The 144,179-nt window shown below is 33.9% G+C and overlaps 1 protein-coding gene and 1 non-coding gene across 2 annotated transcripts; one reads left to right on the plus strand and one right to left on the minus strand.

The window, feature by feature from the left end:
• Window positions 1-39,704: 39,704 nt before the first annotated feature.
• On the minus strand, window positions 39,705-115,812 carry sfrp1a (secreted frizzled-related protein 1a). Its single transcript, XM_030144140.1, has 3 exons — window positions 114,965-115,812; window positions 87,887-87,967; window positions 39,705-42,962 (listed from the first exon to the last, which is right to left on the minus strand). Exons 1-3 carry the CDS (start codon window positions 115,482-115,484, stop codon window positions 42,637-42,639), a joined length of 927 nt encoding a protein of 308 aa, XP_030000000.1. The 5' UTR covers window positions 115,485-115,812; the 3' UTR covers window positions 39,705-42,636.
• Window positions 115,813-128,288: 12,476 nt separating this feature from the next.
• Window positions 128,289-128,361, plus strand: trnak-cuu (transfer RNA lysine (anticodon CUU)). Its single transcript has one exon. It is a non-coding gene; the product is annotated as a tRNA-Lys (tRNA).
• The last annotated feature ends 15,818 nt before the right edge of the window (window positions 128,362-144,179 follow it).

A 144,179-nucleotide genomic window follows, 5' to 3' on the forward strand; every position in this document is an offset into this window, starting at 1 on the left:
GTCACACCAAATCCAGAATCAGATCTGGATGGAAATAATGTCAATACCTTGTGTTGACATTATCATAAAGAAGCTGTATACCAAGTTTGAAGTCAACTGGAATTGTAGTTTCGGAGAAGAAGACAATTGAAATTTTTGTAACAGACGACACACGACAACGACGGACGCCGCATGATGACAACAGCTTACCGCCTGTTGGCCAGTAAGCTAAAAAATAGGATCAATGGCCCTGTAGCTTACCGGCCAAATTAAAAACTTTGGGAAATGTATCCAGATGCCATTTATTATCACCCAGTTCTGTGTATTTATTATATTACCAAAATAGCCCATGTTTTGGTCATTTTCCAATCAGATCTGTAAAAAATTCCAGTTCCAACTTGATATCATTGATACTGATTTATTGGATCAATCCACTTCCTATCTGTTATAATGGGAAAATTTGTCAAAGTCACACCAAATCCAGAATCAGATCTGGATGGAAATAATTTTAATACCTTGTGTTGACATCATCATACAGAAGCTGTATACCAAGTTTGAAGTCAATCAGAACTGGAGTTTGGGAGAAAAAGATGATTGAAATTTTTTCCCCATAAGAGCCCATGTTAAATTTTCCATAAGTTCCCGGGTCCAGAAGAAGATCCTGATCAGCATGTGGACATTATGTTTTGGTCATCTCCCCATCAGGGCTGGACTGTAGAAATTTACACTGGATATCATTTATATTTACTGAGTTGTTGCATCGATCCACTTCCTATCTCTTATAATGAGGAAATTTTTCAAAGTCGCACCAAATCCAGAATCAGATCCGGATCCAAATAATTTCACTAATTTTTGTTGACATCACCATAAAGAAGCTGTATACCAAGTTTGAAGTGAATCGGAATTGTAGTTTTGGAGAAGAAGACGATTGAAATGTTTGTAACGGACAACGATGACGCCGCCGCTGACGACATTAGCTTACAGCCTGTTGGCCGGTAAGCTAAAAATGTACTAAAAAGCAATTGATGAGATATGTCAACCAGATTTGTTCTATCACTTAACTCTTATTATACAGATAAAAACCAATATGTGGAAACAAAACAGAGAACTGATGTCAAGGATTTACTTAAGAATATTTTCAACTGTGTAAAAGATCAGATCAGGTTCATCAGGTCAAATTAAAGACACATACTTCCAAAAGTAGAACAAAACTGAAACAGAATCAAGAATTCATCCCAGAAGGGTAAAATGTGCAAATGTGCATTTTGTCCTTTTGTAGCTGAGTTGAACTTTTGCATGCTTCAGGGCTGTCTATTGTGTTTTTACATCAGGCTGATAAATATCTGGAACTTGTTCTTTTCATTTGACTGCATGGGTCGTAACAAATTGTGGACTTAACCCATAAAGACCCAGTACTACTTTTGTGGCAGTTCCAAAATATGTTTTTCTCTATATTTAGCTTTTCTTAAATGATTTATCACCATTTATTATTATATTATCCCTTATAGTTAGCATTTTTTCAGTAAAAATTAGGTATTTTCCTACATATTGACGTTGATGTTCATGAAAGCTCAGAATAAAGCTGAAGGTTATCATATCAAAAACAGAGAAAACTGAAGAAAAAGTGACTTACTCTGCAAAGATATCGTTAACATAAACCCAGTGTGTCCATCCACTGTCAATGATCCAACTCCATGGGTTTTACTGATGAATCCATGTTGTAGAAGATGACGGTGTTTCCATGTTCACAACAGAGTAGTGTTGTAGTATTCAAGTCTGGCCTCAGACTCGAGACCATTTTCTGCTCTCTTGATCTTGTCTCGGACTTGACCCTTCAAGAACTCGGTCTTGGACCACAGTGGGAGGAGGACTCGTAATTTCAGAGCGAGTTCTCAAGACCAACAGATTTTTTTTTTTTTTTTTTATGTTCATGTTAACAAAAAATCCAATTATCCATCATTACCTCCACCAAGGAACAGCGGAGGTTATGTTTTCATTGGAGTTTGATTGTTTGTCTGTTTGTTAGCAAGATAACTCAAAAAGTTATGGACAGATTTGGATGAAATTTTCTGGAAATGTTGATACTGGCACAAGGAACAAATGATTTAATTTTGGTGGTGATCAATGGCGGGGAGGGGGGGGGTCATCTGCCTTGGCGGAGGTCTGTGCTCTCCAAGTCCTTTTCTGGTTACAAATACATTTGAATAATAATAAAAAAAAATACATATGGAATGTTCACGGACAAAGTCCATCCCATGGTGCAATGCAAAGATTCTACGTTCAGTGATGAGTGTCAGTGACTTCACTTCAGTTACTGGTGCGATCACAGAGCAAAGACAAGATGAGCGACCAATCTGCAGTCATAAAATTTGCCTTTCTTAATCACAAAACGGTAATTGCAAAAGACCTGGGTGGGCTTAACATGTTGATGACAGAGCAGTGATGTTGAAGCAGTTTTGAAAAGTACGCAGAAGTTGACGCATATGGTAGGGATTTTTTTTAACCCTTTCATGCATACTGGTCACTCCAGTGGACAGCTATTCTACAGCTGTTCTCTTATATATTCATGGATTTTGTTGTTCTTTTCATTGTTTTTTTTTGTTTGTTTTTTTACATTTATCTTTATTAAAGTTTTAAGTCACTACATATCTTTTATGACATGAATTGGTCACATTATGTAGATCTCTCCTGCGCATAAACCCCCAGAATCACAGGCCCTCCCCATAGTTTTCACACAATTTATCAGTAAATACATGTATCTGTGCGTCAAAAATTAAACGTGTGGTATCCAGCTGAGCAGACATTTTTGCAACTTCATGAAAAATAGGTTCATAAGATTTTTTATTATTATTATTATTATTATTATTATTATTATTATTATTATTATTATTATTATTGTAATGTATTTTTTTTACATTTTTTAAATTATTCAATTTTTTTTTTTTTTTTCCAGAAGAAAATTTTCAGTCGCATTGTTTTTTTCATGCCTAAAGAGGAATAAAAACACTCAGGAAAAAAATTTGATTAAGGTTCTCATAATTCGTGCATGAAAGGGTTAATGATAGTAAAAAGTCCATATGAAGAGGTTAAGTAGATGAGAGTGTGCCAGACTGCTCCTATAAACAATTCTCAGTCTAGATTAGTCTGTAGGCCTAACTGTTGATTATTAACTGGGGTGATATTAAACCATGGTTATGAAAACGGACTTGTTTGTATGGTCTTGGTCTCAACTCGATCTTGACTCGGTCTCGACATAGGCGGTCTCGTCCCCTTCACTACTGGGTTAAAACACATTATTCAAAATCTCCATGATGGGACATTTTTGAGACAATTTGACAGATTAGTGCTGCTAAATGACCCACATTTTTGCCCACAGCTGGCCCGTCTACAGTTTGTCCAGAACTCTGCTGCCAGGCTCCTGACCCGCACAAACAGGAGAACCCACATCACTCCCATTCTTAAATCTCTCCACTGGCTCCCTGTTCTATATCGTCTTCATTTCAAAATTCTGGTGCTAACTTTCCGGGCCCTACATGGCCAGGCCCCTGCATACATTGCTTCCCTGATCCAGCCCTACAGCTCGACTCGTAGCCTGAGGTCTTCAGGACAGCACCTGCTGATGGTTCCACGCACCTGTTTTAGCACACGCGGTGACAGGTCTTTTAAAGCTGTGGCACCACGTCTATGGAATGACCTGCCTCTACACCTACGGTCCATGGACTCTGTAGAGAGCTTTAAAAAACACCTCAAAACCCTCCTGTTCAAAACGGCTTTTTAGTCTCCCACCTGACCCAGGACCACCACAAACTGATTACACTCTATGTATTCATCATAAAGTACTCCATGTGTCCCCCCCCCATCCCCCAGTCTCTCTATGGGGCCGTTTACACGGTGTCGGATTCAGTCGACTCCGGGAAGATTTCATCGCGGATTAGCCTTCTGTTAACATGGAAACGGTGCCTAGAGTGCCTGAATCCGGAAACTTTTGATACCAGGGTCCAGGGTGGAACGTTATCGATATGCTCCGCATTTCAGCTCCGTGTTAACGCAAGTCGGAGCGTTCCGGGGTAAAATATGACGTCACCGCATGCGCGCGCAGCCAAGAACCGCCAGTTAACCCACTCCAGGCCAGTTGGTGGCGGTAATGCGCCTCCAAGCTGGTTTGCCAGCCTCTATGACACAATAAAGCTGCAGAAAAAGAAGGAACAACCACAACAACAATGGCCGGTTTCAGAACAACATACGTGCTGCTAACTGTGGTCAGCTCGTCTGTCCAGACAAAGAAGTCCTGCGTCTTTGTACGACCACTCGCCATTGTTGTTTGTAAATAGTGTTGTCCGCCTCTTCTTCTTCTTCTTCTTCTCCTCATTTAAAGGCTGTCTAAACCGGAAATTGTTTGTGCGCAGGCGCATGTTTTACCGCCACTGTTTCACTACAGCTCTACATTGCCAGCTACTGGTCTGGCATGGCCACTACAGCGTATTCAGCCGTCCTCGCGGACTCATGTTAACGCAGATCGTTATCATAGCGGCTTCGTCTTAACGCGGAATGATTTTATAAAGCAAGGAGAAATCTTTGCGGAGTGTTGCCATGTAAACGTACCCTATATCTCTATTGCTCTCTCTTTTCTCCTCCTTTACTCTCTCTCTTTAACCCCAACTGGTCAAGGCAGACGCCCATCCTTCAGGAGTCTGGGTCTGCTCGAGGTTTCTGCCTAAAGGGAAGTTTTTCCTCGCCACTGTCACCAATCACAAGTGTTTGCTCCTGAAGGATTCTGTTGGGTCTCTGTAAACTTGATTTGATTCTGATTTGAATTGGTAAAGCACTTTGTGACTCTGTCTGTGAAAAGTGCTCTATAAATAAAATTTACTTACTTACTTACATTTTTACCTCCGCCAAGTGAAACGGTGAAGGTCATGTTTTTATCCGGGTTTGTTTGTCTGTCTGTCTGTCAGCAAGATAACTCAAAAAGTTATGGATAGATTTTCATGAAGTTTTCAGGAAATGTTGATACCGGCACAAATGAAACAAATGATTAAATTTTGGTGGTGATCAGGGGGGCGGGGGGGGATTTTTTGTTTGTTCGTCTGACTGTTAGCAAGATAACTAAAAAAACTAGAAGCACTCAGAGAGCGCAGACCTCCGCCAAGGCAGATCAGTGTCCGGGATTTGGATGAAAATTTTAGGAAATGTTGATACTGGCACAAGGAACAAATGATTAAATTTTCTCTTTTTTTTTTTTTTTTTTTTCTTTTGCATTTGGCAGATGCTTTTTTCCAAAGCGACTTACAGGGGAAAACCAATTACAGTCTACTCTCGTTATACCGCCAACTTCCGTTCACGGCTAAATTGGCGGTATAGCGAAAATGGCGTTACAACGGGTTGCGTCCACAATGTGCATGTCTTTACTATATGATGTCTATGCTGCCTCCGTTAACCCGTTCTAATTGCGTTTCTAAATAAATCTTGATTCTGTTATGTTGTAAGGGATCATTTAAAGTGGGGAAACATTTTAAGCATTATTATACCGAGTCGGGAAAGGACACCCCATCATCTTGAGGCTTTGGCTTAATCCCACGTCCTCTTCCCGACATCCTGACCTACTGAGTGTTCTGCAATAAATGAACGGTGGCCGTTCCGTAAACCTACTTGTAGCTTGTCGCGATCAGCGTCTGGCGCGTTTGTTTCAGTGCATTGTTAAAATTTATGTGTACTCGATGGCAATCACGCTGGCGGTATAACGGTCGGGAAATCAATGGTATAAGTGTTGTTTGTGCATGGAACTGGGCTGGCGGATGGCGATAGGCGGAAATGGCGGTATAACGGCGGGCGGTTTAACGAGAGTAGACTGTAAATCACTCAATCAATCAAATTTTATTCATATAATGCCAGATCACAAAAAAAGTTATCTCATGACACTCTATATATACTGTAGAGTTGGTCAAAAACCAGACTCTAAGCCAATTTACAGAAACCCAACAGAATCTAATAAATTTTGGTGGTGATCAGGGGTGTGGGGGGGGCACTGATCTGCCTTGGCGGAGGTCTTCACTGTCTTTTCTAGAAAAGCACTCGATGGGTCAAAACACAGTAATGTCCCGTCAGAGAGCAAACTTTAATTGATTGCCATTCCAACATCTATTTCAATATAAAGTAGATCCATGTTTTGGGTAGTCCTTATGGTCCAACTAAAGCAAAAACGAATTTAAAAGTAACTAGAAAAGCACTCGGAGAGCACAGACCTCCACCAAGACAGATCAGTGCCCCCCTACCCCAATCACCACCAAAATTTAATCATTTGTTCCTTGTGCCAGTATCAACATTTCCTGAAATTTTCATCCAAATCCGTCCTTAACTTTTTGAGTTATCTTGCATACAGACAGACACACAGACAAACCAACAAAAACATAAACAAAAACAAAAACATAATCTCCTTGGCGGAGGTAATTATGGATGGATCTGGACCCCCCCCCCCGCCAATATAACTATGTGATTAATTGTGATTAATCACAGAAAGCCACGCGATTAATCGTGCACTAATAGAAATACATCATTTCTACATACAAATCTGGTTTTGTTCACATACTCTTCCTGTAAAAACTACAGCTATATTTGATTCAATCATTAACATAAACATCTTTTCAAATAAGCAACTTTGCATTGTATTGCCACTTTCAGTTTTTTACGTTGCAATTTTACAACTTCTTGGTGTTAATTCTACAGTCATTTTTTACAGTGTGTGTGTCTGTGTGTGTGATCACCCACACATGAAACAGACGCCCACAGGGAACCTTTTTTTTTTTTTTTTTTTTTTTTTTTCTCTTTAACAGTACTATATAAACAGATTGAGGTGGAAAAATCCTCCCACTGTAGTATCATTCTGACATTAAATTTATGACTGTTTTCTCAGCAGCTTGCGATTTCAAGTTTATTTAATCAGCGCAAACACAAAAGGCCCAAATCATCTGACATGTCGTGAACAAACCACTGTCAAAAGCCGTGCCCAGACTTGATAGTTTCATCACAAGGTGCCAACAAGCCCCGGGTTCTTTTTCATGAGCTTTGACTTGGCAGCAACTCGACCCCGTTTAACTGTAGTGAACCAACAGTGACAGCGTGAAAAGGATACATGCAGCTGCTGTGTTACAAGCCTTAAAGATAAGAATCTACCCTTTGCGAAATATTAGTTTTAGAAGATTGATGGCGAATATGAAATTTTAATTTGGCAGGAAATTTATAGCACAAGGTCTAATGGATGCAAATCTTGTAGAAACGGGGCTTGGAAAATATCCAGTCAGTCGACCTTGTGCAAAAATGTTCCTTTCAGACTTGTATTTCCAAGGTAAATAATGCACTTCAAAGCTGCCTGTCACTTTAGATTAATGATTGTTAAAAGTGTTTACATGATAACTGTCTGTGTCCAAAACAGTTACATCACAGGACATATGACACATTAAAGATAATGCACAATTTATCCTTGGACTGGCTTCACTGGAAACTTTAGTTTATAGACTCAGATATAGTCACTTCTTAGGCCTTTCCAGACGTTAGCATAAAACTGACATGTGCAACTGATGTAATATGATGAATATGATGATACATTCTGCTCACATACCCAGCATGCATTGCTCTCTGCTCTCTGTTTCATCGTGTGTCGAACCCTTTGGCCGTGATGAAAATGTGTTCGGCAGCAGGAAAATCATGCATGAAACGTCTGGACAGTGTAAGTCAATTTTATAAAAAAGACGTTCAGTTGAAGTTTATTTATAACGGACAATATTACAAATCCCAGATTCACCTCAAAGAGTTTTACAGTCTGGACTAAATGCAACATGCTCTGTTCTCTGACCTTCAGTTTGACAGAGAAACCGCCACCACCAAAAAAAAAGTAAAAAAAAAAAAAAAAAAAAAAAAAAATTAAAAAAGTAGAAATCCTAAACAGTCAGTAATCGCTTTTCCATTGACCCTCAAATTGTGCTAATATAACTTGCGCATTAAAATCTACCTGATGGAAAATGACAGTTTTGCCAGTTTTTGCGCTGGCAAGAGGTGGTTTTTTGAGTGTAGCACAATTGGTATATCATGCAAAACTGCAATTTCTCTGCAACTAGAGTCACATGAATTAACCCTCCAGTATCTGGATGCGCTTTTTAGGCACACTTTGCACTTTGTGGTAAAAAAAACTTCATATTATTTTTCACAATTTAAATAAGGTTAGAATTCAAAAGTTGTTCATTTTTACATGATCTTTAAAATTCTGGCCACCAACTAAAATTTTCACATTGTAAACAAAAGAAAGTTACAAGACTAGCATCTGTCTCCCAAGTGTGCCTAAAACGCACTATTTCTTCCATTATAACCACTGTTTTTGATCTGAAAGCCATTAAAGCATAAATCCTGCTTTTACTGATATCTGGGCTTCATTTGAGAGGTGAGGGTCTAAATTAATTTATTAATGTTGTTAATGTGGCTCTTAATCATTGACATATGCCAGGCTACAAAAATCCAATAATATGTAATCCAATTTTTTGTAGTATTTTGAGAAAAAAACAACATATTTTGTGTTTTTTGCATCAAAAAATGTAGAGACATCATGAAAAGAGATCGTTTAAAGGGTTAAAAAAAATCTAAAATGAATGATTATTTGATATGTATGATTAGGGCTGAACTTGATTTACAAAAATAAAATCAAATTAGAGCAGAAAAATAAATCAATATATAATATTTAATAGTGTGATTTATAGGTGTGCATTTTATGCACACTTGGTGACAGATGCTAGTATTTTTGAACATTTGACCTAACGCCAAAAATAATAATGCAAATTAACCAATGTTGCTGTTAATCATTGACATATGCCAGGCTGCAAAAATCAAATAATATGTGATCCACTTTTTATGAAGTATTTTGAAAAAAAAATATTTTTTGTGTTTTTTGCATCCAAAAAAATGGTTTGTTTACATTACAAACACGGTATTTAAAGGCTTAAAAATGTGACAATTATTGAGTTTTTGGTATTTTTATTTACAGCTCAAGTTGATGAAATAGAAAAAAGTGTAAAAGAATTAAAAACAAACTGTATGAAAATTTTTGACATTATTCCACAAGTGTGCCAAAAAGCCACACTTGGTGCTTAGTAAGGGCCTTGCTGAACGGCATACCGGAGGGTTAAAAAAAAAAAAAAATGATGGTGACTGATGTTACAACCAGTGAAGAAGCGTTTTAAAAGAAACATGGCGCAGTATGTGTGGACACAGCAGGAAACTGAATCATCTTTGAATTCAGTACAGGGTAGACGGGTAATATATAATAATAATGAATATATCTGTAAATTAACGTGATATTTATGTTCATCACCATGTTTATGGAATGACTTCTTGTGTCATCTTGTGATAATAAATAAACAAATCATCACATTTATGATTTAATGGAAAAACCGACATTACGCACTTCTTTGTTTTTGACATTTAGTAAATATCGGTAAAGTTTTGCGTAGATATCCAATGGAAAAGTGATTATGGAGGATCGATCCCTCTTCTAGGACTATGGTATAGGTATTTTCTATACATTTGAATAAACAATGCATAAACATTGTTTATATCCTGTGCATTTACATATTACTAATTATAATGCATGCAACCAGGATTTTCAACAAATTTAGAAAAACATTTTATAAACCAGGGCCTTGGGCAGTTCATTTAACCCATAAAGACCCAAACAGCCACTGGTGACTAAAACCATATACTGATCCAAAATATTTAATACCTGTTGATCCATTAATCCTATCAATACATGTAAATAATTGGTGTAAAATACAGTTTATCATCTTTTCATGGTCATCAGATATGACCCATTTGGACGTTCAGAGGCTCTGTAGTTACCGTGGAAACACCGTCATCTTCTACAGCATTCATTCACCAGTAAAACCCATGGAGTTGGATCAATGGCAGTGGATGGACACACTGGGTTTATGTTACATTAAGGACAGATTTTGCAGAAAAAATAATCTTTTTCTTCAGTTTTCTCTGTTTCTGATATAATAACCTTCAACTTTAATCTGAGCTCTAATGAACGTCTACATGTTTGGTAAATTGAATAAAGGAAAATACCTGATTTTCACTTAAAAATGCAAAATACACAGTATAATATGGGAAAACAATGATAAATCACTTAAGAAAGGTTAAAAATACAGAAAAATTCATTTGGAAACTGACACAAAAGCAGCCCTAGGTCGTTCTGGGTTAAGCTAACTGTTCCTCTAAGACAGGGGTGTCAAACTCATTTTGGTTCAGGGGCCATATTTAGCCCAATTTGATCTCAAGCGAGCCAGACCAGTAAAATAATGACTTAATAACCTATAAATAATGACAAATCCAAGTTTTTCTTTTTGTTTTAGTACAAAAAAAAAATTACATTATGAAAATATTTACATTTTACAAAAAAGATGTGAATAACCTGAAAAAAATTTCATTTGAAAAAACAGTGCAATTTTAACAATATTATGCCTTGACTTATTATTTATACATGTACATTACACACAATGCTACATAAACATTTGGTAACAGGCAGAATATTATTAAAATTTTGGAGTTTGGAACTAAAATTTGAACAATTTCTACAATATTACATCTCTTATTATTACCACAACTACAGATCACAGCGGATCCATAAATGCACAAAACATTTAGTAACAGGCAGAATATTGTTCAAATTGCACATTTCGGGTTGTTCATCTTTGTTTTTATTACCTCCGCCAAGGAGGTTATGTTTTTGCCAGGGTTTGTTTGTTTGTTTGTCTGTCTGTTTGTTTGTTTGTCTGTCCGTTAGTGTGCAACATAACTCAAAAAGTTATGGACAGATTTGGATGAAATTTTCAGGGTTTGTTGGAAATGGGATGAGGAAGAAATGATTAAATTTTGGTGGTGATCGGGGGTGGGGGGGCCCACGGGGGGGGGGGCACTGATTGTTAGTGTGCAACATAACTCAAAAAGTTATGGACAGATTTGGATGAAATTTTCAGGGTTTGTTGGAAATGGGATGAGGAAGAAATGATTACATTTTGGTGGTGATCAGGGGTGGGGGGGCCCACAGGGGGGGCCACTGATCAGCCTTGGCGGAGGTCTGCACTCTCCGAGTGCTTCTAGTTTATGTATTTATTTACATTTTATTGTGAAAGAATAGTTTTGTAAATGTAAATATTTTCACAGTGTAATGTTATTTTTTTCCACTTAAATTTTTTCCACATCATTTTTCACAAAGAAAATTTGTCATCATTATTTAGGGGTTATTGTGTTGTTCTTTTTACTGTAGATCACATTGGTTTGTATGTGGAACCTGAAACAAAATGATTACGTTTAAGGTTAATTTTAGCACTTTCATCCCGCGGGCCGGAATGGAACCTTTGGCGGGCCAGATTTGGTCCCCGGGCCGCATGTTTGACACCTGTGCTCTAAGACTTACCGTCCTAAAGAAGATTTTATTATTTTGGGTTGCCAGATGAATTTGCATTTCCAGTATTTCCAAAAAATGTTCAACCACAAGCCTGTTTTTTGATACTCAAAGTTCATATTGTTCTCATGACACTGAATCTAGTCTGAAAGGAAATAGCTCACATTGTTTATTTTATTGATGAGTGGAAAAAAAGAGGGGTTGTTGCACTTATTTGGGTTATTTTATAAAGCACATTTTCAATAATGTAGTGGAAATGAATTTGATTTATCAGACAACATTTATCCCTGTGAAATGGATAAAATAATATTATAGTGCAATGTGGAGTAATTATCTAGGCGAAGTAAATATAATTATAATTTAAGGGGAACTGAAATCTACAAGAAAATTAAGTGTAGAACAAACATAAAAAGCCAGTGTATCTCTGTTAGAGGGGTACATCTGTGGAGTAATTTGGAGCAAAACTTAAAAATGTCTTCTTCAATCTGTGCATTTAAAAGGATGTATAAATCCACTTTAATAACAAAATATAGAACATTAGAAGTACGCATAAAATGAGATATTATAGTTAATTGGTTTTCATGATAGGAGGATACTATCATATTTATTGATCATTATATTTGGAGTAAATATTTGGGGTGGATATGTATATTATAGTTTATATTAAAAACAGTTGATTATTGCAAATCTGATTGTGTATGAGGTGACAAAAAAAAAGTGTATATGAATGGTTTTTCGGACGTTTTGTGTTATTGCAAAAAATATATACAGAAGAAAATGTGTGTTAACAAAGCAAAGGAGGCGGATCTAGTTTGATTATTAGTTTGTAAAAAGGGGGTGGGAGTCAATAACTTATACTTCTTCCCACTCCTTTTCGAGCGCAAATTTATTTGTTTTGACCATGTTGTATGATTCTTTGTTATCTGATGATTCTATGTGCTCGAAATAATCTACTACTACTACTACTACTACTACTACTACCACTACTACTACTACTACTACTACTACTACTACTACTACTACCACTACTACTACTACTACTACTACTACTACTACTACCACTACTACTACTACTACTACTACTACTACTACTACCACTACTACTACTACTACTACTACTACTACCACTACTACTACTACTACTACTACTACTACTACTACCACTACTACTACTACTACTACTACTACTACTACTACTACTACTACTACTACTACTACTGGAGGTAGGAGTGAAAATGGTCAAATTTGATCTCATGATTTATAGCCAAAAGTAGCACTGGATCTTTATGGGTTAAAATTTTCTGTCAAAATGTGTTTGTTTGTTTTTTAATTTTAGTAACACTGACTATTTTTCTTCCAAAAATGTCTGGATGTTGTATAAAATATGAATTAAAAAAATCATTCCACGGGTTCAGGAACACTTCTAGATATCATTGTGTGTTTTGTTTTCTCCTGTGTTTTGTATTACGTTTGTGTCTGAACTAAACTAAACTAAACTAAACTAAACTATATAACTGTATAAAATATGAATAAAAAATCATTCCATGGGCTCAGGAACACTTCTAGCTATCATTGTCTGTTTTGTTACCTCCGCCAAGGAGGTTATGTTTTTGCCAGGGTTTGTTTGTTTGTTTGTTTGTTTGTTTGTTTGTTTGTCTGTCCGTGAGTGTGCAACATAACTCAAAAAGTTATGGACAGATTTTGATGAAATTTTCAGGGTTTGTTGGAAATGGGATAAGGAAGAAATGATTAAATTTTGGTGGTGATCGGGGGTGGGGGGGCCCACGGGGGGGCCCATTTCCAATAAACCCTGAAAATTTCATCAAAATCTGTCCAAAACTTTTTGAGTTATGTTGCACACTAACGGACAGACAAACAGACAGACAAACAAACAAACAAACAAACCCTGGCAAAAACATAACCTCCTTGGCGTGGGGGGGGCCCATGGGGGGGCCACTGATCAGCCTTGGTGGAGGTCTGCGCTCTCCAAGTGCTTCTAGTTTATATTACGTTTGTGTCTGAACTAAACTAAACTAAACTAAACTAAACTGAACTAAACTAAACTAAACTAAACTAATTGTCTGTGAACAAAATTTGCTGTGCCCTCCACAAATTTGAAATGAGAAAGCTTAGGGTGGGGTGCTGAGGCCGAAATGGGGGGCGTTAGTCTGTATAAGTATCAATATCAAACAGCGTGTTATGTTAACGGCGAATTTCCGTTCAAGATTTTTGTTTTGCTTAATTCAAGATTTTTCAGACCAGTAAAATACTATAATAATAACCTATAAATAATGAAAACTGTAAACTTTTCTCATTGTTTTAGTGTAAAAAAAAAAAAAAAAGGAAAATTGAACAAAAATGTTGACATTTACAAACTAGCCTTTTATTTAAAAAAATAAAAATAAAAAAGTGAATAACCTGAAATCTCTTAAGCCCTATCAGCCCACCCGCGGACCGAAAAAATTATATTAATATTCATCTACTATAAAAATATAATAAATCAGGACAATGGATGTTTTTTTCAACTTTTGCCCAAAGTTTAGACCCTAATGTTGATAAAAGTACATCAAAAGTGTATTTTAGTGCAAACTTTAATGTTCAGACATGATTTTTAATCTTTGTGGGGTGAAATATACGCTATTAAAAATCTTCGACACGAGCAATTAATTTATGCATATCATCGTCACTCCAGCCAGAAAAAAAAACAGGCGAGGATAAAAAATTCCAATTTCTCTTTTAGTTTGTTACAGTTTACTCAGGCATAGTAATAGATACAATATTTTAGACAATGGGAATAGATTCTGTGAGGTCTCTAAATGTCCATAGACACCAAGAACATCCATATGAACCTTATTATTGTGAAGTAATTCTTCATTTACTTTGGGTATGTCTTTTTAGGCGTTTTTCCCCTGAAAATATGGTCAGGGTTAAACAGGTTAAGTGAGGTATGTGGAATTTTAATAATATTCTCCTTGTTATTTGATGTTTTGTGTATATGTAGATCCACTGAATTAAGCAAAAAAAAAAAAAAAAATCTTCAATTAAGTAAAAAAAAAAATTTCAATGAAGCCAAAAAAAAATCTTCAATTAAGTAAAAAAAAAATCTTCAGTTAAGCCAAAAAACCCTCACATTTAGAAAAAAAAAAAAAAAAACTTGAATTAAGCCAAAAAAAAATCTTCAATTAAGTAAAAAAAAATCAATCTTGAATTAAGCCAAAAAAAAAAAAAAAAAATTAAAAAAAAAAAAAAAATCATCAATTAAGTTAAAAAAAATCTTGAATTAAGCCAAAAAAAAAAATCTTCAATTAAGCCAAAAAACAAACTTCAATTAAGTTAACAAGACTTGAATTAAGCAAAAAAAAATTCTTCAATTAAGTAAAAAAAATCTTGAATTAAACCCAAGAAAAATCTTCAATTAAGTTTAAAAAAAATCTTCAATTAAGCCAAAAAACAAACTTCAATTAAGTTAACAAAACTTGAATTAAGCAAAAAAAAAAATCTTCAATGAAGTAAAAAAAATCTTGAATTAAACCCAAGAAAAATTTTCAATTAAGTTAAAAAAAATCTTCAATTAAGTAAAAAAAAATCTTGAATTAAGCCACAAAAAAAAACTTTGATTAAGTAAAAAAAAATCTTGAATTAAGCAAAAAAAAAAAAAATCTTCAATTAATTAAAAAAAATCTTGAATTAAGCCAAAAAAAAAAAAAAAACTTCAATTAAGTTAAAAAAAAAAAAAAAAAAAAAAATCTTGAATTAAGCCAAGCCTGTAACAATAAAATGTGAATAACCTGAATAAATATGAACACCCTGAAATGTCTAAAGAAAATTAAGCACAATTTTAGCAATTTTTCTGCCTGTTCCTCAGTGTTTAGTGTCTTTGTAAAAAAAAAAAAAAAAAAAGTAAAATTACACAAAAATGTTTACATTTACAGACTAGTCTTTTACAAAAAATATGAATATCCGAAATGTCTTAATTCTTAATTCAAGAATTTTTTTGCTTAATTACCTCCGCCAAGGAGGTTATGTTTTTGCCAGGGTTTGTTTGTTTGTTTGTTTGTTTGTTTGTTTGTCTGTTTGTTTGTTTGTCTGTCCGTTAGTGTGCAACATAACTCAAAAAGTTATGGACAGATTTGGATGAAATTTTCAGGGTTTGTTGGAAATGGGATAAGGAAGAAATGATTAAATTTTGGTGGTGATCAGGGGTGGGGGGGCCCACGGGGGGGGGCACTGATCAGCCTTGGTGGAGGTCTGCGCTCTCCGAGTGCTTCTAGTTCAAGATGATTTCTTGCTTTATTCAAGTTTTTTTTTTTTTTGTTTTGCTTATTTCAAGATTTTTCAGACCAGTAAATTACTATAATAATAACCTATAAATAATGAAAACTTTAAATTTTTCTCATTGTTTTAGTGTAAAAAAAAAGGAAAATTGCACAAAAATGTTGACATTTACAGACTAGCCTTTTATTAAAAAAACAAAAAAAACAAAACGTGAATAACCTGAAATCTCTTAAGACAGGTATGTGGAATTTTAACAATATTCTCCTTGTTATTTGATGTTTTGTGTATTTGTAGATCCACTGTGATCTGTAAGTTGTGATTCACACGTATAAATGATAAATTAAGGCGTAATATTGTTAACATTGTACTTATTTTACTAAAGAATTTTCAGCTTGTTCGTATTTCTTCATGTTATGTTCAAGTACAATTTGTGGATAGAAACATTTTCATTACAGAATTTACTTTTTACACTCAAAAGTTCTTATCCTATTATTTATATTATTTTACTGGTCCGGCCCACTTTAGATCATTTTCGTCCGTATGTGGCCCCTGAACTAAAATGAGTTTGAAGATGGTCTCCTCAGTTTCCAGATGTTTACAAACTGTACTTAAAGGAACAGGGGATACTAAAACAGTGGTGAACGTGGCCCCATCCCAATTTTCTCCATGTTTTCTATTTCCTCAGTTTACCCATTTGATATACTTTTTATGTTCTATTGTCATGAGATTTGCACATCATCGCATTCTTCTTTCATTTGCAACTGAAACAGGGTTTTATTTCTGTTTTTATGGTCTTTACCAACATCAAAATTAGACGTCATCAGCTTGATAATGACAGTCTACAATAACAGACCAGCCACTCCTTTTTTATTCTAATTATCCACAAACATTCGCAACAAACCAAACGTAGAGCTTTGTGTTTTCATTTCAGCCTTCTGTTGTTACTTTTCCAAACCATAATATAACCCATTGTGTCGTGCTGCTGTCTTTCCTGTTTTTCTTGCAATATTGTGAATCTGTAACAAAAACAAACTCATAAAAATGACACAAACTTATAATTTACGAGCGTCTCTACTCCGAGCCCCGTCAGATATGAATAACAGAGCCACCGTACATCTGGCAAAAGTAATCATAACTGACAGTAATCACAGAATTTTTCATGCTTAATTACTAACATACTTTAAACATTACCTTGGTCATTTTCACTAAACTGCATTTTTATGTAAACAGTATAAAAAGTCTAACTTCTGATCATAAATCCTGCTGTTATTTTACCACTTTATACATTACGAAAGCCATATTTTATCCTTTATTTCTTATTGTAAAAGCGCATTGTATCGCGGTTGAATTGCTCATGCAGCTAAAGCAACTAATGACATCATACCTGCTCCGTGACCATTTTCATTTCCTGTCACACACAGTAAACACCCCATTAGGCGACATTCTGTTTATGGTTGTAATCCTTCAACCCCCTTGTTCCTGCTGGTTTTGAAGGAGAAACTTGGGTTGTGGAGTGTATGCGTGGTGAAAAAGCGGCACATTCATATTACCTTTTCAGTCGTACGAAACTCCAGAATGACTCACGGGATTGATCAAACCCATGTGCAGAGTCAGAATTTTCAGGTTCGCTTTAATTTACCTTAATAATCGAAATTATAGGGCTGGAAAATCTAAATTGTTGGCCATTAAACAAACCAAGCTGTACAGCAGGGGTGTCAAACATGCGGCCCGGGGGCCAAATGCGGCCCGTCAAAGGGTCCAGTTTCGCCCCTGGGATGTTTTTGCCAAGTGCAAAAATTTCACAGTCTTGAATTGAATTAAGCAAAAAAAAAATTTAACTTGAATTAAGGGAAAAAATCTTGAATTAAGCCAAAAAAAAATCTTCAATTAAGTAAAAAAAATGTTCAATTGAGCCAAAAAAATCTTCAATTAAGTTAAAAAAAAAATCTTCAGCTAAGCCAAAACAAAACTCAAATTTACCAAAAAAAAGACAAACAAATCTTGAATTAAGCCAAAAAAAAATATTCAATTAAGTAAAAAAGAAAAACAATCTTGAATTAAGCAAAAAAAAATATTCAATTAAATTAAAAAAAAATCTTGAATTAAGCCAAAAAAAAAATCTTCAATTAAGTAAAAAAAAAAAAAAAAATCTCAAATCAAGCAAAAAAAAAAAAAAAAAAAAATTCTTAACTTAAGTAAAAAAAAAAAAAAAAAAAAAAAAATCTTGAATTAAGCCAAAAAAAAAAAAAAATCTTCAATTAAGTTAAAAAAAAAAATCTTGAATTAAGCCAAAAAAAAACTTCAATTAAGTTAAGAAAAATCTTGAATTAAGCAAAAAAAAAAAAAAATCTTCAATTAAGTAAAAAAACAATCTTGAATTAAGCCAAAAAAAAAAAAAAAAAAATCTTCAATTAAGTTAAAAAATATATATATATTGAATTAAGCCAAAAAAAAGAAAAATCTTCAATTAAGTTAAAAAAAATTGAATTAAGCAAAAAAATCTTCAATTAAGTTTTTAAAAAATCTTCAATTAAGCCAAAAAAAATCTTTAATTAAGTTTAAAAAAATCGTCAATTAAGTTAAAAAAAAAATCTTCAATTAAGCAAAAAAAAAAAAAACTTCAATTAAGTAAAAAAAAAATTGCATTAAGCATAAAAAAAAAAACTTCAATTAAATAAAAAAAAATCTTGAATTAAGCCAAGCCTGTAACAATAAATGTGAATAACCTGAACAAATATGAACAACCTGAAATGTCTACAGAAAATTAAGCACAATTTTAACAATTTTTCTGCCTGTTCCTCAGTGTTTCGTGTCTTTGTAGATCTGATCCATAATGCACATGTAGAAATGATAAGATGAGACAGAATATTGTTAAAATTGCACTAAATTTTCTTACGTTTTTTTCATTTAAATTTCAGTTTTTTCAGGGTTTTTTTTTTTTTTTTTTTGGATAGTTTATAAAAATAAGTATTTTCACAATTTCATGGGGTTTTTTGCACTAAAACACAGACAAAAATTTGGAGTTGTCATTTTTTTGTAGGTTATTATGTTATTATTTTACTGGTTCGGCCCACTGCAGATCAAATTTAGCTGAATATGGCCCCTGAGCTAAAATGAGTTTTACACCCCTGCTGTTCAGTCTTTGCCACCTGCAGCCATTTATTAAACATAGTTTACAAGAGAGGCTGTAATCTAACATGTTGATGTCCTGAATTATCCAGGTCCCAGTGACTCTGATCATGCATATGTTGTTCCATCGTTTCCAACTGACCTGCAGAGTCTAATATTTTAATTCACAGGTGTCAAACATGTGGCCTGGGGGCCAAATCCGGCCCGCCAAAGGGTCCAGTCTGGCCCCTGGGATGAATTTGTGAAATACAAAAATTACTGAAGATATTAATAATCAAGGATGTTAAAATCATTTTATGTCATTTCAGTCTAAAGTGGACCAGACCAGTAAAATACTATCATAATAACCCATAAATAATGAAAACTGTAAATTTGTCTCTGTTTTAGTGTAAAAAAAAAAGTAAAATTACACAAAAATGTTTACATTTACAGACTAGTCTTTTACAAATAATATGAATATCTGAAATGTCTTAATTCAAGATTTTTTTGCTTACTTCAAGAATTTTTTTTTTTTGCTTAATTCAACATTTTTTTGATCAATTCAAGATTTATTTATTTTTTTGCTTACTTCAAGATTAGTTTTGCTTAATTCAAGATGATTTTTTGCTTTATTCAAGAATCTTTTTTGCTTATTTCAAGATTTTTTTTTTTGCTTAATTCAAGATTTTTCAGACCAGTAAAATACTATCATAATAACCTATAAATAATGAAAACTGTAAATTTGTCTCTTTGTTTTCGTGTAAAAAAAGTAAAATTAAACAAAAATGTTTACATTTACAGACTAGTCTTTTACAAAAAATATGAATATCTGAAATGTCTTAATTCTTAATTCAAGATTTTTTTTCGGCTTAATTCAACTTTTTTTTTTGCTCAATTCAACATTTTTTTCTTTCTTTCTTTCTTTCTTTCTTTCTTTCTTTCTTTCTTTCTTTCTTTCTTTCTTTTTTTTTTTGCTTAATTCAAGATTTGTTTTGCTTAATTCAAGATGAGTTTTTGCTTTATTCAAGATTTTTTTTTTTTTTTTTGCTTATTTCAAGATTTTTTTTTGCTTAATTCAAGATTTTTCAGACCAGTAAAATACTATCATAATAACCTATAAATAATAAAAACTGTAAATTTGTCTCTTTGTTTTAGTGTAAAAAAAAGTAAAACTACACAAAAATATTCACATTCACAGACTAGTCTTCTACAAAAAAATATGAATATCTGAAACGTCTTCATTCTTAATTCAATATTTTTTGCTTAATTCAAGAGTTTTTTTTGCTTATTTCAACTTTTTTTTTTTGCTCAATTCAGTTATTATTATTATTATTATTATTATTATTATTTTTTTTTTTTTTTTTTTTTTTGCTTATTTCAAGATTTTTTTTTTGCTTAATTCAAGATTTTTCAGACCAGTCAAATACTATCATAATAACCTATAAATAATGAAAACTGTAAATTTGTTTCTGTTTTAGTGTAAAAAAAAAGTAAAACTACACAAAAATATTCACATTTACAGACTAGTCTTCTACAAAAAAATATGAATATCTGAAACGTCTTCATTCTTAATTCAAGATTTTTTGCTTAATTCAACATTTTTTTGCTCAATTCAAGATTTTTTTTTTTTTTTTTGCTTATTTCAAGATTTATTTTTTTTTGCTTAATTCAAGATGAGTTTTTGCTTTATTCAAGTTTTTTTTTTTTTTTTTTGCTTATTTCAAGATTTTTTTTTGCTTAATTCAAGATTTTTCAGACCAGTAAAATACTATCATAATAACCTATAAATAATAAAAACTGTAAATTTGTCTCTTTGTTTTAGTGTAAAAAAAGTAAAACTACACAAAAATATTCACATTCACAGACTAGTCTTCTACAAAAAAATATGAATATCTGAAATGTCTTCATTCTTAATTCAATATTTTTTGCTTAATTCAAGAGTTTTTTTTTGCTTATTTCAACATTTTTATTTTGCTCAATTCAGTTATTATTATTATTATTATTATTATTATTATTATTATTATTATTTTGCTTAATTCAAGATTTGTTTTGCTTAATTCAAGAGGATTTTTGCTTTATTCAATTTTTTTTTTTTTTGCTTATTTCAAGATTTTTTTTTTTTGCTTAATTCAAGATTTTTCAGACCAGTCAAATACTATCATAGTAACCTATAAATAATGGAAACTGTAAATTTGTCTCTGTTTTAGTGTAAAAAAAAAGTAAAACTACACAAAAATATTCACATTTACAGACTAGTCTTCTACAAAAAAAAAAAAATGAATATCTGAAACGTCTTCATTCTTAATTCAAGATTTTTTGCTTAATTCAACATTTTTTTTTGCTCAATTCAAGATTTTTTTTTTTTGCTTAATTCAAGATTTTTCAGACCAGTAAATACTATCATAATAACCTATAAATAATGAAAACTGTAAATTTCTTTTCATTGTTTTAGTGTAAAAAAAAAAAGGAAAATTGCACAAAAATGTTGACATTTAAAGACTTGCCTTTTATTTAAAAAAAAAAAAAAAAAAGCAAAAGTGAACAACCTGAAATCTCTTAAGAGAGGTATGTGGAATTTTAACAATATTCTCCCTGTTATTTGATGTTTTGTGTATTTGTAGCTCCACTGTGATCTGTAAGTTGTGATTCACATTAAGGCGTAATATTGTTAACATTGCACTTTTTTTTACTAAAGAATTTTCAGCTTGTTCGTATTTGTTCATGTTATGTTCAAGTACAATTTGTGGATATAAACATTTTCATTACAGAATGTACTTTTTACACTCAAAAGTTCTTATCCTATTATTTATATTATTTTTCACTTTAGATCATATTAGGCTGACTGTGGCCCCTGAACTAAAATGACTTTGACGCCCCTGTTTTAATTGCATTCTTTTTGTACCTACTGCACCTTCATCATTTTCCATAAGAAACCGTGCCAGGAAAACCAAATATGCAATGTTCGCGTCTTTCAAGCGGAAACCCCCGTAAAGCTGTCTTTTTTGCATAAATATATCATAACATAATAAGTATGCAGCCGCAGTTCAAAGCCGTCCCCTGCAGTGAGTTCAGGTCGACCTGAAGAGTAATCACTACTGTGTAGAGGTTCCAAAGAACATGATGGAACCAACCTGGGAGAAAGATGCTGCTCGCTGCCGGTGAAACCTGTCATTAAATGAGTAACTAACCTTTGATAAGTGTCGGCTTGATGAACCCACGTCATTTTCCATTAATACGAGTCCTTGTTTTTTTTTTTTTTTTGGTTTTTTTTTTCAGCACCTCACTTTTAGTAAACACTTCCAGTCTGGAACGTTCATATGTTTTTTCACTGGACTTTCATTAATGATGTGTGTTTGTCTGGTTTGCAGTTACACTTTATAATAAATACACACTATGAAGCATTAGTTAAGTATTAACAAATATTGAATTCATTATTTCTAAAGCATATTTCTGACATGAATACTCATTAATATATTGGGTATCATGTATGTGTTTTATGTTGTTTGGACTTTGTATGGCTGCTACCTTGGCCAGGTCTCCCTTACAAAAGAGATTCCTGATCTCAATGGGACTTCCTGGTTCAAGAAAGGTAAAATAAAAAATAAAAAAAAATTTTTTAAAAAAGGCTCATTTTCAATATTCCAAAATAAATAATAAAAATTTCTCAAAACTGGGGACTATTTTTCTTAGGAAGAACAAGGAAGATACCAAGGTTATATATAATAGTTTTGGATTTTTCATTATAGTTTAGTTTTATTTAGTTTGGACTTTTTTTTCTCTAATTCAGTTCGTTTAAGAGCAGGTTTGCTAGTTTTTTTATTAGTTTTCATTTTTTTCTAAATGCTTAGTTTTAGTTTTTTTCATATCTTTTCTCTTTTTTCATATCTTTTCTATGTTTTTTATGTTGTTTGGACTTTGTATGGCTGCTACCTTGGCCAGGTCTCCCTTACAAAAGAGATTCCTGATCTCAATGGGACTTCCTGGTTCAAGAAAGGTAAAATAAAAAATAAAATTTTTTTTTTAAAAAAAGGCTCATTTTCAATATTCCAAAATAAATAATAAAAATTTCTCAAAACTGGGGACTATTTTTCTTAGGAAGAACAAGGAAGATACCAAGGTTATATATAATAGTTTTGGATTTTTCATTATAGTTTAGTTTTATTTAGTTTGGACTTTTTTTTTCTCTAATTCAGTTCGTTTTAAGAGCAGGTTTGCTAGTTTTTTTTTTATTAGTTTTCATTTTTTTCTAAATGCTTAGTTTTAGTTTTTTTCATATCTTTTCTCTTTTTTCATATCTTTTCTATGTTTTTTATGTTGTTTGGACTTTGTATGGCTGCTACCTTGGCCAGGTCTCCCTTACAAAAGAGATTCCTGATCTCAATGGGACTTCCTGGTTCAAGAAAGGTAAAATAAAAACAATAAAAAATAAATAAAAGGCACATTTTTAAGATTCCAAATTAAATAATAAAAATTTCTCAAAACTGGGGACTATTTTGGTAGGAAGAACAAGGAAGATACCAAGGTTATATATAATAGTTTTGGATTTTTCATTATAGTTTAGTTTTATTTAGTTTGGACTTGTTTTCCTCTAATTCAGTTCGTTTTAATTCATTTTTAGAGCAGGTTTGCTATTTTTTTATTAGTTTTAATTTTTTTCTAAATGCTTAGTTTTAGTTTTAGTTTTTTCATATCTTTTCTCTTTTTTCTGGCTGCTACCTTGGCCAAGTGTCCCTTACAAAAGAGATTCCTGATCTCAATGGGACTTCCTGGTTCAAGAAAGGTAAAATAAAATTTAAAAAAAAAAAAAAAAAAAAAGGCTAATTTTCAATATTCCAAAATAAATAATAAAAATTTCTCAAAACTGGGGACTATTTTTCTTAGGAAGAACAAGGAAGATACCAAGGTTATATATAATAGTTTTGGATTTTTCATTATAGTTTAGTTTTATTTAGTTTGGACTTTTTTTTCTCTAATTCAGTTTGTTTTAAGAGCAGGTTTGCTAGTTTTTTATTAGTTTTCATTTTTTTCCTAAATGCTTAGTTTTAGTTTTTTTCATATCTTTTCTCTTTTTTCATATCTTTTCTATGTTTTTATGTTGTTTGGACTTTGTATGGCTGCTACCTTGGCCAGGTCTCCCTTACAAAAGAGATTTGTAATCTCAATGGGACTTCCTGGTTCAAAAAAGGTTAAATAAATAAATAAATAAATAAATAAATAAGGCACATTTTCATTATTCCAAAATAAATACTAAAAATTTTTCAAAACTGTGGGTAACACTTTATAATAAGTACACACTATGAAGCATTAGTTAAGCATTAACAAATACTGAAATCATTATTTATAAAGCATATTTCTGACATGAATACTCATTAATATATGGTTTATAAGCACAGTTATAATGGTTTTACTAATCCTTCATAATCATTCATCATTCAATCATGCAGTTTGTTTGATAATCCCATGTGCTGTGTCTTTCATTTATTAGAATAACTGAAACTTTTGTGAGTCTTTAGGCGTTGCCAACCTTTAAATCTCATTTGTAAATGCTTTAGATGTCATAGATAGTGCACATTTCAGATGAGCTCACACCATAGACTTAATTAATGAGTAGTAAGTGTTTTATAACTACCTGAAATAATGAATTCCTGTATTAATAACTGTTTATAGGACATCTATTGGAAAATCAATTTGTGAGTTAGTATAAAATACCTCATAAAATATTCCCTAACCATTAGTACATGTCTGAATAGTGTATGTGCAAGCATAAATGCACATCATAACTGGTTTGTAAGTGATGTAATATTAAATTTTTAAATGCTGAATCCATAGTTTATAAAGTATGAAAATATAATCATTGAGCACATTGTGGATGAGCTTATTAATGATGAGTAAAACCATTGTAACTGTGCTTATAAACCATATATTAATGAGCATTCATGTCAGAAATATGCTTTATAAATGATGAATACAGTATTTGTTAATGCTTAACTAATGCTTCATAGTGTGTACTTTTTATAAAGTGTTACCCTCTTTCCTTACAGGGGGCGCTGCAGAGCCTTTATTCACAAAGCTGGCCCACTAAGGGTTTGTCTTTTCTGTCCCTACCTGGCCCACTTTCATAGACTTACTCAGAAATAGTTTGATCCATCTAATGATGCCATATATTGATATAATACTAATAATACTAATACTAATACTACTAATAATACTAATACTAATACTAATACTACTAATACTACTAATACTACTACTACTACTACTACTAATAATAATAATAATAAATTGCATTTATAAAGCACTTTTCATTCAGCAGAATCTCAAAGTGCTACAGAGAGAAGACAGTCCAATGAAAAATAAAATATTATATCAGGAATAAAAGACTTAAGCGAATAAAACAAAGGGTCATGGTGGCCCATAAAAAGCCTGTCTAAACAGGAATGTTTTTAGCCCCTTTTGGATGGAGTCCAGTGACTGAGGAGCTCTGAGGTGGTCAGGGAGGGAGTTCCAGATACGGGGGACGGCAGAGGAGAAGGCCTCATCTCCCATGGTCTGAAGTTTAGTTCTTGTGGGGAGGAGGAGGTTAGTGCTGTGTGTGTGTCTACAACGATCTATAGCAGTGGCTGCTGCTCGTCTTTCAGACAGGGGAAGCTCATTGTTGGCTGACATAAAAAAAAAAAGTCAAGTTATTTAAACATAAATTCGTCCCTCCGTTCCTTTTTAAGAAAATGGTCAGTGACCTTATCATACCAAGTAAACAAGAAAACGTTGAAATTCCGTTAAATTGAAACAAGGAAGTACAATGAGTGTGTTTTATTTACAGTGCAAGAAATGAACGAGTAGTTTCGTAGTGGTTTCTCTCTCGATTTCACAGCAGAATGTGCGATGGTATTAAACTGAACTGTGTCAGTGAAGGAGTAGATCAAATAGCTGTCAATCAAACAGGATTCAGCCTTTTGACTGATCCTCCAATCAGCACATGGAAGCCCGGCATCCAGCCCAGCCGAGCTCCGCCCACAGCTCCATTCACCCCCAGAGACACCGGGCGTCCGGGGGCGGGACAACATCGTGCCATTTATCCAATTACCGTCCAGTTTTGAGGCAATGAAAAAAACTGTTCCACTCAGTCCCATTGAAGTGCATGGACGCTGAGCGTCTACGGGCAAATGCACTGAGCAGAGATCGAATGAGAAAACAGCGCAACGGGAATGTATGAGAAGTGAACAACATGAAGTCTGTTGGTTTGTGATAAAGCTGATTCTGAGCGAACTCGTCTGTGAGATGAACGTGTTCTAACACATTTGTAGTCAATGAAATGTCAACACAACCGTACATATTTAACCATTTAATTTTTGTAATTTTAGGGGAAGCCGAGCTTCCCTTGCAGTCTGTGAGAAATCGCCTCTGATCTACAGCCACTTTTACACAGAGATCTGAGATCAGAAAAAAGGTGAGATGGTGATCCCACCTTTTTTACGCCATTGACCAAACCAGCCAAGCCAAAGGACTAACAGAGGTGAGACAGGCTGGACTTTTACAGTGGACCTGCATTCTGGAATCGAAGGGTTTGTTCACTGATCCACTGATGATAGCAACACATCCAGGGTATGAAATGTTGAAGTTGTCAAGAATTTATTTATTTATTTATTTATTTTTTTACCTCAACAATAACTCAATCAATCAATAAAAATAAGCCTACTATAAAATGCAAGTTTTGGCCCTGCCCTGTGTCCAGCGTCCGTTACATCAATGTTCGATCGATGTTGCAAACACGGGACACAGGAGGCGTTTGGTTGTAATGCTGCTGTTGCACCACGGGAGGGTGTTATCGTACAAGGAACCACGGGTACAATGCTGCTAGTAATAATAATTCATATTTGTTTATGTCTGTCAGATGCAGCCACACATTTTGAAACACAAAAAATATGTTTCTTCAAATATATTTGAGATTAAGTTGAAGTGTTTTTGTTTTTTTCACTTTTTTTCCACTACTGCAAGTGGTATTTCTACTTTCAAATACTTAAAAAATGACCTAAAATTATCATTAGTGTTTAGAATAAAGAGCTATGAAGTTCCGCCAAAGATGCCAATGTACTGGACTGTAGAGATATGAATATATTTATACTAATGGGTTGGTGGATTTATGTGACCACTAGAGGGAGTAGTGAGTCACTCACCATGTTATATTTTTCCTTTTCGTCTTCAGTATACTGTTACATTTCTTGTATGAAATCAGGTAAAATGTAATCAATAAATTGTGTGAGTATGATTGATTCACCTTGAAATTTGTTAAAATTACCTTTAGCCTATTTTATTAACCAAATTAATTTGATTAATTCAGCCCATTCTTGATTTTTAAACTGTATATACACACTTTTGCTACTTCTTCTTCTTTTGTTTTGTCCTACCAGTTCTTTATAAATTTATCCAAAATTCTTTGGCATACATTGGACAACCTCTTACAGGGAAAAACCAATAGCAATTTATCAAACCACACTGATAACATGGGAGTAAGCACATTAATCCAGGAATGTAGGATTGAAACCTTTGAAGCGTACAATGTGATATTCAGAAAATGTGCCTTTTGACCAGACATGGAGATAACACCAAGGATGCATAGCTGTAGATCTGTTATTATTTTAACTCCAAGAAACTTTTTCTTCTCACCGTTCATTGTTCCAATAAACATACCCCGGACCCCACGGAAGAACCACTCAAATTCCACATATAAAAGAGTTAGGAAAACATACACCACAGTCACCATTTTTTTAAAAGTATTTTTAATTTTGTTCTTGACAGTTATTCATCCATCAAAGCTTTTACTTGCTAGCATTAGCTGATTCCAACGTGGCACAGTAATAACAAGCCAGTCATCCAAGAAAAGAGTAAAAGAAAATCATGATTGGAATATGATGGCGTTCTTGCATAAGGCTCATTGTCTCTGAAGATATCACACTGTGTCACTGCGTCTTTGCCAATATTGTGTTGTACTGGAAGTTACGCTTTGAAAAATCTGCTTAGCTTAAACCAACATGTCTCTGGCAACAGCTTAGACCAGGGTTTCTCAACCTTTTTGGAACCAAGCCCCACTAACGGCATCATGAGCCCCTTCAATGCCCAAAAAAAATTGTGGGCAGGTGTGTGTGTGTGGTGGGGGGGGGCGGGCATAATTCTACAAGTAACGCAACGGACTTGTATGTGGAGGATGTGGTGGGTTATATAGCTCTATAGATAAAGCAGTGAGAAAGTGAAAGTGAGCTCCCCTTACCTTATCATGGAGTACCTGCTGCCCCCCGAAAATGAATTTGTGACCAGGGATGGACGGACGATGTGCCCCCCTCCACATATTCCTACATATGTTTTCAATTTGTAATTCTGCAAGTAACGCGACGGACCTGTATGTGGAGGATGTGTACAAAAAGCTGTAAGAAAGTCAAAGTTAACTCCCCTCACCTTATCATTGACTGTTTGCTGACTCCCAAAACAAATTTGCAACCAGGGAGGGCCCCCCCATCATGAGCCCCCCCATGCCCAAAAAAAAATTGTGGGCTCTGGGGGTAGGGGGTCAAATTCTACAAGTAATGCGATGGACCTTTATGTGGAGGACGTGTACATAAAGCTATAAGAAAGTCAAAGTTAACTCCCTTCACCTTATCATTGACTATTTGCTGCCCCCTGGAAACAAATTTGCAACTGTGGGGGGACGGATGATGTGCCGGACGATATGCCCACCCCCACATATGTTTTCAATTTGTAATTCTGCAAGTAAAGTTGTGAGAAAGTCAAAGTTAAGTCCCCTCACCTTATTACTGACTATTTGCTGACCCCTGAAAACAAATTTGCAACCAGGGAGGAACGGATGATGAGCCCCCCCTATCATGAGCCCCCCCACCCCCAAAAAATTGTGTGCGTAGGGGGGCAAATTCTACAAGTAACGTGATGGACCTGTATGTGGAGGACGTGTATATAAAGTTATAAGAAAGTCAAAGTTAGGTCCCCTCACCTTATTATTGACTATTTGCTGCCCCCCAAAAACAAATTTGTGACCAGGGAGGAACGGATGATGAGCCCTCCCATCATGACCCTCACCAAGCCCCCCAAAAATTGTGGGCCCTGGGGGTAGGGGGGCAAATTCTGCAAGTAACGCTACAGACCTGTGTGTGGAGGACGTGTACATAAAACTATAAGTCAAAGTTTGGTCCCCTCACCTTATCATTGACTATTTGCTGACTCCCAAAAACAAATTTGCGACCAGGGAGGGCCCCCCCATCATGAACCCCCCATGCCCGAAAAAAATTTGGGGTAGGGGCGGAATTCTACAGTTCTGTATGTGGAGGATGTGTACATAAAGCTGTGAGAAAGTGAAGCTGGGCTAGAGCTGGACTGTTTCTGTAGAAGATCCGTTTCACGGAGCAGTATCTGTTTTGGCCCGATACGCGTCTGGACACCGGGCCGGATCTGCCAAGCGGTTTCGGGCCAAATCGGTCAGCGATTCTTGTCCCGGATCCGTCTCAGTATCTCTTTGCTATCTGGGAAGTTAACTCCCGTCACCTTATCATTGACTATTTGCTGCCCCCTGAAAACAAATTCGCGACCAGGGAGGAATGGATGATGAGCACTCCCATCATGAGCCCCCCTGCACCCCCCAAAAATTGTGGGCTCTGGGGGATAGGGGGGCAAATTCTACAAGTAACGCTATGGACCTGTATGTGGAGGACGTGTACATAAAGTTGTGAGAAAGTCAAAGTTAACTCCCCTCACCTCATCACTGACTCTTTGTTGCCCCCCGAAAACAAAGTTGCGACTGTGGGGGTACGGACGATGTGCCGGACGATATGCCCCCCCACCCCCCCCACTCATCACTCATTGCTCATGGATTGTAATGTTGTGATGTACAGCAGTTGTCGCTAATGCACTCACGCACACACAATGATGTCACAACCCCCCCCCCCCCCAAAAAAAAAAAGTGCTCACGCCCCCCCACTGACTGGGAACCACTGACTTAGACAATAAAACAGAAATAAAGCAATAAATCACTGGATGAAATAGGTGTTAGGGTGTCAGAATTGTACCAAAGAAGCCTCAACACTGCAAAAATAATTGAGTTTCAACAGTAGTGTATAGATGTGAGATTACGACAGCCTAATGAAGGGTTTGCCATGTTTTAGATACACAAATGAGTCACCTCCATGATGCATTTATTACTGGTGAAAGTGACTCGAGGTGGGTTTACCCTCCCCTTCATCCCCGGTCATAACTCTGCAAAGTTACAGCTGCTTGTGGTTTATTGGGGAGCAATTTATGAAATTCACTTAAAATAGTTGGCATTGGAAGTAGGAGAAGTATTGTTGAGCAACATGTGAACTTTTAACAGGCTGTCTTGATGGATTTGGCTGATTCTGAGCCATGGAGTTCTCCTCGTACATCAGTTAAAACGCTTGTACGGCTGACGCAGATGAAGAATTTGTTGTAAATGTGCCTTGTTGCAAACAGGGAAAACCGCCCAGCGTGGTTTTATTTGCAGAAAAGTTTGCCATGTTTTTAACTTTATAGTACGAAGTAGCAAAGTGATTGACGTGAAGTGGATTTATGGTGATTACATAAACGAATGCTGGAATGTTTTGACCATCACTGTTGACCAGCAACACATCGGAGCCCATTTCCAGTATAATTCATAGAAAATGTAAAAGGTTAAAACATGTAACAGCAGTTAACTCCCTTCAGGAATCAATCATCTAGAACATTTTACAATCAGATCCCTGTATTGACCCAGCTGCTCCTATTGCAGCCTGGCTCTGCGGTTATTTCTGACAGGTCTTCATGCTTTTTAATGTCCCGTCGTAAATCCTGTCTTTTTTTTCATCAAATGTTTTTACAACTCGTGGCTGGTCACTGGTGATTTAGTCAGTGAAGTGCTCCCAAAGCAGCATGGCCGTGTTGACACTGGCATCGTACGACTTTATCCAAGCGCCTTGAATTTGCCCAAAAACCACAGGCGAGGAGGATAAGACCCAGTGAGAAGTTTCGGAAAAGGAAGAGATTTAAATACTTGTTGAAAACTATGATTTAGAATCAAAATGAATCAAAAAATCACCCGCAGTTGAACAGAGCGAGGTGGTTTCTCTCATATTCTAAACCCTGATCTCATTGTGATCGTTAAGTTAGCAAGCAGAGTTAGCGTCGAGGTTAGGGATGACAATCGATAAGAATTTACCAATTCCATTATCAATTTTGCTTATCGATTCTCATTGGGTAAGGGAATAAAAGAATATAAACGGGTGTGTTTGCATTAACTGTCTTTTATATTTCGATATCTGCACTGAAAATGTAGCATATACAGTATGTACGAATAATAATAACAGATGACACCGGGCCCAGTTTGGGGGGGGGGGGGGGGGGGCGGCAGCGTGCAGTGAAAGTGAAACTTAAGATGCTTTACTAATTCCTCTATTGCCGCATTTCTACCATGGAACCAGTTCGACTCGGCTCGTCTCGTCTCCCGTTGTTGTTCACCTCATTTCCTTTCCCCTACCTTCAGAAACTTGTATTTGAGGGGGTACGATGTTTATTGCCCACACCGGAACCGGCCCGGTGTTCACTCTGCTGTTACATTCACAAGCGTCTCTAAGTAGAGTATCAAATACATGACATTCCTGTAAATAATTCACAAGCTGTGGACAAATGTTTGAGCAGACTGGAGGGATTCCACCCTTTTGAAGACATGGAAGCTTTGCCAGTGTTCCAGTGGATCTGGTGTCGTCTTTTTAGACCGTTTCTGCCTCAACACCATGTTGGCTACATTCCGACCAAAACAATGCAGTGTACGTGTGACGTCATCGTGCATGCTCAATGAAGGCGGAATCGATAAGCAGAATCATTAAGCAGGCAGGCAAACGATTCCAAGGAATCGAGCTACTGGGATCCGGTTCTCAAAAAGAACTGGTTCTCGATTCCCATCCCTAGTCAAGGTTATTATCGTTAACAAAAACTTTTGAAAAAACATTTTCGTTAACTGAAATAAATAAAAACTATAATTAAAAGAAAAAACGATAACTAACTGAAACTGTATTGTGAGCTTACAAAACTAACTGAAACGTAAAAAAATTATGGATAAAATTCCCTTCGTTTTCGATTTTGTCAATGTCGGACTGATACGAAATCGATTTATTTCGCTCTAGCAATTTTAGCTAGCGGCACCATACGACACTTCACAATCCATCGCTTCTCATCACTTGTCATTTAGAGTCGTCTTCTCGTCCCACTCTACCTGCAACATGGAGACTAAAGTTGGGAGAAAGCAGCAGAGATTTATTATGGGATTTATTTGAATATGACGGCAAAGAAGATAGAAGATACGACAAAACTAAAATTAATACTAAAACGAAGCATTTTGAAAAAAAAAAAAAAAAGAAAACTAATAAAAACTAGCCAGCGTGCTCTAAAAACGAATTAAAACCAACTGAGTTAGAGAAAAAAAGTCAAAACTAAATAAAACTAAACTAGAATGAAAAATCCAAAACTATTATAACCTTGGTTAGCGTACACTCACTGATCAATCCAGGTTTACCGCAAGTATTTCCTCACCTTCCTGAACGAAAACTAAGCATCATGCATAGCAGGAGTCATTTCAGGGACCTGATCCAGGACTGGAGGAATATAGTTACTGGAACAGCAAACCTACAGTGACATCATCCTCTTAAAACTAATGGCTATTATTCAAAAACATATGGCTGCCGGCCACATGTGTAGCCCATTCCCACCTCTCCAACCCCCCACCCCCACCCTACCCCACCCCCCTACTCCTGCTCCCCTGCGGACTTGTGTGAAAACGAAAACAATTGTTTCTCTGTTTTATTCTGCCTCCAGGTTCTCCCCTTTTCCCCGCTGAATTTAAGTGACTGCTATAGTCATAATCGCATGCACCGGCGAGAGACAAACAGCCCGAGGTTCTGGGCGGGTTAACAGCCGCAAGATTGATATGACTAATCTGTTAAATTGAGTGCGATCCCAGAATTCCAGAGGAACCTGGTCTCTGAGGCGACGCGTCGACTCATCCTTCTTTTTTATTCCTGCATATGAGCCAGATCCATTAATGGTTTGGTCTGAAGATCAGGATCAGTAAATGAGCCATAAACGCTTGTGTATTGAAATGATGTTAACGTATGCGCACACACACACACACACACACACACACACACACATATATATACACACAGTCTGGGAAAGCTAAAGCATTGCCAATTTTGTTCATAAAACTTTCAATACGCAATCCAAACTGTGCTAAAGAGGATGTATTTTATTTATGCGACTACAGGAAATCATTTTAATAACAGATTCTAAATGTGATTTGTATACATGTTCCCTCTTTATGACGGAGCGTGTAATGGCTGACTAAGCTGTCTACACAAAAAAAAAAAAAAAAATCCTCTAAAATGACCCTTTTAACTTGCTGGCTACTGACAGTGCGCCATAAAACAGAGAAGACAGCTATACCGTTAAATACAAAGGATGGTTTTATAGCAGTTGGGGAAATGGCACCATGCAGCTTTGAAGGCACATACATGGATTAAGAACAGAAAAAGGGCCTCACTTTTTAAAACCTCAAGGCTCAGACATGGTTCAGAGATCCATAAAACTCAACATTTGGACCCGATGTGAGGAAACAAAAAAGAAAAAGGAAAGAAAGTCAAGTTACGATGGTCTATTTGCTGCCAAATATTTGCACTATAAGTCTTAATACCACTTTATTGTTTCCTCCTGTTAATGTGAAGAGTTGCATCTTAAACAGACAGTGTTCAAAAGTCTCCCAGATGTGTCTCTGTAATAAGAAAAAGAGGTAAGTAGAGCGTCTTATGGCGTGGACTTATTATCTACAGCCCACCTTCACATGTAGGAAAAGTTTCTGCAGCAGTTTCCTATTGTCTCCTACTATAATATAATACATTTTAACAATATCCTAATACTACCATCTTCTTTATTTATCTTTTTAACAACCTTAAATAGGAGTAAATAATGCATTTCTGAAGGACTGTTTTCAACTGCAGATGAAAAAACACACCATATGGTAGTATTTGTGGGAGTATAATAGTCAAGACTTGATTTAGTTAAAAATAAAGTAGTGAAGAAACATAATAGCTGATGTTTTGGAAGTTTTGTGCAGAGGAATGAACTTTTAATTCACTCGTACAATGAATTACAAATGCAAACAAGTGGTGCCAGGCACAACAAACCTCCGTGCACATATTTTGCCCATTATAAGTAAATGGGAAGATTTTGAAAATTCATAAAAAAATTTGAACTTTAATCTACTGTTCCCAAAATGCCATGAGATCTATTCTGGGTCACTGGCAATCTCGAAACCAAATTTGATATGAAGTCACCCAATAGTTTTGCTGCTAAAGACATTTTAATTTTCGCCCATTATAAGCAAATGGGGGGGGGGGGGGGGGTAATAAATTCATAAAAAATTTAACCTTTGACCTACTTTTCCCAAAATATATTGACATCTATTCTGGGTCACTGTCAATTTATAAACTAAATTTAGTATGAATTCACCCAGTAGTTTTGCTGCTACACACATTTTAATTTTTGCCCATTGTAAGTATATGGGGGAAAAAAAGATGTAAATAATTCATTAAAAATTTAAACTTTAACCTACTGTTCCCAAAATATAATGAGCTCTATCCTGGGTCACTGGCAATCTCTAAACCAAATCTGGTTTGAATTCAACCAATAGTTTTGCTGCAACAGACATTATAAATTTTGCCCATTATAAGTAAATGGGGAAAAAAAGATGAAATAAATTCATGAAAAAATTTTAACTTTGACTTACTGTTCCCAAAATGTAATGAGATCTATTCTGGGTCACTGGCAATCTATAAACTAAAATTTGGTATGAATTCACCCAATAGTTTTGCTGTTGCAGACATTTGAAATGTAGCCCATTATAGGTAAATGGGGAAAAAAAAGATGTAAAAAAAATTCATAAAAATTTAACTTTGACCTAGTGTTCCCAAAATGTAATGACATCTATTCTGGGTCACTGGTTATATATAAACCCAATTTAGTACGAGTTCACCCAATAGTTTTGCTGCTACAGACATTTTAATTTTTGCCCATTATAAGTGAATAGGGGGAAAAAAGCGGTAAAAAAATTCATACAAAATTTAAACTTTGATCTACTTTTTCCAAAATGTAGTACATCTATTCTGGGTCACTGGCCATCTCTAACCAAATTTCTATAAATTCACTCAATAGTTTTGCTGCTACAGACATTTGAAATTGTGCCCATTATAATTAAATGGGGAAAAAAAAAGATTTTAAAAATTCATAAAAATTTTAACTTTGACCTATTTCTCCCCAAATTTAATGAGATCCATTCTGGCTCACTGGCAATTTATTAAGTCAATTTGGTATGAATTCAACCAATGGTTTTGCTGGTACAGACATTTGAAATTTCACCCATTATAAGTAAATGGGGAAAAAAAGAAAAAAAAAAAAAAAAAAAAACAATCATAAAAATGTGTATCTTTGACCTACTTTTCCCAAAATTTTATGAAATCTATTCTGGGTCACTGGCAATCTATAAACCAAATTTGGTATGAATTCAACCAATAGTTTTGCTGCTACAGTGTTAACAAACAAACAAACTGAACCAAAAACAATACCCCTTAAAAATGGAAAATGGTAAAAATGGAGTGTAATTGCTTTTCAGGCTAGAAAGAAAAGGTGTATGGGAAAAGCCAGACAAAGGAACCCTAGTTTGTGTGCTTAAATGAAATTCAGTAATTGCTAGAATGATTGATTTAAGTGGTATTTTTTTTTAAAGTTATTTTAGCTTAATTTATTACTATTGAGAGCTATTGTTCTAGTACTGATGTAGAAAGGAAGTACAGGTTTTTACTTTTTATCGCACTTGTTGACATTGTGAGGTTTTCGTACATTTTACATACTGTGCGTCAGATCTGTAGAAATCTTAGTAGCATGTCGACACAGAGGCTGAAGTCCACGGCATTAAAACCGGAGGAACAACCAAATCCTCCCCTAACCCCTGACAGAGAACCAATCAAAATATCACTTCATCAGTTTTGTCAATGTGAGGTTTTCAGCTAGACGACGAATCCAACGGGATGTTTTTTTGCAGATCATCTCTTAATAGGACAAAGCTGGATCCTGGCCCCGGGTTTTCTGGGGCTCTTTTGAAGGCAGCTGAAGTAATGATTAGAAAGCAAAGTCCACATCTGAGATATATTTTCCAATACCAAAGCCATTACTGGAACCAGATGGGCAAGACGTTGGTCCGTTTGATACTTCCTGGTCTTTAACAAGCCTTTTTATTGACACAATGGTTTCATGTTTTGTTGTTTACACATGTTGCACTGACATGATGGATTTCAGCACATAAAAGTATTCACATTTACAGATTCAACAATGAATTACTCAAATCTATGCTATTCAGTGGAAACAGAGGCCAGTTAATAAGCCTCCGCTGGGTTTTGCATTTGCGTCTTACTGTTCATGAATCTAACGGAATGACACCAGAGACATACCTGTTCAGCATGGAAACCAATCCAAACAACAAAGCTTTAAAATTTGACAGTTGATTAGAGAGCGTTACCCTTTGGTTAAGAAAACATTAAAGTTCGCTATGGCTGCAAGCTGTTGATGATGTATATCTTAGGATTAGCATTTGCACACCACATACCAAGCAGCTAACAGCCTGTGAAACCACAGAGAACCTGAATCCGAACACATCCAGACTGCAGGCCACGAGGTTTACATGTATGTGTGTGCATGCGGCAAAGGGTTGGGAGGGTTATGCAAAAATGCTGTGTCTTTGTCGAGCGTGAAAATGTAGATTTGGCACAGCTATGGAAGAAGTGCACTCTTGACTGCTTGACGTGATTGTCAAAGCAAACGCTGGCTGTTTTGGCCGTTGACGCTGTGGTTTGTTTTAACAGCACCACACGAAACACGCAAAGACTGAAATGAAGGGTGAAAAACGATAAGAGATTACACGGTCTTTGCAATTTTTCAGATATTACATAATGGCGGGTATCTAGAATAAAGCTATGAACATTGCACTTGATGAACTCCTTCACCAATTTGCCCCAAAAATTGAAATTCAAGCACCATTTTTCACACTGTTGTATGCAGTGGTGGCTGCTCGTCTTTCAGAGAGAGCAAGCTCATTGTCGGCTTGCATCACAAAAAAAATTTGTCAAGTTATTTAAACATAAATTCATCCCTCCGTTCCTTTTTTAAGAAAATGGTCAGTGACCTTATCGAACCAAGTAAACAAGAAAACGTTGAAATTATGTTAAATTGAAACAAGGAAGAACAATGAGTGTGTTTTATTTACAGTGCAAGAAATGAACAAAGCATTTCATAGTGGTTTCTCTCTCAATTTCACAGCAGAATGTGTGACGGTATTAAACTGAACTGTGTCAGTGAAGGAGTAGATCTCAAAATAGCTGTCAATCAAATGGGATTCAGCCTTTCGACCGATCCTCCAATCAGCACATGGAAGCCCGGCGTCCAGCCCAGCTGAGCTCCGCCCACAGCTCCATTCACCCCCAGAGACGCTGAGCGTCCGGGGGCGGGACAACATCGTGCCATTTATCCAATTATCGCCCAGTTTTGAGGCAATGAAAAAAACTGTTCCACTCAGTCCCATTGAAGTGCATGGACGCTGAGTGTCTACGGACAAATGCACTGAGCAGAGATCGAATGAGAAAACAGCGCAACGGGAATGTATGAGAAGTGAACAACATCGAGTCTGTTGATTTGTGATAAAGCTGATTCTGAACGAACTCGTCTGTGAGATGAACGTGTTCTAACACATTTGTGGACAATGAAATGTCAACACAACTGTACATATTTAACCATTTAATTTTTGTAATTTTAGGGGAAGCTGGGCTTCCCTTGCAGTCTGTGAGAAATCGCCACTGGTTGTATGCTAGTTAGCTAATGATAAGACGCTGGAGAAAGAGTTTCATATAAAAATGATAGATTTAATCCATACAGACCCAGTGCTACTTTTGTGACAGTTCCCAAATGAATATTCCTCTAGATTTAACCTTTCTTAAATGATATATAACCATTTACTGTAATATTTTCCTTTTTATTTTGTGCTTTTTCAGAGAAAAACATGTATTATCCTGTATTTAATTTACTGATATTTTCTTCTTGGTTTGATGTGAAAAAAATAATATTACATTATGCCTATAAATATTGAAATCTTCAAACTTTTGTCTTTGTTTTAGTGCAAAAAATAACATTGAATTATGAAAATATTTACATTTACAAACTATCCTGTAACAATGAAATGTGAATAACCTGAACAAATATGAACAACCTGAAATGTAGAAAGAAAATTAAGCACAATTTTAACAATTTTCTGCCTGTTACTAAGTGTTTAGTGGCTTTGTAGATCTGATCCATAATGCATGTGTATAATTGATAAGTTGAGGCATAATATTGTTAAAATTGCACTATTTTTCTTAACAAATTTCAGTTTTTTCAGGTTATTCACATCTTTCTTGTTTGGATAGTTTATAAAAGTAAGTATTTTCATAATTTAATGGGTGTTTTTTGCACTAAAACAAAGATAACTAGAAGCACTCGGAGAGTGCAGACCTCCGCCACGGCTGATCAGTGGCCCCCCCGTGGGCCCCCCCACCCCCGATCACCACCAAAATTTAATCATTTCTTCCTTATCCCATTTCCAACAAACCCTGAAAATTTCATCAAAATCTGTCCATAACTTTTTGAGTTATGTTGCACACTAACGGACAGACAAACAGACAGACAGACAGACAAACAAACCCTGGCAAAAATATAACCTCCTTGGCGGAGGTAAAAATTTGGAGTTGTCATTATTTATAGGTTATTATGTTATTATTTTATTGGTCCCTTTCATGCATAGTGGTCACTACAGTGAACAGTTATATATTCATGGGTTTTGTTGTTTTAGTTCCGTATCAGCCAACACAGTAGACACTTATGCATCATCCCAAACACTGCAATTCATACCATTACTGTAACTTTGCCGTTCTTGATAAATCTGATCTGCGCTGACATGTTTGAGTGTAAATCAACTGCTAATTGTCATTAGACTGGAATTAACAGTTTTCTTCAAAAGAAACAAAAAAAACAAAACGACACAGAAAAACTTTTTTTTTTTTTTAATGCATATTATCTCTATGAATTGAGTAACAACTACTATTAGAGTATGTTAAAATGTGAGCATTAGCAGCATTAAAGATGTTTTTATTTCATAGTTTTCACACAGTTTATCACTTTCTGATGATGGGTTTTAAATACATGTTACTTTGCTTCAAAAATTAAACGCATGGTGTTCAGCTGAGTGGACATTTTTGTAACTCCATGACAAATAGGGTCATAAAAAATTTCAATTGCATTGTTTTTTTCATGCCTAAAGAGGAATAAAATCACTAAAGAAAAAAATAATGACCAAAGTTCTCATAATTCATGCATGAAAGGGTTAAAATAGCACTTATTTTTCTTACAAAATTTCAGTATTTTTTTTTTTGGTTATTCACATCTTTTTTGTTTGGATAGTTTATAAAAGTAAGTATTTTCATAATTTAATGGGGTTTTTTGGCACTAAAACAAAGATAAAAATTTGGAGTTGTCATTATTTATAGGTTACTATACTATTATTTTACTGGTCCGGCCCACTGCAGAGCAAATGTGGCTGAATGTGACCCATGAAAGAAAATGAGTTTGAGACCCCTGATCTAAAGGATTCAATATTTGGTTATGAAGTGAATGCAATCAAAGTCAGTCAAGTTGGTGGGAGTTTCCTATATCTAAATTTCATTAAACAGTGTTTGTGAATGATTTCAATCTGCAAAAAGACACTTAAGAAAATAACAATATCACAGACACCTTTTTAATTTTTCAATATTTATGTAAAATTTGTATGTACACGTAAATAGGCAGCAATGCACTGCTGACATTCAAATCAGGAAAGAAAATAGTGCTAAAACGGACCAGTAACACTGAGCAAAACAAACCAAAACACAGAGTTGGCAATATTTGCACTTTGATACTTTTTGCACCTTTAAATGTATAAAACTAAAATGCATTTCCGTTACCAATGATTACTGTAATTAGACTGGATCAAGACAAAACAGAAAATCCTCAGAGGAAATCATAGGAAAACACATATGAGCATGAAATCAGACTATACTGCCAGCCAGGCCTACACCATATGTGGCGCTGCAGATTTGTGGTTATGATTCTCTTTCAAGTAATAAAAGAACTATATAACAACAAAAGGGAAGAAATGAACAGGAACAGTTTGCAGTGCAGTCATTTGACGGCACGATCATCTGACGGCAGCGCTCTTTCATACGTCTCTCAATAAGTTATTCAACTGGAAACCGTCCTGAAGCTGCTCTCTGCGGCATTAACATACCAACAACTGCTAATTCTGTAATCCTTGATTGGACGGTCATTAATAAACAAAGAAAATAGAGAGATTTATTGGAATAGGTAGAAGTTTTTGTGCTTATTTGCTTTCTTGCTAAAGGCTAGATGAGAGGACGAGTTAAATATGAAGCTAAAGCTAGCATAAAAATGTAGTAGGAGTAGATTAGAAACAAAAATCCATCTCCTGGAATCTCTAACATCGACTAGACTGGTCTACAAGTAAAATGCTTTTGACTTTGCCAAGTTTGAGTCACTCATAAAGCAAATTAAGTCAAAAAATGCTGGTTGGATGTAGTTTCCAAGGTACAGTTTTAGGTCAAAATGTGAAATTCTGACAATGAGAAAATGGGTTTTCTACTTCAAAACACTGTCTGCATATTACAGTACAGTCACTTTACAGGTTATTTCTAGTGGAAGATGTATAAATGTATTGTATAAAAGTAAATAAACCAATATGTATGTGAAATAACACTGAAGACATCAGCTAACCAGCACTTTTGTCATTTGTACGAAAGATTTAGCACAAGGTAGCTCATTTCTAACAAAAAATAGAAACCAGTGCTATTTCAAATTTGATTGATCATATTATGCCAAAAACAAAACAAAACAAAACAAAACAAAACAAAAAAAAAGGCTACTTGTAGCTTTTTTTCCAATGGATATGCAGGTTTTCTGTCTTCAAGCTAAGCTAATCACATGCTAGAGATAATTTCTAACAAAAAATAGAGACCAGTGCTATTTCAAATTTGATTGATCATATTATGCCAAAAACAAACAAACAAACAAACAAAAAACAAAAAACAAAAAAAAAAAAAAAAAAAACTGGCTACTTGTAGCTTTTTTTCCAATGGATATGCAGGTTTTCTGTCTTCAAGCTAAGCTAATCACATGCTAGAGATAATTTCTAACAAAAAATAGAGACCAGTGCTATTTCAAATTTGATTGATCATATTATGCCAAAAACAAACAAACAAACAAAAAAAAAAAACAAAAACAAAACAAAAACAAAAAAACAAAACAAAAAAAAAACTGGCTACTTGTAGCTTTTTTTCCAATGGATATGCAGGTTTTCTGTCTTCAAGCTAAGCTAATCACATGCTAGAGATCATTTCTAACAAAAAATAGAGACCAGTGCTATTTCAAATTTGATTGATCATATTATGCCAAAAACAAACAAACAAACAAACAAAAAAAAAAAAAAAAAAAAAAAAACTGGCTACTTGTAGCTTTTTTTCCAATGGATATGCAGGTTTTCTGTCTTCAAGCTAAGCTAATCACATGCTAGAGATCATTTCTAACAAAAAATAGAGACCAGTACAATTTCAAATTTGATTTATCATATTATGCCAAAAACAAACAAACAAACAAACAAAAAAAACTGGCTACTTGTAGTTTTTTCCCCAATGGATATGCAGGTTTTCTGTCTTCAAGCTAAGCTAACCACATGCTAGAGATCATTTGTAACAAAAAATAGAGACCAGTACTATTTCAAATTTGATTGATCATATTATGCCAAAAACAAAAGAAAAAAACAACTGGCTACTTGTAGTTTTTTTTTGTCCTGTGGATATGCAGGTTTTCTGTCTTCAAGCTAAGCTAACCACATGCTAGAGATAATTTCTAACAAAAAAATAGCGACCAGTGCTATTTCAAATTTGATTGATCATATTATGCCAAAAACAAAAAAAAAAAACAACAAAAAAACTGTCTACTTGTAGCTTTTTTTCCAATGGATATGCAGGTTTTCTGTCTTCAAGCTAAGCTAACCACATGCTAGAGATCAATTCTAACAAAAAATAGAGACCGCTGCTATTTCATATTTGATCATATGATGCCCAAAACAAAACAAAACAAAAAACGGGCTACTTGTAGTTTTTTTCCTAATGGATATGCAGGTTTTCTGTCTTCAAGCTAAGCTAACCACATGCTAGTTATGCAACAGTTCTAGCTTTATATTTAACATACAGACGTGAAAGTAGTTTCAATCCTCTTATCCAACTCTCAGCAAGAATGTGAATAAGTCCCCGAAATGTCTACTCCTAACCTGTCGCAGCAAGATGGAAGATCATAAAAGTATCTACACATACGATGGAATTGATTTCAGTGAGGAAGGGTTTTTTTTTTTTTTTTTTTAGCATAATGTCCTTTTTTTCAAAAGAAGGAAGAGAAAGAAAACCAACCCTTTACTTTGTGGCGTCATCACTCACCACATTCAATTAAAACTCAACAATGGACATTTCAAAGTATATCTGTAAATATACAAAGATATATAGATATATAAACAGGACAATAGAAAGCAAAGTTTGGGATTTTAACGCTTGTGCAAGTTCATACGTAGGATGAGATACGACCCAATGACAGGGGAGGTCATATTATTTGAAGACGTTCTCGAAGGCGGGACATTTGTGGGTCTTGAGTTTCTTGATGGCCTTTTTGAACTCTTTGCTGGACTTGTCCCACTTGTGGATGCCCGTGAGCAGGTACTGCTGGTCCACCTTGCGGCCCATGATTAAATACTGGTTGGCCAGGTTGTCCAGCTGCTGGCAGGGACAGTCCGCGCCGTTCTTCAAGTACAACACCAGCTTCTTCAAGTCCTTCTTCTTTAGGTTTCCCATTTTAATCATTTTCTTCCTCTTCTGCAGAACCACCTTGCGGTCCGTGTTTTCCCGTCTCACCTCCTTGATCTTGGCTTTGAACGCTGCGAACACAGACACAGAGTACGGTACAGGTTAGCTCATGCTGAAAGGCGGATTACTTCTGCACAAAGAGTTCGCTGTAAACACATCCGATCCCTTTGGAGACTTAATATTTTATGTATGTAAATGTTAGACATGCACAGTGATAACCATCCTGTAGCGGCTACAAAATAAAACATGATAGAGAAGCATTGGTGGCGAAGTCAGCACTTTCACTTCAGGCGTGAAAAAATATGCTAATGCGATATTCTATACATATGCTGCACTTTCTGCAATACAAGTCAGTGATTATTTATATGCTGTATCATACACAAACACTGGTTTCAAGACATACGTTTGGATTTCAAGCTTTCATAACAAACATTAATATTTTATTCTGGTATGTGCACATATAAAACTGATACCATATATACATGTAGCCATGTATTCATAATTATATATTAGTGCTGGGCAGCGATTAAAATTTTTTAATCGCAATTAATCGCGTGGATTTCTGCAATTGATCATGATTAATTGCATAATTATAGGGGGTGGGGTTGCCGGCATCAACAGCGTGTATTGCCTTTAAGTGATATTTCAGACTGGAAGTACTCCAGTAATAAAAAATAATTCCACATTGCAGTACTTTTCTCCATGTTTATGTCCCCACCCGTTTATTTCTGGTTGTGAGTGATTGACAGGAGTCTTAAGCCCACCCCAAATGCTGTCATTGGTTGAAACCTACGTATATTCAGACGGCAAGAGCAACGGACTTTCAAAATATTATGTGATGTTCAGTTGTTAAAAGCAAGCAAAGGGGGCCCTTTAGTGGTTGAAATAAGTTGCACTAACGTATGTTTTGTACTTGCGGTGTTCCCGTAGCCAGTTCGGACATAAGAAGGAACTAACAGACACGTTTCTTTCACTCTGTTTGTATGGCCCGAAAAACGTTTCCCTGTGAGTATTTTATGTTCAGTTGTTGTAAGAATGAATAGTATAAAATATCTCTGATGTGAACCTTTGTTTTCCTAATAAAAAGACATTGTAAATCTTAAGGTACTCTGTAAATGCTAATCGTTAGCGTATTTATGGATTTTCCCATTCAAGTTAGCATCGAGCTAGCGATCTTTCTCCCATTCATTTAAATGTATAATGCCATGTAAATGTCTCAAGTAAAAGATATGGAGAGAAGTTTTCAGCATCCGGCTTTTCTTGGGAAACCTGTTGTCTATCTGGCGAGCTAATCGCTACACGCACACAAGTGGGGCAGAATAATAATAATAAAACAGTATTAACGTGATATAAAAAAAATTGTCGGCGTTATTTAATGAATGTGTTAATGCAGTAATAACGAATTAACTTGCCCAGCCCTAACATATATATATATATTTACGAATATTTCCTCTCCTCCGTTTTCGGTAACAACATCGTACAGGGTCAGAACATAGTAATGTCCCGTCTGAGAGCGAACTTTAATTGATTGCCATTCCGACATTTATTTCAATATAAAGTAGCTCCTTGTTTTGGATAATCCCTAATGGTCCAACTAAAGGAAAAATGAATTTAAAAGTAAAAATGTGGGTCATTTAGCAACACTAATCTGTAGAATTGTCTCTAAAATGTCCCATCAGAGAGATTTCAAATACCGTGTTTTGACCCTACATCATAATTTTCATTAGGGATGCACGATTCATTGATCGTAAATCGAAATCGGATTATTTAATTTAGGTCGATGTTTAAAAAAGGATAATCGTCAAATCGAATTTCATCTCTTCAGGCTCCTCCTCCTCACTGGGAGAGCAGGCTCCTCAGTTTTTGGTCTCCACACACCAGTACACAAATGGTGTTTACTAAGGAGAGTGAGAAGTTTGTTGCTAAAAATAGCCAGAGCAAGTCCATTTTATGGAATTGGTATGGCTTCGAAGTTTCCAATGAAGCCCAAACCATTCCTTGCTGCAAACTCAGCCTGAAGGTGGTATCAAGGCCAGGCAAGGCAAATTTATTTGTATAGCACATTTCAGCAACAAGGCAATTCAAGGTGCTTCACACAGGACATTGAAATAAAAAGAAACACATTTAAAACATTATAAAAGAAACATGTAAAAGGTGATTAAAAACAGCAAGTAAGAAAACAACACATAAAATAAAAAAACAAAAAACAAAAAACACATACATATTAAAGTAAGAGTTGCAGTATAGAGTTTCAAAAGATAATATAAAATGCAAAAAGTCAAAAGCCTTTTAGTCAAAGGCAGCAGTGAACAGGTGAGTCTGGAACCTGGACTTAAAAGAACTCAGACTCTCAGCAGACCTGATATTTTCTGGTAGTTTGTTCCAGATATACGGAGCATAGAAACTGAACGCTGATTCTCCATGTTTATTTCTGACTTTTGGAACACAGAGCAGACCTGCACCAGATGACCTGAGTGGTCTGGATGGTTCATACTGGACTAGAATGGTTCATACTGGACTAGAAGGATTTTGGGCCTAAACCATTCCGTGCTTTATATGCTAGCAAGAGAATTTTAAAGTCTATTCTCTGAGAGACAGGGAGCTACTGTAGAGACCTCAGAACTGGACTGATGTGGTCCACTCTCTTGGTCTTAGTGAGGACTGGAGCAGCAGCATTCTGGATCAGCTGCAGTCGTCGGATAGACTTTTTAGGCAGACCAGAGAAGATACTGTTACAGTAGTCAACTCAACTAAAGATGCATGAACAAGTTTTTCAAGGTCCTGCTGCGACATCAGTCCTTTAATCCTAGAAATGTTCTTGAGGTGATAGTAAGCTGACTTTGTAATTGTTTGTATGTGGTTTTTAAAATTCAGGTCTGAATCCATGACAACACCCAGAGTCCTGGCCTGGTCTGAGGTTTTTAACTGAAGTGACTGGAGCTGCATGCTGATTCTAAGATGTTCCTTCTTGGGTCCAAAAACGACTACCTCAGTTTTTTCTCTGTTTAACTGAAGAAAATTATGGCCCATCCATTCAGATATTTGCTCCATGCATTTACCCAGTGCTTGTATGGGGCTATGGTCACCTAGGGACATTGAAATGTAGAGCTGTGTGTCATCTGCATAGTTATGGTAATCTATTTTGTTATCAGTTACAGACAGCAGCACAACCAACTTATTTCAGCACCTCAGACATCATCACACACCAGGGTGGGAGCAGTGCATTGAATTGCAGGCTGCACAAGAAAACGACATTCCGAAATGCCGACTTCTGTTGTCTTTTGTAGTTTTACCCAAAAATCAAAATTGAAATCGAAAATTTTGTTTTTAAACGAAAAAAAAAATCAGGGTTTTATTTTTGGCCAAAATCGTCCAGCCCTAATTTTCATCAACACAAACTCACATAAATACAAATAGAGTGTTATTATGGGGTTAGGGTTAAGATAAACAGAGATGGTACACAGGGGTGTCAAACATACAGCCTGGGGGCCAAAAACAGCCCACCAAAGGGTCCAATCCGGCCCATGGGATGAATTTACAAATTATAAAAATTACACAGAAAACATTAACAGTCAAGGGTGTCACTGAGTTATGACTAGTTGTTTTATTATGATATTAAATAACACTGGGTTACAAAAAAATGTTTTTTGCAAGTTGTCTAGGTTTTTTCAACTGAATTAGGACCATTTTGCACCGCTAAATCCAAAAATGACATCAGTTTTTCTCAATCAGGTCAGGGTTTTTTGCTAATTTGATTTTGAAAAATTTGATCTTCTCACAAAATATAATAATTAATACCAAAATAAGATTGGTAAGCACACTTTATGAAACTTGTGACTTGATTCCTGTTAGGTACAATGGTGTATTCACTGCAGATGTAGCGGAATACGTCAGGCTTATTTTTGCAAGATCTTCTAGTCGAAGCCATTTCATTCAACTGTAATATTAAAAAAAACATTAATCATAAATTGGCAAAAGTAAAATCTTCAGAACTTGTTTAGTGCAAGAAATATGAAAGAATTTTGTATCATATGATGTGAAAATGCCCATAAATGTAAGCAAAAATGTTAAAAAGCCAATATGTAGCATAGTTCAGAAAGTTGACCTGATTGAGCAAAATTAATGTGATTTTTGGATTCAGCACACCAAAATTATCCTAAATCAGCTCAAAAAACTTAAACAATAAATTTGTTTTTGACCAGTGTAATATATGTTTAAGTTCCAGATGCCTGCACTCCAAAAACAAGATAAAAACACTAAATCTGAGGTAAAAGGTACTTAAAACAAGTGAAATTATCTGTCCGTGCAGCAATATAATTTCATTTGAATTAAAATTTGTTAAATCAGGAAATAAGATTATGGTCTAAGGCTGAACACTAAATATAAGAAATTAACTCTTAAATCAAGATAAATGATCTAAATTCTTCTTCTAAATCTGAGTTGTTGTTTTTTTATCTTGGGAAGAACCAAATAATTTGCAGTGTGTTACTAAATGTTTTGTATCTTTGTAGATCCACTGAAATCTGTATGTAATGCACATGTGTAAATGAGAAACTGAGATATAATATTATTGAAATTCACTTATTTTTCAGGTTGCTCATGTTCAGGTTATAGTCACATTTTCATAATTACATTTTCATATTGTAATTTTGCTTTTTTAAAATTAAAACAAACAGAAAAAAAAAATGGAGTTGTCATTATTTATAAGATATTATGTTATTATTTTACTGGTCCATACTGGTATGTAGCACCTGAACTAAAATGAGTTTGACACCCCTGGTCAAACAGATGATGTTGGTGTATTTTTTTGTCGCATATTTCCATGTTCAGGACCTTAAAATTCAGTTTCTCCTTGTATGCACGCAAGCATGAACACAGAGTTCTTCACTTTGGCTGAAGTTTTCAGAAATAATCATTTTTCGGTAACTTAAACTGGAGTTTTCATGTAAATAAAAGGCAAAATGTAGAAGAAAATATCAATTTTTCCAGATACCTGCATCCTTTTTGTATACATGGTATGAATTTAGAATGAAGGCTGCTTCTACGAAAGCCTGCTGCATCTACTTTAACACATTTATTTGTCTCATTCAAATCTGGTACATGCATAGATTCATTTTCTCATTATTAAATGTACATCAGAGGTTTCAAACATGCGGCTCGGGGGCCAAATCCGGCCCACCAAAGGGTCCAGTCTGGCCCCTGGGATGAATGTGTGAAATGCAAAAATTACACTGAAGATATTAATCATTTTAGTTCAGGTTCCACATACAGACCAATTTAATCTCAAGTGGGTCAGATCAGTAAAATACTATCATAATAACCCATAAATACTCACAACTCCAAATTTTTCTCTTTGTCAATGTAAACGTTTTCATGTCATTTTACTGTATTTACACTAAAACAAACTATCATTTCACAAAAAACGCAAATAACCTGAACAAATGTGAACATTTTGAAATGTCTGAAATGCAAATTCACCAATATTCTGCCTGTTATTAAATGTTCTATGTATTTGTAGATCCACTGTGATCTGTAAGTTGTAATTTACATGTTTAAATGATAAACTGAGACATAATATTGGTAAAATTACACTTAGTTTTCTTACAAAATTTCAGTTCATGTTATTCAAAAAAAAAAAAAAAAAAAAAAAAAAAAAAATATATATATATATATATATATATATATATATATATATATATATATATATATATATATATATATATATAAACATACACAGGGTGGGGAAGCAAAATTTACAATGAACATTTAGTTGTTTTTTCTCAGCAGGCACTACGTCAATTGTTTTGAAACCAAACATATATTGATGTCATAATCATACCTAACACTATTATTCATACCTTTTCACAAACTTTTGCCCATATGAGTAATCAGGAAAGCAAACGTCAAAGAGTGTGTGATTTGCTGAATGCACTCGTCACACCAAAGGAGATTTCAAAAATAGTTGGAGTGTCCATAAAGACTGTTTAGAATGGAAAGAAGAGAATGACTATGAGCAAAACTATTACCAGAAAGTCTGGAAGATACTATTAAAGAAGAATGGGAGAAGTTGTCACCCGGATATTTGAGGAACACTTGCGCAAGTTTCAGGAAGTGTGTGAAGGCAGTTATTGAGAAAGAAGGAGGACACATAGAATAAAAACATTTTCTATTATGTACATTTTCTTGTGGCAAATACATTCTCATGACTTTCAATAAACTAATCGGTCATACACTTTCTTTCAATCCCTGCCTCAAAATATTGTAAATTTTGCTTCCCCACCCTGTATATATTTGCCATTAGTGCATACATATACACATAAGAACTTTTGTACAGTCATTCAGATAAAAGATACTAGAAAAAACATATAGTTCTGTAAAAAAAAAAAGTGCATAAAAAACAATAAAAGTGCATAAACACAGGAGACACTCACATTGTTTTAAATCACAGGTGTCAAACATACGGCCCGGGGGCTAAAATCGGCTCGCCAAAGGGTCCAGTCTGGCCCGTAGGATGAATTAGTGAAATACAAAAATTACACTCAAGATTTTAACAGTCAATCCTTCACTTTAGGGGCCATATAAAGCCCTACTTAAGTCTCAAGTGGGTCAGATCAGTAAAATACTATCATAAAAACCTACAAATCATGACAATTCCAAATTTTTCCTCTGTTTTAGCATAAAAAAAAAAAGTTAAATTACATGAAATTGTGTAAATTTACAAACTAGCCTTTCACAAAAAATATGAAAAATTAGAAATGTCCTAAGACAAGTAAGTGCAATTTTACCAATATTCTGCCAGTTACTAAAATCCTTTGTGTTTTTTTGCAGATCCATTGTGATCTGTAAATTGTAATGCACATTTACAAATGATAAGCAGAGGCAGAATAGAGTTAAAATTGCACTTATTTTTCTTAATAAATTTCAGTTTTTTCATGGTTGTCCGTGTTATTCACATTTTTAAAAGGACACTTTATAGATGTAATTGTTTCCATAATGTAATTTTACCTAATTCACTATAAAACACATTGAAATGTTTGGAGTTGGCATTATTTCTTTGTTATTATGTTATTATTTTACTGGTCCGGCCCACTTCAGATCATATCGGGAGGATGTGGCCCCTGAACTAAAGTGAGTTTGACACCCCTGTTTTAAAGGATAGTTGGTAGATGTAAACATTTTCATCGCATAATTATACTTTTTTCACTCTAAAACAGAGGAAAGTTGGGAGTTAACATTATTTATATATTATTATGTTATTATTTCACTGTTCCGGCCCACTTCAGATCAAATTTGGCTTAATGTGGCCCCTGAACTAAAATGCCTTGACAGCCCTGATGTATATGTTTATGAAATAGCAGCTTCTCCTATTTAAGATAACAGTATAAAGATGGTGTAAAAATGCTCAGGTATGTTCATTTATGCTCATATTTGCTTTTCGTGTGATTATAGATGTTTGGTGGGTTATGGTGTTTTCTTATGTGCAAAACTGGGTTCTTATAAAAACGTTTCAAGTCTGGGGTGACGTGTTCCTAAACTTTTAAACTTGTCAGACTGAGCTACTGCAGAGCTCTGAGGTGTCTGAAAGTCTTAAATTTGTCTTATATATGGAATATTTTTCTCTTGTTAGCTCATAAATAATTTGATAAATTCAGTTTTTACTGCATACCGAGTCTTTCTTGGACTCAGAGAGAAAAATGGTGCTACTGATAACTGTTTTTCATTTTGACAACACAGAGTCCTGCTGCAAATCAAACTTATATCATGTATATTAGGGTGGTCCAAAAAAATTTTTTTTTAAGATTCTCTGGATTAGAACCCTGCATTTCGTTCCATATCTGGCCAAATTACTTCGGTCCAAATTTTATGCGAATTAACCTTTTCATGCATAGTGGTCACTACAGTGGACAGTTATTCTCCAGCTATTCTCTTGTATATTCATGGGTTTTGTTGTTTTAGTTCCATATCAGCCAACACAGTGGACACTTATACATCATCCCATACACTGCAATTCATCCCATTACTGTAACTTTGCTGTTCTTGATAAACCTGATCTGCAGTAACATGTTTTAGTGTAAATCAATTGTTATTTGTTAGACAAAAAGTTTGTTTGTTTTTTTTGCATATTACCTCCATGAAGTGAGTAATAACTAGCAGTAGAATATGTTAAAATGTGAGAAAACATCAGATTAGTAGGACTAAAATCTTTTCATTTGTTTTTATCTCACTTTCTGATATTGGGTTTTAAACATGTTTCTTTACTTCAAAAATTAAACGCATGGACATTGTTGTAACTTCATTAAAAAAAAAAAACAATTGCTTTTTTTTTTTATGCCAAAAGGGGGATAAAAACAAGAAGAAAGAAAAAAATCTTGACTATGGTTGTCATAATTCGTGCATGAAAGGGTTAATTAATATTTAGAAGTTGCAAAAGACGTGAAGATTGCTTTATGGGCCATTCCACCGAATGGGTGCCATTTGTTTCTTATAACTCTTCCAAATTAAACTTCATTTTTTATCTTTTTTCAACACTGAATCTAAAAACACACATACAGGGTGAGTCAGAAAAAACGCTCTTTTCATTTAAAGAAATTGTACCACTGAAATGGAAATGCTTATTTTTCTTTTGATTATACAGTCATATTGATGTGGTTATTGAGCATGTCTGGCGATTGAATCATTGATTTATGGCATAGCATAACAGAGGGAATGTCCATTGTTTATTGTGCACCGAAATATCTGCCAACACAGTTTATGCCACCGTGAATGAAATTGAAATTGTCAACCATTACAGCATGTTTACTCGCCATCAAAATGTTTGGTCTCAACGAAGTCGTCCGGCACGACCTTCAACCTGGCTACCATTCAGATTGATGCAAATCTGTGCTCGTTGTCACATCTCTAACACAGCTCTTCTCGCCATTTGTGTTCATCGTAGGGCTTGGATTTCAGCCATGATGCGATTTCGGAGTTCCTGAAGAGTTTGTGGAACAGTCTGATACACACGGTTTTTAAGATACCCCCACAAGAAAAAATCAAGGGGGGTCAAGTCTGGGGATCTAGGTGGCCACTCTCTCTCCTGACCCAAACAGACAACTCGATGAGGAAATAATACCTGCAATCGCTGTGGTCTTGCCATGATGAAAACTCCCTGGGCACTGTCATGTAGGCCTATGTCCTGAGTGTGAAAGCAAAGCCCCGACTCCTGTAATTGTTGTCAATTTCAAGTTTGTTCACTGTGGCATACATTGTGTTGGCAGGTATTTCAGTGCCCAATAAACAATGGACCTTCTCTCTCTTATGCAATGCAATAAATCTATGACTACATCACCAGACATGCTCAATAACCACATCAGTATGACTGTATGGTCAAAAGAAAAATCAGTGTTTCCGTTTTAGCAGTACAATTTCTTTAAATGGAAAGAGCGTTTTTTCTGACTCACCCTGTATTTAACTATTCAAAATATGTATTGGTCCATCTCAGGCTACTTTATTTCATTTTTACAAGGTTTTTAAGTGGAATATGATTGCATGTTTCCAAGTCATGTTACCAAAACTCATGTGACATTTAAGAAGCACACTTAAAAGCTTGTCAACTAATTCCTTTGTTTTCCTCTCAACAAAGTGTTTATTTTAAAGAAATGGTTGGTTACATGTTAAAATAATTAATATTTGTGACTAAAAAAATCACTATATATGCACGCAAGTTGTAATTTTCTTAAAACTGCAAAGTCATTTTTTCATTTTAAAGGACACCCAAACCTCAAATTTATCAAAAATTTTATGATGCAATTCATTAAATACTCAGACAAAGAATGGACCACACATAATTGAAAAAAATCCGGTGGTTTATGTTTATTTTTTAGAAAAATTATTTAGTACCAGGAATGAACATTCGGTAACGGGAATGAGTGTGTTTTAGGGTGGTCCAAAAATTTTTTTTAAGATTCTCTGGATTGGAACCTTGCATTTGGTTCCATATCTGGCCAAATTACTTCGGTCCAAATTTTATGCAAATTAATTAATATTTAGAGGTTGCAAAAGACACGTGAAGATTGCTCTATGGGCCATTCCACCGAATGGGTGCCATTTGTTTCTTATAACTCTTCCAAATTAAACTTCATTTTTTATCTTTTTTCAACACTGAATCTGAAAACACACATATTTAACTATTCAAAATGTGTATTGGTCCATCTCAGGTTACTTTATTTCATTTTTTACAAGGTTTTTACGCGGAATATGATTGCATGTTTCTAAGTCATGTTACCAAAACTCGTGACATTTAAACAGCACACTTAAAAGCTTGTCAACTAATTCCTTTGTTTTCCTCTTAACAAAGTGTTTATTTTAAAGAAATGGTTGGTTACATGTTAAAATAATTAATATTTGTGACTAAAAAAATCACTATATATGCACGCAAGTTGTAATTTTCTTAAAACTGCAAAGTCATTTTTTCATTTTAAAGGAGACCCAAACCTCAAATTTATCAAAAATTTTATGATGCAATTCATTAAATACTCAGACAAAGAATGGACCACACATAATTGAAAAAAATCCAGCGGTTTATCTCTCTTTTTTAGAAATGAACATTGGGTAACAGGAATGAGTGTGTGTGTGTGTTAGAGTGGTCCAAAAAATTTTTTTTCAGATTCTCTGGATTAGAACCCTGCATTTGGTTCCATATCTGGCCAAATTACTTCAGTCCAAATTTTATGCAAATTAATTAATATTTAGAGGTTGCACAAGACACGTGAAGATTGCTCTATATACTATAACAGAACCAGCCAAATGAATAAGGCAGATTAGAATAATTTGTAATTTTATTCTCAAAATCAAACTGCAACTCGCATAAAAATGTTACTTAGAAAGTCCAGCAACCACTGTTGCTTTATTGAAATTCCAAAAAATGTTCCTGTGTTCTTTGACAACTTGGAGCCAGTACTGTTTGTGATCTTCATTTTTTGTTCGGCTACAGCTGAAGTCTTGAATAAGCTCCACCCCTCTTTCAGCAACATCATTGACAACTTGGCACACTTTACTTGACAGTCTAGTTTATAATACATTAAGAACACATTCATAAGACATTATAATGCATTATAAAAGTCATTACAACAGTTTATGATCATGTACAACAACTTATACCAAGGTTAATAAAGTATTATAAGTGTAGGCATAATGTATTATAAATTCTGCTTTCATAATGTTTTATACATCCATACCAAAGCAGTGTGAAGGAATTTATTTTTTTTAGGTAGGGTACTTTTGTTAGGTTTTGTCACTGGTCTCTATACTCATCTATTTTAGGGATTTCATATTTATTATTAAAAAAAAAAAAAAAAAAAAGTATGTGTTTGAATTAAAGATTTAGAGCTGCCACATTATTTTTTATTTATGTATAAAGCAACATGTAACACTTCTATTTACTGTCTCTGTTCTTTTCATGTTTTGTTTTTGCAAAATAAAGAGTTATTCAGAACACTTTGATATATAATTTTTGACTTACAGTGTAATTAGAGCCAGCAGATACTGCTCATACGTCATCATACTTGTGTTATAATATCATCAGTCATCCTGTAACTTATTATTGATGTTTCTACGGCATTATTCAGTTTCAGAAACTACATGTCAGAGCAGTTCTCTGTGTTTTTATAACTGGCTAGAGTTATGATGGTTAGAATGTGTTTGTTGAACCGCATTATGTAATAAATTCCCATTATGTAATAAAAGTTCAAAATGTAATAAGAATGTCACGTCATTTTGTAATAAAGCCGCATTATGTAATAAACTGACGCATTTTGTAATAAACTACCTCAATGCATTATGTAGTAAATTTTTTCGCATTATGTAGTAAGTTATTACAATTTGAGAAATTTATTACAAAATGCACTTGACACATTTTTATTTTCAGGAAAATGTTATAACATGGTTCATTTCCAAAATCATAAGATACTGTATCAGACACAACTGACAAGGCAATTTAATAACAATGTGTTAAATTAATCTTTAAACTGTGGTTAAAGTTCTGATTACATTACTTGTAGCTCCTGTGACTAATTTCTTCTAAATTGCTCTGAAATTATACTAATTTGGATTGTTATTACATAATGAACCACGTTATTACATTTTTTTTTTAAATAAAAATGTGTCAGTAGTTCAGGGGCCACATTAAGCTCAAATTGACCTCACGTGAGCCAGACCAGGAAAACAGTAGCAGATTAACCTGTATATAATGACGACTCCAAATTTTTCTTTTTGTTTTACTGCAATCAAAATTAAATTATGAAAATATGTACATTTACAAACTATCTAAACAAAATGATGTGGATAACCTGAAAAAACTGAAATTTCTTCAGGAAAAATAAGTGCAATTTTAACAATATTCCACCTCAACTTACCATTTATACATGCATATTACAGACTGGATCTACAAAGGCACAAAATATTTAATAACAGGAAGAACTAGAAGCACTCGGAGAGCGCAGACCTCCGCCAAGGCTGATCAGTGGCCCCCCCCGTGGGCCCCCCCACCCCCGATCACCACCAAAATTTAATCATTTCTTCCTTATCCCATTTCCAACAAACCCTGAAAATTTCATCCAAATCTGTCCATAACTTTTTAAGTTATGTTGCACACTAACGGACAGACAGACAAACAAACAAACAAACAAACAAACCCTGGCAAAAATATAACCTCCTTGGCGGAGGTAATAATGTTGAAATTTCACTTTCAAAAGTTAAAGTTTTTCACATTTTATTGTTAAAGGATAGTTTGTAAATGTTAATATTTTCATCATTTCATGTAAGTTTTTACACTAAAACTAAGAAAAATTTGGAGTTCATTATTTATAGGCATAAAGTAATATGTTTTTCACATTAAACGAAGAACATTTGGAGTAATTATTTATAGGTTATTATGCTATTATTTTAGTTGAGATCAAATTGTTCTGTATGTGGAACCTCAACTTAAACGAGTTCGACATCCTTGATTGTTAATATCTTAAGCGTAATTTTTGCGTTTTGCAAATTCATCCCGCTGGCCAGACTGAAACCTTTGGTGGGCCGGTTTTGGCCCCCGGGCCTCATGTTTGACACCCTTGTCTTAGCAGGTCAGCTCGGCTATGCTGAAAATGTAAAATTAGTCAATTTCCAGGAAACTTCCAGCAACTTGTGCAACCTCAAAAACAGGGGTGTCAAACTCATGTTAGTTCAGGGGCCACATACAACCCAATATGACCTGCAGTGGGCCGGATGATTAAAACCCCTTTAGCCCTATCGGCCCGCCCGATAGGGCCGAAGACATTTCCTAAGACATTTCAGGTTGTTCATATTTGTTCAGGTTTTTCAAATTTTTTGTAAAAGGCTAGTTTGTACATATAAACATTTTTGTGTAATTTTACTTTTTTTTTTACACTAAAACAAAGAGAAAATTTGTGGTTTTCATTATTTATAGGTTATTATGATAGTATTTTACTGGTCTGACCACTGTAGATGGAACTGACCTAAAATTATTTTGACATCCTTGATTGTTAATACACTATATTGCCAAAAGTATTGGCTCACCCATCCAAATAATCAGAATCAGGTGTTCCAGTCACTTCCATGGCCACAGGTGTATAAAATCCAGCCCCTAGACATGCAGACTGCTTTTACAAACATTTGTGACAGAATGGGTCGCTCTCAGGAGCTCAGTGAATTCCAGCGTGGAACTGTGATAGGATGCCACCTGTGCAACAAATCCAGTGGTGAAATTTCCTCACTCCTAAATATTCCACAGTCAACTGTCAGCTGTATTATAAGAAAGTGGAAGTGTTTGGGAACGACAGCAACTCAGCCACGAAGTGGTAGGCCACGTAAACTGACGGAGCGGGATCAGCGGATGCTGAGGTGCATAGTGCGAAGAGGTCGCCAACTTTCTGCAGAGTCAATGGCTACAGACCTCCAAACTTCATGAGGCCTTCAGATTAGCTCCAGAACAGTGCGCAGAGAGCTTCATGGAATGGGTTTCCGTGGCCGAGCAGCTGCATCCAAGCCATACATCACCAAGTGCAATGCAAAGCAGTGGTGTAAAGCACGCCGCCACTGGACTCTAGAGCAGTGGAGGCGCCTTCTCTGGAGTGACCAATCGCGCTTCTCCATCTGGCAATCTGATGGACGGGTCTGGGTTTGGCGGTCGCCAGGAGAACGATACTTGTCGGACCGCACTGTCCGCACCAAGTGTAAAGTTTGGTGGAGGGGGGATTATGGTGTGGGGTTGTTTTTCAGGAGCTGGGCTTGGCCCCTTAGTTCCAGTGAAAGGAACTGGGAATGCTTCAGCTGACCAAGACATTTTGGACAATTCCATGCTCCCAACTTTGTGGGAACAGTTTGGAGCTGGCCCCTTCCTCTTCCAACATGACTGTGCACCAGTGCACAAAGCAAGGTCCATAAAGACATGGATGACAGAGTCTGGTGTGGATGAACTGGACTGGCCTGCACAGAGTCCTGACCTCAACCCCATAGAACACCTTTGGGATGAATTAGAGCGGAGACTGAGAGCCAGGCCTTCTGTCCAACATCAGTGTGTGACCTCACAAATGCACTTCTGGAAGAATGGTCCAAAATTCCCATGAACACACTCCTAAACTTTGTGGACAGCCTTCCCAGAAGAGTTGAAGCTGTTATAGCTGCAAAGGGTGGACCCACGTCATATTGAACCCCATAGACTAGGAATGGGATGGCACTGAAATTCATATGTGAGTCAAGGCAGGTGAGCAAATACTTTTGGCAATATAGTGTATCTTCAGTGTAATTTTTGTGTTTCACTAATTCATCCCGCAGGCTGGACTGGCCCCCGGGTTGCATGTTTGATACCCCTGCTCTAAAACATCTCCTTTTTCTTCCAATTTTTTCCTAAATTATCTTTTGAATGCCAAAACCTAATTCAGGGTTCTAATTGAGTTTATCTGAAACTTTATTTTTTACCATGATTGTTGGACCGCCCTAATGTATATACTTGTTTTTTTTTTTTTTAGTCCAGTAATAGTGCAGCTACTGTTATGCACACACCAGGAGTCATAATTGCATGAAACACTCACTTGTTATTGTCCATTATTTTCTCTGACCATCTTAAAATCCACACACCTAAATCTCAGGCTGTTATTCAGATTTACTATAATACGCCTGATCTTTCACTAAACTCTATTTAACCTTCTAATCTCTCTGTTTCCTCCAGTTCCCCCGTTAAGAAAACGAGCCAGTCTTAGGTGGTCCAAATCTCCGTATGCCTGCACACATTACGGCTTCTGGTTTTTCCTTTTCCTCTGACAAAGAGTGATCCGTGTGTGGCTCGGATGACCTTGTGACAACACGAGGGGGGGGGGGGGGGGGGGGGGTCACGGCATGCTGCGTCCAGTCTAATTCACAAAGCCTGTATATGTGGGAATAAATCAGTCTTGTCGGAGATAAAAGTCTTGTGACCTCGTCTGCAGGGAACAGGCTGATTGAGCATGAATCATTTTCTCACTCCTGCAAAGATCGGAACTGATAAAAATCTAATTTTCCCGCATTTCTTCATACTTTCAATCACAAAATCCCCCCGTTGAGTCTTTTTTTTTTTTCTTTTTTTGCTAAATCGTGTTTGACGTTAAGGCACTTCGGGAAACTTCCATACGTTTCATCTGTTCCTTCGCACTAGTATCTTCACGCCGCTAATTAAAGCGTTAAAATAGAGCTGTGCTGTTTTTCCCAGTATTAAGGGTGCACATGGTAGGGATTAAGACTTTTATCCTCTGTCTCTAGTCTCTCAAACGCTCTCTGTGAGGAGGCTTAGTGTTCAGTGAAAATCAAAATGGGCAGCATTCATAATTAGTGAGTCATAAAAGAGGCCCGGCCCACCCCAGAAAGGACTTCATCTTGATAAATCCTCCGTTCTCGATAATCCTTTGGCGCTATGAACTTTCTTTGCACCTCGTGTTGTTGGAGCCGCTTAATCTCTTCAGTTGGAGCGTACAGTAAGCAGCTAATATAAAATGATAAAACTGTTAAACAAGAGCTGATTTGAACGACTTGACCGGCCAAGGAACCCAGACATCAAAGCCCGAACTGCGAAATGGCCCCAATATGCAAACGTGGAATGTTTTATTCCTTTGAAAAGAGTAAATAACAAATATTAATGTTGCAAAAGTACTGTATGTACACTGTAAGCCCAGAATTTGTAATTACTAAAACGCTCTAATTACAATGTATTTAAATGATTTACGTTTTATTCCATTACTATAAAACGTTAAGTATATTCTACTAATTTGTAGGCATAGTCGAAAGTATTGAAAAATTTAAGCTGAATGGATTTAAATCACTAAGTTTTAGTCATGACCACCAAGGTTATTATCGTTAACGCAAACAAACGAAATGGCGAAAACTAGAATTGTAAAAACATTTTTGTTAACTGAAATAAATAAAAACTAGAATTAAAAGAAAAAAAAAAAAACGATAACTGAAACTGTATTGTGTGTTTACAAAACTAACTAAAACGTATAAAAATTACGGATAAAATTCCCTTCGTTTTCGTCTTCGTCAGTGTCGGATTGATATAAAATCGATTTATTTCCCTCAAGCAATTTTAGCTAGCGGCGACAAATGATATTTAACGGTCCGTCACTTTTTGTCACTTGTCGTTTAGGCGTCTTCTGGTCCCCACTCTACCTGGAAACATGGAGACTAAAGTTGGGAGAAAGCAGCAGAGTCCTGTCTGGGATTTATTTGAATAAGACAGTGAAGAAGATGAAAGATATAAAGAAACTAAAACTAAGCCTTTAGAAAATAACGAAAACCGATAAAAACTAGCAAACCTGCTCTAAAAACTAATTTAAACTAACTGAATTAGAGAAAAAAAAAAAGTCAAAACTAAACAAAACTAAACTAGAATGAAAAATCCAAAACCATTAGAACCTTGATGACCACACCTTTTTATCTCTGCATTGCATTGTGGGTACTGGGCATGTTGTTGAAAATGTGTTATTTGTATGTGTTCAGTGGGGTTGTGGTGTTAGTGTTAATTTGGACTTAATGTGTGTATGTCAGTGTTTATTAGCCTTTTTGTGTTTGTTTTTGTATTTTTGTAGAGCTGCACCATGAGTCAGAGCCATAGACCCAACAATGGCTTTCCTGTTCATCTATGATCGGTTTTATTTAATATTAATCTTTATGTCTTGCTAAATTTAACGCTCTTCCTGTACTGGCAAATTTCACTAAGCTAATTACCTGCCTAACTTCCATCCACGCTACAATATATTAAGTTAAATAATTACAGGGTGGGGAAGCAAAATTTACAATGAACATTTAGTTGTTTTTTCTCAGCAGGCACTACGTCAATTGTTTTGAAACCAAACATATATTGATGTCATAATCATACCTAACACTATTATCCATACCTTTTCAGAAACTTTTGCCCATATGAGTAATAATAATAATAATAATAATAATAATAATAATAATAATAATAATAATAATAATACATTTTATTTATAGGCGCCTTTCAGGACACTCAAGGTCACTGCACAAAGTTGTTAAAAATAAATAAAACACAATTAAAATTACATACAGGGTGGGGAAGCAAAATTTACAATATTTTGAGGCAGGGATTGAAAGACAGTGTATGACCGATTAGTTTATTGAAAGTCATGAGAATTTATTTGCCACAAGAAAATGTACATAATAGAAAATGTTTTTATTCTATGTGTCCTCCTTCTTTCTCAATAACTGCCTTCACACGCTTCCTGAAACTTGCGCAAGTGTTCCTCAAATATTCAGGTGACAACTTCTCCCATTCTTCTTTAATAGTATCTTCCAGACTTTCTCGTAATAGTTTTGCTCATAGTCATTCTCTTCTTTCCATTATAAACAGTCTTTATGGACACTCCAACTATTTTTGAAATCTCCTTTGGTGTGACGAGTGCATTCAGCAAATCACACACTCTTTGACGTTTGCTTTCCTGATTACTCATATGGGCAAAAGTTTCTGAAAAGGTATGGATAATAGTGTTAGGTATGATTATGACATCAATATATGTTTGGTTTCAAAACAATTGACGTAGTGCCTGCTGAGAAAAAACAACTAAATGTTCATTGTAAATTTTGCTTCCCCACCCTGTATATACATATATAAAACACACAGGCAAATAAAATGGCAGTAGATAAAAGTGAAATTATGGAATAGAGTAGGCCTGTCTGAATAAATAAGTCTTAAGCTGGGATTTAAAGGTGGTAATAGAATCACAGTTTTTTATGTAATCAGGAAAGCAAACGTCAAAGAGTGTGTGATTTGCTGAATGCACTCGTCACACCAAAGGAGATTTCAAAAATAGTTGGAGTGTCCATAAAGACTGTTTATAACGGAAAGAAGAGAATGACTATGAGCAAAACTATTACGAGAAAGTCTGGAAGTGGAGGAAGCAACAAAAAACGTACCAAAGCTTTTATTAAAGCTCTCAAATCCAAAATCCTAAAGGATCCAACCAAATCCATGAGAAAAATGGCAACTGAACTCGAGGTAGACAACAAGAGCGTTAGAAATGCAGTAAAATATGATTTGAAGTTAAAATCTTATACAAGAACACCAAAACACTTGTTGACAACAGCAACAAATCCAACTTTAGCAATTTTTGGGAATCATGTTTATGGCCGCCTTCTAGCCCAGATCTAAACCCTCTGGATTCTGCTATTTGGGGCGTTTTAGAACATGCTACCAATAGAACATCACACAGCAATGTTGACTTTCTTAAAGATACTATTAAAGAAGAATGGGAGAAGTTGTCACCTGAATATTTGAGGAACACTTGCGCAAGTTTCAGGAAACGTGTGAAGGCAGTTATTGAGAAAGAAGGAGGACACATAGAATAAAAACATTTTCTATTATGTACATTTTCTTGTGGCAAATAAATTCTCATGACTTTCAATAAACTAATTGGTCATACACTGTCTTTCAATCCCTGCCTCAAAATATTGTAAATTTTGCTTCCTCACCCTGTATACAAAGCAGTTTATATTGCAAAAGATTTTAATTTAAATCAACTTGGAATTGAGTCCAATGAACTGATGGTATTAAGTCTAATGATTTTACAAAGTAATTGACATTGCAACAAATTTAAATTAAATTAACTTGGCATTTAGTGTGTTGTATTTAAAATAGCAATTCCATTCAAATCAAGCATTTAAGTTTAATACACTCAAGTTTTCATTACTCATTACTTACATTTTTTAAGGCACAGGTGTCAAACATGCGGCCCGGGGGCCAAATCTGGCCCGCCAAAGGGTCCAATCCGGCCCGGCGGGATGAATTTGTGATATTAACAAACAATGGTGTTACAGTCATTTTAGGTAAATTCAATCTAAAGTGGGTCAGACCAGTAAAACACTATCATAATAACCTATACCTAAAGAAAACCGCACATTTCTCTCTTTATTTTGGTGTAAAAAAGGTAAAATTACACAAAAACGTTTACATTTACAGACTAGCCTTTTACAAAAAAATGTGAATAACCTGAAATTTCTCAAGCGAAGTTTGTAGAATTGTACCAATATTCTGCCTGTTACTACAGGTTTTGTGTATTTGTAGATCCACTGTGATCTGTAAGCTGTGATTCACATGTATAAATGATAAACTAAGACGTAATATTTTTAAAATTGCACTTATTTTTCTTAAGAATTTTCGGGTTATTCATATTTGTTCATGTTATGTTCATGTGCAGTTTGTAGATGTAAACATTTTCGTTACAGAATTTGACTTTTTTCACTCAAAAACATAAGAGAAAGTTGTTGAGTTGACATTATTCATAAGTTCTTATCCTATTATTTATATTATTTTACTGGTCCGGCCCACTTTATAACATATTAGTCTGTATGTGGTCCCTGAACTAAAATGAGTTTGACACCCCTGTTTTAAGGCAACCGGTTTCCTCAATTTTTTTTTTTTTCTTAAATAAACTCAAGTTATCCGGTCTTACAGTGTAAGACTCTGAACAGTGTTGGAAGTGATTTAGTACTAAATACACAGGCTCAGTACAGATTTATGCTCATTTAAAGATGAAATCTGCAGGAAAAAATGCCAGAATTAGAAAATACACCGCCTTTCTCTTAGTCCAAATCAGCAGACTAGTGGTTCTAAACTGGTCTGGCTTCAGGACCCAGTATCACCTCTTAATGACAACCCGAGTTAAACTTATCAAATGTATTTAACCCTTTTATGCATAGTGGTCACTACAGTCGACAGTTGCTGTTCTCTTGTATATTCATGGATTTTGTTGTTCTTTTTTTTTTTTTTTTTACACATATCTTTATTAAAGTTTTAAGACGCTATATATCTTTTCTGACATGAATTGGTAACATTATGTAGATCTCTCCTGAGCATAAACCCCCAGAATCATAAGCCCTCCGCATAGTTTTCACACAATTTATCAGTAAATACATGTTTCTGTGCATCAAAAATTAAACATGTGGTGTCCAGCTGAGTGGACATTTTTGCAACTTCATGAAAAATAGGTTCATGAGATTTTTTTTTTTCATTATTATTTTTTTTAATATATATATTTTTTAAAATGTATTATTTTTATTATTATTTATTATTTTTTTTTAATTGATTTATTTGTCAGAAGAAAATTTTCAATCGCATTGTTTTTTTCATACCTAAAGAGGAATAAAAACACTCAGGAAAAAATTTTGATTAAGGTTCTCATAATTAATGCATGAAAGGGTTAATGAAAAGATGGTGTGTTTTGAACCTGAGATAAAACAGAATATCACAGTATGAAAACAGAAGACAAGTTAAATAATAAAACAAACTGCACATGTATCTACAAGCTATGTCTTTTTTTTTTTTTTTGTTTATTAATATTATTTGTATTTATTTATTTATTTTTTATTCTTTTCTGTTTCCGTTGGCTCAGTTAATATTTTTGTAGATCACAGATTTGTGACTGCTTGTACTTATTTGATTTTCTACTGCTCACAGACTATGTTATAATAATGTTCTTATTCCTGCTGTTGGGGTTGGTTTGGGCATGGTGGGTGGGGGGTGACGATATAAAAGGCAACGTATAATGAATGTATTGTAATTCCGTTCCTTTGTATGTACTGTTACATTGCTCAAAAAAAGATTAAAAAAAAAAAAAAAAAAGATAAACTAAACTGACCAGCAGATAGGGATGGATTAGATATGAAAAGCACTTTTCTATAAAGGCATACTCAAAGCGCGAACATTAGATCCATTATTCATTCACTCACACATTCACACTCTACATTAGTACCCACAGCTAGCCTAAGGTAGGCTGATGTACCGAAAACCCCTCGGACCACCACCCAACATTCACACCAGTGAGAGTAGCAGCACCGGAAGCAAGGTGGGTGAGGTGTTTTGCCTGAGGACACAACAGCACATGACTAAGACAGAGCAGGATTCGAACCACCAACCCTCTGGTTACACTGCAAAAATCAAAATCTTACCAAGTGTATTTTTGTCATTTTTTGTCTAAGGGTACGTTTACACGGCAACACTCCGCAAAGATTTCTCCTTTGCGTTATAAAATCATTCCGCGTTAAGACGAAGCCGCTATGATAACGATCTGCGTTAACATGAGTCCGCGAGGACGGCTGAATACGCTGTAGTGGCCATGCCAGACCAGTAGCTGGCGATGTAGAGCTGTAGTGAAACAGTGGCGGTAAAACACGCGCCTGCGCACAAATGATTTCCGGTTTAGACAGCCTTTAAATGAGGTGAAGAAGAAGAAGAAGACGAGGCGGACAACGCTATTTACAAACAATGGCGAGTGGTCGTACAAATACGCAGGACTTCTTTGTCTGGACAGACGAGCTGAGCACAGTTAGCAGCACGTATGTTGTTCTGAAACCGGCCATTGTTGTTGTGGTTGTTCCTTCTTTTTCTGCAGCTTTATTGTGTCATAGAGGCTGGCAAACCAGCTTGGAGGCGCATTACCGCCACCAACTGGCCTGGAGTGGGTTAACTGGCGGTTCTTGGCTGCGCGCGCATGCGGTGACGTCATATTTTACCCCGGAACGCTCCGATTCGCGTTAACACGGAGCTGAAATGCGGAGCGTATCAATAACGTTCCACCCTGGACCCTGGTATCAAAAGTTTCTGGATTCAGGCACTCTAGGCACCGTTTCCATGTTAACAGAAGGCTAATCCGCGATGAAATCTTCCCGGAGTCGACTGAATCCGACGCCGTGTAAACGGCCCCTAAATATCTCATCACACTTAAAATTAGATATAATCACCTAAAGCAGAGGTGTCAAACTCATTCTAGTTCAGGGGCCACATTCAGCCTAATCTGATCTAAAGTGGGCCGGACCAGTAAAATAATATAAATAATAGGATAAGAACAGATAAATAATGTCAACACCAAAGTTTTCTCTATGTTTTTGAGTGAAAAAAGTAAAATTCCATAATGAAAATGTTTACATCTACGAACCGTACTTGAACATAACATGAACAAATACGAACAACCTGAAAATTCTTACGAAAAATAAGTGCAATTTTAACAATATTACAACTCAATTTATCATTTATACATGTGAATCACAACTTACAGATCACAGTGGATCTACAAATACTCAAAACATTTAGTAACAGGCAGAATATTGGTACAATTCTGCATAATTCTCTTAAGACATTTCATATTGTTCATATTTATTCAGGTTATTCACATTTTTTGTAAAAGGAAAGTCTGTAAATATAAACATTTTTGTGTAATTTTACTTTTTTTACACTAAAACAAAGACAAGAATTAGCGTTTTTTATTATTTATATATTATTATGATAGTATTTTACTGGTCTGACCCACTTTAGATTGAATTGACCTAAAATGATTTTCACATCCTAGATTTTTAATATCTTCATTATAATATTTGCTTTTCACAAATTCATTCCAGGGGCCGGATTGGACCCTTTGACGGTCCAGATTTGGCCCCCGGGCCGCATGTTTGACACCTGTGACCTAAAGAGTAACTATTCAGTGAGATATCAGAACTTATTTTGAGACAATAGATCTGGAAAATCTTATTTCAAAAAATCTTACCAAGATCATTTTCACTTGTTCCTTTGGCAGATTTTTTTTTTTTTTTTTTTTTTTGCTTGAATTAAGCAAAAAAAAAAATAAAATCTTGAATTAAGCAAAAAAATCTGATAGAAGCTTTACTTACTTGTTTGTTATTTTGCTTTGAAAATACTCAGTTGTCTACATGTTTCCCCTGGGATTAGCTTTGTACATGTCGACCAGACATAATAGTCGACCAGTGTAAAGTGAAAATGATCTTGGTAAGATTTCTTGAAATAAGATTTTCAAGATCTATTGTCTCAAAATAAGTTCTTATATCTCACTGAAAAGTTACTCTTTAGGTGATTCTGTCTTATTTTAAGTGTGATGAGATGTTTTGACTAGAAATAAGAAAAATACATTTGATAAGATTTAGATTTTTCCAGTGTAACCATAGTGGTTGGAAAAACACATACAATTCACATATCCTTTAGTTGATTTCCTGGAAATTTTGTTAAAATTCTCAAAAGATTTGGCTAGAAACCTGCCTTCTGTTGGGATAAAAAACAACAGATTTTAAATTGGAAGAAGATCCAATGAAAGATGTGACTGTGTTGAATCATTTGTTTTGTAGAGTCCATTGTTTCTACAGAAAGGACTAGTATGTCTGTTTCTGTAATATCTCAAATGAATATCAATGACTTGACACACAATTTGAAGAAAAAACATCCATTTAGGTGGGCTATGCACTGCAAAAATCTAAATCTTACCAAGTGTATTTTTCTCATGTATAGTCAAAATATCTCATCACACTTAAAATTAGATATAATCACCTAAAGAGTAACTTTTCAGTGAGATATAAGAACTTATTTTTAGACAATAGATCTTGAAAATCTTATTTCAATAACTCTTACCAAGATAATTTTCACTTGTTCCATCGGCAGATTTTTTTTTTTTTTTTTTTTGCTTGAATTAAGCAAAAAAAATCTTGAATTCACCCTCCGGTATCCGGGTGCACCTTTTAGGCACACTTTGCATTTTGTGTTAAAAAACTTCATTTTTTTTCACAATTTAAATAAGGTTAGAATTCAAAAGTTGTTCATTTTTGCATGATCTTTTAAATTCTGGCCACCAACTAAAATGTGCACATTGTAAACAAAATAAAATTACCAGACTAGCATCTGTCTTCAGGGTGTGCCTAAAACGCACTATTTCTTCCATTTGATATGTATGATTAGGGCTGACCTTGATTTACTAAAATAAAATCAAATTACAGCAGAAAAATAAATCAATATATAATATTTAATAGTTTGATTTATAGGTGTGCATTTTTGGCACACTTGGTGACAGATGCTAGTATTTTTCAACATTTGACCTAGTGCAAAAAATAATAATGCAAATTAACCAATGTTGGAGTTAATCATTGACATATGCCAGGATGAAAAAATCAAATAATATGTGATCCACTTTTTATGTAGTATATTGAAAAAAAAGTAATTTTTTTAGTGTTTTTTGCATCCAAAAAAATGGTTTGTTTTCATTACAAACATGACATTTAAAGGGTTCAAAAATGTGACAATTATTGAGTATTTGGTATTTTTATTTACAGCTCAAGTTGATGAAATAGAAAAAACTGTAAAAGAATTAAAAACAAACTGTATGAAAAATTTTTTGACATTATTCCACAAGTGTGCGAAAAAGGCACACTTGGTGCTTAGTAATAGTATAATAGTTTGATTTATAGGTGTGCATTTTGGCACACTTGGTGACAGATGTTAGTATTTTTGAACATTTGACCTAGCGTCAAAAATAATAATGCAAATCAACCAATGTTGGAGTTAATCATTGACATATGCCAGGATGAAAAAATCTAATAATATGAAAAATGATATAAAAGGCAATGTATAATGAATGCACTGTAATTCTGCTCCTTTGTATGTACTGTTACATTGCTCATAAAAAAGATTAAAAAAAAAAAAAAATCTAATAATATGTGATCCAATTTTTATGTAGTATATTAAAAAAAAATGTTTTTTGTTCTTTGCATCCAAAAAAAATGGTTTGTTTACATTACAAACATGACATTTAAAGGGTTAAAAAATGTGACAATTTTTGAGTATTTGGTATTTTTATTTACAGCTCAAGTTGATGAAATAGAAAAAAAGTGTAAAAGATTTAAAAACAAATTGTATGAAAAAAATTTTTGACGTTATTCCAAAAATGTGCGAAAAATGCACACTTGGTGCTTAGTAAGGGCCTTGCTGGATGGGATACCGGAGGGTTAAACAAAAAAAAATCTGACACCTCTGTTACTCCTTTGGTTTGGCTGTGGAAACTGGTCAATGGCGGAAAAAAGGTGGGATCACCATCTCACCTTTTTTCCAGGATCTCTATAAACTCACTAAACCTGTGAAGCGTCTGCTGCCTGTGATGGTCAGGGCCAGGCTCTGCTCACACCTGGTGTTAACATGCATGTTGGGTGATCCGCTCACAAGTGGACATACTTCAATTCAGATGTGAATCCATCCAAAAATTAATTGAGGACACATTGAGATCTGTTAACTCACGCAAATTCACAGGTGGTCTGAGACACATATGGAAACTAACCTGAAGTCCTCTGCTTTAGGCAAATAAAGTACGTTTTAAGTCCTCATGTCTTCAGATTTCTGCAGAATTCACAGAACATTCATACACTGCAAAAATGTTAATCTTATCAAGTGTATTTTTCTCATTTCTAGTCAAAATATCTCATACACTTAAAATAAGTCATAATCACCTAAAGAGGAAATTTTCAGTGAGATATAAGAACTTATTTTTAGACAACACATCTGGAAAATCTTATTTCAAAAATTCTTACCTAGATCACTCTCACTTGTCCATTTGCAGATTTATTTTTGCTTAATTCAAGATTTTTTTTTGCTTAATTCAAATTATATCTCACAAGTTACTCTTTAGGTGATTATGTCTTATTTTAAGTGTGATGAGATATTTGGACTAGAAATGAGAAAAATACACTTGGTAAGATTTGGATTTTTGCTGTGTAGTCCAAGTCTTCCGGGTGAAATTTACATCTAAGGCAGATTCAGTCATCACCGTTGTGCAAAATGTACCTTATTTGTTAATCCCTCATGTTAACTTTCACACTGAGAAAATATTTCACCTTAAAAAGTCAAGTCAGATGAGATCTGATCATGAGACACATGCGGTGATATATTCTAATTCCAGGTGTGAAATGACGTATTTAGAGATGTCTACTTGTAATCAGATTATCTATGACGCATGTAATGTGTTTAAAGGTGTGAACAGGGCGTCAGGGGGCTGTGAGAACGGGGAAGCTTTAGTTATAGTAATGTCCTCATTAGTGCCTGAAAAGATAACTTTACACGCAATGTAATCATCACATTTTCATGTTGGATGTTTAACTAAATGTGATATAATTCTAAAAGTATTATGTTTACAGTGTATGTTTAGGTTGGATTTAGTTTTATTTAACTTATATGTAAAAGAAAGAAAGAAAGAAAGAAAGAAAGAAAGAAAGACCACTTTCTTGACTATTGATTATTATTGATTATATACCATATACGACCAGAGAAATACATTCATAGTCAATATATTATAAGATGTAAAGAAAAAAGAAAAGAAAAGAAGCTAGGTAATATATTGAATCTTGATTTTTTTTTTTTCCTTCTGTTTTAGACAATTTATACTTTTAACCAATTATTTTATGGCTAGAAATAAAGAACTGAAGCGAAAACACTTTCTTTTACTAAAACTATATACAATCAACATATTAACAAGAAGTAAACAGCCTCAATTTTACAATATAGACATTTTCAAAAAAGAAAGAAAGAAAGACAAAGAAAGAACGCTTTCTTTTTTCTTTTTTTTAACTATTGATTATTATTGATTATATACCATACATGACCAGAGAAACACATTCAGTCAATATATTATAAGATGAAAAGAAAAGAAAAGAAAAGAAAAGAAGCTAGGTGATACATTGAATCTTGATTTTTTTCTGTTTTAGACAATTTCTACTTTTAACCAATTGTTTATGGCTGAACTGAAGTGAAAACACTTTCTTTACTAAAACTATTTACAATCAACATATTAACAAGAAGTAAACAGCTTCAATTTTACAATATAGACATTTTTTTTAAGAAAGAAAGAAAGAAAGACCACTTTCTTGACTATAGACTATTATTGATTATATACCATACAGTATATGACCAGAGAAACACATTCAGTCAGTAAGTTAATAAGATGAAAAGAAAAGAAAAGAAAAGAAAAGAAAAGAAAAGAAAAGAAAAGAAAAGAAAAGAAAAAAATTAAATTTCAACCACTTGTTTTATGGCTAAAAGTGAAGAACTAAAGTCAAAACACTTCCTTTACTGATACAATCAACATATTAACAAGAAGTAAATGGCTTCACTTTTACAATATACACATTTTTTAAGAAAGAAAGACAGAAAGAAAGAAAGAAAGAAAGAAAGAAAGAAAGAAAGAAAGAAAAACCACTTTCTTGACTATAGACTATTATTGATTATATACCATACATGACCAGAGAAATACATTCAATCAATATATTATAAGACGTAAACAAACTGAAAGAAAAAAAAAGAAAAGAAAAGAGAAAGAAAAGAAAAGAAAAGCTGAGTGATAAGTTCAGCTTGACTTTTTCCCTCAATCTCTGGGACAAGTTTAAATTGTAACCACTGGTTTTACGGCTAAAAGTAAAGAACTAAAGTGAAAACGCTTCCTTTACTGATACAGTCAACATAATAACTAGAAGTAAATGGCTTCACTTTTACAATATAGACATTTTTTAAGAAAGAAAGAAAGAAAAACCACTTTCTTGACTATAGACTTTTATTGATTATATACCATACATGACCAGAGAAATACATTCAGTCAATATATTATAAGACGTAAACAAACTGAAAGAAAAGAAAAGAAAAGAAAAAAGAAAAGAAAAGCTGAGTGATAAGCTTGACTTTTTCCCTCAATCTTTGGGACAAGTTTAAATTGGAACCACTTGTTTTACGGCTAAAAGTGAAAAACTAAAGTGAAAACGCTTCCTTTACTGATACAAACAACATAATAACTAGAAGTAAACAGCTTCCCTTTTACAATATAGACATTTTTCAAGCAAGAAACAAAGAGTTTTGCTGTGTATCCCTTTTTCAGTGGCTGACCTTTGACCTTATTTCCTCTGTTGTTCTGTCTCGGAGCCTCAGACAGGACCCAGGGTGTCATAAACCCAGCGGGGGTGGGGGGTGCACCGCTCCCCATTCACAATAACGGACGCACATCTGATCCGATAAGCCTAAGCCATAGGGCTCCCGGCGCAGCGCTGCCCTGTTGTTTAGTGCATGGGCCAAAGGAAGGAGCAATTTGGCAACAACAACAAAGTGAACTGTCCGAAGCAGAGGGCAGATGTAATTGAAGGGAGCTGCAGGTTTTTAGGACAATGAGGCACCATAAAACCTTAAGCGTGGAGATAAATTGCGGTGGGAACAAAGTGTTGAGTAGGACGAACTGTAAATCTGTTACCAGCCGAGCGCCACCAACAGGATACAGCCGTGTACAGATGTGTATTTTGGAGGAACATTCAACAGGATTTCCCAGAAATGAGGAGTCTGGAGTCTTCGCTAACTAAAAACCTGTTACTTGTTACACTAATTCTGATGTATTGGCTTGAAAACACACAAGAGACTTTCAGGAATCTTCCCTTCCTCTGCCAGAACAACCACACATCCAACCACCTTGAGTCAAAATCTGTCTTAAAACTTCGCTTTTATCAGGATCAAACCACGCAGAAAAGTCCAACGTGCTTGTGCAATCCAAGGTTATTATCGAAAAGTAACGAAATGACGAAAACTAGAATTGAACAAACATTTTCATCAACTGTAAGAAATAAAAACTATATTTAACCCTCTGGTATCCAGTCCAGCAAGGCCCTTACTAAGCACCAAGTGTGCCTTTTTCGCACACTTGTGGAATAATGTCAAAAAAATTTTCATACACTTTGTTTTTAATTCTTTTACATTTTTTTCTATTTCACCAACTTGAGCCGTAAATAAAAATACCAAATACTCAATAATTGTCACATTTTTTAACCCTTTAAATGCTGTGTTTATAATGTAAACAAACCATTTTTTTTTTTTTTTAAATGCAAAAAACACACAAAAAAATGTTTTTTTCCAATATACTACATGAAAAGTGGCTCACATATTATTTAATTGTTTCATCCTGGCATATGTCAATGATTAACTCCAACATTGGTTAATTTGCATTTTTATTTTTGGCGCTAGGTCAAATGTTAAAAAACACTAGCATCTGCCACCAAGTGTGCCTAAAATGCACACCTATAAATCAAACTATTAAATATTATATATTGATTTATTTTTCTGCTCTAATTTGATTTTATTTTAGTAAATCAAGGTCAGCCCTAATCATACATATTAAATGGAAGAAATAGTGCGTTTTAGGCACACTTGGGAGACAGATGCAAGTCTTGTAATGTTCTTTTGTTTACAATGTGCAAATTTTAGTTGGTGGCCAGAATTTAAAAGATCATGCAAAAATGAACAACTTTTGAATTCTAACCTTATTTAAATTGTGAAAAATAATATGAAGGTTTTTAACAGGAAGTGCAAAGTGTGCCTAAAAGGTGCACCTGGATACCAGAGGGTTAAAAGAAAAAAACAATAACTAACTGAAACTGTATTGTGTGTTTACAAAACTAACAAAACTAATAAAAATTATGGATAAAATTCCCTTCGTTTTCGTCTTTGTCAATGTCAGATTGATACGAAATTGATTTATTTCGCTCTAGCAATTTTAGCTAGCGGCACCATACGGTACTTCACGGTCTGTCACTTGTGGTTTCCAGTCGTCTTCTGGTCCCCACGCTCCCTGGAAACATGGAGACTGAAGTTGGGAGAAAGCAGCAGAGTCCTGTCTGGGATTTATTTGAATACGACGGAGAAGAAGAGAAAAGATATGACAAAACTAAAATTAATACTAAAACTAAGCATTTAGAAAAAAATGAAAACTAATAAAAACTAGCAAACCTGCTGTAACAACGAATTTAAACTAACTTAATTAGAGAAAAAAAAGTCAAAACTAAATAAAACTAAACTATAATGAAAAATCCAAAACTATTATAACTAGGGCTGGGCAAGTTAACGCGTTATTACCACATGAACACATTCATTAAATAACGGCGACAATTTTTTAAATCTCACATTAATGCTGTTTTATTGTAACTCATATTATTCTGCCTTTGCTTGTGTGCGTGTAGCGATTAGCTCAGCAGATAGACGACAGGTTTACTAAGAAAAGTCGAACGCCAAAAACTTCTGTCCAAATCTTTTGCTTGAGACTCACTGTAAAACTGCAACATACAAACAAAATACGTCTCAGTTCCGTTCATTGCCTTAGTACATTTACATGGCATTACACATTTAAATGAATGGGGAAAAGACCGCTAGCTCGATGCTAAATCCATAGACACGCTAACGAGTAGCATTTAAAGATTAATTTAAGATTTACAACGTCTTTTTATCCAGCAACAAAGGTTCACATCAGAGATATTTTATACTATTCATTCTTACAACTGAACATAAAATACTCACAGGCAAACGTTTTTCGGGCCATACAAACAACTGGCTACGGGAACACTGCAAGTACAAAACATACGTTAGTGCAATTTATTCCGACCACTAGACGGCCCCCTTTGCTTGCTTTGAACAACTGAACATCACATATTATTGGGCTTATTAGTATTAGAACTTATTAGTGGGCTTAAGACTCCTGTCAGTCACTCACAAGCAGAAATAAACTGGTGGGAACATAAAGATGGAGAAAAGTACCGGTCTTTTCCATGGACATTTTCAGTTTAAATGTCTTCAGATGGTGGGGTTGAGAAGGACAAAGTTGTTTGTAAGCACTGACATGTGGAATTATTTTTTATCACCGGAGTACTTCCAGTCTGAAATATCATTTAAAGGCAATACATGCTGTTGATGCCGGCAATGCCCCCATATAACTATGCGATTAATCGTGATTAACCCTTTCATGCATAGTGGTCACTACAGTGGACAGCTATTCTACAGCTGTTCTCTTATATATTCATGGGTTTTGTTGTTTTAGTTTCATATCAGCCAACACATTGTACGCTTATGCATCCCATACACTACAGTTGATAACATTACTGTAACTTTGCTGTTCTAAATAAACTCGATCTAACATATTTGAGTGTAAATCAAGTCCTTGTTATTGTTATTACACTGTTTTGGCATGTTATCTCAATGACGTGAGTAATGACTCGTATTAGAGTATGTTAAAATGTGAGAAAACATCCGATTAGCGGCATTAACATGTTTTTATTTCATAGTTTTCACAGTAAATACATGTTTTTTTGCTTCAAAAATTAAACACATGGTGTCCAGCTGAGTGGACCCTTTTGCAACTGCTTGAAAAATAGCTTAATAAAAAAAAAAAAAAATCGCATTTTTTATTTTTTTTTAATGCCTAAAGAGGAAAAAAATTACTCAAGAAAAAAAAAATCTTGATTAAGGTTCTTGTAATTCATGCATGAAAGGGTTAATCGCAGAAATCCACGCGATTAATTGCGATTAAAAATTGTAATTAATTTATATAATATTATATATTTTTTATATTTTTTTTTCTTTTCTTTTTTTGGATTAGAAAGTAATATTTTTATTGTTATCATTATTATCATATTATCATGTAATCATTATTATTATCATATTGCGATTTACATTTCTGATCTTTTTCATTGTAATATGATGTTGTTGTTTGTCAATACTCTGTCATTGTTGTTGTTTTTGGTTTGTTTATTTGTTTGAGTTTCCCTTTGTTTATGTGTTGTTGTTTTTCTGTCCACATTGTCTTGTTAACTATCACTAATATAAAAAAAAAAAAAAATTAATCGCTGCCCAGCACTAATTATAACCATGGTGCTATCGACGGAAAATAATTACGCAGTGGCTATCGCAACAGCGTCATTGCATGAAAATTTTTTTAAAAATCACACATCACACTAAACTTTACCTTAATGAGAACAGACACTTAGACACTCACTTCCAATAAAGTTAGCTTTTCAGTGGACAGAAATGCTAATTCAGCGTGCCAGGATGTGGATATTTTACACATGATCAGTCTGTACAGATTAATAAAAACTGTAGCACAAGTCACTGATTCATTCCCAAACACCCTCCCCGGTTTCCCTTCTCCGTGTTCCATGAAGAAGAGCGAGAAAATCCATCTATCATATCTTTTTTTTTGCGGTCTTTTCCAAACAAAACAGACAACCTCGTCTGCAACTTGGATTTCGAAGCAGACCTCCTAAAACCTGCTGCTACCGACTGCGTTCATCCACTCCCTGTCAAGTCGTGACTAGTGTGGCGCAATCACAATGTTGGCCTTATCTTTCGTTACTAGGATAAAACACAGCGTGATTAAAGCGTAGCATTTTTCCTTTGGTGTATTTTCCTCCCCCAAGACGAGACATTAACTCATGCTTGGCTTCAGCCGCTGTCAAAGATATTTATTGTAGAATTTTCTTCCCTTCGGCCTTAAACTAAGTTCTGTTCTCCAGCTGGAAGAAACCAAAACAGCAAACAAATCTTGAAGCTAGCTGCAGTGACGCAACAGTGACGTAATTTCTTGTCATGCTCAGAGTTCGTAAACATTTTTCAAGGTCAAATTCAAGCACTTTTAAGGGTCGTTTTCACATTTTTCCTTATCGCTGAGGTAAAACACATATCTACAGGAATATATATACTCGTGATCATTTTTTGTACATTGTATTATGCTATAAACGTCTAAAATTATGTTTCATCATCGCAAAAAGTTTAGAAATTAAAACAGAATACAAAGTTTTATCCCAAAAAAAGGGAAGCCACTTGAGACAAAGATTACGAAAAAAACTGATCGGAAGTTGACCTGAATGCACCCGTTAATTTTCTTTTTTGACATAGGCTACGTTCAGAGAGCAGGTCTTAATGCACAATTCGGATTCTTTGGCGAAATCTGATTTTTTTTGTATGCTCGTTCATATTACACATTAAATGCGACTTCTATCAGATTTGAGTATGGACTAAATGCGACTCTGAAGTGACCCACGTGCATAAAAGAGGTCTTGACGTAATACATGACCACATAGGCACGCACTGTGTTTACGGAAGGGATACTCCTGGGACGCAGAACTGCGATGTTTGTTGCATTTCAATGATGCAAAGGTCGGATAAAAGCGGATTTGGGACCACATATGAAAGTGGTCTGGGTCAGATTGGAAAAAAAAAAAATTGTGCTGTTCAAACTGTCTTTAAAAGATCGGATCCAGGTCACATATGGGCAAAAAAAGTCGGATTTGGGCTACATTTGCCTGGAATCTGAATGTAGCTATAAAGTTTTATTTTTCAAAATGTATTAGCTCTGTAAGAAGCTTTGGCATCTAACCTGAAGGAGTGAATATTAAAAATAAATAAATAAATACACCACATCACAGAGTTACAAAGCGTAGCATTTTTCTTACGACGAGGCATTTTCCTAAGACGAGACATTAACTCATGCTTGGCTTCAGCCGCTGTCAAAGATATTTATTGTAGAATTTTCTTCCTTTGGCCTTAAACTAAGTTCTGTTCTCCAGCTGGAAGAAACAAAAACAGCAAACAAATCTTGAAGCTAGCTGCAGTGACGCAACACTGACGTAATTTCTTGTCATGCTCAGAGTTCGTACACATTTTTCAAGTTCAAATTCAAGAACTTTTAAGGGTCGTTTTCACATTTTTCCAGCACAACACCTTATCGCTGACGTAAAACACATATCTACAGGAATACATATACTCACAATCATTTTTTGTACATTGTATTATGCTATAAACGTCTAAAATTATGTTTCGTAATAGCAAAAATTATGTTTTGTGATAGCAAAAAGTTTAGAAATTAAAGCAGAATACAAAGTTTTATCCCAAAAAAAAGGGAAGCCACTTGAGACAAAGATTACGAAAAAAACTGATCGGAAGTTGACCTGAATGCACCCGCTAATTTTCTTTTTTGACATTGGCTACGTTCAGACATCAGGTCTTAATGCATAATTCGGATTCTTTGGTGAAATCCGATTTTTTTTTGTATGCTCATTCATATTACACATTAAATGCGACTTCTATCAGATTTGAGTATGGACTAAATGCGACTCTGAAGTGACCCACGTGCATAAAAGAGGTCTTGACGTAATACATGACCACATAGGCACGCACTGTGTTTACGGAAGGGATACTCCTGGGACGCAGAACTGCGATGTTTGTTGCATTTCAATGATGCAAAGGTCGGATAAAAGCGGATTTGGGACCACATATGAAAGTGGTCTGGGTCAGATTGGAAAAAAAAAAATTGTGCTGTTCAAACTGTCTTTAAAAGATCGGATCCAGGTCACATATGGGCAAAAAAAGTCGGATTTGGGCTACATTTGCCTGGAATCTGAATGTAGCTATAAAGTTTTATTTTTCAAAATGTATTAGCTCTGTAAGAAGCTTTGGCATCTAACCTGAAGGAGTGAATATTAAAAATAAATAAATAAATACACCACATCACAGAGTTACAAAGCGTAGCATTTTTCTTACGACGAGGCATTTTCCTAAGACGAGACATTAACTCATGCTTGGCTTCAGCCGCTGTCAAAGATATTTATTGTAGAATTTTCTTCCTTTGGCCTTAAACTAAGTTCTGTTCTCCAGCTGGAAGAAACAAAAACAGCAAACAAATCTTGAAGCTAGCTGCAGTGACGCAACACTGACGTAATTTCTTGTCATGCTCAGAGTTCGTACACATTTTTCAAGTTCAAATTCAAGAACTTTTAAGGGTCGTTTTCACATTTTTCCAGCACAACACCTTATCGCTGACATAAAACACATATCTACAGGAATACATATACTCACGATCATTTTTTGTACATTGTATTATGCTATAAACGTCTAAAATTATGTTTCGTAATAGCAAAAATTATGTTTTGTGATAGCAAAAAGTTTAGAAATTAAAGCAGAATACAAAGTTTTATCCCAAAAAAAGGGAAGCCACTTGAGACAAAGATTAAGAAAAAAACTGATCGGAAGTTGACCTGAATGCACCCGCTAATTTTCTTTTTTGACATTGGCTACGTTCAGACATCAGGTCTTAATGCATAATTCGGATTCTTTGGTGAAATCCGATTTTTTTTTGTATGCTCATTCATATTACACATTAAATGCGACTTCTATCAGATTTGAGTATGGACTAAATGCGACTCTGAAGTGACCCACGTGCATAAAAGAGGTCTTGATGTAATACATGACCACATAGGCACGCACTGTGTTTACGGAAGTGATACTCCTGGGACGCAGAATTGCGATGTTTGTCGCATTTCAATGACGCAAAGGTTGGATAAAGGCGGATTTAGGACCACATATGAAAGCGGTCTGAGTCAGATTGGAAAAAAACAAACTTGTGCTGTTCAAACTGTCTTTAACAGATCGGATACAGGTCACATATGGGTAAAACAAAATCGGATTTGGGCCACATTTGCCTGGAATCTGAATGTAGCTATAAAGTTTTATTTTTCAAAATGTATTAGCTCTGTAAGAAGCTTTGGCATCTAACCTGAAGGAGTGAATATTAAAAATAAATAAATAAATACATCACATCACAGAGTTACAATTCCAAGCACTTAAAACTAGAATTCAAACACTTTTCAAGGATTTCAAGCATCCATATGAACCTTGACTGTTGGCCTTATCTTTTGTGATCAAAGCGTAGCATTTTTCTTACGACGAGGCATTTTCCTAAGACGAGACATTAACTCATGCTTGGCTTCAGCCGCTGTCAAAGATATTTATTGTAGAATTTTCTTCCCTTCGGCCTTAAACTAAGTTCTGTTCTCCAGCTGGAAGAAACGAAAACAGCAAACAAATCTTGGAGCTAGCTGCAGTGACGCAACAGTGACGTAATTTCTTGTCATGCTTAGAGTTCGTACACATTTTTCAAGGTCAAATTCAAGCACTTTTAAGGGTCGTTTTCAAATTTTTCCAGCACAACACCCGATCGCTGAGGTAACACACAAATCTACAGGAATACATATACTCATAATTATTTTTTGTACATTGTATTATGCTATAAACGTCTAAAATTATGTTTCGTAATAGCAGAAAGTTCAGAAATTAAAGGAAAACACAAAGTTTTATCCAAAAAAACAGAAGCCACTTGGTGTTCTGCAGATACACCCGCACCGAGACAAAGACTAAGAGAAAAATTAAGCAGAAGTCGACCTGAGAGCACCCGCTAATTTTCTTTTTTTACCTAGGCTATGTTCAGACAGCAGGTCTTAATGCACAGTTCGTATTTTGTTGGTGTGCTCATTCATATTCCACATTAAATGCGACTTCTATCAGTTTTGAGTATGAACTGAATACTACCCTGAAGTGACCCACATGTGTAAAAGAGGTCCTGACGTAATACATGACCACGCAGGCACGCATTGTGTTTACGAAAGCAACACACCTGGGACGCAGAATTGTGACAAATGATGTAAAGGTTGGATAAATGCGACCTGGCCGTTCAGACTGAAGTCGCATTGCAAAATATCAGATATCGGATTTAGGACCACATATGAAAGTGGCCTGGTCGGATTTTAAAAAAATGGAATTTGTGCTGTTCAAACTGTCTTTAAAAGATCGGACACAGGTCACATATGGGCAAAAAAAATTGGATTTAGGCCACATTTGCCTGGAATCTGAATGTAGCTATAAAGTTTTATTTTTCAAAATGTATTAGCTCTGTAAGAAGCTTTGGCATCTAACCTGAAGGAGTGATTATTAAAAATAAATAAATAAATACATCACATCGCAAAGTTACAATTGTAAGTACTTAAACTAAACTTTTCAGACTTTGAAAACACAACATTGAAATTCAAGCACTTGTACGAACCCTGAATGTTGGTCTCATCTTTTCATTAGTAGAATAAAACACGTAGAAATTAAAGCGTAGACGAGACTTTAACTCATGCTCGGCCTCAGCCGCTGTCAAAGATATTTATGGTAGAATTTTCTTCCCTTTGGCCTTAAAGTAAGTTCTGTTCTCCAGCTGGACAAAAAAAAAGCAAAAAAATGTTGAAGCTAGCTAAAGTGACGCAACAGTGATGCTATCTCTTGTCATGCTCAGGGTTTGTACACATTTTGTAAGGTCAAATTTAAGCACTTTTAAGGGTCATTTTCAATAAAATACATACCTACAGGAATACATATACTCTTGATTTTTTTTTTTTTTTAACTTTTTTATCACAATGATATAGATTGTATTATGCTATAAACATCTAAAATCATGTTTCATAATAGCAAAAATTTTAGAAATTAAAGGAGAACATGAAGTTTTATCCCAAAAAAGGAACCCACTTGGTGTTCTGAAGACACACTTGCAACAAGACAAAGATGAAGAAAAAAAATTATCGGGAGTCAACCTGAGAACACCCCCTAATTCTCTTTTTTTGCCATAAAGTTTTATTTTTCAAAATGTATCACCTCTCTGTAAGTAGCTTTGGCTTGGCATCTAACCTGGCAGAGTTAATATTGAAAATAAATAAATTAATCACACCACAGAGTTAGAATCGCAAGCACTTAAACTAAACTTTTCAGACCTTGAAAACAGTTCAAGCATTTTCAAGGGTTTCAAGCATCCGTACGAACCTTGAATGTTGGCTTTATCTTTTGTGATTAAAGCGTAGCATTTTACCAACGACAAGGCATTTTCCTAAGACGAGACATTAACTCATGCTCGGCCTCAGCCGCTGTCAAAGATATTTACTGTAGAATTTTCTGAAATAAGTTCTGTCCTCCAGCTGGAAAAAAAAAAGCAGCAAACAAATCTCGAAGCTAACGCAATAATGATGCTATCGCTTGTAATGCTCAGGGTTTGTACACATTTTCAAGGTCAAATTCAAGCACTTTCAAGGGTCATTTTCAAATTTTTCCAGCACAGCACCTTATCGCTGAGGTGAAATACATACCTACAGGCATACATATACTCTTGATATATTTTTTTTTTTTACTATTTATCACAATGATATACATTGTATCATACTATAAACATCTAAAATTATGTTTCATAATAGCAAAAAAGTTTAGAAATTAAAAGAGAACATGAAGTTTTATCCCTAAAAGGGAAGCCATTTGGTGTTCTGAAGACACATTTGCAATGAGACAAAGATTTAGGAAAAATTTTATCGGAGTCGACCTGAGAACACCCACTAATTTTTTTTTTAAACATCCGTACGAACCTTAAATGTTGGCCTTATCTTTTGTGATTAAAGTGTAGCATTTTTCCTTTGGTGAATTTTCCTTCTCCAAGACGAGACATTAACTCATGTTTGGCCTCAGCCGCTGTCAAAGATATTTATCGTAGAATTTTCTTCCCTTCGTTCCTAAAATAAGTTCTGTCCTCCAGTTGGAAAACAAAAAAGCACCAACAAATCTTGAAGCTAGCTGCAGTGATGCAACAGTGATGCTATCTCTTGTCATGCTCAGGGTTTGTACACATTTTTCAAGGTCAAATTCAAGCACTTTGCAGACCTTGAAAACACAACATTGAAATTCAAGCATTTTCAAGGATTTCAAGCATCTGTATGGACCCTGAATGTTGGCCTTTTCTTTCGTTCGTAGAATAAACACATTTTAGCATTTTTCCTTTGGTCTATTTTCCTTCTCCAAGACCAGACTTTAACTCATGCTTGGCCTCGGCCACTGTCAAAGATATTTATCGAAAAATTTTCTTTCCTTCGGTCCCAAAATAAGTTCTGTCTTCCAGTTGGAAGAAAAAACTGCACACAAATCTTGAAGCTAGCTGCAGTGACGCAACAGTGATGCTATCTCTTGTCATGCTAAGAGTTCGTACACATTTTTCAAGGTCAAATTCAAGCACTTTGCAGACCTTGAAAACACAACATTGAAAGTCAAGCATTTTCAAGGATTTCAAACATATGTATGAACCCTTCGTAGAATAAAACACATTTTAGCATTTTTCCTTTGGTCTATTTTCCTTCTCCAAGATGAGACATTAACTCATGCTTGGCCTCAGCCACTGTCAAAGATATTTATCGTAGAATTTTCTTCCCTTCGGTCCTAAAATAAGTTCTGTCTTCCAGTTGGAAAAAAAAAAAGCAGCGAACAAATCTTGAAGCTAGCTGTAGTGACGCAACAGTGATGCTATCTCTTGTCATGCTAAGAGTTCGTACACATTTTTCAAGGTCAAATTCAAACAGTTTTCAGACCTTGAAAACACACCATTGAAATTCAAGCATTTTCAAGGATTTCAAGCATCTGTATGAACCCTGAACGTTGGCCTTATCTTTCGTTCGTAGAATAAACACATTTTAGCATTTTTCCTTTGGTCTATTTTCCTTCTCCAAGACGAGACATTAACTCATGCTCGGCCTCAGCCGCTGTCAAGGATATTTATTGTAGAATTTTCTTCCCTTCTTTCCTAAAATAAGTTCTGTCCTCCAGCTGAAAAAAAACCCAGCGAACAAATCTTGAAGCTAGCTGCAGTGATGCAATAGTGATGCTATGTCTTGCCATGCTGCAAATTAGTTGTTTACCCACTGCAATCAAGTCATACATCACGCTGGAATCCAGAAAAGCTGTCCCGTGTGGTTCCAAACCTGCAGCATAAGCATCGCAGCAGTTCATCCACAGCTCTATGGCGCTAAATCTGTTTGTATATCCTCACCTTGTCAGCCAGTTAAGGGACTTATGACAAGGAAGGAAAACAACATCTGTCTTCATCCCAGATGAAACGAGCCAGTAACGTGCCACTCAGAACCAGGACGGAGACGAAAAAGAAAGGCGACTTCCATCACCGCAGAGTAAACAACGGGGCAATTCGTTAAACAAATGTAACTTTAAACTTTTCCCCAGATCTAAAACAAAATCTGGTTCCAATGTGGGTCCAGTTCGGGGTTTGCTCGGCGTGGCACCTGGAATTCAAGCTGCAGCGAATCTGAGAACATGAAAGTCTTGTGTGCATCATTTTATTCCTGGAAGTCCTTGCAAAAACCGCTCTAGTTTGTGTTTTTAATTGAACTCAAGGGTTTCGGTGTCTTTTTTTTTTTTTTTTTTTTAAAGTAGATGAGTTCCACATCTAAGTAGTTTCCACATGTAAATCAAATGTGTCCCTATCAGCTGCAGTATTCCTCCCTTCCTCTTGATTTAAAGCTGTTTTCAGTCTGGTTTCCATTCAAGGATCTACTAAAATAACCCTCAAACTACTTACAACATGCGCTGTCTCATGTAAAGCCATCCGTCTTTAAAATGACTACATATTCCTCGACTCTGCCATAAATTTTTCCCTAATTCCCTGATTGTCTTGTCGGGAATGCGCCTCTCTAGATTTGATAATATTCGTACAAAAACAAAGACCTAAGAGACGAAGAAGAGTTTGAGGAATAATCGTACTATGAGATGAAAATACAGCTGTTCAAACAAACTTCTTAGGAGGGGCTTTTTTTTTTTTGTGAAACTATATTTCACCTGACCAGCTGTTTGGATAATAAATGTTAAATGACTGTCATAACATTCAGTTAAAATAAACAGTAGGAAGTTTTTTCACAAATTTATAAGACGAAGAAGTAAATACGGAATTTATTCAGATTAATCTTCACTAAACTTCTTTATCTACTGTTTAATTTTGCAGAAGTCTGTGTTACATTTCTTCTTTATCCACATCTTAGCTGTAGTGGTACTTGTATTAAGCACACTATATAAGTAGTAGTCTTATACTTGTAACTTACTTAAGTATTTCCATTTCACATCTCACTGGCCAATACTGCTCTCTTTACTCTACATTTATCTGATCATACTTGCTTTGTTTTTACTTAATATATGTTTATGATAAATGATATGATGAAGCACAAAGACCCAGAGCTACTTTTGTGGCAGTTCCTAAATAAATTTTCTCTTTATTTAACCTTTACTTAAGTTATTTATCAACATTTATTATAATATTACCCTCTGTATTTTGTATTTTCCACTGCAAATCATGCATTTCCCCTAGAATAAATTTAGACGTTCATAAAAACTCAGAGTAAATTCAAAGGTTATTACATCAAAACTGAGAAAACGGAATAAAAAGTGACTTTTTCAGCAAAATATATCATTAACTGAACATAAACTAAGTGTGTCCATCCACTGTCATTGGGGTTTTACTGGTGAATCAATGTTGTAGAAGATGACGGTGTTTCCATGGTAACTACGGAGCCTCTGAATGTCCAAATGGGTCATATCTGATGACCGTGAAACAATAACAAACTGTATTTTACACCAATTATTTACATGTATGATAGAATTAGTGGATCGACATGTATTAAACAGTTTAGATCAGTAGATGGTTTTAGTTGGTAATGGATGTTTGGGTCTTTATGGGTTAAATAAGCTGCTCAAGGCCCTGGTTTCTAAAATGTATTTATAAATTTGTTGAAAATCCAAGTTGCATGCATCGTCATGAATAATATGTAAATGCACAGAATAGAAACGATCTTTATGCATTGCTTAAAAATGCAAACTATAAGGGATAATATCATAATAAATGGTGATAAATAACTTACGAAAAGCTAAATATAGAGAAAAAAAACATATTTTGGAACTGCCACAAAAGTATCTCTGGGTCTTTATGGGTTTTACTGGGGAATCAATGTTGTAGAAGATGACGGTGTTTCCACGGTAACTACGGAGCCTCTGAACGTCCAAATGGGTCATATCTGACGACCATGAAACAATAACAAACTGTTTTTTACACCAATTATTTACATGGATTGATAGGATTAGTGGATCAGTATTAGTATTAAACATTTTAGATCAACGAATGATTTTGGTCACTCATGGATGTTTGGGTATTTATGGGTTAATAATGACTTATTGCAGATATTTTAACTAAAACAATTAAACTGGGGTCGTGCAACCAAACACAATCTGCAGTTCTGTCTTGTTATATCTTAAAGGGGTCATATTTTGTTAAACCCACTTTTATTAGTCTTTGGTTCATTTATTTGTGTATTTGGACCGTAATAGTTCATAGTAGATACTTTCAGTCAATAGTGGATGTTTGAGTCTTTATGGGTTAATGTGCTAACTAGTAAAAACTAAAATTGGCTATACATTAATGAACTACATTCAGTTGTTCTTCCATGTACAAACAACATGCATATGTTTTTATAGTAATAATATATTACAAAAATAGCAGACATCTTTCACAATGAGTACTTTTACTTTTTTTTATGTTTTACAGATAGGGCCTCCATAATTTTACTTGTTTACTATTCAGTAATGATCTAAGAAATTGTTCTCTTAACTTGACATGATGGACCAAAGCCTGTAGCTCATCCAGACTAATGTAATTTTAACCAAATGTATCTTCACATTTATTTATTAATTATTATTTTTAACCCTCCGGTATCCGGGTGGGCCTTTTAGGCACACTTTGCACTTCATGTTAAAAAAAATTCATATTGTTTTTCACAATTTGAATAAGGTTACAATTCAAAAGTTGTTCATTTTTGCATGATCTTTAAAATTCTGGCCACCAATTAAAACTTGCACATTGTAAACAAAAGAAAATTACAAGATTAGCATCTGTCTCCCAAGTGTGCCTAAAACGCACTATTTCTTCCATTTGATATGTATGATTAGGGCTGACCTTGATTTACATAAATAAAATCAAATTAGAGCAGAAAAATAAATCAATATGTAATATTTAATAGTTTGATTTATAGGTGTGCATTTTTGGCACACTTGGTGACAGATGTTATTTAGATATTTTTAGATATTTTTCAACATTTGACCTAGCGCCAAAAATAATAATGCAAATTAACCAATGTTGGAGTTAATCACTGACATATGCCAGGCTGCAAAAATCAAATAATATGTGTACCATTTTTTTATGTAGTATATTGAAAAAAATACATTTTTTGTGTTTTTTCCATCTAAAAAAAATGGTTTGTTTACATTACAAACACGGCATTTAAAGGGTTAAAAAATGTGACAATTATTGAGTATTTGGTATTTTTACTTACGGCTCAAGTTGATGAAATACAAAAAAAAAGTGTAAAAGAATTAAAAACAAACTGTATGAAAATTTTTTTTGACATTATTCCACAAAAAGGCACACTTGGTGCTTAGTAAGGGCCTTGGTGGACGGGATACCGGAGGATTAAGTTCAACTTCTTGCTCCAAAGTGACAGTTTAGTGTTCATTACCTTGTATATTTGTATATTTAATAGTTTGATTTATAGGTGTGCATTTTACGCACACTTGGTGACAGATGCTAGTATTTTTTAAAATTTGACCTTGTGCCAAAAATAATAATGCAAATTAACCAATGTCGCTTTTAATCACTGACATATGCCAGGATGAAAAAATTAAGTAATATGTGAGCCACTTTTTATGTAGTATATTGGGAAAAAAATTTTTTGTTTGTTTTTTTTCCATCTAAAAAAAATGGTTTGTTTACATTACAAACATTTAAAGGGTTAAAAAATGTGACAATTATCGAGTATTTGGTATTTTTATTTACGGCTCAAGTTGATGAAATACAAAAAAAAAGTGTAAAAGAATTAAAAACAAACTGTATGAAAATTTTTTTGACATTATTCCACAAGTGTGCCAAAAAGGCACACTTTGAGCTTAGTAAGGGCCTTGGTGGACGGGATACCGGAGGATTAAGTTCAACTTCTTGCTCCAAAGTGACAGTTTAGTGTTCATTACCTTGTATATTTAATAGTTTGATTTATAGGTGTGCATTTTACGCACACTTGGCGACAGATGCTAATATTTTTTAACATTTGACCTAGTGCCAAAAATAATAATGCAAATTAACCAATGTTGCTTTTAATCACTGACATATGCCAGGATGAAAAAATTAAGTAATATGTGTGCCACTTTTTATGTAGTATATTGGAAAAAAAAATATTTTTTGTGTTTTTTCCATCTAAAAAAAATGGTTTGTTTACATTACAAACATTTAAAGGGTTAAAAAATGGGACAATTATCGAGTATTTGGTATTTTTACTTACAGCTCAAGTTGATGAAATACAAAAAAAAAGTGTAAAAGAATTAAAAACAAACTGTATGAAAATTTTTTTGACATTATTCCACAAGTGTGCCAAAAAGGCACACTTGGTGCTTAGTAAGGGCCTAGCTGGACGGGATACCGGAGGATTAAGTTCAACTTCTGGCTCCAAAGTGACAGCTTAGTCTTCATTACCTTGTATGTTTCCATTTCCATATGCAGAAGTAAAACAAAAAATAAAACTACATACGAATGTCAAAAAAATTGCAGAATAAGTTTTTCTCACTTCCTTATTTGTGTGTTTTTTACGTCAGTGTTAACCTCGTAACCTGCACTACTTGAGGATTTGCTGACTATATATATATCTTACTGAATCTGACAATTGTAAAAAAAAAAAAAAAAAAAAAAAAAAAAAAAAAAAAAAAAAAAAAGTGTATTGTGAGTGTTGTTTCATTTAGAAGGACATCTGATGTGAGTGGTCCCACAGAAGGTTGGCCCAGACAGCAGAACAAACATCCAACTTTACTGCTTCGAAGACCTGCCACATAAAGACTTTAATGACCCCAATTCATTTGTCACGGAATATTATCCTCCGCCAAACCAGACGGGCTCCGACTTCTGACCGAGGGGGTAAAACCGCAATATAATCTTTGCATCGAATAAACAAACAGGGCTGGATTTGTCTTGGAAAGATAATGAAATAAACATTGGGGTAAAATAATGGCCAAGTACGGTCACGCACTGTGCACGGGTGTTCTTAAATCACACTGATCTGAAGGAACTTTCTTATCTTTTGTTGTAGTAGGGAATGCAGTGTGTGTGCATGTTGTGTTTTTTTGTTGTTTTTTTTTTTTGCTTACCAAACTCGCTGGCACACATGTGCTCCAGCATGGCGTCCGTTTGCATCTCGTTGTCACATGGAGGGCAGATGGGAGAGTAACCTGTGGAAATAAACACAAAGTGACATGACACAAGGTTTTTTTTAGAAGCAAAATATCAAAGTTCCCACTAGAATACAGGTGTCAAACATGCGGCCCGGGGACCAAAACCAGCCCACCAAAGGTTCCAATCCAGCCCGGGGTTAGGGCATGAAACTCAAAAATATCATAATAACCTATAAATAATGACAACACCATTTTTTTTTTCTTTAATTTAGTGCAAAAAACATTAAATTATGAAAATATTTACATTAAGAACCTACCCTTTAACAATAAAATGTGAATAAACTGAAATGTCTGAAGAAAATTAAGTGCAATTTTAACAATTTTCTGCCTGATACTAAATGTTTTGTGCCTTTGTAGATCTCATCTGTAATGCACATGTATAAATGATAAGTCGAGGCATAATATTGATAAAATTACACTTATATTTCTTAACAAATTTCATTTTTTTTCTGCTTATTCACATTCTTTTTGTTTGAATAGTTTGTAAATGTAAATATTGGCATAATTGAATGTTATTTTTTGCACTAATACAATTTGAAGTTGTCATTATTTATTAGTTATTATGTTATTATTTTACTGGTCCGGCCCACTTCAGATAAAACTGGACTGAATGTGGCCCCCGGAAGAAAATGAGTTTGAACCCCCTGCACTAGAATCTGTCCTACAGGAACAGAGAACGTACAAAAAGGGCATCAAAACATAATTCCTCATTTGGAATTAAAAGCAAGTCTGTATGCAAAACTGAACTGTAATCCTCTGTTTCTTTTGCTTGGGTTAACTGACCCGGTTGTTGCCAACAAATATCACAAAAAATTATATCGAATGGTTTTTTTTTTTTTTTCCTTTACTTTTTTTTTTTACATTTTGCGCCACAAAATGTTTGCTTGTAAACTGGATCTCAGATCAGATTCCCACCCGGACACAATGGCATAACACAGTTTTTAGTTGTTTCCCTTGACTATCTCACTTGTCGATTACACCATAAGGATGATGTCTTTCTAAAGACTTGGGAACTTATTCTTACCTATACAGGACTGGAAGCTTCGACTATTGTTAAAAGGGCATTTGTATTTTGAAATGAAAACATAATTTTTATGCACTCTCAAAAGTAGAGGTACCAGCTTGTACTTATAAAAGGGTACAAATGCTTGTCGCTGGGGGTGTACTTTTTTGAGAGACATTTCTGTACCCTTTCGAAATGGTCCATTTTTGTACCTTAAGTATTTTACATAGAAAGAAAACTCTTGTATAGTTGATAATGCCATGATGTTTAAAGTTTGACCCGGTGGCCTTACTGAGAAAAAAAAAAAGAAAAAAAAACGGCATAGGCAAGCTACGACATCAAGACATGGAGGTGTGAATGAAAACTTGATAAAACAGAGATTATGGCAATAATCAGAGGTTTTAATAAGCTAAATAAATTATTAGGCTATTATCATTGAGCTAATTGGGCTATTAAATTAAAACACAAATTACACTGGGTTACAAAAAAATGTTTTTTGCAAGTGTTCTAGGTTTTTTCAACTGAATTAGGACCATTTTGCACCGCTAAATCCAAAAATGACATCTGTTTTTCTCAATCAGGTCAGGTTTTTTTGCTAATTTGATTTTGAAAAATTTGATCTTCTCACAAAATATAATAATTAATACCAAAATAAGATTGGTAAGCACACTTTATGAAACTTGTGACTTGATTCCTGTTAGGTACAATGGTGTATTCACCGCAGATGTAGCAGAATACGTCAGGCTTATTTTTGCAAGGTCTTCTAGTCGAAGCCATTTCATTCACCTGTAATATTAAAAAAACATTAATCCTACATTGGCAAAAGTCAAATCTTCAGAACTCGTTTATTGCAAGAAATATGAAAGAATTTTGTATCATATGATGTGAAAATGCCCATAAATGTGAGCAAAAATGTTAAAAAGCCAATATGTAGCATAGTTCAGAAAGTTGACCTGATTGAGCAAAATTAATGTGATTTTTGGATTCAGCACACCAAAATTATCCTAAATCAGCTCAAAAAACTTAAACAATAAATTTGTTTTTGACCAGTGTAATGCCATGATGTTTAAAGTTTGAACCAGTGGCCTAATTGAGAAAAAAAACAAAAAAACACAAAACGGCATGGGCAAGCTACGACATCAAGACATGGAGGTGTGAATGAGAACTGGATAAAACAGACATTATGGCAATAATCAGAGGTTCTAATAAGCTAAATAAATTATTAGGCTATTATCATTGAGCTAATTGGGCTATTAAATTAAAACACAAATTATTATTAAATATAATATAGAGTAATTACAGTATGATATATAATAAATAATGTTTGAACTATAGTTAGACCTACTGTTCAGTTCTCCAAGCCTATAGCCTATTTTCATGGTCTACACACATTTTTAAATAATGCTGCAGGGTACCTTATAGTACAAATTTGTACTTTACATAATTTTGGACCCTTTTTCATAGTCTAAAGGTGCAATTCTGGCCTCCTAAAGACCAATGTTGTACTTTTGAGAGAACATTCTTAAAAAATGTACTTATAGGTACATAAATGTTCTGATCTTGTACCTCTATTTTTGTTTTTGTCTGGTTGTTTTGTTGATATGTTCTTTGTTTGTGACAATAAATATAATAAATCTAATTTTGAAAAAAGCAGGTCTCTAAAACCCAGTTAAACAGGATTTATCCGGCTCAGTTCCTATCTTTCCGGTCTGGTGTCCTCCCTGGTCTGGTCCTGGTGCTTGTACGCTCCGGTGACCTGACCTCGGTGAGGAATGTCTTTGGCTTTTATAGCCAGCTGTAACTAAAACCTGCAGTAAACACTTCCCTCCTCTCAGCATATTTAGACTAGTTTTCAAAACAGATCTTTCCATTTCACCAGTGACATATATATGTATATATGCCCCTGTGCATGCACCAAGTATTAGAAATGTGGAAGGAATAAATGATAATGATATATAATCCAGGCTGGGAGGACTGTTCTGACATTCAAGAAAAAAAAAAAAAAGAAAAAAAAGGTAATAGCTGACTGGAAGACAAAAACCTGAAAACAAAGAGCCAAAATGTGTTTTTGCCAAAAAGTAATTCAGTCTAGAGGCATATCTGTGAATATTTTACCAGCACGATTTTTCAGCCTTTTTTTTTTTTTTTTATGTACACACCACAAATAGTCGCTCCTTGCCAAACAGCTGAGCTTACTTTCCAAACAAACTTGGACCTGCGCTTTTTAATACAAACCGACTGCATTTCAATGTCACAGAATGTATCTGGATAAGTTGAACAGAAGGGTAAACGTGAAAACAAATACGTGGTTTTCTCTCCGTTGCCAGTTGTCCATTACATGTGTTTAGCGAAAGCTTGTGAAAGTAACACCCAGGTGTAAAGAGCTTGTGAAAACAGACACTGTTTACAGAGTAACTAGGGTCCCTTTGCTTATTTGAGCCCGTTCCTCCTTTAAATCAATTATCACCGGCTTGTATTTTAGCTGTGGCGTGGTTAGCACTGTTAGCTGACCACTATTAACAATCATTAAGAAGAATGGCTATGAAGATAAGGCTTCTTTTTCTTCTGCTTTATCATCTTCGCTATCAAAAAGATCAGCCTGGTTTATGTCAGGACATTATATAATATAGGGCAGGGGGGTCACAGTCATTTTCTTCCAGGGACCACATTCAGTCCAATTTTATCTGAAGTGGGCCGGACCAGTAAAATAATAGCATAATCCAGGGGTGTCAAACATGCGGCCCGGGGGCCAAAACCGGCCCGCCAAAGGGTCCAATCTGGCCCGTGGGATGAATTAGTGAAATACAAAAATAAGATATTAAAAGATATTAACGATCAAGGATGTCAAAATAAATTTACTTCAATTTTATCTAAAGTGGTCAGACCAGTAAAATACTATCATAATAAAGTATAAATAAAAAAACCCACATATTTTTCTTTGTTTTAGTGTAAAAAAAGTAAAATTACACAAAAATGTTAACATTTACAGACTAGCCTTTTACAAAAAATGTGAAAAACCTGAACAAATATGAACAACCTGAAATGTCTCAAGAGATTTAAGAGTAATTTTACCAATATTCTGTCTGTTATGAAATGTTTTGTGCGTTTGTAAATCCACTGTGATCTGTACGTTGAAATGAATAAGAAGCTGAGGCCAAATAATAGCATAAATTGTTAAAATTACACTTTTTTTCTTAATAAATTTCATTTTGGTCATGGTTCATGTTTTTCCATATTTTTTTAAAAGACAGTTTGTAGATGTAGAAATTTTGATAATATAATCTTACTTTTTTCACTCTAAAACATAGAAATTAGACATAAAAATTTTGGAATTGATATTATCTATGTATTATTATGTTATTATTTTAATGATCCGGCCCACTGCAGGTCCTATTGGGCTTTATGTGGCCCCTGAACTAACATGAGTTTGACACCCCTGGCATAATCAATAAATAATGACAACTTCAAATTGTTTTAGCGCAAAAAATAGCATTAAGTTATGCTAATATTTACATTTACAAACTATTCAAACAAAAAGGATGTGAATAACCTGAAAAAAAATGAAATTTGTTAAGAAATATAAGTGCAATTTTATCAATATTATGCCTCGACTTATCATTTATACATGTGCATTACAGTTGAGATCTACAAAGGCATAAAACATTTAGTAACAGGCAGAAAATTATTAAAATTGCACTTAATTTTCTTCAGACATTTCAGGTTATTCACATTTTATTGTTAAAGGGTAGTTTCTTAAAGTAAACATTTTCATAATTGAATGTTTTATGCACTAAATCAAAGAGAAAAAAATGGTGTTGTCATTATTTATAGGTTATTATGATATTATTTTACTGCTCTAACCCACTTGAAATCTAATTGGTCTGTATATGGAACCTGAATTAAAAGGATTTTGACACCATTTTTGACACCATTGATTATATATATTTTCATATTTTCAGTGTAATTTTTGCATTTCACAAATTCATCCCGCAGGCCAGATTGAACCATTTGGCGGGCCGGATTTGGCCCCCAGGCCACATGTTTGACACCTGTGTTTTAGGGCAAAAAAATAACATTCAATTATGCCAATATTTACATTTCCAAACTATTCAAACAAAAAAGATGTGAATAACCTAGAAAAAAATGAAATTTGTTAAGAAATGTAAGTGCAATTTTATCAATATTATGCCTCGACTTTTCATTTATACATGTGCGTTACAGATGAGATCTACAAAGTCATAAAACATTCAGTAACATAATAATAATAATAATAATAATAATAATAATAATAATAATAATTTATTTGTAAAGCGCTTTCAATCAAAGTGCTGTACAGATATAAAATCAGTAACAGGCAGAAACACACTCGTAATCTGTATATTCGGTCAAAACTATTAAAAATCCATGCAATAATGCCGCAATAATCTTATTTAAAGCATTCAAGAAATTACTACCAAGTAATATACAAAAAAACTTCACAATTCGGGAGAGTACTCATAATTTGAGAGGTTTTGGAGATTTCGTATTTCCCAAATTTCAAACCACTCGTAAACGTTTTTGTTTGTCTGTATGTGGAGTGAAACTTTGGAACAGTCTGGACATCCAACACAAGCAACGCCAAAATATCCACTGATTTAAACTGGTATACAAAAATATGGTCTGGTCCCAGTATAAAGATGGAGGGTCTTAAAACTGATGTTCCATAAATATTCTGTCTTAAATGTTAATGTGTGTTTGTTGTTCCTCATCTAGTTGGTCTGTGTTGTCCATTACCATCTGGTATTGTTTTTACCATCGCTGGGATGTGCTGTCCTTTACCATTAGTACTGTAGTAGTTTTTGTTTTTTTTCTCTTCATTGTTGGTATGTAATTATTGCTGTTCTTTACCACTTGTGGTATTGCAGTTTTTTGTTTTTACCATTGTTGGTATGTAATTGTTATCATGTAAGTTGACGGTGAACTGTTACCTGTGGTAACTTCACCAGGAATGTACTTTGTTTCTTTTTTTTTTTTTACACACATTTTGGTTTTGCAATGTAAATACAGTCAAATGAATTTATTCTAATCTGGTTTAGGCCTATTTTGTTCTATTTTGTTCATTGTTCTGGCTCAAAGTCAAAGGACAGGAGTGAGTATTTAAAAGTTATTATGTTAAGTTATTTGAAGATGAGAATGGGGGTGGGATTAAATAAGTTTTTCTTCTTCCCACTCCTTTTCAAGCATAAATGAACTACACTGGTCAACAACAAATTTATTGTTGAAGTTTTTTGAGCTGATTTAGGATAATTATGGTGTGCTGAATACAAAAATCACATTCATTTTGCTCAATCAGGTCAACTTTCCGAACTATGCTACATATTGGCTTTTTAGCATTTTTGCTTACATTTATGAGCATTTTCACATCATATGATACAAAATTCTTTCATATTTCTTGCAATAAACGAGTTCTGAAGATTTTACTTTTGCCAATTTATGATTAATGTTTTTTTTTTTTTTTAATATTACAGGTGAATGAAATGGCTTCGACTAGAAGATCTTGCAAAAATAAACCTGACGTATTCTGCTACATCTGCGGTGAATACACCATTGTACCTAACAGGAATCCTGTTAGAAAATGATTTTTTTTTCTCTTAAAACCTATTTTGGGTGAGAACTATATAAAAAATCAACTGATAAAGTCACAAAAATGGAATCAATTTTGTAAGAAGATCAAATTTTTCAAAATCAAATTAGCAAAAAAACCTGACCTGATTGAGAAAAACAGATGTCGTTTTCGGATTTAGCGGTGCAAAATGGTCCTAATTCAGTTGAAAAAACCTAGACAACTTGCAAAAATCATTTTTTTGTAACCCAGTGTAATCTATTTATTTATTTATTTATTTATTTGGAATTTTGAATTTGCATGTATTCTGTGAATGCTTGAAATAAACAAACAAATGAATGAATGAATGAAAATTGTTAAAATTGCACTTAATTTTTTACAGATATGTCAGGTTATTCACAATTTATTGTTAAAGGGTAGTTTCTTAATGTAAATATTTACATAATTTAATGTTTTTTGCACTAAATCAAAGAGAAAAAAAATGGTGTTGTCATTATTTATAAGTTATTATGATATTATTTTTGACTTCGATGCCCTAATTTTGCTAATTCATCCCGCGGGCCGGATTGGAACCTTTGGTGGGCCGGTTTTGGCCCCCGGGCTGCATGTTTGACACCTGTGATATAGGGCAAGAAACAAAAGGTTGTAACATCAACTGTGCCTCCCCTCTGAGAACCTCCGACAGGCCCCGCTTTATTTATCACCAGCACTAACAAATGATAACAGGTGACGTCTGGAGAGTGTGGAGGTCTGTGTGGTCTGCGTTTACCCAGAAAAAAAAAAAAAAAAAAAAAACGCAGCCAAATCCAGAAAAAACAGCCCCTGTCCATACCACCATGTCAGTCAGTAACACAACTCCCCCCCCCTCCCCCCGTCTACGCATACACACTCTGCATATGCACCCTCCTCATACACAGTGCGCCCACTGTATCGGTGTAATCGAGGGAGGTTATGTTGCTGGAAGATCCACAGACCCCCCATTTACAGCAGGTTCTTCTGCAGAAAAATCTCTTCAAGTGGCGTATTTACAGCTGCAAGGTTAAAATATAAGTCAATTGGTGATGTGACGATGGAAATTCCCCCGCTATTTCATGCTTAACCCTTTCATGCATGAATTATGAAAACCTTAGTCAAGATTTTTTTTCCTGAGTGTTTTCATTCCTCTTTAGGCATCAAAAAAAAAAAAACAACAAAAAAAACAATGTGATTGAAATTTTTTTAATGAACCTATTTTTTATGGAGTTACAAAAATGTCCGCTCAGCTGGACACCACATGTTTAATTTTTGAAGCAAAGAAACATGTGTTTAAAATGCAATAACAGAAAGTGATAAACTGTGTGAAAACTATGAAATAAAAACAGTTTTTAACCCTCCGGTATCCCGTCCAGCAAAGCCCTTACTAAGCACCAAGTGTGCCTTTTTGGCACACTTGTGGAATAATGTCAAAAATTTTTCATACAGTTTGTTTTTAATTCTTTTACACTTTTTTCTATTTCATCAACTTGAGCCATAAATAAAAATACCAAATACTCAATAACTGTCACATTTTTTTTAACCCTTTAAATGCCGTGTTTGTAATGTAAACAAACCTTTTTTTTTTGGATGCATAAAACACAAAATTTTTTTTTTTTTCAATATACTACATAAAAAGTGGATCACATATTTGATTTTTTCATCCTGGCATATGTCAATGATTAACTCCAACATTGGTTAATTTGCATTATTATTTTTGGCGCTAGGTCAAATGTTCAAAAATACTAGCATCTGTCACCAAGTGTGCCAAAATGACACACCTATAAATCAAACTTTTGAATATTATATATTGATTTATTTTTCTGCTCTAATTTGATTTATTTTTGTAAATCAAAGTCAGCCCTAATCATCAGACATATCAAATAATCATTCATTTTAGATTTTTTAAACCCTTTAAACGATCTCTTTTCAATTTTTTGATGCAAAAAACACAAAATGTTTTGTTTTCAAAATACTACAAAAAATTGGATTACATATTATTTGATTTTTGCAGCCTGGCATATGTCAATGATTAGCAGCAACATTAACAACGTTAATAAATTAATTTAGACCCTCACCTCTCAAATGAAGCCCAGATATCAGTAAAAGCAGCATTTATGCCTTAATGGCTTTCGGATCAAAAACAGTGGTTATAATGGAAGAAATAGTGCGTTTTAGGCACACTTGGGAGACAGATGCTAGTCTTGTAATTTTCTTTTGTTTACAATGTGCAAATTTTAGTTGGTGGACAGAGTTTTAAAGAGCATGCAAAAATGAACAACTTTTGAATTCTAACCTTATTTAAATTGTGAAAAATAATTTCAAGTTTTTTAACACGAAGTACAAAGTGTGCCTAAAAAGCGCACCCGGATACTGGAGGGTTAATGCAGTTAATCTAATGTTTGCTCACATTTGATCATACTCTAATACTAGTTATTACTCACTTCATAGAGATAATATGCAAAAAAAAAAAAACAAAACTTTTTGTTTAGCCCTTTCATGCATAAATTATAAGCTCCTTAATCAAGACTTTTTTCCTGAGTGTTTTTATTCTCCTTTAAGCATGACAAACCACAATGCAATTGAATTCTTTTAATGAACATATTTTTCTTGGAGTTACAAAACTGTCCACTCAGCTGGACATCATGCGTTTGATTTTAGAAGCAAAGAAACATGTATGTACTGACATACTGTGTGAAAACTATGAAATAAAAACATTTTTAATGTTGCTAAACTGATGTTTTGTCACATTTTAACACACTCTAATACTAGTTATTACTCCATAGAGATTAAATGCAAAAAAACAACAACAATTTTTTCTTTAAAATAAAAAATGAACCCTTTCATGTATGAATTATGAGAACCTTAATCAGGGTGTTTTGTTTTTTTTTTTTCCCTGAGTGTTTTTAGTGAACTTTAGGCATGAAAAAACAATATGATTGAATTTTTTGTAGTTTTTAGAGTTACAAAAATGTCCACTTAGCTGGACACCATTTAGTTAATTTAATTTTTGAAGCAAAAAAACATGTATGTACTGACATACTGTGTGAAAACTATGAAATAAAAACATTTTTAATGCTGCTAACCTGGTGTTTTGTCACATTTTAACACACTCTAATACTAGTTATTACTCCATAGAAATTAAATGCAAAAAAAAAAAACAATTTTTTCTTTAAAATAAAAAATTAACCCTTTCATGTATGAATTATGAGAACCTTAATAAAGTTTTTTTTTTTCCCTTGAGTGTTTTTAGTGAACTTTTGCCATGAAAAAACAATATGATTGAAATTTTTGTAGTTTTTAGAGTTACAAAAATGTCCACTTAGCTGGACACCATTTAGTTAATTTAATTTTTGAAGCAAAAAAACATGTATGTACTGATATACTGTGTGAAAACTATGAAATAAAAAATATTTTTAATGCTGCTAAACTGATGTTTTGTCACATTTTATGCTAGTTATTACTCACTCAAAATAATATGAAAGAAAAAACTGTTTTGTTAAAAAAAAAAAAAAAAAAAAAAAAAGTTAATTACAGTCTAATAACAATTAGCGATTGATTTACACTCAAATATTTTGCTACAGATCAGGTTTCTTAAGAGCTGCAAAGTTACAGTAATGGTATGAATTGCAGTGTATTATGGGATGGTGCATAAGTATTAACTGTGTTGGTTGATATGCAACTAAAACAACAAAACCCATGAATATACAAGAGAACAGCTGTAGAGTAACTGTCCTCTGCATGAAAGGGTTAAGAAAACATTTAATTAAAGTCTAATAACAACTAGCAATTGATTTACACTCAACATGTTACTGCAGATCAGACTTATATCACAACTGTAAGTGTTCTATCTGCACTCCTCTCTTTTATTTTATTTTAATTGATTATTATTTATGTTTATTGATTATGTTTTAATTGTAATTGTGTGTTTTTAACCTGTCTCTTTTCCATTTTTGTAAAGCATGTGTATAAATTGTACAGAGTTCCTACAGGTTTCTATGAGTAAAATTTAAGACTTTTTAAGACCTTTTTAAGACTACTTAGAACAGTATTTAATGCCTATTTCACAACCATACTAGCAAAAATTCATATAATTTAGGAAAATGTATTTATTTACTCCAACACCTTAATTCCCACCGTTCAGTTATTTCTCACTGGGGGCTGCAATGTTAGTAATAATTGGTTCCTAATTTCAATATAAATTGTCAGGTTGGAACTGAGTAGACTAACGTTACTTTCTTTGCAGCTTGGACATTTAACACATTTAAACACAATAAAGTTTATGGCAATTTAAAGACCTACCATATCAAATTTACTACCTTTTAAAGACTTTTTTAAGGTATTAAATGCAGATTTGTAAATCCAAGACTTTTTAAGACCCTGCAGGAACCCTGTTGTACTATACGAATAAATTTGCCTTATCAAGAACAGCAAGGTTACTGTAATTGTATGAATGTCAGCATATGAGATGATGCATGAGTGTCCACTGTGTTGGCTGATATGGAACTAAAACAACAAAACCCATGAATATACAAGAGAACAGCTGGAGAAGAACTGTCCGCTGTAGTGACCACTATGCATGAAAGGGTTAAAGTGAATGAGGCGGTTGTACTTTCCCCTCACCTACAGGCAGCAACGCCAACACCGCAACGACACATAAAACGAAGACACAAACCAGAAGTATTCGTCATCAGCGTAAGCTTTTATCTTCCCCTAGACTTGTTTTTTTTTTTTTTTTTTGTGCATTTTTGGAGGTTTTCTCTGGTATTTGTCAACTCAGCTTATCAGGTTGGTGCTAGAAAGTAGTTTCTCTGGAGTATGTTACAACATCACCCCTTCTTGATGCTAGCTAGGGCTGTGTATCCGCAAGAATCTGGCGATATGATACAAATCACAATACTAGGATCACTATACGATATATCGTGATATGTCATGATACTGTTAAAAAGGCAATTTTTAGTTTCTTTTTAAATTTTGTTGTGAAAAATGCTTTTTTTTTTTTTTTTTGGTGCATGTATATTGAGATATTTCCCATAACTTTATTGACACTTCTGGTGTAATGACAATACAGCCTATTCTATTCCATTCTATTCTATTCTATTCTATTCTATTTAGGGGTATGTTTTGACAAGAATCTGGCGATACGATACAAATCACAATACTAGGATCACTATACGATATATCGTGATATGTCATGATACTGTTAAAAAGGCAATTTTTTTTTGTTTCTTTTTTAATTATTATTTCCTTTAAGAATTGAATTACACCCAAAATATGACAGCAAGATGAGCATGTTAGCAACTGTCACTGTTTTTCGTACCTTTAATGAGCTACTTATTTAACATCAGTGTCATTAAGCTTATTTTGGTATGTTAATTTCATCACGACTGTATTTTGTTGTGAAAAATGCTTCTTTTTTTTTTTTTTTAGGTGCATGTATATTGAGATATTTCCCATAACTTTTTTGACACTTCCAGTGTACTGACAATAAAGCCTATTCTATTCTATTCTATTCTATTCTATTCTATTCTATTCTATTCTATTCTATTCTATTCTATTCTATTCTATTCTGTTGTGTTCTGTTCTATTCTATTCTATTCTATTTAGGGGTATGTTTTAACAAGAATCTGACGATATGATACAAATCACAATACTAGGATCACGATACGATATATCGCGATATATCATGATACTGTTAAAAAGGCAATTTTTTTGTTTCTTTTTTAATTATTATTTCCTTGAAGAATTGAATTACACCCAAAATATGACAGCAAGATGAGCGGGTTAGCAACTGTCACTGTTTTTCGTACCTTTAATGAGCTACTTATTTAACATCAGTGTCATTAAGCTTCATTTGATATGTTAATGTCATCACGACTATTTTTTGTTGTGAAAAATGCTTTTTTAAAATTTTTTTTTGTGCATGTGTATTGAGATATTTCCCATAAGTTTATTGACACTTCCTGTGTAATGACAATAAAGCCTATTCTATTCTATTCTATTCTATTCTATTCTATTCTATTCTATTCTATTCTATTCTATTCTATTTAGGGGTATGTTTTGACAAGAATCTGGTGATATGATACAAATCACAATACTAGGATCACTATACGATATATCGCGATATGCCATGATACTGTTAAAAAGGCAATTTTTTTTGTTTCTTTTTTAATTATTATTTCCTTTAAGAATTGAATTACACCCAAAATATGACAGCAAGATGAGCATGTTAGCAACTGTCACTGTTTTTCGTACCTTTAATGAGCTACTTATTTAACATCAGTGTCATTAAGCTTATTTTGGTATGTTAAATTCATCACGACTGTATTTTGTTGTGAAAAATGCTTCTTTTTTTTTTTTTTTAGGTGCATGTATATTGAGATATTTCCCATAACTTTTTTGACACTTCCAGTGTACTGACAATAAAGCCTATTCTATTCTATTCTATTCTATTCTATTCTATTCTATTCTATTCTATTCTGTTGTGTTCTGTTCTATTCTATTGTATTCTATTTAGGGGTATGTTTTAACAAGAATCTGACGATATGATACAAATCACAATACTAGGATCACGATACGATATATCGCGATATATCATGATACTGTTAAAAAGGCAATTTTTTGTTTCTTTTTTAATTATTATTTCCTTGAAGAATTGAATTACACCCAAAATATGACAGCAAGATGAGCGGGTTAGCAACTGTCACTGTTTTTCGTACCTTTAATGAGCTACTTATTTAACATCAGTGTCATTAAGCTTCATTTGATATGTTAATGTCATCACGACTATTTTTTGTTGTGAAAAATGCTTTTTTAAAATTTTTTTTTGTGCATGTGTATTGAGATATTTCCCATAAGTTTATTGACACTTCCTGTGTAATGACAATAAAGCCTATTCTATTCTATTCTATTCTATTCTATTCTATTCTATTCTATTCTATTCTATTTAGGGGTATGTTTTGACAAGAATCTGGTGATATGATACAAATCACAATACTAGGATCACTATACGATATATCGCGATATGCCATGATACTGTTAAAAAGGCAATTTTTTTTGTTTCTTTTTTAATTATTATTTCCTTTAAGAATTGAATTACACCCAAAATATGACAGCAAGATGAGCATGTTAGCAACTGTCACTGTTTTTCGTACCTTTAATGAGCTACTTATTTAACATCAGTGTCATTAAGCTTATTTTGGTATGTTAATTTCATCACGACTGTATTTTGTTGTGAAAAATGCTTCTTTTTTTTTTTTTTAGGTGCATGTATATTGAGATATTTCCCATAACTTTTTTGACACTTCCAGTGTACTGACAATAAAGCCTATTCTATTCTATTCTATTCTATTCTATTCTATTCTATTCTATTCTATTCTATTCTATTCTGTTCTATTCTATTCTGTTGTGTTCTGTTCTATTCTATTCTATTCTATTCTATTCTATTTAGGGGTATGTTTTAACAAGAATCTGACGATATGATACAAATCACAATACTAGGATCACAATACGATATATCGCGATATATCATGATACTGTTAAAAAGGCAATTTTTTTGTTTCTTTTTTAATTATTATTTCCTTGAAGAATTGAATTACACCCAAAATATGACAGCAAGATGAGCGGGTTAGCAACTGTCACTGTTTTTCGTACCTTTAATGAGCTACTTATTTAACATCAGTGTCATTAAGCTTCATTTGATATGTTAATGTCATCACGACTATTTTTTGTTGTGAAAAATGCTTTTTTAAAATTTTTTTTTGTGCATGTGTATTGAGATATTTCCCATAAGTTTATTGACACTTCCTGTGTAATGACAATAAAGCCTATTCTATTCTATTCTATTCTATTCTATTCTATTCTATTCTATTCTATTCTATTCTATTCTATTCTATTCTATTTAGGGGTATGTTTTGACAAGAATCTGGTGATATGATACAAATCACAATACTAGGATCACTATACGATATATCGCGATATGCCATGATACTGTTAAAAAGGCAATTTTTTTTGTTTCTTTTTTAATTATTATTTCCTTTAAGAATTGAATTACACCCAAAATATGACAGCAAGATGAGCATGTTAGCAACTGTCACTGTTTTTCGTACCTTTAATGAGCTACTTATTTAACATCAGTGTCATTAAGCTTATTTTGGTATGTTAATTTCATCACGACTGTATTTTGTTGTGAAAAATGCTTCTTTTTTTTTTTTTTTAGGTGCATGTATATTGAGATATTTCCCATAACTTTTTTGACACTTCCAGTGTACTGACAATAAAGCCTATTCTATTCTATTCTATTCTATTCTATTCTATTCTATTCTATTCTATTCTATTCTATTCTATTCTATTCTATTCTATTCTGTTGTGTTCTGTTCTATTCTATTGTATTCTATTTAGGGGTATGTTTTAACAAGAATCTGACGATATGATACAAATCACAATACTAGGATCACGATACGATATATCGCGATATATCATGATACTGTTAAAAAGGCAATTTTTTGTTTCTTTTTTAATTATTATTTCCTTGAAGAATTGAATTACACCCAAAATATGACAGCAAGATGAGCGGGTTAGCAACTGTCACTGTTTTTCGTACCTTTAATGAGCTACTTATTTAACATCAGTGTCATTAAGCTTCATTTGATATGTTAATGTCATCACGACTATTTTTTGTTGTGAAAAATGCTTTTTTAAAATTTTTTTTTGTGCATGTGTATTGAGATATTTCCCATAAGTTTATTGACACTTCCTGTGTAATGACAATAAAGCCTATTCTATTCTATTCTATTCTATTCTATTCTATTCTATTCTATTCTATTCTATTCTATTTAGGGGTATGTTTTGACAAGAATCTGGTGATATGATACAAATCACAATACTAGGATCACTATACGATATATCGCGATATGCCATGATACTGTTAAAAAGGCAATTTTTTTTGTTTCTTTTTTAATTATTATTTCCTTTAAGAATTGAATTACACCCAAAATATGACAGCAAGATGAGCATGTTAGCAACTGTCACTGTTTTTCGTACCTTTAATGAGCTACTTATTTAACATCAGTGTCATTAAGCTTATTTTGGTATGTTAATTTCATCACGACTGTATTTTGTTGTGAAAAATGCTTCTTTTTTTTTTTTTTAGGTGCATGTATATTGAGATATTTCCCATAACTTTTTTGACACTTCCAGTGTACTGACAATAAAGCCTATTCTATTCTATTCTATTCTATTCTATTCTATTCTATTCTATTCTATTCTATTCTATTCTATTCTGTTCTATTCTATTCTGTTGTGTTCTGTTCTATTCTATTCTATTCTATTTAGGGGTATGTTTTAACAAGAATCTGACGATATGATACAAATCACAATACTAGGATCACAATACGATATATCGCGATATATCATGATACTGTTAAAAAGGCAATTTTTTTGTTTCTTTTTTAATTATTATTTCCTTGAAGAATTGAATTACACCCAAAATATGACAGCAAGATGAGCGGGTTAGCAACTGTCACTGTTTTTCGTACCTTTAATGAGCTACTTATTTAACATCAGTGTCATTAAGCTTCGTTTGATATGTTAATGTCATCACGACTGTTTTTTGTTGTGAAAAATGCTTTTTAAAAATTTTTTTTTGTGCATGTGTATTGAGATATTTCCCATAAGTTTATTGACACTTCCTGTGTAATGACAATAAAGCCTATTCTATTCTATTCTATTCTATTCTGTTCTATTCTATTCTATTTAGGAGTATGTTTTGACAAGAATCTGACGATATGATACAAATCACAATACTAGGATCACTATACGATATATTGCAATATATCATGATACTGTTAAAAAGGCAATTTTTTTGTTTCTTTTTTAATTATTATTTCCTTGAAGAATTGAATTACACCCAAAATATGACAGCAAGATGAGCGGGTTAGCAACTGTCACTGTTTTTCGTACCTCTAATGAGCTACTTATTTAACATCAGTGTCATTAAGCTTCATTTGATATGTTAATGTCATCACGACTATTTTTTGTTGTGAAAAATGCTTTTTTAAAATTTTTTTTTGTGCATGTGTATTGAGATATTTCCCATAAGTTTATTGACACTTCCTGTGTAATGACAATAAAGCCTATTCTATTCTATTCTATTCTATTCTATTCTATTCTATTCTATTCTATTCTATTCTATTCTATTCCATTCTATTCTATTCTATTCTATTCTATTTAGGGGTATGTTTTGACAAGAATCTGGTGATATGATACAAATCACAATACTAGGATCACTATACGATATATCGCGATATGCCATGATACTGTTAAAAAGGCAATTTTTTTTGTTTCTTTTTTAATTATTATTTCCTTTAAGAATTGAATTACACCCAAAATATGACAGCAAGATGAGCATGTTAGCAACTGTCACTGTTTTTCGTACCTTTAATGAGCTACTTATTTAACATCAGTGTCATTAAGCTTATTTTGGTATGTTAATTTCATCACGACTGTATTTTGTTGTGAAAAATGCTTCTTTTTTTTTTTTTTAGTTGCATGTATATTGAGATATTTCCCATAACTTTTTTGACACTTCCAGTGTACTGACAATAAAGCCTATTCTATTCTATTCTATTCTATTCTATTCTATTCTATTCTATTCTATTCTGTTGTGTTCTGTTCTATTCTATTCTATTCTATTCTATTTAGGGGTATGTTTTAACAAGAATCTGACGATATGATACAAATCACAATACTAGGATCACAATACGATATATCGCGATATATCATGATACTGTTAAAAAGGCAATTTTTTTGTTTCTTTTTTAATTATTATTTCCTTGAAGAATTGAATTACACCCAAAATATGACAGCAAGATGAGCGGGTTAGCAACTGTCACTGTTTTTCGTACCTTTAATGAGCTACTTATTTAACATCAGTGTCATTAAGCTTCGTTTGATATGTTAATGTCATCACGACTGTTTTTTGTTGTGAAAAATGCTTTTTTAAAATTTTTTTTTGTGCATGTGTATTGAGATATTTCCCATAAGTTTATTGACACTTCCTGTGTAATGACAATAAAGCCTATTCTATTCTATTCTATTCTATTCTATTTAGGAGTATGTTTTGACAAGAATCTGACGATATGATACAAATCACAATACTAGGATCACTATACGATATATTGCAATATATCATGATACTGTTAAAAAGGCAATTTTTTTGTTTCTTTTTTAATTATTATTTCCTTGAAGAATTGAATTACACCCAAAATATGACAGCAAGATGAGCGGGTTAGCAACTGTCACTGTTTTTCGTACCTCTAATGAGCTACTTATTTAACATCAGTGTCATTAAGCTTCGTTTGATATGTTAATGTCATCACGACTGTTTTTTGTTGTGAAAAATACTTTTTTTAAACATTTTTTTGTGCATGTGTATTGAGATATTTCCCATAAGTTTATCGACACTTCCTGTGTAATGACAATAAAGCCTATTCTATTCTATTCTATTCTATTCTATTCTATTCTGTTCTATTTAGGGGTATGTTTTGACTAGAATCTGACGATATGATATAAATCACAATACTAGGATCACTATACGATATATCGCAATATATCATGATACTGTTAAAAAGGCAATTTTTTTGTTTCTTTTTTAATTATTATTTCCTTGAAGAATTGAATTACACCCAAAATATGACAGCAAGATGAGCGTGTTAGCAACTGTCACTGTTTTTCCTACTTTTAATGAGCCACTTATTTAACATCGTCATTAATCTTATTTTGGTATGTTGATTTCATCACGACTGCATTTTGTTGTAAAAATGCTTTTTTAATTTTTTTTTTTTTTTTTTTGTGCATGTATATTGAGATATTTCCCATAAGTTTATTGACACTTCCTGTGTAATGACAATAAAGCCTATTCTATTCTATTCTATTCTATTCTATTCTATTCTATTCTATTCTATTTAGGAGTATGTTTTGACAATAATCTGGCGATATGATACAAATCACAATACTAGGATTACGATACAATATATACAATACTGTTAAAAAAGGCAAGTGTTTGTTTGTTTCTTTATTTTATTTTTTTTTTATTATTTCCTTGAAAAATTGAATTGCACCAGAAATCTGCACAAACACTAAACACATTTTTATTTGATCAAAACAAGATCTATTGCTGTATCACAAAATGTTCCTGTGTTCAAACTGAAATTGTGTTTTACAGACATTACAGTTTCAGATCCTGTTCAAATGTTCATATTCTATTAGTTCAGAACTAACAGAACAGTATTTTAGTTCAGTCCTAACAAAGGAACTAACAGTATCTAATAAAACAGTGTGAAATAGGGATGTAACGATATGAAAATTTCATATCACGGTTATTGTGACCAAAATTATCACGATTATCATTATCATGGTATTGTTGAAATTGTGCTCAAAATGTTGAAAAAGTACTAATACACACACTGAAATAATTTAACCAAGTTTTTGAAAAACAAACAAACAAACAAACAAACAAAATAATAAAATAATTGGCACAATGTACCGTCTGTTGCAGAAACATTCAAATATTAACCCTTAGTGGTCTGAGCCTATTTTTATCGTTTTTCAGTACTTTCGATTTTGCCTTTATATACTATACAAACAAATGTTTACTATACCCAAGTTTGGTATCTTTTTTTCCAGCACAACTTCATCTATATCATCTGTCTATTATTTCTTCACTTGAACCTACTATAAAAACATAAAAGTCCAGAAAACACAAAAAATATAAAATCTGATTTGGAAAATGTTTATAATTTATTGCATAAATAACACAAAGATGCTTAACGAACCTTTTCAAAGACTTTAAAAGTGAATATTGGTTCCAAATATTAGGTACATAAAATGAATATTGTAATAAATTAAAACTATACTCAAATATTTTACATAAAAGCAAATCTTTACATAGGGTTTTTTTTCCCCTAAAAGTGTGATAATCAAACACGATTATCATGATAATTACATTTTAACGGTAATACTAGCCGTCTGCAATTTTACTGTGGTTTATCATTATACCAGTAATCGTTACATCCCCAGTGTGAAATAATAATACATAAAACATAATAATAATAATAATAATAATAATAATAATAATAATAATAATAATAATAATAATAATATGAACCTCCACAATATCTGCATTTGAATAAACACCTAAAAATATCGATACAGTATTGTGAAATGTCAGAACTAAACATGGAGAATAAGTGTTCAGTTTCTATGATCTGTATATCTGGAACAAACTACCAGAAAATATCAAGTCTGCTGAGAGTGTGAGTTCTTTTACGTCCAGGTTCCAGACTCACCTGTTCACTGCTGCCTTTGACTAAAAGGCTTTGGACTTTTTACATTTTTCATTCTCTTTCGAAACTCTTACTTTGAATGTGTGTTTTTATATTTTTGGGTTTTATGCGTTGTTTTCTTACTTGCTGTTTTTAATCACCTTTTACATGTTTCTTTTATAATGTTTTAAATGTGTTTCTTTTTATTTCAATGTCCTGTGTGAAGCACCTTGAATCGCCTTCACTCTCAAAAATAGAGGTACGAGATCAGAACATTTATGTACCTATAAGTATATATTTTTTTAAGAATGTTCTCTCAAAAGTACAATATTGGTCTTTAGGAGGCCAGAATTGCACCTTTAGACTATGAAAAAGGGTCCAAAGTTATGTGAAGTACACATTTGTACTATAAGGTACCCTGCAGCATTAAAAAATGTGTGTAGACCATGAAAATAGGCTAAAGGCTAGGAGAACTGAACAGTAGGACTAATTATAGTTCAAACATTATTTATTGTATATCATACTGTAATTACTCTATATTATATTTAATAATAATTTGTGTTTTAATTTAATAGCCCAATTAGCTCAATGATAATAGCCTAATAATTTATCTTATTAGAACCTCTGATTATTGCCATAATCTCTGTTTTATCAAGTTTTCATTCATCACACCTCCATGTCTTGATGTCGTAGCTTGCCTATGACGTTTTGTTTTTTTTGTTTTTTTTCTCAATTAGGCCACTGGTTCAAACTTTAAACATCATGGCATTACACTGGTCAAAAACAAATTTATTGTTTAAGTTTTTTGAGCTGATTTAGGATAATTTTGCTGTGCTGAATCCAAAAATCACATTAATTTTGCTCAATCAGGTCAACTTTCTGAACTATGCTACATATTGGCTTTTTAACATTTTTGCTTACATTTATGGGCATTTTCACATCATATGATACAAAATTCTTTCATATTTCTTGCAATAAACGAGTTCTGAAGATTTTACTTTTGCCAATTTATGATTAATGTTTTTTTTTTTAATATTACAGGTGAATGAAATGGCTTCGACTAGAAGATCTTGCAAAAATAAGCCTGACATATTCTGCTACATCTGCGGTGAATACACCATTGTATCTAACAGGAATCAAGTCACAAGTTTCATAAAGTGTGCTTACCAATCTTATTTTGGTATTAATTATTATATTTTGTGAGAAGATCAAATTTTTCAAAATCAAATTAGCAAAAAAACCTGACCTGATTGAGAAAAACAGATGTCATTTTTTGGATTTAGCGGTGCAAAATGGTCTTAATTCAGCTGAAAAAACCTAGACAACTTGCAAAAAACATTTTTTTGTAACCCAGTGTAATAGTTCAAACATTAGGCTTAGCGCAGGGGCGTCAAACTCATTTTAGCTCAGGGGCCACATTCAGCCCAAATCGATCTCAAGTGGGCCGGACCAGTAAAACAATAGCAGAATAACTTGTAAATAATGACGACTCCAAATTTTTGTCTCTGTTTTAGTGCAGTCAAAATTAAATTATGAAAATATGTACATTTACAAACTATCCAAACAAAAATGATGTGAATAACTAGGGAAAAAATGAGATTTCTTGAGAAAAATAAGGGCAATTTTAACAATATTACACCTCAACTTACCATTTATACATGCGTATTATGGATTGGATCTACAAAGGCAACAAAATATTTAATAACAGGAAGTATAAGGTTAAAATTTTACTTACAAAGGTAAGGTTCAGGTTTTTCAGATTTTATTGTTAAAGGATAGTTTGTAAAAGCTGATATTTTCATAATTTAATGTAAATTTTTACGCTAAAACAAAGAGAAAAATATGGACAACCTAGACAACTTGCAAAAAACATTTTTTTGTAACCCAGTGTAATTTGTGTTTTAATTTAACAGCCCAATTAGCTCAATGATAATAGCCTAATAATTTATTTATCTTATTAGAACCTCTGATTATTGCCATAATCTCTGTTTTATCCAGTTTTCATTCACACCTCCATGTCTTGATGTCATAGCTTGCCTATGCCGTTTTTTTTTGTTTTTTTTTCTCAATTAGGCCACCGGTTCAAACTTTAAACATCATGGCATTATCAACTATACGAGAGTTTTCTTTCTATGTAAAATACTTAAGGTACAAAAATGGACCATTTCGAAAGGGTACAGAAATATCTCTGAAAAAAGTACACCCCCAACGACAAGTATTTGTACCCTTTTAAGTACAAGCTGGTACCTTTATTTTTGAGTGTTGTCGCTGAAATGTGCTATATAAATAAACTTGCCTTGCCTTGAAATATCGCGATATATAGCAGAACCGATATTTTCTTACAGCCCTACTTGATCCTGCATGAAGTACCTCACACACACACACACACACACACACACACATATACATAGTCCCAACAGGTTTAAGGAATCTGCAGCTAAGGAGCCATTAGTGATAGATGATGATGGTGGTGATGGTGGTGGTATGGGGGTGGTGGTGGTGGTGGTGGTGGGGGGTAACGTGTCCTTGGGAGATTTTGTTTAGCAACCGCTGGCTTTTGCTCACCGCCAGACTGTATTTTAATATTCGGACAGTGTGTTTTTCAAATTATGTGTTCATCTTTCCACTTTTTTCGTCTTTTAATGCATTTGTCAGCGACGGCTCGGCAGAAAATTGGAATTAATAGATGCAGGTATTCACTTCTTCTTGCTGCTGGATTTCCTCCCAGCATTGTCCTCCAGCTCAACAAACACCTTGAAATAAATTACTACCATCTGTTAGAGCTTTTTCAATATTACAACATTTCTCCAAGTCAACAGAAGGCGACTTTATATTCACAGAGAAGCCAGAGTTTATACAGTAGATTATTGAGTGAAAAAGAAAATAAAAGCATGTAAATCTCTTTTTTTTTTTCTTTTAAGGAGAATGAAACGAAGGGGGGGGTTAACATCAAATCCAGGGTTTCACGGCTTAATTTCCTCCCAAAAGGTTGTGTTTGGTTTGTTTGTCTTGGGATTTGCATCTGCAAATGCACCTTCAACCCTGAAACAACATTCTCAAACCCATTTAACTTCACAGGTGTCAGTTTTTACACTGTGTTAAAAGTGGAGGCTGTTTGTTTTCTCAGCGAGGGTTACTTCGGGTTAATTAATCTTAAAAAAAAAAAAAAAACTATATATAACCAAATGATGGAAAAATAATGGCTGTGATTTACTATTTGAGATATTTCCAAGCAAAAAAACAAACATTTATCATGTTAAAACTTCTCCGGCAAGAGAATCAGACATTTTTTACTGTTTTACATCAGAAAATATTTACTTTTTAGGAGGGGAGTGGGGGTTTTGGGTTGGTGATCTGCCAAAACCTGCAACATAATGATGTCCCATCTTGCACTGACTGGGCCGTTAATGGATACTGGGGTCATGGAGTTTATATTTGTCTGGAAACCTCTGGGTTTGAGCAACATAGGAGGAGCTTTTATTGCATAATTAAAAACTTTCAGAAAATAACCTCACCCAGAAATGTATTCCGGTACAGTAAAGGCATCTGAAACCGTAACTAAGCCTTTAGAATAGAATAGAATAGAATAGAATAGAATAGAATAGAATAGAATAGAATAGAATAGAATAGAAATTGCACATGCCCCTCACATTAAAAACCACAAATAACATTAAAACTACACTCTTCCCACTCATAGCAAGCACAACAAACACACCGAAAACACATCAGTATTAAAATACTACTATATAAAAGTGCAATTATATATATAAAAAAAAAAAGTGCATCTGTATAAAACTTACTTGGGGGGGGGTTACTATACAAAATCTGATTTATTTAAACAAATACGATGACTTCTGAAGATGTCTTAGTTCAGTAAATTTGTTGCCTTTTAAGTTTCACAACCCAAAAAACAATAATGAAAAATGCTAAAATAATTGAATCAATAGATCAAGATGAAAACTTTTTTTTTTTTTTTTTTAGCCAAAGACAAAAACTCAGCATTTGTCAGGTTGTTACTACTTTCAGGTCACAGGTTTTTAAGAAGATAAAGATGGTTTTGAGCGACTCTCTGCACCCACAGAACTCCCCGTGGAGCTGCAGTGATCACAAAAATATAAAAACAGTATAAAATGCACAATATACCGCTTTAACCCTTTCATGCATGAATTATGTGAACCTTAATCAACATTTGGACTGTTTTTATTCCTCTTTAGACATGGAAAAAAACAAAAATAAACAATGCGATTGAATATTTTCTTATAAACCTATTTGCAACTTGCCAAAATGCCCACAAAGAAACATGTATTTACTGATATATTATGTCAAAACTATGTGAAATCTGATGTTTTCTCACATTTTCACATACACTAATACTAGTCATTACTCATTTCATGGAGATACTATATAAAAAAGAAATCTTGCTTAAAAAAAAAAAAAAAAAGAAAGAAATTACAGTCTAATAACAATAACAAGCAACTGATTTACACTCAAATATGTTAGTGCAGATCAGGTTTATCTAGAACAGCAAATTTACAATAATAGTATGAATGTCAGTGTATGGGATGATGCACTAGCGTCCACTGTGTTGGCTGATATGGAACTAAAACAACAAAATCCATGAATATACAAGAGAACAGCTGGAGAATAACTGTCCACTGTAGTGACCACTATGCATGAAAGGGTTAAAACACACCAGTGACCACATAATAATGAACAGTCTACTTCAGGGGTGTCAAACATTCAGCTAAATTTGATCTGAAATGGGCCGGACCAGTAAAATAATAACATAATAATATATGAATAATGTCAACTCCAAACTTTTCTCTATGTTTTAGAGCAAAAAAAGCAAATTTACATTCCAAAAAGGTTTACATCTACAATTTATCCTTTCAAAAGATGTGAATAACATGAACGAACTGAAAAAAATTAACGTAATTTTAACAATATTCTGCCTCAGTTTATCATTTTACATGTACATTAAAAGTTACAGATTACAGTGGATCTACAAACACACAAAACATTTAGCAACAGGCAGAATATTGTTAAAATTGCTTAGTACTTCTCTTAACCCTCCAGTATCCTGTCCAGCATGGCCCTTACTAGCACCAAGTGTGCCTTTTTGGCACACTTGTGGAATAATGTAAAAAAATTTCATACAGTTTGTTTTTAATTCTTTTACACTTTTTTTCTATTTCATCAACTTGAGCCATAAATAAAAATACCAAATACTCAATAACTGTCACATTTTTTAACCCTTTAAATGCTGTGTTTGTAATGTAAACAAACCATTTTTTTGGATGCAAAAAACACACAAAAATATTTTTTTTCAGTATACTACATAAAAAGTGGATCACATATTATTAGATTTTTGCAGCCTGGCATATGTCAGTGATTAACTCCAACATTGGTTAATTTGCATTATTATTTTTGGCGCTAGGTCAAAATACTAGCATCTGTCACCAAGTGCGTGTAAAATGCACACCTATAAATCAAACTATTAAATATTATATATTGATTTATTTTTCTGCTCTGATTTGATTTTATTTTAGTAAATCAAGGTCAGCCCTAATCATATATATCAAATAATCATTCATTTTAGATTTTTTTAACCCTTTAAACGATCTCTTTTCATGAAGTCACTAAATTTTTTTGATGCAAAAAACACAAAATATGTTGTTGGATTTTTTTTTTTTTTTTTTTTTCAAAATACTACAAAAAATTGGATTACGTATTACTTGATTTTTGCAGCCTGGCATATGTCAATGATTAACAGCAACATTAACAACGTTAATAAATTAATTTAGACCCTCACCTCTCAAATGAAGCCCAGATATCAGTAAAAGCAGCATTTATGCCTTAATGGCTTTTGGATCAAAAACAGTGGTTATAATGGAAGAAATAGTGCGTTTTAGGCACATTTGGGAGACAGATGCTAGTCTTGTAATTTTCTTTTGTTTACAATGGGCAAATTTTAGTTGGTGGCCAGAATTTTAAAGATCATGCACAAATGAACAACTTTTGAATTCTAACCTTATTTAAATTGTGAAAAATAACATGAAGTTTCTGTACCACGAAGTGCAAAGTGTGCCTAAAAAGCGCACCCGGATACTGGAGGGTTAAGACGTTTCAGGTTGTTAATATTTGTTCAGGTTATTCACATTTTTTGCGAAATTAATCTTTGTTTTTGTGGAAATACATGAAAATATTTACATTTACAATCAGAAAAATCTGGAGTTGTCATTATTTCTATGTTATTATGATAGTATTTGACTGAATCCTGCCCATTTGAGATTGAATTGGTCTGAATGTGGAACCTGAACTAAAAGGAACGTTAAGATCTTAGTGTAATTTTTGCATCCCAGGGGCCGGACTGGACCCTTTTGGTGGGCTGAATTTGGCCCCTGGGCCGCATATTTGACACCTGTGGTATACTTCGTTTTTAATCTATCTATCTATCTATCTATCTATCTATCTATCTATCTATCTATCTATCTATCTATCTATCTATCTATCTATCTATCTATCTATCTATCTATCTATCCATCTATCTATCTATCTATCTATCTATCTAAAGCCTCCAACTGTCAAAATGGTCCTGCCCACTTCAGATTGATCTACAAATGCACAAAACATTTCATAACAGACAGAATATCGGTAAAATTACTCTTAAATCTCTTAAGACATTTCAGGTTGTTCATATTTGTTCAGATTTTTCACATTTTTTGTTAAAGGCTAGTCTATAAATGTTAACATTTTTGTGTAATTTTCCTTTTTTATTTTTTTACACTAAATATGTGGTTTTCGTTATTTATACTTTATTATGATAGTATTTTACTGGTCTGACCACTTTAGATAGAATTGAACTAAATTTATTTTGACATCCTTGCTTGTTAATATCTTCAGTGTAATTTTTTGCATTTCACTAATTCATCCCAAGGACCGGACCGGACCCTTTGGCGGCCGGATTTGGCCCCCGGACCACATGTTTGACACCTGTGGTCTACTTCTTCTTTTTTTTTTTTTTTTTTTCATCGTGGAGTGGGAACTGGTTTTACCTGTGGGTCTGGTGGACTCGGTGGCATTGGGCTGCGTCATGGCAATGCACACGTCGTCCTGTGGAAACTTGTCGCAGGTGAGCATCTCCGGCCACGGGAAGCCGAAAGCCTCCATGATGGGGGTGCAGCCGTCACGCACGGCCTCGCACAGCCAACGGCACGGGTAAATGGGCCTCTCCAAACACACGGGGGCAAACAGGGAGCAGAGTAAAACCTGCGTCCCCGGGTGGCAGTTCTTGTGCACCAGGGGTACCCAACTGCTGGCCTGCTGCTTCACCTCCGCCATGGTCTCGTGTTCCAGCAGGTTAGGCAATAACATCTGGGTATAGCCCACGTTGTGACAGAGCCGCAGGTCGTCGGGGATGTCCACGCACTGGGGGGGTTTACCGTAGCTGCGCCCTCCGTTGTACATATCCGACCTCCAGCTCAGATACTCGTACTCTGACGCACTGCACACTGACACCAGAGCCACTGTCACAACCAGGCGGATCATCCTCCAGAAGTGTCCAGAAGTAGACATGCTTTCTTTGTGCAAGGAAAAAAAAAAAGGCAACTCGAATACACGAACCAAACACCTCACTTCAACCCACGGAATGTACAAGAACAGGTCAAAACGCACTGAAATACAAGCTGTGCGCCACGGATCAACGCGCGTAAAAACGGGTCGCGTTTTTTTTTTTTTTTTTTTTTTTTTTTTGGTAAAGTCCACACAGGCGGTCCTCTTTAGCTGCTGCTCCGCTCTGGTGTCTGTCTCCTGTGAGAGTTTGGGGAGGTAAAGCGCTCTGCTTATGCGGAGCTTGGAAACAAGAGAAGGTTGTAAAGTGCGCACCGGCCAATCGGAGCGCGTCTGCGCCTTTTGGCACTCTGCTGTCAGTCAAAGCGCTTAATTACCCAGTGTGTAAAAAACTCTCCAGGAGCCTCCCTACCCCTCCTTTTACACCCCTAATTGTACTTCCTTTGTCAAAACAAAATACCAAATTAAAAAATAAATCATTCAACGGCATTAGTAGACACACCTACAGTATCTGATGTGTTCTGTCTGTGGATACAACATGTGTGTGTTCGTGTGCATGTTACAGGATAAAAGTCTAGTATTTTAAAGCCTGCTTTCACTCTACACTGTAAAAAAAAAAAAAAAAAAAAAAAAAATCCTGCTGTTTTTACGGAAAAAAGTGGAAGCTGTGGTTTCCGGAACAATACTGTAAAAAAAAAAAAACACATGCAACTGTAAACATATATACGGAGTAACATGTAGATTTAACATTTTAAACATGTAGATTTAACATTTTAAACATCTAGATTTAACATTTTAAACATGAACATTCAACATTTTGAACATGTAGATTTAACATTTTGAACATGCAGATTTAACATTTTAAACATGCAGATTTAACATTTTAAACATGCAGATTTAACATTTTAAACATGCAGATTTACCATTTTGAACATGTAGATTTAACATTTTGAACATGTAGATTTAACATTTTAAACATGTAGATTTAACATTTTGAACATGTAGATTTAACATTCTAAACATGTAGATTTAACATTTTAAACATGTAGATTTAACATTTTGAACATGTAGATTTAACATTTTAAACATGTAGATTTAACATTTTGAACATGTAGATTTAACATTTTAAATATGTGGATTTAACATTTTAAACATGTCGATTTAAAATTTTAAACATGTAGATTTAACATTTTAAACATGTAGATTTAACATTTTAAACATGTAGATTTAACATTTTAAACATGTAGATTGAACCTTTTAAACATGTAGATTTAACATTTTAAACATGTAGATTTAACATTTTAAACATGTAGATTTAACATTTTAAACATGTAGATTTAACATTTTAAACATGTAGATTTAACATTCTAAACATGCAGATTTAACATTTTGAACATGTAGATTTAACATTTTAAACATGCAGATTTAACATTTTAAACATGTAGATTTAACATTCTAAACATGTACATTTAACATTTTAAACATGCAGATTTAACATTTTAAACATGTAGATTTAACATTCTAAACATGTAGATTTAACATTCTAAACATGTAGATTTAACATTTTAAATATGTGGATTTAACATTTTAAACATGTCGATTTAACATTTTAAACATGTCGATTTAACATTTTAAACATGTCGATTTAACATTTTAAACAGTAGATTTAACATTTTGAACACGTAGATTTAACATTTTAAACATGTAGATTTAACATTTTAAACATGTAGATTTAACATTTTAAACATGCAGATTTAACATTTTAAACATGTAGATTGAACCTTTTAAACATGTAGATTTAACATTTTAAACATGTAGATTTAACATTTTAAACATGTAGATTTAACATTTTAAACATGTAGATTTAACATTCTAAACATGCAGATTTAACATTTTAAACATGTAGATTTAACATTTTGAACATGTAGATTTAACATTTTAAACATGCAGATTTAACATTTTAAACATGTAGATTTAACATTCTAAACATGTAGATTTAACATTTTAAACATGTAGATTTAACATTCTAAACATGTAGATTTAACAGTTTAAACATGTAGATTTAACATTCTAAACATGTAGATTTAACATTCTAAACATGTAGATTTAACATTCTAAACATGTAGATTTAACAGTTTAAACATGTAGATTTAACATTCTAAACATGTAGATTTAACATTCTAAACATGTAGATTTAACATGTAGATTTAACATTTTGAACATGTAGATTTAAAATTTTAAACATGTAGATTTAACATTTTGAACATGTAGATTTAACATTTTAAACATGTAGATTTAACATTTTGAACATGTAGATTTAACATTTTAAACAGTAGATTTAACATTTTGAACATGTAGATTTAACATTTTAAATATGTGGATTTAACATTTTAAACATGTAGATTTAACATTTTGAACATGTAGATTTAACATTTTAAACAGTAGATTTAACATTTTGAACATGTAGATTTAACATTTTAAACAGTAGATTTAAAATTTTAAACATGTAGATTTAACATTTTAAACATGTAGATTTAACATTTTAAACATGTAGATTTAACATTTTGAACATGTAGATTTAACATTTTAAACAGTAGATTTAACATTTTGAACATGTAGATTTAACATTTTAAATATGTGGATTTAACATTTTAAACATGTCGATTTAAAATTTTAAACATGTAGATTTAACATTTTAAACATGTAGATTGAACCTTTTAAACATGTAGATTTAACATTTTAAACATGTAGATTTAACATTTTAAACAGTAGATTTAACATGTTGAACACGTAGATTTAACATTTTAAACACGTATATTTAACACTTTGAACACGTAAATTTAACATTTGAACCTTTTAAACATGTAGATTGAACCTTTTAAACATGTAGATTAAACATTTTAAATATGTAGACTTAACATTTAACCACGTAGATTAAACATTTTAAACATGTAGATTTAACATTTTAAACATGTATATTTAACACTTTAAACACGTAGATTAAACATTTTGAACATGTAGATTTAACATTTTGAACATGTAGATTTAACATTTTAAACACATAGATTAAACATTTTAAACATGTAGATTTAACATTTTGAACATGTAGATTTAACATTTTAAACATGCAGATTTAACATTTTAAACATGTAGATTTAACATTTTTAACATGTAGATTTAACATTTTAAACATATAGATTTAACATTTTAAACACATAGATTAAACATTTTAAACATGTAGATTTAACATTTTGAACATGTAGATTTAACATTTAAAATTTTAAATGTTACATTGTTAAATGTTTACTTTTCCATAACTTTTTTATTTAAAAAAAAAAAAAAAAAAAAAAAGCAAATATGCCATTATTTCAACATTATGGTCTTTGCAATTTAAACGGCACCACATTGTTTTTCAGTTTACAGTTTTATTTTCTAAAAACAATAAGAAATCCATCATTTCTACATACAAATCTGGTTTTGTTCACATACTCTTCCTGTAAAAACTACAGCTATATTTGATTCAATCGTTAATACAAAAATCTTTTCAAATAAACAACTTTGCATTGTATTGTCACTTACAGTTTTTTTATGTTGCAATTTGACAACTTTTTGGTGTTAATTCTACAGTCATTTTTTACAGTGTATTTCCTAAAAGGGAAAGGTTTCATATGGTCATGAAAGACGACTCCAGATGACTGAGGAAATAAATTTAATTATTCGTGCTGGGCTGTGTTGAGAAATTTGATGTTTAAATTCATGTGTCGCCTGAATCATTCAGAAAATACTGGAATTTTATTGCTGACAAATCCTGCATATAGTGCTGTACGTTACACATATCTGCTCTGGAAACACTGGTATGACTGCCTCTTGAAAGTATAGAGTTTTTTTTTTTTTGGGGGGGGGGGGGGAGGGTATTGTGTTTGTATTTATCTGTTTGCTTTTTAATGTGGACCATGAATCTGAAATAAAGCCTATCTATCTATCGAGCTATCTACTCTGTAAAAAATGACTGTAGAATAAACACCAAAAACTTGTAAAACTGCAACATAAAAAAAAAAATGTGAGTGACAATGCAATGCAAAGTTGTTTATTTGAAAAGGTTATTGTGTTAACGATTGAATCAAATATAGCTGTAGTTTTTACAGGAAGAGTATGTGAACAAAACCAGATTTGTATGTAGAAATGATGGATTTCTATTGTTTTTAGAAAATAAAACTGTAAACTGAAAAACAATGTGATGCCGTTTAATTTGCAAAGACCATAATGTTGAAATAATGGCATACTTGCTCATATATATATATATATATATATATATATATATATATATATATATATATATATATATATATATGAGTTATTAAAAAAAGTAAACATTTAACAATGTAACATTTTAAATTTGTAAATTAATGGGTTGGTAGAGTTGGTAGAGTGGCTCGTCCAATAACCAAAGGGTTGGTGGTTCGAATCCTGGCTCTGACTGTCCATATGTCCAAGTGTCCATGGAAGACACTGAACCCTAAATAGCTCTCAGTTGGACCAGGTGGCTTTGGAAAGTGCTTTGGACACCATGAAGGTGGAGAATGTTAAATCAAATAAATGTTAAATCTATATGTTTAAAATGTTAAATCTGCATGTTTAAAATGTTAAATCTGCATGTTCAAAATGTTAAATCTACATGTTTAAAATGTTAAATCTGCATGTTTAAAATGTTAAATCTACATGTTCAAAATGTTAAATCTACATGTTTAAAATGTTAAATCTGCATGTTTAAAATGTTAAATCTGCATGTTTAAAATGTTAAATCTACATGTTCAAAATGTTAAATCTACATGTTTAAAATGTTAAATCTGCATGTTTAAAATGTTAAATCTACATGTTTAAAATGTTAAATCTACATGTTCAAAATGTTAAATCTACATGTTTAAAATGTTAAATCTGCATGTTTAAAATGTTAAATCTACATGTTCAAAATGTTAAATCTACATGTTTAAAATGTTAAATCTGCATGTTTAAAATGTTAAATCTACATGTTTAAAATGTTAAATCTACATGTTCAAAATGTTAAATCTACATGTTTAAAATGTTAAATCTGCATGTTCAAAATGTTAAATCTACATGTTTAAAATTTTAAATCTACTGTTTAAAATGTTAAATCTACATGTTCAAAATGTTAAATCTACATGTTTAAAATGTTAAATCTACATGTTCAAAATGTTAAATCTACATGTTTAAAATGTTAAATCTGCATGTTTAAAATGTTAAATCTGCATGTTCAAAATGTTAAATCTACATGTTTAAAATGTTAAATCTGCATGTTTAAAATGTTAAATCTGCATGTTTAAAATGTTAAATCTGCATGTTTAAAATGTTAAATCTACATGTTCAAAATGTTAAATCTACATGTTTAAAATGTTAAATCTGCATGTTTAAAATGTTAAATCTGCATGTTTAAAATGTTAAATCTGCATGTTTAAAATGTTAAATCTGCATGTTTAAAATGGTAAATCTGCATGTTCAAAATGTTAAATCTACATGTTTAAAATGTTAAATCTGCATGTTTAAAATGTTAAATCTACATGTTTAAAATGTTAAATCTGCATGTTTAAAATGTTAAATCTGCATATTTAAAATGTTAAATCTGCATGTTTAAAATGTTAAATCTGCATGTTTAAAATGTTAAATCTGCATGTTTAAAATGTTAAATCTGCATGTTCAAAATGTTAAATCTACATGTTTAAAATGTTAAATCTGCATGTTTAAAATGTTAAATCTACATGTTACTCTGTAAATATGTTTACAGTTGGATGTGTTTTATTACAGTATTATTCTGGAAACCACAGCTGCCAGTTTTTTTGCGTAAAAACAACAGGATTTTTTTTTACAGTCTATCTATCTATCTATCTATCTATGCCTGCAGGAGAATGTGAAAGCCTCCAACTGTCAAAAATAATGCCTTAATGAACAAAGAAAAACCATATCTGACAAGAAATAACTGCCTCAAGCTGACTCCCTGGAAACATTATCTTATCACTCTGAGGTCGATAATCTAATGCAGCTCTGTTTGCGGTTGCTGGACATGCAAACTTTGAGGAAGTGCTTCTTTATTCAGCCTAATTACACAACACAAGCTCAAGTCTATTTGCTGAACCCCGGGTGTCCATCTCCTCAAGGCTGGGGTCTGTTGTGTGATAAGGCCGAAGGTGTGAAATCCTTCTATTTAAATGTAGTCCAATTTACATTCCATTGTGTTGTTAACAGCTCTGGCAGGGAAAACAGCAAAAACAAAGCCCTTAATTTGATTTTAAGTGTGGACGTAGCAAACCTTAGCAGACCTTTTAGAGTGAGAGCTTTGTTGAACTTATTTATCAAATCAATGCATTTTACAGCTGTCTCCACCGCAGAGGACTCACCTAGACATTTTTCTTCTTGAACTGCAGCCAGGAGAAAACATACGGAAATAGCTCGCAGAATGTTAAATACATTATACCGTATGGATGGATGGTGACAGATGGCACCATAATCAAAAATTGACTGTAATTTGCTGAGTGCAAAAGTTGAAGCGCAAAATAAAAATGTCAGAAAATAGCTGTAAATCATTTTTGGAGCTATAATCAAATCAAAACAGAGCGACGTGAAAAAAAAAAAAAAACAACAACACCGGAATGCCTTTTAAGCTTCATCAGTTGAATGATCATTAACAAAGAACTCTGCACAACATTCTACATGCCAGAGATGTGATGTGCACTGAGAAGAACGCCAAATGATTCTCCAAAGTGCTTTCGGAATGACACCTCGGTTAGCATTTCAAACGAACAGTGATGGTTTAATAAGGTTGTTGTGTTTGTGGCACTAGTAGACAGTCTGTTAATAGGATGATGGCATCCAATAACAGCATGCACTCAGACGGTTGCTAAAGCAAACTCAAAATTTAGGAGACAGGAGGGTTTTTTTTTTTTTCTCTTTCTTTCTTCCAGACTAGACCTGACTTTGCTCAAATGGAAGGAGGCCTAATGTCAGGAGTGATAGACTTGCTAAAAACCACTAGCGGCGTAGCAAAAGAACAAGCCAAAAACCTCAACGAGACAAAGAAATGCATCTAACTGAGAGGTCGGGATTTGGTTTCTGTGTTGTACAGTCCAAAGAAATGACAAAAAACAAAGCAAACAAACACAGATATGAACATTAGGCCTGGATGTCATTGTTAACACTACAACATTCACTTTCCAAACTTTGTGCTTTAACAGAGTGTAAGTAACAATAGAGAGACTAAATATTTGGACTTTCAGCCCTCTGGAAGATTGGAGTTTCCCAAAGACTGGCTATCCATTTATATATACCAGTGTTTAGAGTCCCAACCTGGCCTATATCCATGTGTATTGCCATGAAAGGGCATTTTGGCCCTGGTAGAACCAACATGTATGTCATTAAGCATCTGTCGTCAGTGTTGGCTAAACACTGGATCTGCTCCAGGACTAAGTCAACTGACAGTGTTTAGTAGGTGTACGTATGCACTCTCCAAAATAGAGGTACGAGATCAGAACATTTATGTACCTAGAAGTACATTTTTTAAGAATGTTCTCTCAAAAGTACAGGGTGGGGAAGCAAAATTTACAATGAACATTTAGTTGTTTTTTCTCAGCAGGCACTACGTCAATTGTTTTGAAACCAAACATATATTGATGTCATAATCATACCTAACACTATTATCCATACCTTTTCACAAACTTTTGCCCATATGAGTAATCAGGAAAGCAAACGTCAAAGAGTGTGTGATTTGCTGAATGCACTCGTCACACCAAAGGAGATTTCAAAAATAGTTGGAGTGTCCATAAAGACTGTTTATAATGGAAAGAAGAGAATGACTAGGAGCAAAACTATTATGAGAAAGTCTGGAAGATACTATTAAAGAAGAATGTGAGAAGTTGTCACCTGAATATTTGAGGAACACTTGCGCAAGTTTCAGGAAGCGTGTGAAGGCAGTTATTGAGAAAGAAGGAGGACACATAGAATAAAAACATTTTCTATTATGTACATTTTTTTGTGGCAAATAAATTCTCATGACTTTCAATAAACTAATTGGTCATACACTGTCTTTCAATCCCTGCCTCAAAATATTGTAAATTTTGCTTCCCCACCCTGTATGTGTGTATATGTGTATATACATGTATATATGTATCGATAGATAGATGTATATGTATATGGGTATATGCGTATATGTATGTATGTATATATGTATATATTGCTGGTTTAGACCAGGGGTGTCAAACATGTGGCCAAATCTGGCCCGCCAAAGGTTCCAATCCGGCCCCTGGGATGAAAGTGCAAAAATCAACTTGAACACTCAAGGTTGTCCAAATCCTTTTGGTTCAGGTTCCACATACAGACCAATGTGACCTCCAATAAAAATAACAACACAATAACCCATAAATAATGACAATAACAAATTTTCTTTGTGAAAAATTATGGGGAAAAAATGTAACTGAAAAAATAAATTCTCATGACTTTCAATAAAATAATTGGTCATACACTGTCTTTCAATCCTTGCCTCAAAATATTGTAAATTTTGCTTCCCCACCCTGTACAATATTGGTCTTTAGGAGGCCAGAATTGCACCTTTAGACTACGAAAAAGGGTCCAAACTTATGTAAAGTACAAATTTGTCCTATAAGGTACCCTGCAGCATTAAAAAATGTGTGTAGACCATGAGAATGGGCTATAGGCTAGGAGAACTGAACAGTAGGCCTAATTACACTGGTCAACAACAAATTTATTGTTTAAGTTTTTTGAGCTGATTTAGGATAATTTTGGTGTGCTGAATCCAAAAATCACATTAATTTTGCTCAATCAGGTCAACTTTCTGAACTATGCTACATATTGGCTTTTTAACATTTTTGCTTACATTTATGGGCATTTTCACATCATATGATACAAAATTCTTTCATATTTCTTGCAATAAACGAGTTCTGAAGATTTTACTTTTGCCAATTTATGATTAATGTTTTTTTTTTTAATATTACAGGTGAATGAAATGGCTTCGACTAGAAGATCTTGCAAAAGTAAGCCTGACGTATTCTGCTACATCTGCGGTGAATACACCATTGTACCTAACAGGAATCAAGTCACAAGTTTCATAAAGTGTGCTTACCAATCTTATTTTGGTATTAATTATTATATTTTGTGAGAAGATCAAATTTTTCAAAAATCAAATTAGCAAAAAAAAAAACCTGACCTGATTGAGAAAAACAGATGTCATTTTTGGATTTAGCGGAGCAAAATGGTCCTAATTCAGTTGAAAAAACCTAGACAACTTGCAAAAAACATTTTTTTGTAACCCAGTGTAATAGTTCAAACATTAGGCTTAGCGCAGGGGCGTCAAACTCCTTTTAGCTCAGGGGCCACATTCAGCCCAAATTGATCTCAAGTGGGCTGGACCAGTAAAATAATAGCATAATAACTTGTAAATAATGACGACTCCAAATTTTTGTCTCTGTTTTAGTGCAATCAAAATTAAATTATGAAAATATGTACATTTACAAACTATCCAAACAAAAATGATGTGAATAACTAGGGAAAAAATGAGATTTCTTGAGAAAAATAAGTGCAATTTTAACAATATTACACCTCAATTTACCATTTATACATGCATAATATGGATTGGATCTACAAAGACAACAAAATATTTAATAACAGGAAGTATAAAGTTAAAATTTTACTTACAAAGGTAAGGTTCAGGTTCTTCAGATTTTATTGTTAAAGGATAGTTTGTAAAAGCTGATATTTTCATAATTTAATGTAATTTTTTTTACGCGAAAACAAAGAGAAAAATATGGAGTTGTCATTATTTATAGGTGTAATGTAAAATGATGTTTTTCACAATAAACTAAGAAAATTTGGAGTCATTATTTATAGGTTATTATGCTATTATTTTAGTTGAGACCACATTGTCCTGTATGTGGAACCTGAACTAAAACAAGTTCAACATCCTTGATTGTTAATATCTGAAGTGTCATTTTTGCAAATTCATCCCAGGGCCGGACTGGACTGGTTTTGGCCCCCGGGCCACATGTTTGACACCCCTGGCTTAGCACATTATTTATTATATATCATACTGTAATTACTCTATATTATATTTAATAATAATTTGTGTTTTAATGTAATAGCCCGATTAGCTCAATGATAATAGCCTAATAATTTATTTAGCCTATTAGAACCTCTGATTATTGCCATAATCTCTGTTTTATCAAGCTTACCAATCTTATTTTGGTATTAATTATTCTATTTTGTGAGAAGATCAAATTTTTCAAAATCAATTTAGCAAAAAAACCTGACCTGATTGAGAAAAACTGATGTCATTTTTGGATTTAGCGGTGCAAAATGGTCCTAATTCAGTTGAAAAAACCTAGACAACTTGCAAAAAACATTTTTTTGTAACCCAGTGTTATTTGTGTTTTAATTTAATAGCCCAATTAGCTCAATGATAATAGCCTAATAATTTATTTATCTTATTAGAACCTCTGATTATTGCCATAATCTCTGTTTTATCAAGTTTTCATTCACACCTCCATGTCTTGATGTCGTAGCTTGCCTATGCCGTTTTTTGTTTTTTGTTTTTTTTTTCTCAATCAGGCCACCGGTTCAAACTTTAAACATCAAGGCATTATCAACTATACGAGAGTTTTCTTTCTATGTAAAGTACTTAAGGTACAAAAACGGACCATTTCGAAAGGGTTCAGAAATGTGTCTCCAAAAAGTACACCCCCAGCGACAAGCATTTGTACCCTTTTAAGTACAAGCTGGTACCTCTATTTTTGAGAGTGTGTGAAGGATGCCGTAAGCCAAAAAAGTAGAGAAACGAGTCCTGTATTTTAAGATGCAGGAATAACAAACGCACCTGTTTTTTCTCAAGTAACACCATATGTATATAGAACAGAGTTTAGACGACTCGCCGTTATTTCGTAAAATGAGCTCTGTTCATATTCTGCATGGCATCATTTTGTTCAGGAATAGATGGCTGGCTGCTCTAAATGTGTTTTCTCTTGAAACATACTTAATGATAAAGGGATGTGTACTTGCTTTGACTTTCCATGAGCATGTTGAGAGAGGCTTTGTCATGGAAAAACATAATTGCAACAGTACATCATGGGTGATTGGCTCCAGACTCCAGCACACGTGTATTACTTCCAGGAATGAAACTCTTGGGATGTAAATCACTTGGATTTATGACATTTGTCAACATTACAGTTCTTCTGATAAAGTTCTCCTGTCACTTTCTGTTAAAGTTAACGGGGGGGATCCTCTAGTTCAGGGGTGTCAAATTCATTTTCTTCCGGGGGCCACATTCAGCCCAATTTAATCTGAAGTGAGCCAGACCAGTAAAATAATAGCATGCTAGCCAATAAATAATGACAACTCCAAATTGTTTTAGTCCATAAAATAACATTCAGTTGCGCCAATATTTACATTTCCAAACTATCCAAGTAAAAAGGATGTGAATAACCTGAAAAATGAAATTTGTTTAGAAATTTAAGTACAATTTTGTCAATATTATGCCTCGACTTATCATTTATAGGTTACATGAGCATTGCAGATCAGATCTACAACAGCACAAAACATTCAGTAACGAGCAAAATATTTTTAAAATTGCACTTAATTTTCTTTAGGCATTTCAGGTTGTTCATATTTGTTCAGGTTATTCACATTTTATTGTTAAGGTATAGTTTCTTACTGTAAATATTTTCATAATTTAATGTTTTTTTGCACTAAGTCAAAGAGAAAAAATTGGTGGTGTCATTATTTATAGGTTATGATATTATTTTTGAGTTTGATGCCCTAGCTAACTTGCACTTAGCCACTTAGTCATCCCACGGGCCGGATTGGAAACTTTAGCGGGTCAGTTTTGGCCCCTGGGCCGCATGTTTGACACCTGTGCGCTAGTTGATTGGACATCAGTAGGTCAGAGTCAGTGGAACAAAATACCAACGGTCCAGATCAAGATTATTATCGTTAACGAAAACTAACGAAATGATGAAAACTACAATTGTAAAAACATTTTTGTTAACTGAAATAAATAAAAACTAGAATAAAAAAAACAAAAAAAACAATAACTAACTGAAACTGTATTGTGTGTTTACAAAACTAACTAAAACGTATAAAAATTCTGGGTAAAACTTCCTTCGTTTTCGTCTGTCAGTGTCGGATTGATATAAAATAGATTTATTCCCCTCAAGTAATTTTAGCTGCTGGCACCATATGATATTTAACGGTCCGTCACTTCTTGTCACTTGTCGTTTTTTAGTCGTCTTCTGGTCCCCACTCTACCTGGAAACATGGAGACTAAAGTTGGGAGAAAGCAGCAGAGTCCTGTCTGGGATTTATTTGAATTTGACAGGGAAGAGGATAAAAGATATAAAGAAACTAATACTAAACTAAAACTAAGTGTTTAGAAAATAATGAAAACTAATAAAAACTAGCATGTTTGACACCTGTGGTTTAGAATAAAGCACTCTGATGTTCTGCCAAAAATGCCGATGTATTGGATTGTAGAGATATGAACTAAAATTTACATGAAGAGACCACTGGATTTATGTGACCACTAGAGGGAGTAGTGAGTCACTGTGTTGGTCTCCCATGGTGATGAAAACTAACGCCATGGTGCTTTTGACCATCAGAAAGTGACCAAATGGAATGAGAACCATTAAGAAACAACTTTTAGAGTCAAAGAAAGTGACAAAGTGATAAAAGCTTGAAGTGGCGGTAAAGAAAAGTGCATTTTTCAGGCTGGAAATTTCACTTCACATTTCTTCTACCGCAGCCTGGTTAGCTCAGTCGGTAGAGCATGAGACTCTTAATCTCAGGGTTGTGGGTTCGAGCCCCACATTAGGCGAGTGATTCTTCTTTGGACTTACGTCTTAAAAAAGTGTGTAATTAACTGTGCGTCCAGCCCCTGTTGTCTTCACCTATCTAAGACCATCAAAATCCAAGCTAGAACTAGTCCTAAACAGGTCCAGATTCTGTTCATTTCATAAATGCTGTGAGTAATATCCTGAATTGTACCGGTGAACAGTAGCGTTAGAAGTGTTTTCACCACTGGACACGACAGAGAATGGAGTTTGATGCTAAAATGGCAGCGTTTCTTCTACATGGGTGAGTTTGACGATGAGTCTTATAAAGGTATAAAAGTATTACGGGGTGTTTGTTCAATGTTTTGTTCAATTCCAAACAGATCTTTAGTTCAGTTATTGACAATACAAACTGTACAGAAAACAGATAATTTGTGGTTTTACTGTGGCTGTTTTCTGTCTAATAACAGAGCTAAGCTAACAGAGCTATAATGTAAACTATCAGCTGATGCAACATGAGAAGATTATGCGAGTGTTATTTTGACCGACTGTCAAAAACGTCTATGAGTTTTAGTTTGAAGATGAAAACTTGATGATACCATCATACAGATGTGTGTAAATAATGAACTTTATACTTTATTCAGTGAATGACACAGTCTGTGGATACACAGTGTTAATTTTTTGCTCCCTAAATATCTTTTTATTTCACTAAAGAAAATCCTCCAGATACAGTATATACATAGTGATACTGGGTCTTACTTTTTACAATTCTCCTTTGTGCATTCTTCCCACCTCTCATCCCTAAAGGAATAAACCAACTAAATACACTCAAAAGTAACAGGCCAAAAATATGCATGTCTAAAGAAAAAAATATATATATACAGTCTACCCTCGTTATACCGCCAACTTCCGTTCACGGCCAAATTGGCGGTATAGCGAAAATGGCGTTACAACGGGTTGCGTCCATAATGTGCATGTCTTTACTATATGATGTCTATGCTGCCTCCGTTAACCCGTTCTAATTACGTTTCTAAATAAATCTTGATTCTGTTATGTTGTAAGGCAGGGATCGGCAACCTTTAACACTCAAAGAGCCATTTCGACCCGGTTTCCACGGAAAAGACAACACTGGGAGCCGCACCTCGGAGGTGCCACGGCGGCGCACCTCGGAGGTGCCGCGCCGCGCTGCTGGCGGTATAACGGTCGGGAAATCAATGGTATAAGTGTTGTTTGTGCATGGAACTGGGCTGGCGGATGGCGATAAGCGGAAATGGCGGTATAACGGCGGGCGGTTTAATGAGAGTAGACTGTATAATTGTTGATTTTTTGCTCCTTTTGTCATTTCTAAGTGTGTTCTTGTACAAAAATTCTCCCTGATGTTGAGAGTTTACAATGTCAATAGTGCTTTAACACTTTCATGCATTGTTGACACTCCAGTGGACAGTTCTTCTCCAGCTGTTCTCTTGTATATTCATAGGTTTTGTTGTTTTAGTTCCATATCAGCCAACACAGTGGACACTTATGCAACATCCCATAATACACTGCAATTCATACCATTACTATAACTTTGCTGTTCTTGATAAACCTGATCTGCACTAACGTTTTTAAGTGTAAATCAGTTATTTGTTAGACAAAAAGAGTTGTTTTTTGCGTATTATATGAGGTAATAACTAGCATTAGAGTATGGTAAAATGTGACAAAACATCAAATTAGCAGCCTTGTTTTCATTTTACTTTCTGATTTTGGGTTTTAAATACATATTTTACTTAAAAAAATTAAATACATGGACATTTTTGTAACTCCATGAAAAAAAAAAAAAAAAAGCTTTCACTTTTTTTTTTTTAATGCCTAAGAAGGTATAAAAACACTCCAGAAAAAAAAATCTTGACTAAGGTTCTCATAATTCATGCATGAAAGGGTTAAAAAGGGAAGGTGAAAGAACCGCTAATGGTAAGAGGAGTTTAATCTAATGGAGTTCAATAAGTTATCCATGGAAAAATTATTAAGGAGTAAACAGCTTATTAACCCTGTAAAGCCTGAACTTTTAAATTAAATTAACAGTTTTTTGAAACTGGAGCCTATTTGTTTTCAAATATCAATTTCCATGAATGAGTTTCAATTCTGTATCATATTTGATACATCAGGTCTCAATGCTCAAATAGTATTTTTGAACAAACAAAAACATAATATAACACAAACTGTAATGGAGCTAGTACAAAGGCTGAACCCAAATGCAAGACCAGAACGCAGATGGCCAATTGAGTGTTTATTAAACACAATCACAGTAGGAAAAAAACAGCACAGAATTGTTAACACGTCTGTGAAGGCGTGTGCTTCTGGACTCTTCGTCCGGGCTGTGAGCGGGGAATGCGGGTGGACAGCACGGCCAAACCGGAGGAATCCCGACTGCACCCCGACTAGGGTAAAACAGAGGATAGTCAAAAAACAAGCCAGGTCATACACAGGAGGGCAATTCAGGAGGCAACGGGACATGAGGGAAAGGCTACTCACGGTCAAAGTCCAGGCGAGGGTCGAAACACAAGGTAACACGTTGGAGGCTGAGGTAATCAGGGAACAGGCAGAATCAGAAGTCGATGTACGAACCAGGGCAGAACCAAACGAGCAGGCAGACGAGGAACAGGCAGAATCGGTGGTCGGAAGGCAAAACGGGTCAAAACGGGCAGACAGACTGACAGGTATCCAAAAACGCTGGTATGTGAGCACACAAAGGTAGAACACAAACTGGCAAAGGAACAGGGGAAAACACAGGGTTTAAATACACAAGAGGGAGGGAAGACAATTGGACACAGGTGGAGATAATCAGGGAGGAGTCAGGTAATCAGGAGCAGGTGAAACAATCAAGGAGGGGAAGTAAAGACACCAGACATGACACAAGAGGGAAACTTAACAAAATAAAACAGGAAATGACAGACAAAACAGAAAAGACAGACAAATCCAGACACAGTCTGGGAGCAGACATGACACAAACATGTTGAACAAATTGGGAATTCCTTTTCAAAACTGGCAAAGTTCTGCCTTCTTCCTCATTAACCCTTTCATGGACGAATTATGAGAACCTTAATCAAAAATTTTTCCTGAGTGTTTTTATTCCTCTTTAAGCATGAAAAAAACAAATGAAAATTTTCTTATGAAAAATAAATAAAATAACTAAAATAAAAACAATAAATAATAAATAAAAATACATTAAAAAAAAAAAAATATTAATAAAAAACAAATTCATATGAACCTATTTTTCATGAAGTTGCAAAAAATGTCCACTCAGCTGGACACCATGTGTTTAATTTTTGACGCACAGAAACATGTATTTACTGATAAATTGTGTGAAAACTATGGGGAGGGCTTGTGATTCAGGAGAGATCTACATAATGTTACCAATTCATGTCAGAAAAGATATGTAGTGTCTTAAAACTTTAATAAAGATATGTATTAAAAAAAAAAGAAAAAAAAAAAAAGAACACCATAATCCATGAATATACAAGAGAACAGCTGTAGAATAGCTGTCCACTGTAGTGACCAGTGTGCATGAAAGGGTTAATGACAATCTTGTAGTGTCACTGGAAAGGCCTCTGGTGAATGAATTCCTCCCCCTGGTGGATTATCTGTGTATTACATGTATCTAATTGTATACATCAGGTTTTCAAGAAAAAAATATCACACTGATCATGTAAAGGCCTTCAAAACTCATGTATCAAATAGGCTGATGTATGCTAGCCTGGCCGGCTCTTTCTCAATAAGAAATCCGTCTGGAATTGCAGGGCATGAATCCAAATAAGAAGGCGGGACTAAGAGGTGCGTGATGTAATTATGCGACGAGCAGATCCCCTATGTCAACAAACCTCAGCATGTTTCCATCATGGTGTGCGGTGGTGGTGGTCGAGTAGTAATTTCGGTGAGTGATACCTGCCACTTTTGTCCAAGAAATTTAAAAATATAGGATGTAATCTTTAATTCAACCCTTATTTTTGAATCACGTAAACAACCGACAACAGTTGTAAGGAGATTTGTGGACTTGGAACTGACTTTAACTCACGATAAAAAGAAGTCGGTGCCTACAACGCATTGCGAAACACCCGCCCTCGAGACTTGTGATTGGTCGGTATAGAACAGATAGTGCATATTTCACAGTGATTGGCCCAATTCCAGACTGTTTTCTCAGTAATGAATAGACTGAAAAAAACAGATGGATGACCAGGTTATATATATGTATCATCGACCATTGTTACTTCCCTTTCCCTCTTCTCTCTCCCTTTGTCCTGTTTCTATTGTTAATTGACCATTTAAGACACAAGACTCTCTAAAAATACTTAACACTAACTGATCATCACAGCTTGGGCTTTTTCCTAAAACTAAAATTCTACAAGAAGAGAAGACTAAACAGAGATAAGTGAAAATGCCAGAGTCTTGTGACATTTATCGATACACCTGTTGATCACAGTCTGCGTTTTTTTCTTCTACATAACAAAAGCTTGTCATGTGACTGATAATCAGTAATAGAAAGTAACCAAGTACTCATGCAGTAATAGAAATCAAGATCTGGGCTTAAGTTGAAGTTTGAGTTCGAAGTGTTTTACTTTTTTTTCTACTTCAAAAAATGGGCATCGTAAAATTATTTCTACTACATTACCATAAATAGGCAAATTTTGTATGTTTACTTCACTTTAGTTACTTTTGAGCTTTAGTTACTTTTTAGATGATGATTTTTTTCCCCACAACCTTTTCCTATTTGACATGTCACAAAAAGCAGTATGTACTTACCTTCACATTTCAGGTATGAGTTGTCAATAGCTCTATCTATCTATCTATCTATCTATCTATCTATCTATCTATCTATCTATCTATCTATCTATCTATCTATCTATCTATCTATCTATCTATCTATCTATCTATCTATCTATCTATGATTTTCCCTCTACAGTTCTCACATGGTTTTGTATCCAAAAAAAAAAAAATGCTGAAATGATCCACAAACCCCTCATGAAGACTTGAGAAAAGGTCCAAAGACTGAAAACAGCCCCCCCCCCCCCCCCCCTCCCCTTCTTTTTTTTTTTTTCCCGTTTATCATGTTTTCTGCTTTCAGATGTAACTGTTTTCCCTGTTTATAAAACAATAGTTGAAACTAGTTTCACCTCCTGCAGGAACAACAGCATTTACTTATGCTTCACTATTAATAACTGATCAATAATGACATCAGATATTCTTATTTATCAGTCTGAGGGAATACAACAGTACTTCTACTTAAATTCTTTGACGAAATTTTGCTGCTAATACTCATCTGTAGGTTTTTTCAAGCAGAACATTTACTATTAATTTTAATAATTAATTAACATTTTGCCATATCATTTTGTTTATGATATATATTTTTTGTATCACATTCAATATATTGGGCATTTATGACAACTTTTTGCTCCCAATAATGTTAACTTTAGCTATAAAAATAAATCTGATCAGTAACATTTTGAAAATATAGAATTTTTTTGTTTGTTTGTTTGTTTTTTGTAAGAATTTTTTTTACAGCCTTTTTATCTCCTTTGAATGGCACTATAATTTCAATATTTCTCAGTATCTTTCAATATTTTTCCATTTTTAACTGAATAACAATATAAATGTTGTTAGTAATGTAACTTTTTAAATTTACCAAAGACTTTCCTACAAAATGTTTGTTGGATGATTTAACATTAGCGGCCATATTGAAAAAGGGCAAAACAAAACAAAATAGCCTTTTCACAGCTGCAGTGGGATGATAATCCAACAGGACGCAGAAAACATGTATCAGCTCATATACAAAAGGTTTTTAAGGAAAGTATTGACCTTGTTGATTAGGTAGAGGTCTCAGAACCTGGTGTAGCAAATATGATACAAATGGTTTCATAGGGTTTAACCTTCCCTTAGATCTGTCAGTAGTCGCTTTTCCACTGACCCTCAAATTGTGCAAATAAAACTTGCGCATAAAAATGTACCTAATGGAAAAACGCCAATTTCGCTGAAAGTCTCATTTTTCGATTAAAGTGTTTTTGCGCTGGCAAGAGGTGGTTTTTCGGGTGTAGCGCAAATGGTATATCACGCAAAACTGCAATGGAAAGACCTTTTTTTGCAACTAGAGTCAGGTGAATTAAAAAACTGGATGTTGATGTATGTTACAACAAGTGAAGAAGAAGAAGAAACATGTCGCGGTATGTGTGGACACAGCAGGAAACCTGATCATTTTTTAATTTAGTCCAAGACAGAGGGGTCATATATATAATAATAATAATGAATATATCTGTAAATCAACACCATATTTACATTTGTCGCCATGTTTATGGAATGACTGCTCGTGTCATCTTACGATAATAAATAAATCATTGCAATTGTGATTTAATGGATAAAACGACATTATGCACTTCTGTTTTTTTGACATTTAGTAAAAATCGGTAAAGTTTTGCGCAGATGTCCAATGGAAAAGCGACTAGTGACATGTTTCTGCTGCTGGTGTTGTGGCCCTACTTGGACCTGCAGCACAGTAATCACAATGTGGCTTGGCAGATTTAAAAACCCAATGACACTCATTTGTATGAATTTGAACACACAGTATCTGCTCATCTGTAAACAAAGTTTGACTGAAAGCTTGTGGTGTGAAACCTCTCATTTAACCGCTGGAGTGTCCTAAAATAAAAAGCAGCTGGGCTTTAACATCTGCACATGAGACTCCATTCTGCACATAACTGCAGTTCTAACTTTTAACCTTGAACATGCAAAAATATAAAAAAAAAAAGAGACCTCCTGACATTAATTCATCATGATTTCTCAGAAAGTAGGTTACTTTAGTACATGTACATATTTATTTTGTGCTTACCAGTGACCAGTTTCCTGTAAAACATTTTCAGAAACTCTTGAGAAACAAAGCGCCAGTGGTCTCTGGGGTAGTGTATTTATTTAAAAGAACAATCAAAATCATATGGTTAGTCAAATACACAATGTATGATTAAAGTGCCATGTTTTTCCATTCGCTACACAGCAGAATGAGCAACTAATCTCAGTCGATATGTGGACGCTCAGGATGCATGTTGGCTCAAAGAACAGGTCATAGCTGAACATAGTCGTGAGCTGTCAGCAGCTAATTACATTTCCATGCCTTGTTGCTTTCTTGAGTAATGCTGTAGCACCAGATGGCATGTGTAAAAAAAAAACACACTGAGAGGCTCTTTAAGACACACAGCTACAACAATGCTATTGATTATTTCATCCCAGGACGATGCCATCTTAACCATTCACAGTGAATTTATTAGTTGCAAGGGTAAGACAGTTATGTAATGAAAGAAATTAGGCAAGGCAAATTTATTTATATAGTACAATTCACACACAGTGCTTTAGAAAAATGGAGAAGAGACAAGTTAAAAACACTTAATCAATAAAACATAAATAACCAGAAAATCACTTGGAGAGGGCAGACCTCCGCCAAGGCAGATCATTCCCACCCCCACCCCCCATCACCACTAAAATTTAATCATTTGTTCCTTGTGCCAGTATCAACATTTCCTCAAAATTTCATCCAAATCTGTCCATAATTTTTTTGAGTTATCTTGCTAACAGACACCAAAAAACAAAAACCCAATCACCACCGAAATTTAATCATTTATTCCTTGTGCCAGTATCATCATTTCCTGAAAATTTCCTGAAAATTCATCCATAAATTTTTGAGTTATCTTGCTAACAGACAGACAGACAAACCCTGAAGAAAACATAACCTCTGCCATTACACTTGGCGGAGGTAATAATCAACAAGAAAAGCACTCGGAGAGCGCAGACCTCTGCCAAGGCAGATCAGCCCCCCCCCAATCACCACCAAAATTTAATCATTTGTTCCTTGTGCCAGTATCAACATTTCCTCAAAATTTCATCCAAATCCGTCCATAATTTTTTGAGTTATCTTTCTAACAGACACACGAAAAAAACAAAAACCCGATCACCACCAAAATTTTATCATTTCTTCCTTGTGCCAGTATCAACATTTCCTGAAAATTTCCTGAAAATCCATCCATAACTTTTTGAGTTATCTTGCTAACAGATAGACAGACAAACCCTGAAGAAAACATAACCTCCGCCGTTACACTTGGCGGAGGTAATAATCAACAAGAAAAGCACTCGGAGAGCGCAGACCTCCACCAAGACAGATCTGTGCCCCCCCGATCACCACCAAAATTTAATCATTTGTTCCTTGTGCCAGAATCAACATTTCCTGAAAATTTCATCCAAATCCGTCCATAATTTTTTTAAGTTATCTTGCTAACAGACACATTAAAAAACAAAAACCCGATCACCACCGAAATTTAATCATTTATTCCTTGTGCCAGTATCAACATTTCCTGAAAATTTCCTGAAAGTCCATCCATAACTTTTTTGAGTTATCTTGCTAACAGATAGACAGACAAACCCTGAAGAAAACATAACCTCTGCCATTACACTTGGCGGAGGTAATAATCAACAAGAAAAGCACTTGGAGAGCGCAGACCTCCGCCAAGACAGATCTGCCCCCCCCCCGATCACCACCAAAATTTTATCATTTGTTCCTTGTGCCAGTATCAACATTTCCTCAAAATTTCATCCAAATCCGTCCATAATTTTTTGAGTCATCTTTCTAACAGACACACGAAAAAAACAAAAACCCGATCACCACCAAAATTTTATCATTTCTTCCTTGTGCCAGTATCAACATTTCCTGAAAATTTCCTGAAAATCCATCCATAACTTTTTTGAGTTATCTTGCTAACAGATAGACAGACAAACCCTGAAGAAAACATAACCTCCGCCGTTACACTTGGCGGAGGTAATAATCAACAAGAAAAGCACTCTGAGAGCGCAGACCTCCACCAAGACAGATCTGTGCCCCCCCGATCACCACCAAAATTTAATCATTTGTTCCTTGTGCCAGAATCAACATTTCCTGAAAATTTCATCCAAATCCGTCCATAATTTTTTTAAGTTATCTTGCTAACAGACACATTAAAAAACAAAAACCCGATCACCACCGAAATTTAATCATTTGTTCCTTGTGCCAGTATCAACATTTCCTGAAAATTTCCTGAAAATCCATCCATAACTTTTTTGAGTTATCTTGCTAACAGATAGACAGACAAACCCTGAAGAAAACATAACCGCCGCCGTTACACTTGGCGGAGGTAATAATCAACAAGAAAAGCACTTGGAGAGCGCAGACCTCCGCCAAGACAGATCTGCCCCCCCCCCCCCCCCCCCCCCCCCCCGATCATCACCAAAATTTTATCATTTGTTCCTTGTGCCAGTATCAACATTTCCTGAAAATTTCATCTAAATCTGTCCATAATTTTTTGAGTTATCTTGCTAAGACAAACAAACAGACAAACCCCCATGAAAATATAACCTCCACCGTTACACTTGGCGGCGGTAATAATCATTTAAAATAAAGTAAAAGAGAAGAGTGCTGATAGAATACTTAATTATAAATATATTTAAAGGACTGATATTTTGCTTTTTTTTTTCTTTTTTTTTTAAAGTGGAATTCTGCATTTTCCAACATTTCCCTGTGGTCTACATAAACTGTAAATGCTCTACTTGGGTCTGAATTCTTCATTAATTCAACTCCACAGGTCCATCTTCAACCCTATTTCTGAGTAAAGACAGCAGAAAGGTGGTTTTGAGCGCTGGCCCTTTAAATGCAAATGAGCCACTTCAGGCCCCGCCTCCTCTAGGTTGTTGGCTGTGCTGCTCTGTCCCGTTCAACCAACATCTGAACATTTTAGATAATCAGCTCAAAGTTTGGACAGATTTTCAGTATGGACTACAACCGCTGCTGCTGACAAACAATTATGTCGTACTCGAAGAAATGTTCGTCGGAAGTCTTGACCTTATATGTGCAAATGTTGTGATGCAACTAGTTATAGATGTATCAAAGTAAGCAGGAATTAAAACTTGGTTGTAGAAATCCACTTGATTTTTGCAGCATCTGGAGGGTTCAACTTCAAACTTTATGAACTATTAGGGTCCAAATACACAAATAAATGAACCAAAGACGAATAAAAGTGGGTTTAGCAAAATATGACCCCTTTAACATATAACATGACAGAACTGCAGATTGTGTTTGGTTGCACTACCCCAGGTTAACTGTTTTAATTAAAATATATGCAATAAGTCATTATTAACCCTTTCATGCATTGTGGTCACTACAGTGGACAGTTCTTCTACAGCTGTTCTCTTGTATATTCATAGGTTTTGTTGTTTTAAGTTTAGTTCCAACACAGTGGACACTAATGCAAAATCCCATATTACACTGCAATTCATACCATTACTATAACTTTACTGTTCTTGATAAACCTGATCTGCAGTAACATGTTTAAGTGTAAATCAGCTGTTATTTGTTAGACAAAAAGAGTTGTTTTTTGCATATTATATGAGGTAATAACTAGCATTAGAGTATGGTAAAATGTGAGAAAACATCAAATTTGCAGCCTTAAAAATGTCTTTATTTAATTGTTTTTATTTTACTTTCTGATATTGGGTTTTAAATACATATTTCTTTACTTAAAAAATTAAATGCATGGACATTTTTGTAACTCCATGAAAAAAAAAAAACTTGATCGCAATGTTTTTGTTTTTGTTTTGTTTTTTGTTTTTTTTAATGCCTAAGGAGGTATAAAAACACCCCAGAAAAAAAATAAAAAAATCTTGACTAAGGTTCTCATAATTCATGTATGAAAGGGTTAATCCATAAAGACCCAAACATCCCCCAGCGACCAAAATCATTCACTGATATAAACTGTTCAGTACCTGTTGATCCACTAATCCTATTAATCCATGTAAATAATTGGTGTAAAATACAGTTTGTCATCTTTTCATGGTCATCAGATGTGACCCATTTGGACGTTGAGAGGCTCTGTTGTTTCTATGGAAACACCGCCATCTTCTACAACATTGATTCACCAGTAAAATCAGTAAAGTGAAATTCTAGTTATAGAAGAATGCATAAAATAAGATATTATTATGTATTGGCTATTTGTAATTAATTAATACAGACCATCGTGATTCGGAGATTGTATCACATTTATTAATGATTGTATTTGTAGTAAATATTTAAAGTGCATATAAATATTATAGTTTATATTAAAAAGGTTGATTATGCAAAACTTATTGTGTGTGAGGTGAGTAAAACAAAATGTATGTGAATGGTTTGTATGGATGTTTTGTGTTATTGTAAAAATATATAGAAAAAAAATGTGTTAAAGCAAAGAAAGTGGAATTAATTTAATTATTACTTTGTAAAAAGGGGGTGGGGGTCTATATGTTATACTTCTTCCTACTCCTTTTTTGAGTGTTGTAAAATTGTGTTTGACCATGTTGTATAGTTCTTTGTTATCTGATTCTATGTGCTCGAAATAAAACTACACTAAGTAACTAAGTAACTAAGTAACTAACTAACAGTAAAACCTGTGGAGTTGGATCAATAACAGTGGATGGACATACTGGGTTTATGTTCAGTTAATGACAGATTTTGCAGAAAGAAATAATCTTTTTCTTTAGTTTTCTCTGTTTCTGATATAATAACCCCAAACTTTAATCTGAGCTCTAATGAACATCTACATCAGGGGTGTCAAACATGCGGCCCGGGGGCCAAATGCAGCCCGCCAAAGGGTCCAGTCTGGCCCCTGGAATGTTTTTGCCAAGTGCAAAAATTCTACAGTTTTGAATTGAATTAAGGAAAAAAAATTTTTGCTAGAATTAAACAAAAAATCTTGAATTAAGCCAAAAAAAAAAAAATCTTCAATTACACTACCAGTCAAAAGTTTGGACTCACCTGGTTTTTCTTTATTTTCATGACTATTTCCATAGTAGATTCTCACTGAAGGCATCGAAACTATGAATGAACACATATAGTGTGACATAACTCAAAGCATGTCTTATATTTTAGATTCTTCAAAATAGCCACATTTTGCTTTTATTACTGCTTTTCACATTCTTGGCGTTCTCTCGATGAGCTTCATGAGGTAGTCACCTGAAATGTTTTCTAAAAGTCTTTAAGGAGTTCCCAGTGATGTTGAGTACTTGTTAGCCATCTGCGGTCCATCTCATGCCATTTAAATGAGAAGGTGAGTCCAAACTTTTCACTGGTACTGTAAGTAAAAAAAAAAAAAAAAAAAAAAAAAAAAAATCAATTAAGGCAAAAAAAGAAATCTTCAATTAAGTAAAAAACAAAAAAAAATCTTCAATTAAGCCAAAAAATATCTCAAATTTAGCAAAAAATTTTGAATTAAGCCAAAAACATATAAAAAACTTTGATTAAGTAAAAAAAAACCTTGAATCAAGCCAAAAAAAAATCTTCAATTAAGTAAAAAAAAAAAAAAATCTTCAGTTAAGCCAAAAAAAATCTCAAATTTAGCAAAAAATCTTGAGTTAAGCCAAAAAAAAAAATCTTCGACTAAGTAAAAAAAAAAAAAAAACTTCGATTAAGTAAAAAAAATCTTGAAGCCAAAAAAAATCTTCAATTAAGTTAAAAAATATCTTCAATTAAGCAAAAAAAAATCTCAAATTTAGCAAAAAATCTTGAATTAAGCGAAAAAAATCTTTAAGTAAAAAAAAAATCTTGAATCAAGCGAAAAAAAACTTCAATTAAGTTTAAAAAAATCTTGAATTAAGCCCAAAAAAATATAGAATTAACAATTAAAATTTTTGTTTATTTGTTTTGGTGCAAAAAATAACATTAAATTATGAAAATATTTACATTTACAAACTGTCCTGTAACACTAAAATGTGAATAACCTGAACAAATATCAACAACCTGAAATGTCTAAAGAAAATTAAGCACAATTTTAACACTTTTCTACCTGTTCCTCAGTGTTTAGTGTTTTTGTAGATCTGATCCATAATGCACATGTAGAAATGATAAGCTGAGGAATAATATTGTTAAAATTGCACTAAATTTTCTTACATTTTTTAATTTAATTTTCAGTTTGTTAGTTTTTTTTTTTTTTTTTGGATAGTTTATAAAAGTAAGCATTTTCATAATTTAATGTTTTTTTTTTGTTGTTGTTGTTTTTACACTAAAACAAAAACAAAAATTTGGAGTTGTCATTATTTATATTTTATTATGTTATTATTTTCCTGGTCTGGCCCACTTCAGATCAAATTTAGCTGAATATGGCCCCTGAACTAAAATGAGTTTGAGACCCCTGATCTACATGATTGGTAAATTAAATTAAATTAACCAGATTTTCACTTAAAAATGAAAAATACAGAGCATAATATTAGGGAAAACAATGATAAATCACTTAAGAAAGGTTTAAAATAGAGAAAAATCCATTTGGGAGCTGACACAAAAGCACTTCTGGGTTGTTACGGGTTAAGCTAACTGTTCTTCTAAGACATACCGTCCCAAAGAAGGAGATTTTATTATTTTGGGTTGCCAGATGAATTTGCATTTCCAGTATTTCCAAAAAATGTTCAACCACAAGCCTGTTTTTTGATACCCGAAGTTCATATTGTTCTGGTAGTTGTTCTCATGACACTGAATCTAGTCTGAAAGGAAATAGCTTGCATTGTTTATTTTATTGATGAGTGGAAAAAAAAGAGGGGTTGTTGCACTTATTTGGGTTATTTCATAAAGCACATTTTCAATAATGTAGTGGAAATGAAGTTGATTTATCAGACAGAACATGTATCCCTGTGAAATGGATAAAATAATACTATAGGGCGATACAGAGATGGAAGTGAAAATGGTCCAATTTGATCTTTCAACCGGATGTCAATGGTTTTTTATATCTTTAAAAAAGCCTTGAAATAAAAGAAACATGACTTTATTCTTCTTAAAGAATAAGCTCCGAAATGAAAGAGCTCATACTTTCACTTAACCTCCGTTCTCTTTCTCCCCTTTCGCAATGACATTCTTTAAATCCAATATATTGTCATTTTGTAAATCATTGGAAATGGAAGAAATAAAAACCGAGGCGTTGCGTGTTATGAAATGCAACGCGCTACATGAAGAGGTTTTTATGGTGGAAAAGTAAATCACAAATGATGAATAATGTTAGTGCCGTGAGTTGGAAAAATAAAATGGACACCTTCTTTCCTAGTTGTCATGTTAGTCATAAAACATTTGGGTGTGTCGTCTGTCATTCCTCAATGCAAAATCATAGCAATTATCTAATTTTCATTTTAAATTCTGTCTTGTGCAAGTTCTCCTTATTATACTGTACCTCGTCAAAATGAAGTAATGATAAGTTATGGTGGAAAAAAAAAAAACATGGGAAAATACACCATTTTCTGGTATCAACCAAGTTTCTCTCGGTATGATTCTCCTACGACTGCTACGTTAGCCAAACTGTCGACATAATATAACCTATGTTAGTTCACTAAATTAAAAATGGTGTAATATGTAACAACAAAGCACTCATATGAGAGGTGGTTGCTGGTTAATGTGAGCTAGCTGTATATCTTTTTTTTTTTTTTTTTTTTACAAGTTTGTCATTTTTCCATATCAACAACATTGACATCATGAAAGCATTTCTTACAATAGTTGCGAACTTGCCCCCACCCCAAATCCAGGTGGGATCCTCACAAATATGCTAACACTATTTCTAAGCAAACTGTTAAGTCTTGCACACTGTGGAGAATGGAGAACAGTACTAGGTTTTCCATTGGACATCTGCGCAAAACTTTGCCGTAGTGATGCGACGTTCACGAACGAATCGAATCTTTTGAACAGCTCTTTGAAATGAACGATGGGAACCGAGTCTTTGGAAAGAGCCATTCTATTTTTTTTTTTTTGTTTGTTTAAGGAGGGAGTGTCCGATTACTTGTCAGTTTAGCGTCATTTATTGTTCTTGTTCTGAGGAGAATTGCACTATAGTTCAGGTATTTAAGTAATTGCAGTGATTAATCCCTGTTGTGTTTTGTGCAATTTTTTCCCATATGTTTACACACAGTTATTGTTCTTGTTTTGAGGAGAATAAAATGTTATTTCATAAGAAAATGTTTTATTTTCTTCTTCATTTTTAGGCTACAGACTAGTCCACATAATGTACCGTGATGTTTTTGGTCAAATTCCAGCATTTGCCTAATGTCACCTCTCATGTCATGTATTTAGCCCACACATTTGAATTAACTATTCTTTTTTACGGTAAGATAATATTTACTGCTGCGTCAATGAAACACCTTTAAAATGTAATGTCAATCATCACACGTAGCCTATTTAGTCATTAAAACATTGGTGTTTCAAAATAATGCAAAAAACATAAAAGAGCCAGTCTTTTCAATGAACGGCTCCTGATTGAACGATTCCCTTCAAAGAACCAAAAGCCCCATCACTACTTTACCGATATTTACTAAATGTCGAAAAAACAGGAGAACGTAATGTTGGTTTTTCCATTAAATCACAAATTCAATTATTTGTTTATTTATTATCGCAAGATGACACAAGAAGTCATTCCAGAAACATGGCGACAAATGTAAATATGGTGTTGATTGACAGATATATTCATTATTATTATATATTACCCCTCTGTCGCCTCTCCCATAAGTAGCTGGGATAGGCTCCAGTGACCCCCATGACCCTAGTGAGGATAAAGCGGGTTCAGAAAATGAAAGATTGAATGATTTACCCCTCTATCCCATACTAAATTAAAAAATTATTCAGTTTCCTAGTGTGTCCACACATACCGCACCATGTTTCTTTTAAAACTCTTCTTCACTTGTTGTAGCATCTGTCAATATACGTTTGTTTGTTTTTTTTTTATTCCCGTGACTCTAGTTGCGAAAAATGTTCTTTCCGTTGCAGTTTTGCATGATATACCAATTTTACTACGTCCTAAAAACCACCTCTTGCCAGCGTAAAAAACTT

Source organism: Sphaeramia orbicularis, chromosome 9 (genome assembly GCF_902148855.1).
Source record: "Sphaeramia orbicularis chromosome 9, fSphaOr1.1, whole genome shotgun sequence".
NCBI classification, from domain to species: Eukaryota; Metazoa; Chordata; class Actinopteri; order Kurtiformes; family Apogonidae; genus Sphaeramia; species Sphaeramia orbicularis.

Bases quoted from the DNA above. Each gene is read 5' to 3' on its own strand.
- sfrp1a (XM_030144140.1), bottom strand. From the start codon at position 115,484: ATGTCTACTTCTGGACACTTCTGGAGGATGATCCGCCTGGTTGTGACA. The intron at 87,968-114,964 runs GTAAAACCAGTT...TTATTTCCACAG, and splicing joins CGAGTCCACCAGACCCACAG to GTTACTCTCCCATCTGCCCT. The intron at 42,963-87,886 runs GTAAGCAAAAAA...CTGTGTTCGCAG, and splicing joins CATGTGTGCCAGCGAGTTTG to CGTTCAAAGCCAAGATCAAG.